Raw genomic sequence first — 123,803 nt, forward strand, 5'->3', positions numbered from 1 at the left:
GCAGGATCGCAGGAGATCCAAAATAGGTTGAACTTGATGGACTGGTGTCTTTTTTCAACCTCATCAACTATGTTACTATGTTTAAGGGGATAAAGCAGTATCCATGTTATTTGAGACAGAGTCTAAATTTGCAAAGTGTATTATACCAGATCTACTAATTAGAACATACTTCAACACTAGTCTGACAAAAATGTCCAATTATACATTTTTGGGTTTATGGCTTGATCCTAACCTTTCATTTGGTTCGTTCATGTTCCATATTGGGCTTGATCTATAGAAACAAGTCGTGCCTAACTCCCAAAGGCCAGAAAGCATATCACACAACTGATGCTAATACTTGTTGTAGACTATGGGGATGCAAGTTATGGTACAGCCCCCCTTAATACACTTTCCAACTCAATCTGTCATTTTGCTTTCTTGAGAGGTGATCCTCTATGTATTTATTGTTGGTAAAACACTTGAAATATATAAAACATACACCTAGAGACACACATTTATACAACTACCTGGGGGGGCTGCAGGCATAGCAGCTATTTCATTATAAAGGGGTCTCATTGTCCATTATACTCTCAGGGCCAGAAGCAGAGTGACTATGCAGTCATAGTTTGTTGAATAACTGCTATCATACTGGGTTGTCCCAATGCTCTTATAATAAAACAGCCACCATACATGTTCACAGTAGAAGAATACCACTGGTGGCCAAATAGAGCTCTCAGGCCCACAAGCTCTTCTGGTAAATACTCTAGATACTCTAGACACCAGATGGCCGGTCCAGGTCTGGTCCAGATGATTCCTCTACACCATCCATTTTCCACATTATACCACTAATGCCAGGAAGTGAAAATGATCTTCCATGTGTTACATCTTCAACTAGAATCTGTGTGGAGTTTCTATGTTCTCCCCATGTTTTCGTGGGTTTCCTCCGGGTGCTCTGGTTTCCTCCCACAATCCAAAAACATACTAGTAGGTTAATTGATTTGTATCAAAATTAACCCTAGTCTCTCTCTCTCTGTCTGTCTGTATGTCTGCATGTATGTTAGGGAATTTAGACTGTAAGCTCCAATGGGGCAGGGACTGATGTGAGTGAGTTCTCTGTACAGCGCTGCGGAATTAGTGGCGCTATATAAATAAATGGTGATGATGATGATGATGATGATGATGAACTCTTAGAACAAAGCAATGAGAGATCTCCACCTATAGCAAGCCAACTTTCCTGTAGAGAGTGATATTCTCACAGGTACTCAGATGTTTTAGACTAGTAGGAGTTTATCTTAGAAACCCGGTAGCAATAGTTTATGGAGCCTAAGCATACAAAAGGTCAAGGGCAGGCAGCGAACAGGAATAGCTGTAGACAGGCCAAAAGGCCGAGGCAGGCAGCAAGCAAGGATGGTTCAGTAACAAGCCAAAGGTCAAGACAGACAGTGAGCAAAGAATATCCATAAATCTCCAAGAGGTCGGCAACAAGTAGCCAAACAGCAAATATACAACAAAGGAGCAACGAAGTGCAGGCCCAATGCTATAACTGGAACTGAGGCTAAGCCCTACCTGCCTTTTAAGATATAGAGGGTCAATCAGATTACTCCATCAGGAGCAAGCACCCCTGCAGCAACAAGTGATTGCAATGACGAGACTGCACTCCCTGATCAGAGCGTCCCGGCTGCTAGGCAACCAGACGAGATGGAAGGGACAGAAAGCCCAATAGGAAACTACGTCCCAGCTACTTAGCAACAGCCGGGACAACAACCAGTGTGAGCCGTCGTGTGCAGCTCAGCTGACTGAAAGGCTGACAGGTAAGGTAGCATCCTGGCTGCTTAGCAACATCCGGGGTATCCAGATTAAGCCATAGCAAGTAGCATGACACCTCATGACGCCATGCAATTTGTCTATATTCTTTGGGAAATAACAATGAATCTGATATAGACACAACTGATTTCAATACATAGACCAGAGTTTATCTGTTGTCCTCTTCAAGGCCAACAAAGCAAACAAATTTAACTGAGAAGGGAAATCTAACTGGTGTACGCAACTAATACATTTATGAGTCCAACAGAAATAAAAAAAATGAAATAATAACCAAAAATGTGTATTAATAATATCTCAAATAATGACTAATATTATTCAATACGTCCACATGTGTGATCTTTAATATTTAGTGATTATTGCCCCTGCAGTCTGAGTACTAAAATCGGTATTTTAAAACTAACCTCTACACTGTACATATTGCTGATAGCCCTTAAAGGTCACTCATGTGGGTGATAATATGGAATACAAATAAATTATATAAACAATGGGGTATAAAACCTGCAATGTGTACTGTGAACCATCTGATTCAGCTGCAGATATAATAGCTGTTATCTTGTAACTATTACACTGTACATATTGCTGATAGCCCTTAAAGATCACTCATGCGGATGCATTGAATATTATTAGCCATCATATCATGCTCTCCTTAATTATGTGAGAAACAGATTTATTACTAATGATCTGTTCCTGATGGATCAAATATAGATATAGCAGCTGCTAAAATATCGACCTCAATATCAAGAAGAGATATTATTAATACACAAACTCAACTTACTGAAATAAATAAAAAGTGATGGCAAAGCCATTGCAGGGCATTCTGTAATTTTGAAATCACTTTTATGTCACATTTTAATATATTTCACTACTTTCTAAGAACCAGGATATACTCATAGATTTTAATGAATGTTAATAAAAATTGGAATTTTTTAATCAACTGAACATCCCTAAGTGCCCCAATTTACACATCCTTTTTCTTCTCTTTCTAATCGTGTGTCTTTATGTGTTTGGGTGCACCCTTCAGGATACGGAATCAGGGGCGGACCCAGACATTTGCCCTACCCGGGGCGATTTTAGGGGGGGGGCGATTTAGGCCCCGCCCCTTTCTGTGTTCTAAGGCTGCCGGCGGCTGCACAGTATGTGCAGGTCCGTTCAGCAGTGAAAGTGTGCTGTCCCGCTGCTCTGATTGTGTTTAAAACACAATCAGAGCAGCCGGGCAGCATACTGTCACTGCTGAACGGACCTGCACAGTGTGCAGCTGTCGGCAGCAAGCCCCTGGTAGGGTGGGCGATCGCCCCGATCGCCCCCCCCCCTGGATCCGCCACTTTACGGAATATATAGGTACCCTGAATATTTGGAATTATACTGATTAATCTAGGGATGCTAAATAAAGGATAAAGGACATACCTGGTGCAGTTGAATTAATTATCCTTTTTGAACTATGAATACATATTTGCATGCTACTAGTGATTTAAAAAACATCATGGCTAGATAGTGCTCCTAAAAGCTAATTAGTAGAAATAAAATGTAATTGTTCCTCTGACCATGATCATAATATAAAATCAACATTTTTTGATTGATGGTTTTCTTGAAAAAGGGTATAACTGGGACACTCTTTTTTTCTCGTATATAATCTATTTTAATCAATTGGAGGCTTCTCTTCTTGAATCATACTAATTATATGACAAAAACAGACTTAACAGTTTAGAAAACCTGTAGAAAGATGACTTTATTTTTTTTTTTTACACTTAATATTTTTCCTGCTTCATAATTGTGTTAAATCTTCTCGCTCCATACTATCTTCCATCTAGTTGCACTGGTCTGCCTGCATAACTGTGTTAGTAAAGCATTATTAGTACTATTGTGGCTGTGTAATTTACCAGTTTTGAACACAGCCATTGTACTCTTGTGAGCTTTTGCTGACTGTCCCCCTAGTTGTGATCAGCCATGTGGCTAATAAATCAGGCGGTGGTATGTAAAACAGAAATGGACTGCACAAACTGAGGAGATCAAATAAATATACAGGTACACAAGGTTACTGCATGAACATAGTGACTTAAGCGTACAGGGCAGTGTTGGCTAACCTGTGACACTCCAGGTGCTGTGAAACTACAAGTCCCAGCATACCCTCCTTCCAGCAATAAGCTGCTATATGTTGGCAAAGCATGCTGGAACGTGTAGTTTCACAACACCTGGAGTGTCACAGGTTAGCCAACACTGGTATATTGTATTTCAGAGATCTCACTGAACATATAACCAGTGTACAAGAACTCCACATATCCTAATGCCATGTGGTATGGGAATGACCACAGGAGTGGAATCATCTTGCAAACAGGTTGGTTATCTACTACCCAAACTAATTTAGGCGTAGTCACTAACATTCTGTAACCACAGGCACAGGGCTAGTTAATAAATACCCAATGTCACTTAAAATCCAATGGCTGAGGAAATCCCCCAACTACATACCTAGTTAATACATTTCCTGGGCAGCGGGCCAGGGAACAGCTAATTTCTAATCAAACCCAACTACAGCACAAGAGCAGCTTTCTAACCTTTGACTCATATCTGCACCTCCTTCGTCAACCTAATCTGTACTTGTTCTATTTTCATGTGTGATTGTGTATTGTATGATTTATAAGTGAGTGTCCACAGGTGCACAGTTTTGTGGCACTGTACAAATAAACAACGATGATGATGATGATAAGAGCCACAGAGACATCTACTGTGCTACGGCTGCAGCAGAAGGATTCATGCCTCTACTGCAGTGGAGTCCAAACTTTTTCAGTTCAAGATACCCTTAGGGTCTCTATAATTTTTTCAAGGCACCCCTAAGCCAAAATACTTACCAAGTAGTCCCCCACCTTGCTTACCACTGGCCCTGGCCGAGGCACCCCTGTGAGATCTCCAAGGCAGCCCAGGGAGCCTAGGAGCACAGTTTGGGAACCACTGCTCTACTGCATACTTGCCCCACTCTCACGGAATATCCAGGAGACTCCTGAATTCCAAGCAGGTCTCCCAGACTCCAGGGAGAGCAGGTCATTCTCTCGCATCCTGCCAACTTCATAGTGAAGTAGGCAGGATGGGAGCCTCCATGAAGTGATTCGCAGTGAATGGAGTCATTTAGGCCCCACGGCAAAATGACGCTTTCGCATCATTGCATCATGAGGGCAGGGCCAAAATGACACAATTCGCCACCCTCCTCCATCCTCACACTTCTTCTCCCCCCCCCCGAGTCTCTAGGAGGGAAAGAGTAAAAAGTTGGTAAGTATGCTCCACTGTACAACTGTAATACAGCACACCCAGAAAAATTGATAAAACTCAATACTTTATTGCCAAATGTCACAGTTTAGTAATTGTGCCATGCAATTTACTAAGATGTTTCCAATAAACTGTATTATTATTTTTTAGGTTACTTTTAAGAGGAAATAGTACCCACAAATAAGACAGGTCTAATTAATATTAATATGTGCAGCTTATCCAGAACATAGTTGCAAGAAATCTATATATATATATATATATATTAGATTTATTTTATATGGACCAATTGATTATAAGAGTGGACTTGTACAAAAACACTTTTTTAAGAATAAACATACTGAGCAACGGTTTGATCATTTTGGTGTGTGACTACATGTTCGATTCTTTTCAGTTTTTGGGGCCTGTACAGTTCTGTGTGCCCAATGGTGTAGACAAAAATCTGGATAGGACTAAGGATCCCAAGATGAATTTGAAGTTAAAATATAGTCGACAGGCTAGGAATGTGAAAGAAATGGACAGGGAGTGAGACACGGAGAACTTATACAATAGGAGCCAGATCTAGGGGATGCCATTTTAAACATTTTTACAGAAGCAAACTTATTATCACCCTCCATCAAAGGAACGTTATGATACCACAACAGATTCAGTCCTCCTGTTCTAGGGGCACGCAATAGTTTCAGAAACCCACATATAGAGAAAGTAGAGGAAGAAGATTTCTTCTTAGAAGGGTAAAACACAATTTGTTTTGTTCATAGAACTGGAACGATATACATATCCTCTTTACAGAACAAAATTTGCTTTAAAGGATATTAAAGGAAATTTAGAAAAAAATAAATCTTAACAGTCCACCTATTCTATTGGACAATACAGACAAGGGGCCTGATTCATTAAGGTTCTTAAATGAAGAGGATTCTCATTTCAGTCTCCTGGACAAAACCATGTTACAATGGAAGGGGTGCAAATAAGTGTTCTGTTTTACACATAAGTTAACTACTGACTGTTTTTTTATGTAACACACAAATATCAACTTTAAATTTTAGTGTACAAATAAGCTATCAAATATTTGTGTGTTACATGAAAAAACAGTCAGTATTTAACTTATGTGTAAAACAGAACACTTATTTGCACCCCTTCCATTGTAACATGGTTTTGTCCAGGAGACTGAAATGAGTATCCTCTTCATTTCAGATCCTTAATGAATCAGGCCCAAGATTTGCAAACCTACAGAAACTTTGGTTCGAAAGTAACTTTGATACCACTGATGTATCAGTATGTGATCGGTGAACACAAGCTGAAAATGTCAAATCGCAAAAAGTATATCAAATTCAATGCCATATATACCTACATTATATACTTTATTATTATTATTATTATTATTGTTATCATCATCTTTTATTTATGAGGCGCCACAAATGGTCCGCAGTGCCGTACATGACATATATAGAAAACAGTGATTCATAACACAACATGATACATGAAGAACAAAATACAAAGACTAGACATACGGAATGCATAAAAAAAAAAACAACAAAAACAAAACACAGGTTACATGGTAAAGCAGATAAAATTATTTGTGAGACAGTGAGTGAAAGTGATGGTAGTAATCAGCGAGAAGTAAGCCGAAGCCTAAGAAAACAGGGCTAGGGAAGCAGGTCAAGAGGTACAGAGGGTGATGGAATAGTAGAAGGAGAACACAAGGAAAGAGGTCCCTGCTTGTGAGAGCTTACATCCTAAAGGAAAGGGGAGACACAAACAGGGTGGTACTAACTGGGGGGAGGAAGCCAGGACAAGGAAGTTAGGAGGAGGACTGATAGACTTGAATAAAGAAATGAGTCTTAAGGGCACACTTGAAGCCTTTGAGAGTACAGGCTAACCTGATGGAACGTGGAATATACAAAAGTATATTAGTAAAAAGTGCAAATTTCTAACAAATATTAAGTCTCTCTTTGGGCTATTTAAAATGTTGAAATTTGGTATTTGCATACTGGTAATGTGATACCCCAAAACCTGAGTACCCTGAGGTGTATCTATATATAAATATATGTGTATACTCATGGCTATGTTCATGTACCTGCCTGGTTACATGTGGTTACATTTGTTAATTGTTATAAGTGTTTATAAAGATTTAAAAAAAATAAAAATTATTTCTTGAGGGAGAAGTGACAGTTGGGAGTGGTTGGTGGTTGCCGGGGGTGACAGGGAGAGAGGAGTGTGATACTCAGGACCAATGAGAGAGATCCCTGTGTCTGGATAAACTGAGAGCGAAAACATAGGGACAGAATGAGAGAAAAGACAGGGACAGAATGAGAGAAAAGATAGGGACAGAATGAAAACCGGACAAAGTGATATATAAGCAGATTAAAAGTGAAGAAAGTGTAAGAAGAGAAGAAGTGAGCAAAAGAGAGGCTGAGTAAGAAGGAAAGTGCTGAATATTACTAAGCAGTAGAGAGATCAGTGAATACACAACAGAGACTGAGCTATGTACTGAGGACAGTGTGAGAGGACAGAGACAAGTTGGAGTTGTACAATAACAGTTATACAGACACAGATCAGTATAACTCCACCATTACATCACTGACACTGAGAACATCAGCAGTTACTTAGACACATGTCACTGATCCCTATGTACCTGAGCTGCTGACTAAAAATAATCAGTTTTTCAGGAAAACTACAGAAATAGTGTTTTACCAAAATCTTCTTGTGAAGCTCTGCAAGCACTTAATAAAGTGACTATTTATAAAGTCCAACTGGATAAAAAAAGAAATGTATGGGCCCCAACCACGTGCACCACTTCTACAAATAGTTATTGAAATATATGATGTAGGTCTTAAAGTTGTATTGAGAAATTAAGTTATATATTAGTGTTAGGCAATTATATATATATATATATATATATATATATATATATGTGTGTGTGTGTGTGTGTGTGTGTGAAGATTAATAATTGATTCTGGCAGCAACATCCATAGACCTAGAATTCCAATAAAATATCAGTGTTATTAGTATGGCGAATTGAAATGTTTGTCAATTGTAAATAGTTTTAAAGTGATAAGATATTGTTTAAAGATAATTGTGCGCTTCTAAAATAAATATCAGAAAAATTCTTAATAATAAAAGGAAATTAGTTCAGAATTCACTTGTTAAATCTCTGTGGGTAAATCCCCTTACCTCTCTGGTGCATAGAAAATCTGAAGTGTTTACTGTTAAGATGCAATTGAGATTACTTCAAATGCAATTACCAGAACATAATGTTTTGGAATTCAAAGAGGCCGCTATTCAGATGGTGGGATCCTATCTGGTACGGGAGATAACGGTCCCAGAAATGCTAGGTTACAAGGAATTCAAAAATCCTGGAAAGACCATAGTTCAAAGCATCCAAACTCCACCCGTTGATCCACTTTGAGTACTAAAGTGCCAAATTGAGAAGTTAACCACTGGAATGGCGGAGATGTGTCGGGAGATTCATAACCTCGAGAGTCAGCCGAATCCCCCAGTAACGGAACCTAGGTGGCGAATATAGAGAAGAAGGGCCACCAGTGATTGGTGGAAGCCTCCACAGAGAAATGAAAGGAGAGCTTCTGACCGTTTCGATCTCCAAAGACGACCCATCTGCCACCGATGCAACAGGAGCGGCCATATGGAACAAAATTGGCACCAAAGTTAGCATCTAAATTACGAGACCTCGATGGAGGAGGACCGACCCTCGGTAGGAACCATGGCTATAGTGCCATCTGCACAAGAGGGGTGGCCTTGTTACGTAGGAGAATGCCCCCACCTGAAGGTCCGGATAAACGGAGTGGAGCTGCCTGCATTGTTGGACACGGGATCCCAGGTGACAATGATACGCCTATCCGAGTTTCTACACCATTGGGAGGAGCAAGAAATTATGTCTGCACCTAGAACTTGGCCACACCTACTGGCTAGCAATGGTCAATTGATTACACATCGTGGCTACTGGAAGGCCGAAATCAGGATAAGAAAGAGCACTTTACTCCAGCAGGGATTTGTTATCACCAGTGTCCAGGAAAGTGATGTACCTCCAGTAATCATTGGAATGAAGGTTCATCAAAATTGTCTAGAAGAGTTAATAGAAGCCCTCAAGAGTAAATCCAAGACAATGGTGAAACCCGCGAAACTGGCCTTTCAACATACTGTTCGGCTCCTACAGGGTCAGCAAAAGTTCGCTGGTCCCCATGTAAAGGTTTTGGGCACTGTCTAATGGTTTAATGTGCGTAAGGGCTATGGATTTATAAACAGGTATGACACCAAGGAAGACGTGTTTGTAAACCAGACTGCCATTAAGATGAACAACCCACAGAAGTATCTTTGCAGTGTGGGAGATGGAGAGACTGTAGAGTTTGATGTGATAGAAGGGAGAACAGGTGCTGAGGCAACTAATGTAACTGTTCCTGGTGATGCTCCAGTCCAAGGCAGCAAACATGCACCAGATCGCAGCTATTATAGGCACTATTCATATTGCAAAGATCCTCCACGAAACTATCAGCAAAAAATCCAAAAAAGAGCAACCAATGGAGAGAAGTTAGAAGATATTGAAAGTGTGCCAGAGACAGAGTGTTCTACGCTGGAAAACCCTTACCGGAAATGTCCCTATTCATCATACTACTTAAAGAGACCATATGGATATAGACCGCAGTATCCTAATGCCACTCCAGTACAGAGTGAAGTGATGATAGGGAGCAAAGTGCTAAAAAATTAAAACCAGCAGCACAGTAATTTAGACTATCAGTGGGAACCAATACCATACATTGTAACCGATATATCTAGAGAAGGTGTAATTGTCTACCAAGTGTCAAGGGAAGATGGTCTTCGGGAAAGCATGGTCCACAGGGATCAACTTAAGTTGTGTCCAATGCAACCTACTAGTATCCCAGAAGCACATGAACCCCAAGTGAAGAGTTCAACCTTGTGCAACCCGAGGTTCCTAATGATCCACTGAATCTCATGTATTGGCCAATTGTGGCTACTTCAAAAACTCCTGAGCGGATGGAACACTTAGAGATTGTTGTCTGAGATACAGTGGAAGATGAGATCTCTGTTATCCCTTCTTTGAGACGTTCAGAAAGGAGCACAAAAGGAGTTCCACCCCTTACGTATTGACACTAGTATGTTAAGTCATGAATACTGTGAGCAATGTTGTGTTATATAATTACGTGAAAAATGTCTCGAACCAAACTGTAATATGCAAATATTTCATGAGAAAAGTGAATATGTGTAAATAATAAAAATAAAAAAACTGTTCAGGTAATTTCTAGTGCGTGCGGATACGCATGTTTTAAATGGGGAAGTTTGTGATATCCCAAAATCTGAGTACCCTGAGGTGTATCTATATATAAATATATGTATGTACTCAAATCTATGTTCATGTACCTGCCTGTTTAGATGTGGTTACATTTGTTAATTGTTATAAGTGTTTATAAAGATTTTTAAAAAAAAAAAGATTTCTTGAGGGAGAAGTGACAGTTGGGAGTGGTTGGTGGTTGCCGGGGGTGACAGTTGTGAGTGGTTGGTGGTTGCCGGGGGTGACAGGGAGAGAGGAGTGTGATACTCAGGACCGCTGGGAGAGATCCCTGTGTCTGGTTAGACTGAGAGCGAAAAGATAGGGACAGAATGAAAATAACTCCACTATTACATCACTACAACTGAAAACATCAGCATTTACTTAGACACTTGTTACTGATCCCTATGTACCTGAACTACTTTTACTAAAAATAATCAGTTTTGCAGGAAAAATACTGAAACAGTGTTTTACCAAAATCTTCTTGTGAAGCTCTACAACCACTTAATAAAGTGACTATTTATAAAGTCCAACGGGATAAAGAAATAAATTTATGGGCCCCAACCACGTGCACCACTTCTACAAATAGTTATTGAACTATATGATGTGGGTCTTAAAGTTGTATTGAGAAATTAAGTTATATATTAATGTTAGGTAAATATATATATATATATATATATATATATATATAGTGTGAAGATTAATAATTTATTCTGGCAGAAGCATCCATAGACATTCCAATAAGATATCAGTGTTATTAGTATGGCGAATTTAAAGGTTTGTCAATTGTAAATAGTTTTAAAGTGATAAGAGATTGTTTAAAAATAATTGTGCGCTTCTAAAATGAGTATCAGAATAATTATTAATAATAAAAGAAAATTAGTTCAGAATACACATATGTCATTTTCAATCTCTGTGGATAAATCCCCTTACCTCTCTGGTGCATAGAAAATCTGAAGTGTTGAAACCAGAAAGAGAACTATCTAATACTGGTAAGGTGCAACTTCAACGTATTACTCTAAATAACACCACACGGGGTATTACAATTCATATGGTCTTCTGCAATAGTGATATTATTATGTGTGTTTATATAGGGAGTCGGAGCCATAATTCAAAATACAATGCTAAATGGGTTGCCAAAAATGGATCCAGAGTTAATAGTTATTTTTTTCTAAATATAATTATTTTGTTATAGGTTAAGAGAATAATTTATACAAATTTTCCAATATTGAAATTAGACACATTATTTAAACCCTTTATTTCAGTTAAGGCTTCAGTTGTATTTAAAAAGGCAAATACCCTTGTAAAAGTAGCTAATGATATTTTTCATTTGAAACCAGCATTGTTACCACCAAAACCTGCAGGACATTTTAGATGTGGTAGGTCATTCTTTGTCTCCAGATATTTCTGTGTTCAATACCTGTCTATTACAATAATAATAATATGTGTTTTTCATGGGTTTTTGTTACACTTTGACTATATATATATATATATATATATATATATATACACACCTCTCTCCTTGAAGTTCAAGGAGAGAGGTTCAATAGTTGTGAAGAAGGCTTCAGGGCACCCAAGAACGTCCAGCAAGCGCCAGGACCGACTCCTAAAGTTGATTCAGCTGTGGGATTGGGGCACCACCAGTGCAGAGCTTGCTTAGGAATGGCAGCAGGCAGGTGTGAGTGCATCTCTCCAGGAAAAACATCAGGGACAGACTGATATTCTGCAAAAGGTACAGGGATTTGACTGCTGAGAACTGGGGTAAAGTAATTTTCTCTGATGAATCCCCTTTCAGATTGTTTGGGGCATCTGGAAAAAGGCTTATCCGGAGAAAGAAAGGTGAGCGCTACCATCAGTCCTATGTCATGCCAACAGGAAAGCACCCTGAGACCATTCATGTGTGGGGTTGCTTCTCAGCCAAGAAAGTGGGCTCACTCACAATTTTGCCTAAGGACACAGCCATTAATAAAGAATGGTACCAAACATCCTCCAAAAGCAACTTCTCCCAACCATCCAAGAACAATTTGGTGATGAACAATGCCTTTTCCAGCATGATGGAGCACCTTGTCATAAGGCAAAAGTGATAACTAAGTGGCTCGGGGATCAAAACATCGAAATTTTGGGTCCATGGCCAGGAAACTCCCCAGACCTTAATCCCATTGAGAACTTGTGGTCAATCCTCGAGACGTGTGTGGACAAACAACAACCCACAAATTCTGACAAACATGCTACTGAACATTATGCACTAGAAAGCTTGCAGAGTGCCCTAGACCATTATGGTTGTGAGAAGAAATGCTGGAATCAGACCGGTAACGTTTCTTGAACCTGTTCTTTGAATCAGTACAAACATCTAAAAATTCTAAGGCATTTCTCAAATTTTGATTGAAAAAAAAAAACGAGCTAGTCAGAAAAGTCGAACAGGTTCAATGATGTTCAAGCAGCTTGAACAGACCATGTTTGAGTGTGTTTGACCATATTTGTGCTGGCTCAAGCAAGTCCGAACTACAAGTGATATAATTTGTTGTTGCCTCAAATGTGAAAGGCAACAGTGATGTTTGCAGTCCAAATCAAATAAATGTAAAAAACTTTAGTTTTTTAAAGAAATCTTATTTTTAATAATATTCCTTTTAACTGGCAGTGACATCCCAGTATGTAATCAGTGGACACAAGCTGCACGGGGGTTAGGTAAAAAGTGTATTTTTATAACACCTATATTAAGTCTCTCTTTAGGCTATTTAAAATGTTGGAAGCTCATTATTTGCATATTGGTAATCTTCTCCAAAACTGAATACGTGTGTTTATATATATAGTGAGCCATCATTCAAAATACAGTACAAGCACCTTTGAAGTAGACGTACAAAGTCATTTGCGTGAACAAGCTCTTCTCACTTACACCTGCACTTGTCTTTATCATAAGAGCACTTTGCAAAAATTCCTCTTTAAAAACAAAACAATCACCTGCAAAAATCTCGCCTATCCGGCCACCTAACACAGCCTATACACTGTATATGCACTGTGCATTGTGTCTGCCACATGTGTGTAAACCCAGGAGCTGCTTTAATCTACCTGACTCACCCTGCAGGTAAAGAGTTACTGTGTAGGTCTAAGGAAGTATGAAAGAATGTATTCTCATGTGTTGTCACATGATCTCAGTGTCACCAGCTCCCGTCCCTCGTTAACAGGTCATGCAAACTGCGGGCGGCTTCGGCAACTCGCACTCATTTCACATTCAAATCCAGATGACAAGCTAAAAAAAACTATGGGATATACCCAGAGAAGGACTCAGCTGTCAGAGCAGCAAGGAGGATACTAGTAAGAAACAACTTTCTATATAACTCTATATAACTAGGTGCACTGTGGTGTGTTTGCTTTACTTGTGTCTTATTGCATTTGTCTGTACTTATCTGACACACCTGTATCAGGAACACAGCGCAGTGTGAGGAACGGGCAACAATGCACTAATATGTCCAAAAGGGCTGTATATATGTTTTCTGCTTATGAAATATTAATATGGTAATTTGTCATAGTGTTACAGAATAAAAAGTACAACTTTGTTGTAAGTATAAATCTTGTAAAGAAAATTGTATACATGACAGGATATTTAGGATATTGTGCTGTATTTAATCTTGTGTACTTTATCATCTACTGTACTTGCATATTAATTGTAGGCTACTTGTGCTGATCATGGTTTAAGACCTGTGATGTAAGAAGCAGATTGTGTGGGGGGGTTTTGAGTTCAATTCTCCTTGTTGGACATTTACAGTGACATGTTTACTGGGAAAGTTATTATAAAACACATATTGTTTTGCTGTTTCATGGTACTGGTTCATTACCCCCCCAGAAACCAAACATAGATGCATCATTAGTATAAGTGATCAATTTACAGAGGCAAGCAAAGGTAAATGTTTGCACTCTATAAATATAATCATGAAAAAGCACATTGCACATATACGATGGAAAGGAACATGTAGAATGTTTTTGATATAACCAACAAGCAATAGTAAAAGTTTACAGAGAGGAAGAGACCCCCTAACCATTTCCCTGACAAAAGACTTTTCACCCCTTAAAAACCAAACCCACTTTCACATTTTGGATATATCATTTTTTTCAGACTTCTGGTTGCATTTCGCTTAGAGCAACATTTCGATGTATTTAACTTTTTGCATAACTATTTACGGTCTTAATTTACATAAAAATGTAATGGTCTAGCTCTCCAGAGTCTGCAAGTGTGTGCCTAATTTGATTTAAAGGAACATTTATTTTTAATCATTAACTTGCACAATTTAGCACAGGGATTATTTCAAGGAAACAACAACAAATGGAAACTGTGAGGTTTAAATTCAAATACAAAAATGAAAAAAAAAAAAACAAATAATAAAAGGAAGAAAATCAATATTTCCATTAAGTCTGAGTAGTAATGTAAGAAGCAGAAAGAGAGAGAGTTTGAGTGTATGCATTGACGGAAGTCATGGACATCAGTTCAGAGAGGTTACCTGGTTTGCTTGTGGAACATTCGTTTGGGGAACATAATTCCACACGTCACACCTTGTAATATTCCTGTGGACAACCTCTATTGATATAGGTTGTTTTATGTACTGGCAGGGCCTGATTAGTAAGGGCGAGGTTCTGAATTTTTCCGTTTGGAAGCAAGCGCCTTGTCAACACATAGCAAGAGAATCCTTAGGAGTCTGTGGCCAGTGCTTCATTGGACTAAATCTTCCACCAAGCCTAAGATTTGTACAATGGTGTCTATAACCAGCACAACATCCAGAACAGATGAAATAAAGGCTATAGTATCTAACCAGAAGCTTGTTATGTCCACACCATATGGAAGGAAGTACTATCCTGTACTGAGCAGGGTTCATTTTTATTATTGATTATTCAATTAGCAGCCCTGATAGTCCAGTAGCCATTGGTGCTTTTATCTGCTGCTTGTGAGAGTCTCTGCCCTGTGTCACGTGAAAAGTGCATCCCATTGTGTAATATCATAGGAACCTGTATCCTCATTCAAAAATATCATTCATTGGCTTTGTGCTTTGTTTTTTTGAATACGTCCTTTCTTTTTGAATTTATTTTTTTGAATATTAGGTGCTGCCAATAAGCCAGTATTTTTAGCCTTGTTACACATATTGTTTTAAGTTATTTTTCCAGATACAATATTATTATCTATTAGAGATGAGCGGGCTCGGATTCCGCTAATCCGAGCCCACCCGAACAGTGCGGATCCGAACGGGATCCGAGCACTGTTCGGATATTTCCGGTGGGCAAAAAATTGAAAACGAGGCTCTGTCGTCCAAGTCTCGCGTCGAACAATTCCATCTTGTACCTCTTTTTTTGGCATTATGTGCTCAAGCTACCTCGGTGCAACCTTTTGGCCTAAAAACAATGTTGTGAGGTGTTCAGAATAGACTGGAAATTAGTGGAAATGATTGTTATTGAATGTTATTGAGGTTAATAATAGCATAGGAGTGAAAAAAAAAAAACACAAAACTGGTTTCTAGCACTTTTTATGCTTTTTTAAAAATAAATCAGAACCAAAACCTTTCGTCGGATGTTTTGGCAAAACAAATCAGAACCCAAAACCTCAAGCTAATCAGAACCCAAAACCCAAAACACTTAAAGTGGCCGGTGCACACCCTTATTATCTATTAATATGACCCCATTTTTACTGAAGATGAATTCTATCTTTTTATGACAGAGGAACATTTGATAGTCTTTATGTGGTTGAGCTTTATCTATCTATATAAATAATGATCTTCTATCTATTTCTTCTTCATCCTATCTATGATATGGCTTCTTAAGAAATAGGTATTAATTGTCCTTATATTTTGACTGTCCTGTTAGAGCTGCATTACCACCTAAATTGGTGAACATTTGCGTTCAACGCTTTAGAATGGCTGCATAATGAATGTGAGAGGCGGTAATAGTCATGATTGCGATTGACACATTTCCGACAATCGCTATAGCGACAAACGAATGCTGATTACAATAATCCCGATATGGAGGGAATCCAGACTTACCATTAAAAAGTCACACAACATCACCGCCTCCTAAACATTCCCACTGGAGAAAATGCTTGCAGTTGGAATGGACGTCACTTAAAATGGCGACAGTGAGATTTCCGGTTTTAAATCGGCAATACCAGGACCCACTGCCCATATAATCTACTCTAGGGTTTAGGGTTAGGGTTAGAGTTAGGATTAGGGTAACAATTAGGATAAAGGGTTCTAGATTATACAGGTAAGAGGTGCCGAAGGCAGAGTGGCGATTATCATCATCATCATTGGCTATTTGTACAGTGCAGTCGGTATAACAAATTATCTATTAATAAATCATACACAAAAAATAAATCATACATAAAAACAATTCATACACAAAAATAAATCGTACATAAAAACAATTCATACACAAAAATAAATTGTACATAAAAACAAGTCACACACAAAAAATAAATCATACATAAAAACAAGTCATACTCAAAACCAGAAGAAAACATAAGAGGCTGATGAAGAAGTTCTGCTAATGAAGGGGAGAACAAAGAGGGTCCTAATTGTGAGAACTTCCATTAGGAGCTAAAAGGTTGATTGGCTATCTGCTGCATCCCTGTGGAAGGGAAGATGTTTGTAGACATTTTTCCCAGGCTAGAACTCTTTAATTCAAAGATAATTAAATTACTTAAGCACTTTTTTTTGTTTCGCTCCTCATGACAGTCTGGATTCCAATGTTAATATGAACTTGCTGATCTATTTAATACGTTTATCTCTTTAGTAGAAACTGCTGTGTAGTTCTTTTTAACATTGTTGTCATGTTGATGAAGTAGAATTTATATTTCATCTGATCTGGAAAGACATGCTGAGACTTGTAGTTCTACAGCTGGAAAGTGACAGATCGCCTAAACCCGATTTAATGTTCAGTATATGTTTGTCTTTTACTTGGTTCAGAAACGCACATTGGGCCTTGAGTTGGACACAATGTTCTTAAAAAACGCAGATGTTAAATGTGTCTGAAAAGATGAGGCCATTACGTGCTTATTCTGGTTTGCAGGTAACGTAATATTTATGTGATCTAAGCACCAGTGTTCATAGCCTGGACCGGTTGTGGCAATAGCAGCACAGCGAACAGTGTGGGGTCTCGCAAAATCTGCAACAAGACCAGACTATGACAGGTTGGACAGGTCACACAATAAGAGGGGAATCCACAGTGTGGGGCCTCCGTGTCTTAATTTGAAACAGCTCTGGCCTGTTCAGCATGTTTCAATAAATAGATTGTATCAATGTAGCTTATTACAGCTAGATCTATTGCAGGGTCTGTTAAAGCGGCTTTCAAACTGCTCTGTATTGGTGAGTTCCTGACAATCGTCCTGGCTTGTCAGTCACGTCAGGGCTGAGCAGCTAATAAGTCTGCATTATACGGGAGCCCATGACTTCTCATGAACTCCTTATGAGATGCCACCCACTTCAGTATTAAAGTGGACGAAGGTGATTCGCAGCATCATAGCTATGCCCCCCGCTGCAGGATGCCACAAATCATTGCACAGCAGAGGGCTATGGTGATGCCATCGCGTCACCATGTGCAGGGCCATCTTTTCCATTGGGCTTGATGGGCAGCTGCCCGGGGGCCCCACGGGCAAGGGGGCTTCATAGGCACGGCTCTTAATGAGAATAAATAATCCTGCAAAAGAAAAAAACCTTCAAGGGTCACTGAGCAAGTACATCTATCTATCTCTATCTCTATATATCTATATCTATATCTGTATCTGTATACATCTATATATCTATATTTATATCTATATCTATATCTATATCTAGGGCCCCCGGTGCACTGCTTTGCCCGGGGGCCCATGATGTTGTTAAGATGGCCCTGACCATGTGCCTCTCCCCGCACATGCCACCATAGCCTGATGCAGATTGCAGCTTTTGCACTGGACCTCACTCTGTTCGCCCACATGCAAAAGTGCTGTTTCCCGTTCAGTCTCTGTATGTGTAAGGAGTTGTAAGTGTAAGACACTGGATCTGTACCCGTTTGTTGTGCCCATGCACAGTAAGAAAATGCAGATTTGATGCAAAAAAAAAAGAAATGTCCATCCAGCTCTGCCTCGCAGACTCTTTATCTTCTGGCCTAGTTCTAATCAGTAATTCGCAACAGTTCATAGTATTGTAGAACTATATTCCTGGTGAATATCTGTGGATATACGGGGAGTGAATTTATCTACTCATCGCTCACTTGTGTGCCCTGGACACATGCGTATTTTTCCTTTTAGTTTCTGCTTTTCCCCCTTTTCCTTGCAATTTTGTCCATGTTTTCCCTGCTTTTATCCTGCTGTCTTCCTGCTTTGCTTTTTTCCTGTAAATAAAATTGGACAGACTGCCACTGAGGAAATTCAAAGAAAGGGAAAAAAAATCAGTGTGAGGACACCATATACTGTGTTGCTGGCAGGGGCAGGCTGGGCCGGTCCCATAGTGGGCTACCTTGGGCCGGGTCACTGGGCCACCTGCATTTTTTTCCTTTAAAATGTCTCTAATAGGCTGCTGAGTCGAATCTTGATGCCCCCATCCTCCCCCCCTCCCCCTACCCCCCGGCCACGGGCTAAAATTTGCCATCCCTCCCCTGGTTGCTGGCCCATGTGTTTTCTGTACATAGATCTGATGGTCGCAGTGGTGTGTCCAGGCCATTCACCTTCCTCTGCTGAAACACCTTTGTTGTGTTAGAGCTGCTACTGTAGGAGCTCTTCCCCTTTACTCCTTATTGACAGAGGTGACATCTGTGGCATGTCACTGTAACCGAGTGCAGCTGCAGGATAATCTCCATAAGGTTAAGATTAACGACAGAGCTTCTAGGTTTGAGAGTAAACAGTTCTGGTCACGAACAGGAACAGTGGAACATAGCAAAAAATAGCTTTAACAAGTGCATTGCAGCCCTGCCAAGTAGGTGAGACTCAGTGAATTCCACTCATGTAATGTGAATTGTAAGACATAATACTGTACAATAGCATCTCTGCCAACATTCTGAAATTCAGGAGAAATTTATGAATAATACCATCTGAAATGGGATTTTCACATTATAACCTATCCCCAAAGTTTACTTGTCTGAGGCGAGAGTTCATATAGTTCAGCAGGTGCAGTCTCATCTTAGGCAAGTAATGACATACTGCAGGACTGTGCAATGTTTGAGTGAACTGTGTAATGGGGTGGTAATTGTATAGTACATTTTAGGGTGGTTAAGTAGGTGGTTTGGGAATGTGATTATAGAGGTGAGCTGTCAGCAAAATTGGCATTCAATTACTAGCACATAGTAATACAAACCTCACAACATTTGAGATCCCACTGTGCAGAGCAGTGGTGAATGAAAGATACTCCCCAAATTTCCCACCATTGGAGACATGACCGCGGGTTGGATTTCAGAACATAGCCGTAAAATCAAGACTGGCACACCAAATTCTGGACATTTGGTAGGTATGAGTGATATAGACATCACTGGGATTTCAACACACAGCATCCCCATCACAATGGATATCGCTGTGCACTTGTATGTGATCAGGGGAGCTGTTCCTACGTTAGTAGCAATGATCCTGATGCTGGCTCTATATTCATTGCATTGTGCATGCATTCATCACAGTCAAACTGAGTCACATCACCATCTCCCTTCAGTGCTCTATGGTGAACAAGCCCTAGGAGAGGGTGTTATGTTCGCAAGTATCTTAAGCTAGTTTCATCAGGTTAGTTACAAGGGTTAGTCACAGGGGTGACTAGCAAAATTATGGACTAGAGAGATCATTTTTAATACAAGATAAGTTCACAGTATACGACAATAATTTTCAATTGTAGTATGCATTGACATTGGGCTTACTTAGCAATCCACGATTAAAATACTGCGGTCTACGTATTCATTGACACCATGTCACATGCGCTGTACAAAGGAAACACGCGTTGGGAACGAACGTGATACAAATATAATTTGTTTTGCATGATAATTCGTGCATACAGTTGAATTAGATTATTGATATAATATGCTATAACCAAATCAGATTAATCTGTGAGGACTCGTAGACCACGCTTTCTCATGAATCGCTATGTACCCTACAATTAAAAGTGGACCTGTCACCATGAAGCCACTTCATTTTATTCAATAGCGCTGTGATTTGAATCTTTTCTCAGTGACGGCACCCCTCAAGTCATATATCTTATTCTGCGGCACCCTTAGTCAATTTTCCTTCAGAACCACTTCCCAATAATGTTAATAACAAAAACATACATGCGCATAAAACACACATATGAAATATAAAATGCACAATAAAATAAACAAAACAAACAGCACGTTCTTAGTGAGTTATTTGGGCTTGGTGGGATTGACAGATCCTTTTGATGTTGGGTGGAATACTGGACAGACATAACCTCATTTGTTCTTCCACTGATTGTAGCCTTTCCCCTTTGTTGGTTTTTATGTTTGTGAGCACAGAAAATTCAAACTCACATAGGTAAGATGTGAAAAATTACATGAGAATTACCTGAGCTTCTTTCGCAACTTAAGTATATTCATTCTGTACCCCTATCCAGAATTCGTCTAGAGGTACTTCCTTATGATTTAATTTCATTTAATTTCAGCCTGCCATCATTTCAGATCCCAATTAATTAATTTATCTTCTGTGAGATGGAGCTTTAATGGGCTTGAATCTGAAGCAATAAATGGGGTATTCAACGAGTCATAGGGGTATATTTACTAAGCTGTGGGTTTGAAAAAGTGGATATGTTGCCCATAGCAACCAATCAGATTCTAGTTATCATTTATTAGTACATTTTATAAAATGACAGTTAGAAGCTGATTGGTTGCTATAGGCAACACCTCCACTTTTTCAAAATTGCAACTTGATAAATTTACCCCAGAGTGTTAGAGAGGGGAAAAGGAAAAAAAAAAAAAGAAAAGGTCTAGTGCATTATGTTTTTTGGGAGGATTTATTAGTAAACTCACAAAATATTATAAAGAAATATTGTAAAACAAAGAAATGAATTCAGCATATATCATTAAAAGTGACTCCCTACCAAACAAGAAACAATAACAACCATTAAATCGCACTTTAGAATACACAGGATCAGGTGTAACAAACAAAACACGGGCTCATTCATGTGAATAGAAGCTCAGAACAGATTGACCAATGGAGGAGCGTCCAGACAAGCGACCCCACAGACAGCCAACCAGTCTCGACTCAAAGTAATCCTGTAAAACCCCCTGAAAATCACCCCTGGGCACAGCATTCACATATAGTTTAGTAAATATACCCCATAGTCTTCAGTACATATGTCTGGGAAATAGTACTGAATCTTTTCCTCAAAGCATTTCATGATGCTAAAAAAATCCATGGCATGATCTCTTTTCTCTTTGCTGCAGCAGCATGTGGGAACATATCCATGTTGCCGTCCTTCAATTCGACAGCCCAAATTTTTTATTTATCAATCAGAGCATTCATTTTGTCAGGTAAGATCTTTTCAGCGTGGCCTTGTATGTTGGAATTTACCTTGTTTAAATGTTCAGAGATATCCCCCAAGTAGGATAATTTAGCAGATGAAGTATCTGCAAGCAGCATGCAAAATTCTGCTTGCTGCTCAAGTGTAAAAAAAATGAAGTAGCTCATCCTTGAGTTCATGCACTCGTGACAGTGCTTTGCCTCCTGATAGCCATCTTGCTTCCGTGTATAAAAGAAGAATTACATGCTTTGCACCAACGTCTTGGAATAGTTTGCCTAACAGACGTGATTTAAATGGCCTACTTTTTATGTAGTTCACCATTTCTGCAACTTTGTTTAGTACAGACTTCAAATTATTGCCTATTGTTTTACCAGCCAGCCAGCAGCTCACGATGGAGAAAGTAATGTATAGTTATGACATCACAATTTTCTTTCTTCACTAATGATACAAAGCCTTCTATTGAACAATCCATTGACGGAGCACCATCTGTACAAATTCCTACGCAGGATTTCCAGGACAAACCTTCAGCTTGCAAGTATTTACTTTAATGCAGTAAATAGATCTTGCCCTGTTGTTTTTGCAATAAGCTCTTTGCAACAAAAAAAACGGTTTACTAGTTTAGCATCACTAATGTAGCGACTCAATGCTAATAATTGAACCTTTTCTCCAATATCTCGTGACTTATCTACATGGAGTGCAAAAAAATCACTTTCCTTAAAAAAGGCGCTCACAGTTTTTTTGTCTGCTGACATATCATGTATCCGTCTGCTAATGGTATTATCTGAGAATGGAACTTTTTCTGCGTCACTCCCACACATTGTATTTACTATGGCGCTGCAAGCAGGGAGAATAAGTGTCTATGTATGACGCTTTGTGTTTTTAGCCTCTAATTCTGCAACCAAGTAGCTGGCTTCATGAGCTTTAGTAGAACTCTTGACTGTTTTAGAAAATATCAAGGCTCCGTTATTTCCTCTCATTTAAAAGTCTCTCAAAGTATGGTCAAGGCTTGTTAGCAAGTTGACCATGACTCATAGTGAAATGTGTCTTTAATTTGCTGGGTACCATGACATTGGCCAATTTATCACTACAAATAATACATCCTGACATAGGATTAGATTAATTGCCACACCAAGTAAATCCCTGATCTAAATAACTGTCCAAAAAAAGACAATTATCTTTTCTTCCAATCACACCAGTTTTAATGCAAGTGGGAACTGTACTTTCTTTTCCACCCTCACCACAATCACCATGTTTTCTCTTGAACACAAACTTGTTCATATAAAGGCCGAACTCATCTGTTCTCTGCTGATGCTGTTACTATTGCTGTCTGCAAAAATAGCTCCTCGTTATGCTTCCTCCGAAGGCGGAGAGCCTGGGAGTGGACGTCAGGGGCACCACGCATGTGCCTCCTCTGTCTGTTGACTAACTGACGTCACTGTTAGTCTGTGAAAATGCCTCTGGTTGATACTCGGAGGTTACCCACCATTGGCAAACCAGGATGCCTTGGCACCCCAGTTGAAAAACCCTGCAATAGCGTGCAACCAGGCACTAACACTATAGAAGGTCATATTCATAACTTCCATATCTCCAAGAGCGGAAACACAATTTGATACGTCACTTTGGCCCCATAGTGAGGGGGACTTGTCAGTGTTCTGTTCCGCATATGTCCCAGTTCTTCTCGCATTAAAAAATGATCTTATAAAGCTTGGCCTCCTAACCTTGACAGGACAAGCAGACATAATGTATTACAGGTTATTCTGGTTTTCTGTTCAAGAGATGGTATCAGTTATCAAACTTACTTATAGTTTGGTTACTAAATGTATCTTGTTTATCTCTCTATCTCTACCACCAAACCAATGTATAATATATAGTGTTGAAAACACATACAAAATGACTCTCAGGATGTAATAATCACTGTAATATATACTCTGCTCATTTTAAGAGCTGTATTTTGATTTTTACTAGGTGGAAAAACTGGCTTACAACAGTAATAATATGGACAGTAAATTGGTGGAGAAAGAGAACACCTGTGGGAGGAATTCTACTTTGATGACATAACTTTAGTGAGATCTTGAATCCTTTAAGAATGTGGGTGAAACAGGTTGGACTGTGGGTGTGCAGTGCATCACATTACAGAAAACGAATTACCAGTGTTATGAATTCTATGTAGAAATGACATTGCTCCAAAAAGTGTAGTTTCTTGTTCCATTGTAAAACATATCAGTCAGATCATTCCAATGTTAAAAGCTCTTTAACAGCTGTATAAGGTATCCTGTTACTGGTAGCGTAACTAATATAGGTACATGCAGCAAGCCATAGCTACCCATAGTTAACTATGACCAGTCTAGTGCAAGTATACAAGTGAAAGTAAAAGACATATTTGTTGCTGTGTGTTACTGGACTGTCCATGTTAATAAATAACCCACCGAGCCTCCCTTGACAACCGTTTGACAAGTCTCTGTTGTTTTAATATATACCTCCGTCAGGTTTAAGAAGGATCATTACGCAATATAAGTTTTAGAAAATCCTAACTTAATTTGATCTTCATATAACCACACGGGTTAACGCTCCTCTTCCCTATAATCTGATGCATAAAGCAATGAGTAGAATATTCTCCTGCACCCCTCCCCACCCCTAAAACCTTTCTTTCCCCCATTGTTCGTCTCCCCCCTCCCTCTGAAAAATAAAAACAAACAACATTTTTCCTTTCCATGAATAGCATACCAGAATTTAGATAAGTCTTTCTTATTATTGTGAGTAAACATTTTTGTGTTTCATATGTATACATTATGTTTAGAGATTGTCACTGACCCCCGTGTTTTGGTTTTGGATTCGGTTTTGGATCTGGATTACCGTCGTGTTTTGGTTTTGGTTTTGCAAAACCGCCATTGCGTGTTTTGGTTTTGTTTGGTTTTGTTTTGCTATTTTGTTGGAAAATCCATGTTTTTGGGCCTAAAATAACCCAATTTAGTGCTCCAACTGTTTTAGAGATAAGTAATCTAATTTTTGAGGTAATAAATCATCCAAAAAAACTGTTTAATTCTTCGTTGGTAGGCCTTCATTTATTCTACACACAAAACAGATTGTCTTCCTCTCCATCTATGCATATTGGCAATGCAGCCATCGTCTTTGGATGTATATTACACCCTACACTTATAGTTAAATATGTAAAGAAATGGAAAAAGACAGTTTGCTTTCTGTCTCTCTAGGCCACCCTCCACTTTTTTAAAAAAACAAAAAATTCAGCCGTTATAGACTGTACAATATTAATTGAAATGGACAAAGCCAGTTTGGTTTCTGCATCTATAGGCCCCCCTCCACTTGTCGAAAATACAAAAAAATTCAGCCGTTATAGACTGTACAATATTAATTGAAAGGGACAAAGCCAGTTTGGTTTCTGTCTCTCTAGGCCCCCCTCCACTTGTCAAAAATACAAAAAAATTCAGCCATTATAGACTGTACAATATTAATTGACATGGAGAAAGCCAGTTTGGTTTTTGTCTCTCTAGGCCCCCCTCCACTTGTATAAAATACTAATAAATTCAGCCGTTATAGACTGTACAATATTAATTGACATGGAGAAAGCCAGTTTGGTTTCTGTCTCTCTAGGCCCCCCTCCACTTGTATAAAATACTAATAAATTCAGCCGTTATATACTGTACAATATAAATTGAAATGGACAAAGGCAGTTTGGTATCTGTCTGCATCAGATCCTCTCTCCACTAGGAGTAAAATAGAAAACTATTCAGCTGTTATATAATCTAGAATATAAATAGAAATTGAGAAAGGCAATTTGGTATCTGTCTGCATCATAATCATCAACATCATCATTAGCGCCCTCGTCGCCTACACAAATCTCCCCCTCATCCTCTTCTAATTCCAAAGTGGCATCCTCAATTTGGGTATCACCGGCTACACTCAGGCTATTAAGGCACACATCAGCAGAATGCTCACGATTAGACATCCCACTATTGGATGGACTCTCCACAGGGATTGTTGACATTTGTGAATCAGAGCAAACATTCTCCTCTAATGCCTTACTGTTATCTTGCAGCTCGGCTTTGACGCGTAACAGTAGTTGTGCACCAATTGTAGGCTGGGTAACTTTTTGGGATCTGCCACTAATAGCCAAAGGTGAAGGCCTCATTCTCTCTTTGCCACTGCGTGTGTAGAATGGCATGCTTGCAATTTTTTTTTTATCGTCACTTAACTTTTGCTCAATTACACTTCTTTTTCGCTTCAATACAGTAAATTTTTTTTTGTTTTTTGTTTTTTGCACTAATTTGGAAACACTCTGTTGTTTGACATCGCCTTGGCCAGATGATGTACTGGGAACACTAACATCAGGACTGGTGACAGAACCTGGTTGCTCATTCTGATCATATGCGGACTGCTTTAAATCCATTCTGAGTGCAAAGCACTGGGGAGTGCTAAAAATTATTTGGTAGATACTGCTGACAGATATGACTTTTGACAGCCAGAAATATTTATGCACAATTATGGGGGACACCCGAAAAGCACTGAGGAGTGCTAAAAATTATTTGGTAGATACTGCTGACAGATATGACTTTTGACAGCCAGAAATATTTATGCACAATTATGGGGGACACCCCAAAAGCACTGAGGAGTGCTAAAAATTAGTTGGTAGATACTGCTGACAGATATGACTTTTGACAGCCAGAAATATTTATGCACAATTATGGGGGACACCCCAAAAGCACTGAGGAGTGCTAACAATTAGTTGGTAGATACTGCTGACAGATATGACTTTTGACAGCCAGAAATATTTATGCACAATTATGGGGGACACCCCAAAAGCACTGGGGAGTGGCAAATATTAACAAAAAATAATAAACCTCTATCCTCCTCTCTTCTCTAGCGATTTTTGTTAGAGCAATTGCAAGAAGAATATTGTATTCTCTGTCCCTGCTCTAATCAGCCTGTGACTACACCCTGCTCTCTCCCTCTGACAAATGGCGATGGATTGCTGTGGAGGTATGTATTTATAATGTTAGAGTATCGCGAGAACCGAGCCCCGAGATCAGACGACGTCACGATGACGTTCGGCCTCGATTTGGATTCGGAACGGGCGGGAGATGCCCAAAGTTCGGGTGGGTTCGGTTCTCGGGGAACCGGACCCGCCCATCTCTAGTTTATACATTCTCTTGGTATGTGTCAAATTCATTGGTAAATTTAAAATGTGATGGCAGATTTATATTTGGGGAAGGGCATGTCCTAGATCAACTTTAAATTTCAGTGTACAAATAAGCTATCATGTATTTGTGTGCTACATGAAAAAGCAGACAGTATTTTCCTTATGTGCAAAATAATAAACTAATTTGCACCCCTTGCATTGTAACATGGTTTTGGCCAGAAAACTTCAGTAAGAAAACTTACTCAAATTTTTGCTTAACTTTCCTTAATTAATCAGGCCCGAGGTGTTCCCAAAGGGATAGTCATTTGGAGGGAATGATTTGACTTTTCCCACCATGCACCTTTCCAGGCAGACCAGCAATCCTGCAGACGTAGGCACAGGGTGCATTTCTGTGGTTATTTCGCAAAAAACGGGATGAATGCTTGAACCTATGGAAGGGGAAGCAGATATATAAATAGACATGAGATAATATGAAATGTGCTGTAGGACTACAAAATGCAGTAAGGAAGGGGAGGTGAGGGGTGGCATGCAGAAGGATAGAGGATATTTTTAAATGTGTCTTAAACTTTAGGCAATCTTTCAGTCACTGAGGTCACCTCTTGCAGCCAGGTTAACCATATTTAGAGCAAACCAGGGCAATCCACCATTTTTATATTGATCATGCTGGTGAGGTTTTTTGTTACATTGGGACATGTACACAACATCAAATTAAAGATCAAAAGGATATATTTTTTTTCTATTTAAAAAAATATTGTAGGTATTTTTTTCCCTGTTGTGTTCAGGAGAATGGGAAATGCAATTGTTTTCTAAAGAAAATGCTCATTTATGAATAGAAGCATTTTAATTTAAAATTCTGGTGTGTTAATTCAGGATTAACAGAGTATAGTGGTTATTAATATGCACTGTGTTTTGCATAGTGGTGACTAGAATGCTGTTTGTGTTGTATATTGTTCACCAGGATGGTCTCTGTGTTGTATTATCTGTCACTAGAATGCCCACTGTATTGTATATTTTTCACTAAAATACTTTACAGTGGTTAGTAAGCCCTTTGTATCTTAATACTGGTCAATGCTCTTTGTGTTGCATAGAGGTCAATGGAATATTCTCTGTATTGCAATTTCCACACTAGAAAGCCATCTGCAATGTATAGAGCTTTCTAGAATGCTCTCTGAATTGTATGGAGCTCACTAGATATTTCTCTACATTGTATAGAGGTAACTAGAATGCTCTCTATATTGTACAGAAGTCACTACATATGGTTCTGTATTGTATAGATGTCACTAGAATAGGCTATGTGTTGTACAGAGGTCACTAAGAACAGCTCTGCATTATATAGAGGTCACTACAATAGGCTATGTATTGTACGGAGGTCACTAGGAACAGCTCTGCATTGTATAGAGGTCACTAGAATAGGCTATGTATTGTACAGAGGTCACTAGGAACAGCTCTGCATTTTACAGAGGTCACTAGAATAGGCTATGTATTGTACATAGGTCACTAGGAACAGCTCTGCATTGCATAGATGTCACTAGAATATGCCCTGTATTGTATATAGATCATTAAAATAGGCTGTGTTTTGTATATAAGTCACTATAATGAATCTTAGAAATAATGAATGATATAATGAATCTTCAAAATATTGCTATCCGTATAATATAAAAACAACACATTGTAACATTTTTTTTAACTTGCAGCAATGAATACTCTTTAATGGTCATCTGTTTACTCATTTACTTGGTCTGTCCATTAACTGCACTTGTTTAAGTTGCATAAACCCTGGAAATGTGATCATGTGAAAATTCCAGTGGACAAAGTTACTCACTAAACCCAGGAATTAGATGAAACTACTGTGTGAGGGGCCTGTTTCTGAAATATAAGACTTTACTGGCTTTCGAGTATTGCAAGCAGCTATGTCTGCACACCAAGAAAACTTGTGAATTACAGTGACTTGCCGTGATAATTTTTGCCACCCATATTTTGAAGCAGGTGCTGAGACACACAACATACAACATACAGCTGGATCAGTGTATACTTGACAATGCATACTTCTCTGTAGGTGTTAAATGGAGAAACACGGATATAAGTGTCTGTTTTCACTGATCATGATCATTTTGATATTTGCATTCTGGTAAAATTAGTATTCCAAGTTACTTGTTTAAAAATAGGACACACAGGAGCTCTTTGTTTTCCTTGGGCCTCATGTACAAACGGATGCAAAGGTATACTTAGAGTGCGCTCTGTAAAAATGGTGATTTGGCGTGTTTATTGTGAGCTGCACTTATGTTAAGATAAGTCATAAACTTGATCTGGCTATAGTGGGACACAGTCCCAGCCTGTTCAGCACGGGGCTGAATACCCAAGTGCCAGTGTACCCATGGCTGCCAGAGGCGTTGTAAAACATGTGCAGCATAGAAAAAGTACTGTAAAAGAAACAGATATACACAGCATAGAAAAAAATACTTTACTTAAGTAAAAACTCCCCTAAAGTCTTATCCATCAACTAATTACACACTTAATTCCATAATTCCAAAGGGAGTATGCTTTCGCAGCCATTAGTACTTCTACAAGCACCACCATACACAAGCAGCTCATGGCTGGCAAGGCTTGCTGGGACCAGTAGTGCCACATTTAAAAATGCTATTTTTAAACTATTACATATTATTGGCTCAACACCCACTTGTTAGGGGTTTTTGGAGGAGCCCCGGTGCTATCTTTCTTGGGGTTGGGGTGGATGCATTTTTTTACCTTATCACCAAGGAAAGTCAGCCCCATGCTGTACAGGCAGCTATGCCCCATCCACACTGTGTGAGAAGCCCAGCCTGTTAAAGCCTTGTTGGAATGGTTGGGCTCTTGAGAGGGGAACCCGCACTGTTCAAAACCCCTCAATAGCGGCAACCAGTCCAGGTTATGAGCACCGGTGCTTAGATCACTTATGAGAGGTGGATATGGTATTTTAAAAAAACATCATCACGACAGATCTTTGCACCAGGGGTCCAGCAGCTGCTTCTACCTCTACTTGTGCTACAATTATGTGAACACTTACTGTACTCGGCCTATGCTTGCCCACCCCTTCCCTTCCACAAGACCTTCTGCCTCTCTAAATGTAAGGAGTCGTAAATGCATGTGTATGCATGCATCCATATGCATTTTCAGACACATGCATATGTATTATTTGTTTACTTTTGCAATACGGAAATAAGGCTTTTTCACAAAAGGACATATGTCAAAGTCTACATGAGGCCTCTTGTGTGTATTCATTAACAGAAACTCCAATTTTCTCACAGTCTTCCCATTTTGTGATTGGTTGAATGGTGCTGGTATCAATGCCTCTCGTTCCTCATATTGTAACGGGACGGATGGTTGGCACCCCAGAAGTAGTGAAGGATTCCACAGACCTGGTGGTATGGTAGAGAAGCAAATGTCCCCCCAGTAGTGTTGGAATGAAGCAAAGGACACTGGGCTAAAACTGCATAAACTTGTGGATTTATTCTCTTTGCATGTGGAGTAAGGTATTACCACAATGGCAAATAAGTGGTGTAGGGAAGTAATACCACAAGACCTTCAATGTGCAATGTTATTCAACATATTACAAAATAACAAATTTTGAAATCTTGTTTCCACAATATCAGTAATATGCAAACCTAAATCCATAAAACACATAGATCACTGATTAAATACAGTATATATCACTGGGAAATTGAGACACTAGTGCTTCAGTGAAATTGGTTTCACTGGATACTTTTGAAAACAACCAGTTGCTAACGGGTTAGACAATGACACTGCTGCAGCAGATTATCTAAACGAAACAATCACAATAGAATTTAAGAGCAATTATACAGCTTACATTTATCACAAAAAAACACTAGATATGCAACAAAGTTTAATCCAACTTGGTCAGGTTAGATGCGCTAGAAGAAATGACTGTAGACTAGGGTCACTTTAAAATAGGCAGAACCCCCAAGGTAAATTGTAATCCGCAGGTCAAAGCAAGGTTTCAGATGGACACATGAGCTTAATGTAAAAAACAGTAATTCTGCACAATACACGATTTACAGTGTAAGGGACACAATCTTCACTTAGTAATCCATCTAATGAAATAAGCAGATCTCTTCCAGCAACTGTAGAGTTGAACAACTTGCAAATCTCTCCTCAGCAACCATTTTAGACAGTTTCACAACAGGATCAAACTTCTGATGCAATATAGACTCTGTGTCGGCTTGCAAGTAAACATTAAATACAGCAGATTTGGCTGGAATAAACTTTTTCTTTAGACAACACCATATCCTCTCAATAGCAAAGTTATAGTCCTGGTCAGAGGTTTTAATAATACAGCTTGATGTTTCATTTGTTTCATTCATACTTGCCAACTCTCCCGGAATGTCCGGGAGACTCCCACATTTTGGGTGAGTCTCCCGGGAGAGTATGGCATCTCCCGAATCCGCCCACTTCCTAGTAAAGTGGGCAGAATTTGGTCCAAAATGCAGCGATTCACCTGGAATTGAGGCATTTGGCCCCGCCCCCCGGTGTAAAATGACGTGTTTGCGCCATTACGTCACTGGGGTCTAAAATGACGAGATTTTTGGCGCCCCGCCGCCTCACGCCCATCTCCCCCGACAGGCTCCCGGAAGTCAACATCTGAAAGTTGGCAAGTATGGTTTCACTTTAATAACTTGAACATAGCAAGGCAAAATAAACTATAAGAATATCCTGCAACCTTCTAGTACATTTTGGCACCAAATGCACATTTTTCACAGACATTTTGTAACTTGTGGCAGTGTCTAACTGTCTCTGCATACTTCTAGTGCAGTCTGGGGCTCGATTTTGCAGTCTGTCCACCCCAAAATGACCAACACACTTTGCAATGAGCTTCCCAAAGGCACTCTGGGAGATGTAGTTTTCTGAATGAGTGCACGTAGTAATATACCTGTTATTTGCAGGGTATTGCAACATCATGAGGAAGGAGACATTGAGAGAGGACCAGGCAGATTTGGGCATGGACTGGTGGATCAAGCAATGGCCAGTTTGTCCAGAGTTTTTCCTTTGGTAATGTTTGGGGTTACAACAGTAGATACCATTTAAAAAATAGTGTATGCAGATGGTCACTGCAAAAAAAACACTGTCAGATTCCATAATATTTCTAGTACAATTTAGAAATTAAAGACAAACTTGATTTGTTGTTATTGGTTACAGCACCTTTTTTTGCAGTTCTCATAAGTGTCTTCCATTGCTTTGCTCCTATTTCTTTACAGATTTTCCTGTTTACATCACCCGCTAATTAATAGAATAGAATACCCTGGAAATTATTAGTTAAGTAACTTAGGTTACTGCATTTAGATAATGAATTATTCATCATTTGTTTTAGAAGGAAGAAAATATATTTCACTTTAATACAAATTGTTGGCCGCAGTTAAGAAAAAATACTTCAGCTGTATCCACGTATATGTGGTTTCTCTTCTGCTTCTTGTCTATTGTGTGGGTTATATTAAAAGTACTATAACTTTGCATAATTATTCAAGTTCATGCTATTTTTGTGAACCATTCTCTAAAGCAGTTCTGCATAACTTGTTAGGTAAAGAGAGACACATTTTGAGGACCTACATGACGGGCCAGACAACATGGGAGGGGTGGGGGGCACTATAAAGTAAATTGCATTTGTAATATATTGAAAATGGTTAGAAAAAGTACTCCTGGCATGGTGAAAAAAATACTTCATATAAATGGTAAGTTGAAAAAAAAAAAAGATAATGAGACATTCTTTGCACAGTGAAAAAGTAAATATTGAGTGTAGTATAGAAAAAAATACTTTTCATAGCAGATCCATGCCAACTGCACAAGGCCTATAGCGAGCATAACAGATTGATGCCTACCACATACTACCCTATATACTCCATATACAGACCTCATCTCTTCATCAGTCTCATACCCACCACAGTACCATGCCCATCATTACAGCCCTGTGCCCAGCATAACAGCCACATGCCCACCAAATACAGCCTTGTGCCCAGCATAACATCTTCATGTTCACCAGTGTCCTCTGCATTCATACCTGTGTCCAGCATAACAATCTCATGCCCACTGCTTACAGCCTTGTGCCCACATTAACACTCTCATGCCTGACACTTTCTCATGCCCACCCTTACATCAGCAGCTGCAGACAGCCCACGTGCTGCCACTTGGATATATACAGAGAAGTAATTTGTATTGATGAGTTTGATAAGATGTGAGATGACAGACTTGCAATATTTGAGGCCATGGGGCACAGACCATATCTATTGGAGTCTATATTGCTTATAGCAAAAACATAAAATACAATAAAGCAAAAGTTTTCAATAAAAAATCAAATTGTTGTTAATTGCATTTACTGCATGAAATGTATTTATCTTTAGCTGCCTGACCTGACAAGCGCTTTATAAGCAATTGCTAGTAATCTTTAATACAGGTGATCCAGTCTCACATCTATCGCTTGGTCCCCATCACTTTACCCTTCCCACCCTTATCCTTTATCTCATTCCTTTCATCTCTTACAACATAATTGAGCCACCTCATGTTGAAACCAAAATGTGCAAATTCAAATTATTGTGTCTGATTGTATTACTAAGGCTAGTTACACACTGAAGAATTTTCCGACCGACGTGTTATCTACAAAGATTTTACTAACAACTGAAGGTCTGATCGTTCAGGCGATTCATACGTACACACTAGACACAATTTAAATGATTAAGGAAAGACGGGCCGCCCGGGCAGCGACTTTTCACAGCCATATTGTCGTGTTAAAAGATTTGGATTTCACACACACTGAAATGAAACATGTGGTCCCTGTAGCGATATCCCCAAGACATTTACATGCGAAACACATCAATGCAGTAGACAGCTACTATTGGTTTACAATTAGAAGCACCTAATTACTGATTGCCCCAAAGCAGTCGCAACTTGTGGAACTAGCAGCAGTTGGTTGTGGATCGATCAGAAATTTATAAACATTACATGATCGTAAGATGATTGGAATGAGATTATTTAACAGTACGATCAACCAAATGAACCGACAATCGGCACTTCGGGGCAAAGTCGACATTCAAACTAATGGTAGTATGTCGGCTGCTTTGCACAGTGTGTGCCTTGCCTTAGAGTACATTATACCTCATTGTGGCTCAACAAAGGCTTTACTTAAAAAACAAAAAGTACATAATAGACCCAATCTCAGCTCAGCTGGTATAAAATTCAAGTCCTTTTGCACAGTGAAAATGACTGCTCCCTCCCCTTTGGCACAGCAATGATCACAACTAAAAATGTTGTCTCATTTGGTACACTCCATACTGAGCAAGCAAGACCTGCACTACACTAAACACCTCCTATTGGCCGATACAAACGTCGGTTCCTCCATGCATGTCGCCATCTTTCTCTGCAAACCTATGAGACTTGGCAGAGATCCAGGCACTCCTGTGCAATTCACATCGCAGTGCACCGCCATAGAGGATTTTGTACTTCATCTTGACCATTTTGCGCTTCAGTAATGAGGGTTGTTGTCTTCTTTGTGGCATATTAGTTTGGCAGAAAGAACCAAGAATGACATCATACTTTAGATTTAATCAACCTTGTCCGATTGGTGTCACCTTCTATTTCCTTTTTTTTGTGTGAAAAATATCTTTAGAAATCTAGCAATCAGAAAGAGACCAATCAACAATCTAAACAATGACCGCTGCAGCAGCACTACCAGAATTGGGTGTACATCAGCAAGTTCAGGAAATGATACAGGGCTTGTGTTGTAAAACTTGGTCTGTATTTACTATAAAAATATTCATATGTTCCCTTTTCACAAGTACATTTTACATGAGCTGTGAATCAGTTAATCTCTTTGAGCTGGGTGATTTGCTTAGAGATAATCACAACATGAATAACAGCATTGTAGTAGACAGACTCCACAGTACATAGCAGTCTAACTAGTTTATGCTGTTTGTTCTGTGGATAGAGCAGCAGAGTAAGGTGGAGTAAGGTGGATATACTGGGGCAGGAGGTTATGTGGAACAAATAAGAAATAATAGGATCAGGTTGTAATAGAATGTTGTGTATAGTGTTCTGCTTTCAGTTTAGCTTTTATCAATCTTTTCTAAAAATGGCCCAGATCACAACCCAAATTTTTGCTCTTACATTTGCCTCACATTAGAATCAACTAGTGCCAGAAAGGCATACAGCTTGGCACAAATAAACAATGGAAGCGTATTACCACAGAGAAGGGTGGGCCGCCTTGGGAGGTACAGTAATGAGTAGGCTGTGAATATTTGTGGTGAGAGGTCACAAGAGCAGATAAATAAACATATTTTTCCCAGAAAATAGTATCAGACAACAAGGAACTTCTTTGGTGTTGTGACACTTTAGAGCAGTGATAGGCTACACGATGCACTTCGGGAGAAGCATGGTGTGGCCCTCTAGCCTTGAAATGGGCTGAACATTTCCCTTAATTTCAGTATTAAGTTTAATCAATTCATTTCTGAAAAAGAAATCTCAGCCGAAAAAATTAACCAGACCACTAAAAACTTAAAAATGCTTCTGCGCCAGGCCCTGATGAATACATTGCCATTTATTATAAAAAATATATTGCCCCCCTCATGGCCATTTTGTTGGAGCCTTTCAAATCTATTCTAAGTGGTTTTGAGCGCAGAAAACGTAGTACTAAAATGCTTAGACCTGTAGTGATTGCAGACCTATTTCTTTATTAAACGTGGCTCTCAGACTGTTTGCCAAAATTCTGGGTAATAGATTGAATTATGTTATTTCTTCACTTGTGCATCCAGAGCAGGTGGGATTTATCCCCGGCCGTCAAGCCTCGGATAATACCAGAAGTGCCATAGACTTGATCCCTGTATCTAATACTACCCACTCTGGTGGTGGCCCTGACTGGTTCAACGGGTTTCGTTGGCCCTATATGCGCCACACTCTAGCAGCAATGGGCATGAGAGATCCCTTTTCCAGAGGAATAGCGTTCCTTTAATCCTACTGCGGCTTAAAATCTTCCTTTTTTGTAATCAAAAACAGAACTTGTCATGGTTGCCTGCTTTCCCCTTTGATCCTTGTATTAATTATAGAACCCCTCACCATCAGTCTGCGACAAAATACGGACATTTCTGGCTGGTCCCTCAGAGCACAAAATTTCATTATATGCTGACGACATCCTTATGTCTATCAACAATCCAGTTCTTTCTCTTCCAAACCTCCTTAAAGATTTATCTTCAGTGTCCTGTCTAACCATAAAATTAACGCCAACAAGCCTGATGTTCCTAAACACACTCAAAAACTTATCACACTCAGTGTGGAGCTTGCATTATTCTGGTAAGATCCAGAGCCTCCTCCTCTTCCCTCCATTATCACCCGCACCTGGCAGGTCTACCACATGGAATACATTACGAGCACCTTGCGTCACACTCCCATCCCCTTCACTCGGGTCTGGAGTCCTTGGACCGAATATCACGGTTCTCCCCCACCTTTGGCGTTATGATATTTTGCCTCCTGTACTCCGCTAATCTTACTTATCTCAACACTCTCTATAGTGAACAATGACTTCTCCCCTTACTTCCTCTTCTTCCCTCTATCTCTCTATCTTCTCTTTCCTCTCTTTCTCCACTTGCAGTATTGTTTATGCATAACTTTGTTTGCATCTCTTGATGCCTCACATGTATGTTAATTTTATTTTTGTCTCCTCCAAGTGATACCTTTTTCATTTATGTTTAGCTTATTCGTTCACTTTATAGCCTGTTATTCTATATTTACCTCTGTAAAACTCAATAAAAATGTTTATTAAAAAAAAAAAAAAATTGACACCAGCAAATCTGAAATCTTGGATCTTAATCTTCCTCTTACAAAATCTTTAAACTTCTTTTGATTTTAAATGGCAATCCCAAAAACTCAAATACTTGGAAATCTACCCTACAAGAACAACATTACACAGCTAATTTCCTCTCTCTGTTTGAAATTATTAAATCTGACCTTCCTAGGTGAGACAAGGTTACGATATCCTGGACAGGCAGAATTGCATCAAATAAGATGAATATCTTTCCCTGCTTTTTATATCAGATCCTTAAAGTACCTGCAATTTTTAAAAAAAATGCTGTAACAAATGGTTACCAAATTTATTTGGTCAGCAGGGGAACCTAGAATCCGAATGAGCATACTTCACAAGCCTATCCAGAAGGGTGGCCTAGGTGTCTCAAATATTTTTAAGTATTACAGAGCCACACATCTCACTCAATGTGTTCTCTTACATCCACTGACCGGTATTGCCAACTCCCACTCACCCTCAATACTATTGTGGCTTAAACCGCAACATAGACATGCCCCTTGGCATTTTCATTAGGAATTTGGTACAACACTATATGACCTTGCCCCCAACTTGTGGTGTATGACTCCCTTGTGGAACAACCTACAATTTCCTCCGGGACTCCCAACTTAGCTCCCTGAATGGAAGCGACATGACATTAACTTTCTCAACAATTTAATCCCCACTCAACTTTTCCCGACATTTGCAGATCTTCAAACGTGATTCCGTATCCCTCCTCTTGTTTCTTCCAAGATCTACAACTCTGACACCTTTATAACACTGTTCGTCACACCCAGCCTGATATCCATCAATCCTCATTGGTGTCGTTCTGCACACAAAGGCCCTACTTCAATGGCCTCACCTCCACTTTTTACTGATTAATACTGTAACATAACCGACCCCTTAAAGATCCACATAAACCTAAATGGAAGGAGGATATGGGGGAAAACACTCGACCTTGAAGACTGGGATAATATTAGGCTTAATTTCTCTTAAACCTCAATCTGCGTTAAGATCAGTGAGAATCCTCGTAAGATATACTACCTCTGGCACTTTGTACCCCTAAAGCTCCGTATTTTATTCATCATTACCTCGTCGTATTCCGGATATCCCTGAACATACGCAGAACCTAATAACCCACATACTTAATTCCACGAAATGCCAGAATGCTCTGCACTGGAAAAATCCACAACCACCCTCCATTCTTTCCATTATTAATCAGACCTGGCAGGTCAACTGCTTGGAATTTATTACTAGCATCATACATCACGCTCCCCAAATAAATTTGCTTGCACCTGGGGGTAAATGTATGAAAGAGCGATTTCTGCAAGTCGTTGGAAATGGGCGACTTTGCAGGGAAAATTTAAAGTGGTGATGGCTTGTCATGGCAAACTTGCCTTTACAAGGCATCGCCACTTTAAATCTTCCCTGCAAAGTCTTGCAAAAATCACTCTTTCATACAATTACCCCCTGGAGTCTTTGGACTGAGTACTATGAAGCTGACCTTCCATTACAGGATTAAATTACCTTCTCAGCAGGGGCGGGCTGGCCCGGGAGACAGCGCCCCCCCTGGCCGCTCAGTCAGGCCGTTATTAGGGCCGGGGGGTAGGCCGCCCGTCCGCCCCCCGGATGCAAAATTACATATTTGTACCCGTGGCCGCATATGATGACATCAGATACGGCCACGTCAGCGCACAGGTGGCCGCATCACATGACAGCCGCATCCCCTGTCAAGTGATGCAGCCGTCTGTGTGCCCTCCGGCCATCCCTCTCACAGCCCGCGCCTGCTTCTCTGTTCTTCATCTTTTCGATTTATGTACTTCCACCTCTTATTCTCCCCCGTTGTTTTTTGCTATACATTTCCCTCCCTATGTAATGATTTTCGATTATCACCATATTGCTTGTATTATGTATTGCTGCTATGAAAAAGTATCTTGTTATATGCCTGTTTGCGAGGTAATCTGCATTTTGTATTTACTCTTCCTTTTCCCTTCTCCCTTTTTTCTGTATTCCCCCCTTGTTTTTCTGTTTATAAAACTGTTTGAAAAAGTTCTCTAAAAAAAAAAGTTAAAAAATATATTTAATCAAAGAAAGAGACACCTATCTGTAGTATTATATCAGCAGATATTTTAAACTAGTGTTAAAAGCTTTAAGAAACAAATCTAACAGTAAAGCAGGGAGGAGTTTGGGGTCGCAGGTGAAAGCTAAGAGGGCCGCATGTAGTCTTAGGGCTGTCTCTTGCCCATCAATGCTTTAGAGCCACCCTTTAAATGACCATAAATCCTAAATTATGAATGTATCCGCTATGTAACAGATCTTGTAACAGTCACAAGTAAATAACTGAAGGTATTTTCGGTTGAACATACACTTGTTAATATAGTGCAAGCGATTGTTTTCTGTAATCCTCCACAAGTGGCTGGGATTGGCTTCAGCGGTCTTACCATATAGAGTGGTGTGTAGAGAACAAGCATCTACCGTAACAAAACAAAGATTTTTCTACCATTTGCATAGTTGCGAACTGTCACTAATTTACCAGGGACAGTCCCAGATATTAGAGATTTGTCCCTGGAAATGTTCCTGTTTTTCATTGACTAACTGCACAATACAATTCCTCTGTTTTTGCCTCTTAGATGCAATTCTATAGTTTATTCTTTTAGAGTTTCATGAAACTGCAGAAATTGTATTTGCACTATAATTCGGATGCAAACTTGTGAATTGCTCTGAATTTCACGATTCGCCTAGTTTTCAAAATACAAGTGTTTTTGTGGAGTGGAAATGGCTTTGTGTGTTGTTTTTGTTCATAAAACTAGACACAGGCTGTCATGACATCACTCTGCCCAACTCCTCCCGTTACCAGTGCTGCCATGTTACCCCACAAAACCTTCCACTTTGGTGGAAAACAAGGTGCACTTACACAAATCAAGGCCCACGCCCTCACTAGCTAATTATTCAGTATATGCACCTCTTACCGGAAAATCCTAGCAGGCGCTGTGAGGAGGTAACGTCCCAGAGGCAGCAGTGCAGGTTTCAAGAGACAAGATATAGCAGAAATGGGTTGTTGGAGGCAGGGGGGGCAATGGATAGAAAGAGGATGAGAGGAGAGTAGGACCACAGACAAAATAGAAGAAGGAATGAGGGGTGGATGGGAATGCACAGAAACAGGTTTGGGGAACAATGAATTCAGGCAGAGGGGGTACAAGGGGTTTTTTCTGTTTTTAAAAGGATCTAAAATTCATTTTAAAAAACTATCAAATTAAATTAACTTATATTCTCCATACTGCCACTTCTAAATTTCCACTTCGACCACTGGACACAAACATTTTATCCGATCACATACAACTACAAAATGTGGAGGAAACAGCCAAAATGAGTGAAAGTAGATCATTTAATTTGCTATAATACAGCTTATAAACTGTATGTTGGAAGCCAGATAAGATAAGCAAGATAAGTAATTGGATAAATTGTCACATCAGTTCTCATACCTCCCAACTGGCTCTATTTCGGTGGGACATCCCCAATTTGAGGGTCCACAGACATCTTTATCCAACGAGTCCAAAAGGTTGGGAGCATAATTCCCTACTATCCACAAATGTCCGGGAAGCTCTAGGTGTTCTTCCGGATTCCCGGGAGAACAGTGCAATCTCCCTAGTGAAGTGGGTAGGGACGGGGCTTGATTCACTGCAAATCGCATCATCCTTGCCCTGCCATGTCATGCCACAAATCGTGGCATTGCAATGCGGGATCTCCCAGAGGAAAGATTTGAAATGTTGGTAAGTATAGTTTGGCGCAGGGGCAGATTGGTAATAGGCCTCACTGGCCTGTGGCCTAATGTGGACATCTAATGTTTTTTTTTTTAAAAGGGGTTCTGGCATGGGGACAGGATGGTGGCTGGCCCCTCCTCTGGAATCAGCTTCCTAACCTGATTTGCCTGCAGATCTCCCTCCCTCCTCCTGTTTGGTCTCCTCCAATCTCTGTACATCCACACATCACATGGGACACGCACTACATGACAGGTGCCATCCCCATATGTGAGAGGTGCGACGCAGAGAGGAGTCTCCAATACCGCTGGAAGAAGGTAAGAATGAGGGGGGTCTGCTATATTCCTATACTATGTGAGGGAATGGGGTGAGGCTGCTATATTCCTATACTATGTGAGGGAATGGGGTGAGGCTGCTATATTCCTATACTATGTGAGGGAATGGGGGGGGGCTGCTATATTCCTATACTATGTGAGGGAATGGGGGGGGCTGCTATATTCCTATACTATGTGAGGTAATGGGGGGGCTGCTATATTCCTATACTATGTGAAGTAATGGGGGGCTGCTATATTCCTATACTGTGTGAGGGAATGGGGGGCTGCTATGTTCCTATACTATGTGAGGGAATGGGGGGCTGCTATATTCCTATACTATGTGAGGGAATGAGGGTTCTATATTTCTATACTATGTGAGGGAATGTGGGGGCTGCTATTATTCTTGGTATTCACATTAAAAAAGCTGTAAAAATCATTGTTACTTTCAATAATAAATTTTCAATATTCAAAATTAAGAGATAAAAATAAAAACCACTTTCCTGCATTTAATACTGACTTCCATGGGTTTTTACAGGCAAAGTAACGTGCTGGGTCAAGGGAAATCAGTTCTTATGGGCTCATGATCCAGGGGGCACAAGCCCCTTGACTCATGAGCTGCCCCTGCACCCATGGGTAATGTTGGGGGGGTTCGCTCTTAAAGGAATGTCAGTGGAAGTGTGTGGGCTATTAATTTAATGGTGAGAGTGGGGATAAATCAGTTGATATAGATTAGCTGATCTATTGTTTAAATTACACACCATCAGCCTGTAAAAAGGAAAGTTATATCCTGCAGATTACAAATCTGTACCATGACTTTATAATCTATTACAACATAGCATGGTTAAATACTCACCTGCCCATGGTAATTTGGATTTCCATCTCACTCGGGAGCTGTACCTCTATGTCCACAACTCGATCATTGTTGTTGCTGCTTTTCTGGAGGTATGCCATCAGCAAGAGACTAAATCCAATTATACAAGTTACAGCACCCATTATTTCCAGGGACAGACAGCTATTAGGTTTTCTCTCTGAGCCAGTGATTTCTTGAATGGTGGTTCCACATCCAGCTCCCCAGGATCGAAATAAACAAAGCATGAGACCAAAAATCATAATCAGTACCCCCAAACCAAAAAAATGTATGCACTGACGCCTTTGTCCACAGTTTAAGTAGTCATCTGGGTCGTTTTCTTCTCCTTGAGCCTCCAGCCTGGCTGTACATTTTGCAATAAAGATCACACCAATGCCAATCATGGCCAGAGCAGGGCCTAACACTTCCTCCGTTCTACTTCTGTTGTTTTTGTTACTGCAGGACTTGAAGGTGTAGATGGTGAGCAGTGTCCCCAGACATAATAACGTCTCTACGAATATATAAAGTCCGCATATAAGTCTGCTTGTTCTCTGAGGAGTCCAGCGCACAGATGGGAAGCAGAAACATGGCACTCTCTAGGTTCTCTAGGTTCAGCTCTAGGTCAGACAACTGCTTCACCTTTACTTCTCTTACTTACTGCTTCACCTATACTGAGCAGGTGATGCTGTGACAGTTACAGTTATACTTACCAGTGTTCTGTGAGGTATCATTGGTATTGTGACATCACGTGAGGTAATCTGTAGGTCATGTGACAATCCTAGCACTGAGCTGAAAACCTTAAGTTGACAGTTATTAAGTTTAAAATATAGACACATTCACAATACCTTGGTACAGTTTTGAAAAAGACTCCATGTCTGTAGGAACAAAATAATTATTATATAATATATAAGAATATATCATGTAGTGATATATGTAAAAATAAACACTTCAAATGCTTACTAATTTGACATATGGAAGGAAATGTCTGCAGAATTATTAGAGTATAAATAAACACAGATATTAGTCATAGTCAGTTATAAAAGAGAAGTAAGGTATCAAATTCACAATCAATGTGATGTGTCAGTCCAATGTAAAGGCCAATAATAGTCAGTATAAATAAGTACAAATTCAGGATCCAAAAGAGTAATCAAAGTCCAAGCCAAGGTTCAGGACAGGCAGCAAACAATCAGAGTCAGAAGCAGGAAAGGCCAAATTATAGAAATCCAAAAGTTTCATGGGAATTTTCCCGGTAGGCCTAATGAGGCCGCCTGATGTTGTTTTTGTGGGTTTTTTTTTTTATGAAATTGATTTTTTTTTTCCGGTGGCGTGGGCAGGAGTTCCCCCTTCCTCCTGTTTGGTCTCCTCCAATCCCTGTATAGCAACACGGCACATGGGACTTGCAACACATGACAGGTGCTATCCCCATGTGTGAAAGGTGCGACACAGAGAGGAGTCTCCATTACCGCTGAAACAAGGTAAGTATGATGTGATCTGCTATATTCCTATACTGTGTGATGGAATGGGGAGGGCTTCTATATTCCTGTACTATGTGATGGAATGGGGAGGGCTTCTATATTCCTATACTATGTGATGGAATGGCCTGCTATTGTCCTGTCATATGTGAGGGAATAAGGGGGGGGCTTATTTATTCTTATACTATGTGAGAGAATGGAAGAACTGCTATATTCATATACTATTTGAGGGATTTCGGCGCTGCTATATATCTATGCTATGTGAGGGAATGTGGGGGCGGCTATATTCCTATACTATGTGAGAGAATGGGGGAACTGCTATATTCACATACTATGTGAGGGAATGGGCTGCTATTTTCCTGTACTATGTGAGGGAATGGGGGGGGCTTCTTTATTCCTATACTATGTGAGAGAATGGGGGCTGCTATATTCATATACTATTTGAGGGATTTCAGGGCTGCTATATAACTATGCTATGTGAGGGAATGGGGGGGGGCTATATTTGTATACTATGTGAAGGAATGGGGGGACTGCTATATTACTGCAATGTGCGAGGGAATGGAGGGCTATGTTACTAAAATGTGTAAGGGAAAGGAGGGGGGTCTTAATACAATGTGTGATGGAAGTGAGTGGGGGGCCTTAAAATTATGTGGCTTGAAGCTATACATTTAATGGAGGAGTGTAGTTGGGGGCTAATTATTTAATGGGTGCTATTTTATTTGTGTGGTGATGGGGATATTTAATTTAATAGTGGGGCCTGTTAATTTAAGATGGGCTGATGGAACCTTTAATTTAATCCTGAGATGGTATTGGGGCTATTAATTGAATGTGGGCTGTGTCGCGAGAATGTATTTATTAAATAGGAATTATTAAATAGCAGTGACGGTTGCGGGAAATAGGCGTATTTAATAAATGTAAATTTTATTAATTTAATGCTGGGGGAATATCTACTGTAATTTGGGTGGGAGGTAGGCTATAAATTTTGGACTGTGGGTTGGAGCTAATTATTTAATGGTGGTGCTATTAATTTATTTGTGCAGTGATGGTTGGGCTATTTAATTTAATAGTGGGCCCTATTAATTTAAGGTGAGGTAACAGGACATTTAATTTAACGCTGGCGTGGTTTAGGGCTATTAAATGAATATGGGGCTGAGGAAGGGTAACAGGGCTATTTAATAAATGTTATTATCAATTTTTTAATGCCAGGGATGGTTGTTGGAAATGGTTATATTTATTAAACGTAAATACTATTAAGTTATTGCTAAGACTGTTTGAAGGGGGTGTAATAGGTTTATTTATTAAATGGTGGGGCTGGTTGGAGTATTCTATATTTCATGTACCCATTATTTTTTCCAAATAAAGCCCCTAAAATTCCAGGATCCAGACAAGCAGCAACTGAGCTAAAGATACCAGCAGCTACAAGGAGTGAAAGTGACAAGAACAGGTAGGAGAGAGCAGGACAGTCTGCCAACTGTCCTGAATGTGGTGGGACATTCCAGAATTTGAGTGACTGTCTCGCTTAGTCAGGTTTTGGTCTGACAACAAGGACAGTTGGGAGGTATGTCCCACTTCACACTGTGCTGCTGGTGAAGGCAGAACTGCGTGTACCTAACAGTAGTGCACGCAGTATTGCCTGTGTGTTTATCTACACATTTATCTAAACTGACAATATCACCAATCCTGCCTCCTTTGCACTTACTGTATTGCCAGCAATCCTTCTCCTTCATATATGCCTTTCTCAGTCCCCACTGCAGGGGCAAAGGTAGGATTTGAGGAGAGAGGTTTCCATGGCACACCACAAGTGGGCGTGACCAGCATGCTTGGGGGCATGGCTATAATTTTATACAGTGCTAGGTAGCTCTCCAACTCTTCCATTCCCCCTTTAAATACAGAGCAATGTGAAGTGGGACATACCTCCCAACTGTCCCTGGAGTCGGGACGAAGTCCTGACTGAGTGGGTCAGTCCCCAAACTCAGGACTGCCCCACCAGAATCAGGACAGTTGGCAGACTGCCCTGCTCTCTCCTACCTGTTCTTCCTGCTTTCAATAATTGTTGCTGCTGCTCGTGTCCTAAGCTCAGTTGTGCTTGTCTGGATCCTGAAATGTTGGGTCCCTGTTTGGAAATAGAATAGGTACATCAGATATAGAAATACCAGCAATGAGTGAACACAGTAGGCCTCCCTGCCTCTATGCAGTCCGACATTAAATGAAAACAACTCATGTTTTATTATTAGTGTCCCTTTCTTGTGATCAGCCCGACTGTAAAATAATTTTATTCACCTTTAATAAAAAGACCTATTTCCCCCAAACAACCCAAACATTAATTGTAATCACATTTATTAAATAAACCTATTTCCTACCATACATTAAATAACTTCACTTCACTTTTAAGAAATAGCAATCCTTTTTCCAAAACTCTGCCACACATTTAATTGATAGCACCCAAACCACCCCAACATTAAATGAATCATCCCACCCTACATTAATAAGTCTACATCAACCCCACTATTAAATTAAATTGCCCCACCATAACCCGACAAACAAAATAACACCCATTAATTAGACACCACCTACCTCACACATTACATTGCCACAAGCCCCCTGTGCCATCACACACACATTACATTGCCACAAGCCCCTTGTACCATCACACCAGGGCCGTAACTAGGGCTGTGCGACAGGGGCGACCGCCCAGGGCGCAATTTAGGAATATTTTAGGTTAATTTGGTTAAAATTGAGGGCTAGGGGGCGGCATTTGTCTTTCTCGCCCAGGGCGCTAGAATTCTAAGTTACGGCTCTGCATCACACACACACACTACATTGCCACAAGCCTCTTGTGCCATCACAGACACACTACATTTCCACAAGCCCCATGCCATCACACACACACTACATTGCCACAAGCCCCATGCCATCACACGCTCTACATTGCCACAAGCCCCTTGTACCATCACACACACGCTACATTGCCACAAGTCCCTTGTGCCATCACACACACACACTACATTGCCACAAGCCCCATGCCATCACACACACTATATTTCCACAAGCCCCCTTGTCAACACACAGACACACAACAGTGACACACAACATTGACAAAACATTGACAAAACACACACAATTACTTTTAAGTACATTTCTGCTGCATCGCTCCTCACTGCTCAGACAGGAAGTTAAGTGAGCACTTTCTGTCTGAGGCCAATCAGCAACAGGCAGCCTCACGATTGGCTGCCTGTTGCTGCCACTGACCACCAATGATTTCATTGTCGCCCCCCCCCACCCCCTCCCGTCACCCCTCCCCCGCTTGTGGAACCCCCTTCCTCCACCCGCGCCGGTGGGGAGGGAAAAAAAGTCAGACACACCAGGCAGGACAGGGGTTTTCAGAGACTAGGAAACCCCCCCTGCATGCGCCCCTGCACTGTACTGATCTCATTGCCAACCCTCCCTGCACTGTTATTAATTCAAACCACTCAAAATCACGGGGCAAATTTAGAGCTCATAGACAGTTGTTTCAAAAGAAGTGTTTTGTTTCAGATGCTTAAAGCATTTCACCTTGATCCCACCTGGAAAGTCATTTATTATAAGAATTACTTTAAATGCATAATTGGAAACACACGGTACACACACACACATATATATATAATATATTATAGAGAGAGATTTGACTGGTGGTTTGCATCTCATGATGTCAGGGAAAGATGCAACAGTGCGGTAAGCTGTTCATATGCTGCTCTGGCAGACTGATCAAATACAATTGAGCCAACATGTTTTGTAATAGTTAAACTTATTAAACAAAGTCAGATATGTTTCTATCAAGGGAATTTTGGAAGGATGTGTTAGTAGGCAACTAAACAAGTTGGAGCACAGAGACATTAGCGAGTCATAGACAATGCAAAAGCATTCATGTATTTATATATCACAGGACTGGTAGCTTTTCCCTGCATTAATTTAGAAATGACCCACTGTGTCTTAAGTCATCACATCTAGGTTTTCCTAAATGTTACTACAATCAAATTCCAATAGCTGTAAATACCGCACACTTTTTTGTTGGCCCCACCTACAGTTGATTTGGTCTCGCCCACATTAAGCCACTTCAGTAATTTTTTCCAGGGCCACTTTAAGTTCCCAATCCGCCCCGGGTTAGGAGGTACGTCCTGTGTACTGCTGCACTGCATAACATATCTGGGATTGCAGTTTTATCAATAACAAAAGAAGGAGCTGTGGCCTAAAGGTTAACCCCACCCTACCCTGAGCCCCTGAGCCGTAAACCTAGAGCATCAGACCAAACCGAAAAATGGATGTCATCCAGGATGCTGTGCAGTTTTCTGGCTGCAGCTATATTAAAGAAACCTATTTCCACATTGGTGTGTGCCCGGTGGTACATTAGCAGTTTGCTATTGTTTTTGTGTTGGATAACTGTATAAATGTGACATTGTGTCATACAGAATTATGAAATCCCTATATTCAGGACCATGTTTTGGTATATTCAAGACCCTTTGATTTTGTCTATGTGATTAAAGACCTGCAGAAATAAAAACAGAAAGGGTCATTTCTGCTGTGTATGTGTATATGTGCACAGCTGCTCCTGAACCCACACATTATCGTGGCACTTGAACGTTTCCCAGAACACACATAATTATAATAGTTCCAAGGTGACTGTTAGACGTTGCTTTCTGGCGCTAATGAAGAAGGAACAAGTCATGTCTGCTAGCCTTCCTACTTTACTCACCCTCTCTCATTGCAGTTTGATTCCTTCATTAAACAACTCGGGAATAAAGAGAACAAAACATGATGAATTGTAAACATATACAATTACTCAATTAACACATACATGTATGTGTATTTTTTTTACAAAATTGATTGTCCTTTGTGTGTGTATTGCTGTGTAAGGTACACTACCTACACAGTTGTTTCATTGGATTTTTTTAAAAAATATGAGCTTTGTGTTCTGTGCATTACTATTGACATTCAAAGGAAGGAATGTCTACAAATTTGCTGAATAATGTCCTTTATAGTCATTTTGAATGATAAATGTGCATAGCAGCCAAATCTTAACTAGGATACCTCTGTATAAGGGCATTCAGAGCCATCACCATCAAATCAAAAATATTATAATCAGTTGTGGAAGTGGTCTGGTATATGTTGCTTTGCCATACTACCACTTCTTCTACTGCTTTGATTGTAAAAATATCAAATTCCATTCACTTCAATTATCCATTCCACCACTTCTAAATTTCCACACCACCACTTCCACTTCGACCACTGATTGTAGTATTATTGTACACTAACTGAATATAAATTGGGACAGACAGGCATAGAGATAATGAAACGTTTATGTACAGTAATGCTAGAACGGTTGTGAATCCTTTAGAATTTCCTGATTGTCTGCATAAATACAACCTTAAATGTGTTCATATATTCATCTAAGCCATAAAAATAGATAAATAAGACCCACTAAATCATATAGCACACAAAATTATATACTTTTTCATTAATTTATTGACCAAAATGATCCAACATTTCATTTCTTTGTAGGAAAAGTATGTGAACCTATGCTCTCAGTAACTGGTGTGACCTCCTTTACCAGCAATAGCTTCAATAAAACATTTACGGTAATTGTTGATTAGTCCCGCACATCAGCTTGGCAGAATTTTGGCACATTTATCCATACAGAGCTGCTTCAACTTATGGAGGTTGGTGTTCTTTCAAGTTATTATGAACACCCAGTTTCAGGTCCTGCCACTACATTTCGATTGGATTAAGGTCCTGGCTTCGACTCCATTCCAAAACATTATTTTACTTCTGCTTTATCCATTTTTTTGTAGAGTGACTTGAGTGACTAGGGTCCTTGACTTGCTGCAAGACCTGTTGAACTTCAGTTCACGGATAAATACCTTGGACTTCTCTTGTGGAATTTGCTGCTACAATCCAGGATTCATAGTTCCATCAATGGTGGCAAGCTATCCTAGTCCCATGGAAGCAAAACAGCCCCAAAGCATGATACTGCCACCACAGTGTTTCATATTATTCTTGGATATGAATCTTACATAAATGTTCGGATCTCGGGACTCGGTTCTCGCGATACTTCAACTTTATAAATACACGCCTCCACAGCAATCCATCGCCATTTGACAGAGGAAGAGAGCAGGGTGTAGTCACAGGCTGATTAGAGCAGGGACAGAGAATACAATATTGTTCTTGCAATTGCTCTAACCAAAATCGCTAGTGCAGAGAGGAGGATAGAGGTTTATTATTTTTTCTTAATATTTGTAGCACTCCCCAGCGCTTTTGGGGTGTCCCCCATAATTGTGCATAAATATTTCTGGCTGTCAAAAGTCATAACTGTCAGCAGTATCTACTAAATAATTTTTAGCACTCCTCAGTGCTTTTGGGGTGTCCTCCCTAATTGTGCATTAATATTTCTGGCTGTCAAAAGTCATATCTGTCAGCAGTATCTACTAAATAAATTTTTAGCACTCCTCAGTGCTTTGGGGGTGTCCTCCCTAATTGTGCATTAATATTTCTGGCTGTCAAAAGTCATATCTGTCAGCAGTATCTACTAAATAATTTTTAGCACTCCTCAGTGCTTTGGGGGTGTCCTCCCTAATTGTGCATTAATATTTCTGGCTGTCAAAAGTCATATCTGTCAGCAGTATCTACTAAACAATTTTTAGCACTCCTCAGTGCTTTTGGGGTGTCCTCCCTAATTGTGCATTAATATTTCTGGCTGTCAAAAGTCATATCTGTCAGCAGTATCTACTAAACAATTTTTAGCACTCCTCAGTGCTTTTGGGGTGTCCTCCCTAATTGTGCATTAATATTTCTGGCTGTCAAAAGTCATATCTGTCAGCAGTATCTACTAAATAATTGTTAGCACTCCTCAGTGCTTTGGGGGTGTCCTCCCTAATTGTGCATTAATATTTCTGGCTGTCAAAAGTCATATCTGTCAGCAGTATCTACTAAATAATTTTTAGCACTCCTCAGTGCTTTGGGGGTGTCCTCCCTAATTGTGCATTAATATTTCTGGCTGTCAAAAGTCATATCTGTCAGCAGTATCTACCAAATAATTTTTAGCACTCCCCAGTGGTTTGCGCTCAGAATGGATTCAAAGCAGTCCACATATGATCTGAATGAGCAACCAGGTTCTGTCACCAGTCCTGATGTTAGTGTTCCCAGTACGTCATCTGGCCAAGGTGATGTCAAACAACAGAGTGTTTTCAAATTAGTGAAAAAAACAAAAAATTTTTTACTGTATTGAAGCGAAAAAGAAGTGTAACTGAGCAAAAGTTAAGTGACGATAAAAAAAAAATTGCAAGCATGCCATTCTACACACGCAGTGGCAAAGAGAGAATGAGGCCTTCACCTTTGGCTATTAGTGGCAGATCCCAAAAATTTACCCAGCCTACAATTGGTGCACAACCAGCGTCGGACTGGGCCGCCGGTGGACCGGGAAATCCACCGGTAGGCCCTGATGGCAGATAGCTCCGCCCTCCTCCGTGGTGGGGCAGGGCTAAAAAAATGATTCTTGTGTCGGTGGGGGCCGGGAGCCAGGTGCCGCGCGGCGGGGTCAGCGTGGCAGTGGGTGGCTGGCCCCTCCTCAGGGACCAGTCACTTTCGCTAAACAGGAAACAGGAAGTAGCGTGCGTTCCACCGTGGAACGCACGTTACTTCCTGTTTTGCTTTTGATCGCACAGCAAGCATGTGAGATGCAGCAATAAGGTAAGTGTGAATGAAAGATGGCCCTGCTATTTGTGTGAGAGACAGGGGAGGGGGGCCTGCTATTTGTGTGAGAGACAGGGGAGGGGGGCCCTGCTATACTGTGTGAGAGACAGGGGAGGGGGGCCCTGCTATACTGTGTGAGAGACAGGGGAGGGGGGCCTGCTATTTGTGTGAGTGACAGGGGAGGGGGGGCCTGCTATACTGTGTGAATGAAATGGGAGGGGGGGGCCACAATATGGTGTGAATGAAAGGAGTGTGGGCTGCTATAATGAGGGAATGTTTTTTTTAATATAATGTGTGATATGAGGGAAAGGAGTGGGGTTGCCTTAATAGTACATGGGTAGGAGATAGGCTATTAATTTAATGGTGGAGTTTAGGTGGGGGCTAATTATTTAATGGGAGCTATTTTATTTGTGGGGTGATGGTGGGGCAATTTAATTTATTTTGGTGGGCTATTTAATTTAAGAGTGGGGCCTATTAAATTAAGATGGGGTGACAGACCTTTAATTTAATCCTGGGGTGGTTTAGGTGCTATTGATTGAATGTGGGGCTGAGTTTGAGGAGCACGAGGTCTATTTATTAAATGTGAATATGAATTATTTAATGGCAGTGCCTGTTGTGGGAAATAGGTATATGTATTATATGTAAATGATATTCATTTATTGCTGGGGCTGTTTGGAGGGAGGGAAATAGGTTTATTTATTAAGTGAGAATACTCTATCTTTAATGTTGGGGCTGGAGGAAGGCCTAAGTATTAATTGTGGGTGCTATAGATTTTACGCCGGGGCTGGTTGGAATTTTCTAAATGTACCCATTTTTTTTTCAAAATAGGGCACCCAACATTCCGGGATCCAGACAAGTCGCAACTTAAGAAACCAGCAGCCAGAGGTGGTGACAAGAACAGGTAGGACAGTCTGTCAAATGTTCTGATTCTAGTGGGACAATCCAGATTTTTGGTGACTGTTCTACCCAATCTAAGGGGGAGGTCAAGACTGTGTACTCTTTATATACACACTGCATTCTTTATATACTACACTATGATGCTAGCTGTCCTTCATGGGCTGACCACTCCCCCCTCTAGTGTCAGGCCACGCCTCTATGATGCTGGCCACACCCCCTCTGGTGGGCCCCTAGCTTTGCAGTCCCCCGGTGGGCCCTTCATGCCCCAGTCCGACACTGTGCACAACTACTGTTACGCGTCAAAGCCGAGCTGCAAGATAACAGTGAGGCATTACAGGAGAATATTTGCTCTGATTCACAAATGACAACAATCCCTGTGGAGAGTCCATCCAACAGTGGGATGTCTAATCGTGAGCATTCTGCTGATGTGTGCCTTAATAGCCCGAGTGTAGCCGGTGATACCCAAATTGAGGATGCCACTTTGGAATTAGAAGAGGATGAGGGGGAGATTTGTGTAGGCGACGAGGGCGCTAATGAGGATGTTGATGAGGATGAGGTTGTTTGTGTAAGTCCTGCACCAGTGGCAGCAGTTCTGGCACGTGACAAAAAAAATGTGTAGGGTGTAATATACATTCAAAGACGATGGCTGCATTGCCAATATGCATAGATGGAGAGGAAGACAATCTGTTTTGTGTGTAGAATAAATGAAGGCCTACCAACGAAGAATTAAACTGTTTTTTTGGATGATTTATTACCTCAACAATTAGATTACTTGTCTCTAAAACAGTTGGAGCACTAAATTGGGTTAATTTAGGCCCAAAAATATGGATTTTCCAAAAAAATAGCAAAACAAACCAAACAAAACCAAAACCAAAACACGCAATGGCGGTTTTGCAAAACCAAAACCAAAACACAACGGTAATCCAGATCCAAAACCGAATCCAAAACCAAAACACGGGGGTCAGTGACCATCTCTAGTATAAATATATGAGAATACTATGTATTTTGATCCCTCTACTGTTAGGAGCCTGTTTAGTAAGCATCCCACCTTTGCCCTGTTAATTGTCATCTGTCATCGCAGCGATTTACTACTGAAGTCATGTAGGTACAGCTCTTCCGATACGAGGCTGTGCCTGTGATGACTTCTTTCTACCGTTAACTCCGGGTCCTGGCCCAGAGTCTTCACTGCGCATGCGTGACCTAGGATCGCACATGCGCATAGGTCATTTTTGGAAATTATCACATAAGATAGCAGGAAGGCTGCGGAGAGGGATCCAATGGGGAGAGCAATGCTCTCCCCATAAGATTGAATGGCGAATGCCATCTTAAGAGCATTAGCTTTTCGGAGCTTGATACATTTGCCCATTGAGTATTATGGGGCCTGTGGTATTATGCAGTAATTTGCCTAATGCAGAAGATATCTCATATCTCCAGCATCTCCAGGATTTTGTGAAATAGTTAATTTACTTAAAAATGACTAAATCAAGCACCCTTCTCAACTGGGGAATTAGAGGAGGCAATTAAAACAACACCTTCGGGAAAGAGTCCAGGTCCGGATGGTTTTACAGTGTCATACTACAAAACCTTCGAAACTAAATTGGTGCCTCTCATGCTTCAATGCGAATTCCGTGCAATCTCACTTCTCACACCATTCTTTGTCAGCCCATATCACAGTATTGCCTAAAGAAGGGAAAGATCCAGCGCTATGTCCAAGTTATAGGCCCATATCTCTGCTTAATGTGGATATAAAATTATATGCCAAGCTTATTGCCAACAGATTAAAACCACTTATCCACTCAGACCAGGTGGGGTTTGTCCCGGACCGCGAGGCACGTGACAATACTACTAAAATAATTGATCTGATCCACTTTACCACTTCTACTAGTACTCTAACTGTTTTGCTATCCACGGATGCGGAAAAAGCATTCGATAGAGTAGACTGGGACTTCATGCTGAGTTTACTTAGCCACCTGGGTTTAGGACCGGTGGGGCTGGAAAGGATTCAAATGTTATATACACACACGACAGCTAGAGTTAAGGTTAACGGGGATCTATCAGAACCTGTTGACATAACAAATGGAACGAGACAGGGCTGCCCTTTGTCTCAAATGATTTTTATTCTATGCATGGAGGCGTTAGCGCGGTACATTAGAGACAATCCAGATATCTTGGGATTGCGGTTGGGAGACAAAGAATTCAAATTAGCACTCTTTGCGGATGATCTCCTTGCTATCCTTACGAATCCTGTAGTTTCAATCCCGAATCTAATGTTGGAATTCCGCATTTTTGGAGACCTATCTAATTTTAAAGTTAATTATTCCAAGTCAGTGGCCCTTAATATTTCAACTGCATTTTATGTAGTTGAAGGCCTTAAGCCGGCTTTTCCCTTTGTCTGGCACCCCACGCATCTTAAATATTTGGGGGTGACTATAAATAAAGATAACTCAAAGATTTACACTGATAATTTCCTACCTATCACTGCAACCATTTGTACTAACCTGAGAGATTGGCTCCAGAAGGACTTCTCCCTGATAGGTAGAGTTAATTTTGTAAAAATAAATCTACTTCCGAGAGTTCTTTATTTGTTACATACACTTCCAATCCATGTCCCCACATCATGGTTTAATGAACTACATAGGGCTATTAGACACTTTAGGGGGTATTCAATTGTTAGCGTTAATGGGAAAAAACGAGCGCTCCAAAAATCTTAGCGTTAATACGGTAATTACTTGCGAAATTTCAGCTCGCAGCCCCTTGAGCGGCGAGCTGAAATTCCGTGAGTAAACTACCGTATTAACGCTTTTCGAGCGCAATATTACCGTACAAACGGTAATATTTTTGGAGCGCTCGTTTTTTCCCGTTAACGCTAACAATTGAATACCCCCCTTTGTTTCGAGAGGGAGGAGGCCTCGTTTTAAGCATGACATATTATATAAGTGCAAACATGATGGTGGTTTACAGTTACCATCTCTACATATTATGATGCCGTAATGCTTAATAGAGTTCTTGATTGGACGGGAGGAGGGGTAGACAAACAATGGGCCTGGATTGAAGGTTACACACTAAACACGCGGATTGAACTTGCGCCAATAGCAATCTTTACTTCCCACTGTTAAAGACCCGACCATTTCTCCTACTTTAACCAGATGGTCAAAACTGCGTAAATATCTATCCCCCATCCTATAGAGTTGTTAAGCGATTACACACGTCTTTGGATGTGTTCACTTATATTTTCTTCAGCTCTGTGAAGCAGATCGGGATGTTTATTTTCCTAACAAATTGCAAGAACTTGCGGATGCTGTTGAATTTGTGAATGTTGTTTTGTAACAAAAAGCTAAAAGTACTGTACCATGTTCATTTTGTTACATAAATATGTATACGCAGTTTTATTTTCAATAAAAAGAGATTATATATAAAAAAAATGACTAAACCATGCGAAAAAAAAGTAGTTTCCACTGGTTTAGGGCTTGATAAATATACCCCTTAGTCTTCTATCTAGCTGCTATGTACATTTATCTTACAGAAGATCTTTTATGCTGCTGTTATTGTGCTTAGAGTGGATTTTTCTTTTTTATCCACTTAAAAGCTTTGACCTTTTGCTCTCCTGTATGAGAGAAGGGAAGAAATCGTAAATTGTGGACCTCAAGGTTTATAGTTTTGTAAAGTGAGGTTTTCAAAAACCAACCTTGTATTTAGAGGCAATAATGTTGTCACACTACCCCTTCTCTAGTGCGCCCTGCTGCTTTCAGTTCATACACTGAAAGTTATAAAATGTGCCCTGCAGGGATCAGAATGGGTCCATAAACAAAGTGTGTTTTTACACCCCATGGGCTGATAATTTGTTTGATTGTTCACTTGTATGAAGCTGTTATCAGCAATCAGTGCCAGTCATTTCACATAACTACAATCACACTACACAGAAGTTGTTTTGTTATATACATGCCTTTTCCTATTTGATCCACCAGGGTCTGGCTGTAAGGAATAAATATCATTGTCAGTTTAACGAATGTGAATATGATTAATTCATTTTAAAATAGATCACTATTTCATATACCCTTTATCCTAAATGACAATAAGTTTAACTGCAGCATATACAATGTTAGAAATTGATCTTAAACATAATAAAATATTAAGGACTAGTTTTATTAGAATTATACTTTAGAACATAAGCTAGCAAGGACCTCACTTCCAAGAATAACTGTATACCCAACACAGTCTTATTTTAAAACCCCTGAAAGAGTTCTTAAATGATTTCCATATTAAGGGCCTGATTCATTAAGGATCTTAACTTGACAAACTTCTTATTTCAGTCTCCTGGACAAAACCATGTTACAATGCAAGGGGTGCAAATTAGTATTTTGTTTTACACATAAGTTAAATATTGACTGTTTTTTCATGTAGCACACAAATATCAACTTTAAATTTCAGTGTACAAATAGGCTATCAAGTATTTGTGTGCTACATGAAAAAACAGTCAGTATTTAACTTATGTGCAAAAAAGATACTAATTTGCACCCCTTACATTGTAACATGGTTTTGTCCAGGAGACTTAAATAAGAAGTTTGTCAAGTTAAGATCCTTAATGAATCAGGCCCTAAATCTTATGTCACAGTTATTAATGTTAATGTTGATAAATGAGCTGAACATACTTTCTTTTCATTCAGAGAAGACCTTCAAACAATACTTTTCTTGCTTTTACATTTTTTTTCACGGTTTCTCAGGCTCACTGTTCAACAGGGCAGAACAAACATTTGCACAGAATCAGTTTTCTTGGTGTATAGAGATAATCAGTGTGTGAGATAAATTCCCACAGTTAATGTATCACACCTTAAACACTTATAACTGAAACATTCTGCCTGAATAAGTGCTTTATGTTGACACGCTTTATCATTGCTAACTAGAACAAACTAAACAATTGAAAAGTGCTTCAAATTAATAATGATTTTTTTGGAACTTACACAAGTAGAGTCACTGAATACTGAATGTTCCAGCTCAAAGCACGACAAATCTTAAAATGTTTAGCAAAGTGAAAGTAGTCATTGTGCCAAGTAATTCAGCAGGATGATAAATTTGTCCGTGGTGTTCATGGAGAGTCTCAGGGTGGTGCCACACAAGCACTTTGAATGATAAATCTGTCCGTGGTTAGTCAGCATGTTCATGGAGAGTCTTAGGGTGGTGCCACACAAGCACTTTGAATGATAAATCTGTCCGTGGTTAGTCAGCATGTTCATGGAGAGTCTTAGGGTAGTGCCACACAAGCACTTTGAATGATGAATCTGTCTGTGGTTAGTCAGCATGCTCATGGAGATTCTTATTGTGGTGCCACACAAGCACTTTGAATGATAAATCTGTCCGTGGTTAGTCAGCATGTTCATGGAGAGTCTTAGGGTAGTGCCACACAAGCACTTTGAATGATGAATCTGTCTGTGGTTAGTCAGCATGTTCATGGAGAGTCTTATTGTGGTGCCACACAAGCACTTTGAATGATAAATCTGTCCGCGGTGGGTCAGCATGTTCATGGAGAGTCTTAAGGTGGTGCCACACAAGCACTTTGAATACTAACGCTTTTACACACAGAAAAGATATGCTTTCATAGTGCTCATATCGCTGCATGGTGACACATTGAAGTAACTAGGGCATGCTCATCCCCAGGGCCTGATTAAGGGTTCAAGCCACCCTAAGCTAAAACGTTCCTAGTGCCCCCTTGTCTTCCACACTAGGCTAATAGTGGGTCGGCAAAACCAAATTTGTCTTGAATTTGAAATCTGTTTTCCTTGGCTCACCATCATTGTTTACATTTGTGCATTTTTTAAACTCTGCCTCACTTGCCTTTTCAAAAGGGGCACAGCAATGTTTGTCACTCATTTAATTTAAATTAAAACCAGGACTGTGTAGTGAAACAGAGGTATAAACGAGCACTATTGAGGGTGAAGATGAGAAGGTAGGGGGCTGTTTGCCCAAGTACGACTCATTGTCTACAGTCTTTACCATGAGAAGATGTCAAGATTAAAACCTTACTACATTTTTCTTTCAAGGTGTCGTATTACTTTGGAGAAAAACTATTCTCTTGTATTTTTGAATTTCAGTTTATGTCTCTCATTGTCACAATTTTGCGCTACCAAAAACCTTGCGTCCCAGGCTGCAGCCTAGTTAGCCTATTGGATAATTAGGCCCTGCTCATCCTCTGTCCCATGGGAATGTTGATGTTCAGAAAATGTTGTAGGTACCTCTCATGCGAAAGTGTTGAGCATTCCCATTCACTTTAGTATGTCATCACGGAGCTATTTGAGTGCTCTGAAAGTTTACGCTTTATCGGGTGGAACAGTGCTAACGTTCAAAGAGCCTGTGTAACAATACCCTTAGAGGCAGTTTATGGACCAAAGTTATGATACATTGAAAACATATAGGGATGTATAGGATATATTTTCTGTATAGACCTAACATGGTTGAGCGGTAAAATGCAAAGCCCGGGAAATTGCTTGAAGGGAACACACTTTCTACAGAATGAGGCAGACCATTCACCAGCTAAGAGGTACATTAATGTAGAGCATCACTTGTCACTAGTACTTGTCACGAGCCGCGGCGGTATGCCGTATCCTGGCGTGATCTAGCAGCCGGGCGCGTGCTTTAGTTTCTATGCTCTGTTATTATTCTTTGGGATTATCATTGTGGCATAGATGTAGGAGGGTGTAGGGACATCCTCCAACTCCAGGGGGAGCTTTCATATGATTTAAACTGGTTCATTTATATTTTTATAAATGCTTCCTGGTTTATGTTATTATCTATGCTAGTTCTAGCTAGTAATTAATTAGCTACCTCCTGAGGCTGATTGTCAGCCCTGTCCTCCTCTGTCCTGATTGGCTCTTAGTACTATTTAAGGCAGTGAGGTCTGAGCCTGAGCATTCTGTTCCAGTACTGCTGCCTGCTCCTGTTCCTGTCTTTGGTGTTGAAACCTGTGATTGATTACCCGTGTATGACATTTGCCTGTTCCTGGATTCTGAACCTGCGCTTCTGACCCTGATCTATTGCCTGTACCCAGATTCTGAACCTCTGCTAGTGACCCTGATCTTACGCCTGTTCCTGGATCCTGAACCTGTGTTTGTGACCTTGACCCTTCTGCCAGTACCTGACATACTCTCTGGTGCTCTGTCCAGTCCGCTGATCTCTGGCCTGCCGCTACTCCATGTGCTACCTCCTGTACCTGTGTGCTGCCGTGTTAGCATAAACTCATACTACTCTGAGCATAAGACCTGGGGGCATCTGAGTACCTGTGAGCATAACCAGTCTCTACGGGAAAGGCGGCTGCTAAAGGTGAAGACCTCTTCTACCTGTTCTATGAGTTTATGCCGCACTGGTGGCCATAACAGTACTAGGAGAATGAAGTCGGGAAACTAAAGTAGATCCAAGCCTTCTTTTACACCTAAAGTTACACCGTTCTGCTTGCTTATACAAGAGAAGTAAATGAATGAAAATTTATAATCAGCGATGCTTTTTCTTATAATAACGGCCAATGTCAGTATTATATTAATTATTGTGTTATTAATCTGAAACCTGAAAAGATTGTTCCACTGAAATAGCAAAAGAACTTTAGATGCTAATTTCAAGGTCCACAGATACATGAATTGGAAGTGTGTGAGAGCCTTAGAGGAAAGGTAATTTGCAGCTGTGCTTCTCTGTTTGATGTGCTCAGTCAGATGGAAGCCAAATGTCCCTGATGTCTTTTTGAAGTCACTACACAGTTATAGCATTAGAAATGTTTTCATGGGGAAATATCTGATGAAAGGTATTTTAAATCAGTGTTGCGGACAATATGGAAATTGTGACAATCCCATAATGACTCGTTAGAAGATTAAAGGGCTTCTAAAGGGCTTCTAACGGGGTTCTATCATACTGGTAATGCACAGTATGGTCATTTTGAGACAAGATGTTGCTATATTGTGTGTTTTATTCGCTCAGTTTAAATATATAAAAATTTGCGAGTTTGGCCGTTATGGATAATTAGAGGTGTAAAATCATTAGCTGATCAGAAGAGAACAATATTTAAATGAATGAGCATGAAAAAATAAAGGGCCCATTTTTAAAGCATCAGCATCGGCAAGTTAAGATTCAAAAGAGTCAAATCTTTTTACATTCACATATTTAATTGGAATTTAAGTTGTTAAAGTGTCTAGGAAACTTCAGGATGTATTGCAACATTTATAAGAAAGTGGCCTATGGGACTAACAGCAACAGAATATATCATACTTGCCAACATTTCATTTTTTTGAAGCTGCTAGTAGGAGGTAGGGGGCGGGGCCCCGAAAATCGCGTCATTTTAGTCCCGGTGAATCGCGGCGTTTGAACCGTATTCTGCCCACTTGTGGGCAGATCAGGGAGATTGCCACACTCTCTCGGGAGTCCGGGAGACTCACGCAAAATGCGGGAGTCTCCCGGACGTTCCGGGAGAGTTGGCAAGTATGGAATATATGTGACTGAAGAGAAGAATGGATGTGTTCAGGAGGGTTAAAGCCACCAAATTCTGCCAGCAGAGACATGTGGAATTCAATGCCCAGATGCAGAATTAGCTGAATATTCTGCAGAACAGTTTTAAAAATCTAATTATTTTGCCCCTAGACTATACAACTGGATGCAGCCTACATTCAAAGATACATTAAATGCAGTTTTGCACATAATTTGAATGTCATAACTGTATTATTACTTCCAATGTGACTCACATGCTTTTGAGAATTGTGTTAAATAAAATCAAGTTATTGTGACATATATTTTAAATACCTAATTACTCTTCATGACAGATTGAGGAGTAACACTACTACCACCAGAGAGAAAATATTATATGTATAAGAAAGTACTGTGAGGAATTACAGATGTCCGTTCCCTAGATCAAAATACCGTTTAAAATATGATGAAACACTGACAATCCTAGCACAACTCACTCGCACCAACTCTTCTGTGCAGGGCAGTGCAACTATTCTAGATCGGGAAATATATGTAGCGTTTTCTATATATACTGTATGTTATACAGTTTCTCACATCGGGCCTGAATCATCAAGGAGCGTAAATGCTGATATGTGTTGTATTATGCATTTACTCGTACTGTGCATGGCCAGATCCGGAGCATACGCAAGTGAACACAGCAACATCCAATTCATCTGTGAGTGCAAAGGACCCTTACTACCACTTCCTGATTAAGGGTTCTGGCTGCCCTAAGCTATTACACCCTTAGCACTCCCTGTCCCTCAAATCATTAAAGGAAAATTCAGGATTATTATCCAGCAAACACATTTAGACAGATTCTCTTACCTGTTCTTGCTGCTCTTTTTTGTTTATTCTTGTAGCTTTGTTGTCGTTTAGCTTTATCCTTATGAACGCCAAACAAGACAGAGACAATGCCCCCCCAACAGTGATTTCATCACACCCCAGTGGCCAATTCATGATGCCCCTGGCAGTTTCATCACCCACTTCCCATGTTATTTCACCACCTACCCCACAGTCAATCCATCATCCATCTTAACTCCCCCACATAGCTTCCACTTGCCAATCAATAACATTAGTGTTAGGAACTCTTCCAGCCGGCACAACACAACCCGGAGTCTACTCTGTCAGTCAGGTGTTCACTGGAGCCCCTGATGGTGGGGACAGACTGGGCTGCAGACTGACAGAGGGTCGTGAAGTGTGTACCGGCTGGGGAGAACCCAGGCAAGAAGAGTCAGGTCCACGCAGAGGTCAAAAGGCCGGCAGCAGGTATCAGTATCGATGAACAAGCTGAAGTCAGAGGTCACAGGCAGAGAAGCGGAACGGGAAAACGAGCCAAGGATCAGGGTCACAGGAAACACAAGCGAAGTCCAATACAAGCCAAGGGTCAAACACGGGTAGTCAAAAACGTAGATAACAGGATACAGGAACTGGAACAAGCAGGTCAGCAGACTGGAGCACAGAAGCTATAACCGGCAATGAGGCAGCAGACCTCATTGCCTTAAATACAGACACAGACCAATCAGCAGTTGAACCCACTCCTGCAGGCTAATTTACTAGTATCCAGCAGGGCCAATCAGGGCTTGCCCCTGACCTACACAGTTGCAGGCTAATGCCTGTTAATAAGCCTAATCAGCCCACAGGCTGCCTGCTATGCGCATGCGCCCGGCTACCAGCACCGCCGGGACGCAGCGCTAGTGTACTAGCGTCTGGCCGTTGCCCTGGTAACGGCCGGACAGGAAGAGGAAATGACGTCCCGGTCGTCAAGATGACGGCCGGGACGCTGCGGCGCATGAGAAGCGAGCCGCGGCTGTGAGTACCGCCGCGGCTCGTGACAGTACCCCCCCCCCCCTTGAGGAGGGGTCAAGGGACCCCGACACCCAGGTTTTCTTGGAAATTTCCTGAAGAATTCCTTCAATTGTTTGGGAGCATGGAGTTGTCTCCGTGGAACCCAAGAGCGTTCTTCTAACCCGCGGTTCCTCCACTGTACCAAAAAGTGCACCTGTCCTTGCACTTTTTTGGAATCCAAGATTTTCTGAACACTGTACCTCTGTGGCTTGCCTGAAGACTGGGCTTGAGCTGGATAAAGAGCTGGTTTTAACAGAGAACAATGAAATGTGTTTGGAATTCTTAACGAGCCCGGAATTTTTAACCTAAATGCAACAGAGTTCACCTGCTTGATGATGGAAAACGGCCCGATGAATTTAGGGCCCAACTTCTTGCAAGGTTGCTTCAGCCTGATATTTTTTGTAGACAGCCAGACTTTCTGGCCAACCTTAAGAGAGCAGATGGTACGGTGTCGGTCCGAATTTTTTTTTTGCAACAAGTGCGGCTTGTCTTAAAGATGAGTGCACTTTCTTCCAGATAACTCTGAGATCCCTGGCAGTGGAACGGATCTCCTGGATACCAACGGACTGGAGAGAATACAAAGAGTTCGATCTGGGGTGAAAACCATAATTGCAAAAAAACGGAGAGGTTTTGGTGGAGGAGTGACACGAGTTGTTACAGGCAAATTCCGCCCAGGGCAACAAGGAGGACCAGTTGTCATGGAACTCCGACGTGTAGCATCGCAAGAACTTCTCCAAAGACTGGTTAACCCTCTCCGTCTGCCCATTTGACTGAGGGTGGTACGCTGATGACAAACTAATCTTGATTCCCAGGAGGGTACAGAATGATCTCCAGAACTGCGCAATGAACTGAGAACCCCGATCAGAGACGATGTCTGTAGGGAGTCCATGGAGGCGAAAAATGTGTTGAATGAACAGGACGGCCAAATCTCGAGCAGAAGGAAGCCTGGCTAGTGGAATGAAATGCGCCATCTTGCTAAACCGGTCTACCACAACCCAAATGGTATTGTGTCCTGCAGAGGGTGGTAGATCAACTATAAAGTCCATGGATAGATGTGTCCAAGGTTTAGCAGGAGCGGCTAACGGAACTAACTGCCCTACCGGGCGAGTCCTGGGAACCTTGTTCCTGGCACAAACTTCACAGGACAGGACGTGACTTTTGACGTCGGCAGACAGAGACGGCCACCATACGGTACAGGAAAGTATCTCTAGTGTTTTGTAGATGCCAGGATGTCCAGCAGTCCGACTGTTGTGTGCTTCAGCAAGAACTGTCTTCCTTAAATGAACTGGGACAAACAACCGTCCTACCGGAGTGTTGTCAGGAGCCAACTTCTGAAACCTTTGTAAGGTACAGCTCAGATCTTGAGTTAATCCGGCATGGACCATGGATACAGGAACAATAGGCTCTGGGTTAGTGACTGGGGCATGATGTGCCAGAAAACTTCTAGACAGAGCGTCCGCTTGAATATTTTTAGAACCAGGACGATAAGTAATAATAAAGTTAAATCGGGTGAAGAACAGTGACCACCGAGCCTGACAGGGGTTTAGGCGTTTAGCTGACTGAATATACTGCAGATTCTTATGATCCGTTATAACGGAGATCTGGTGTGCAGCGCCTTCCAACCAGTGTCGCCATTCCTCAAAGGCCCATTTAATTGCTAGCAATTCTCGATTTCCCACGTCATAATTGGTCTCTGCTGAGGAGAATTGGCGGGAAAAAAGGCACATGGATGCAAGCGGTGAGTCTGAGGATCCTTTTGTGACAAGATAGCTCCAGCACCAACGTCAGAAGCATCTACCTCGAGAATAAATGGTACCTTTGGGTCCGGGTGTCTGAGGACCTGAGCGGACACAAAAGCTTCCTTTAAGGTTTTAAATGCATTTATTGCTTGCCGTGACCAAACAGCCGGACCACCCCCTTTGCGAGTCAAGGAAACGATAGGAGCCACGATGTCAGCAAAACCGCCAATAAATCTCCTGTAATAATTGGCGAATCCTAGGAATCTCTGGACCGCCTTGAGGTTATTGGGTTGTACCCAATCCAGGATTGCCTGGACCTTGGTGGGGTCCATGGAGAAACCCTCTGAAGAGATTATATAGCCAAGAAAGGATACCTTCTTAACCTCAAACTCACATTTTTCGAGTTTCGCGTAGAGATGATGTTCCCGTAGTTTCTGTAGGACTTGTCTGACATGACTCCGATGTGCCGGCAATGAATTGGAATATATGAGAATGTCATCTAAGTAGACAACAACAAAGTGTCCCAGGAACTCACGTAACACCTCATTAATCAAATCCTGGAACACAGCAGGAGCGTTACTAAGGCCAAACGGCATGACCAAGTATTCGTAGTGGCCCGAGAGCGTGTTGAACGCCGTCTTCCACTCATCACCTGCTCTAATGCGTATGAGGTTATAAGCACCACGAAGGTCGATTTTTGTGAAGACCGTTGCTCCTCTTAATTGATCAAAGAGTACAGAGATGAGAGGAAGCGGATAGGTGTTTTTAACCGTAATCATATTCAGTCCCCGATAATCGATACATGGTCTGAGTCCACCGTCCTTCTTGGACACAAAGAAGCACCCAGCCCCTACTGGAGACTTAGATGGCCTGATGAAGCCTTTCTCCAGATTTTCATCAATGTACTCCTGCATGGATTTGGTCTCTGGACCGGAGAGAGAATACAAACGTCCCTTGGGTAGTTTAGTACCTGGAATTAACTCGATGGCACAGTCGAACTCCCGGTGCGGTGGTAGAATATCAGCAGCCTTTTTAGAGAAGACATCCCAGAAGTCATGATACTGGGAGGGAAGCTGCTCCGGAATGGACCGAACCACACGTAGAGGTACTGTCAAACAGGACTGTGAACAATGAGAGCTCCACTGGACAATCTCTCCTTTTGCCCAATCTATGACAGGGTTATGACAGGATAGCCAAGGATGACCTAGAATCAAAGGCACTGACGGGCATTCAATGAGACGAAAGACTATAGATTCGGAGTGGAGAGCCCCAATCCTCAATTGTAGTAGCGGGGTCTCCCAGGTAACCTTACCGCCTGGCAATGGAGCACCATCTAAGCCACATACCGTGATGGCGGATTTGAGTTTAACCCGCGGAATTCCAGCAGAGCGGGCAAACTCGAAGTCCAGGAAGTTACCTGCAGCTCCACTATCAATGAAGGCCGCCAGACCCACAGAACAAGCACTGAACGTGAGCTGTGCAGGAACCAATACCGCATTTTTTTGGGAGACAATTTGTAGACCTAAGTGAACTCTCCCCTCGTTCCCTAGGCATGCTCGTTTCCCGACTTGTTTGGGCAAGAACGGGAGAAGTGGCCTCTTGCGCCACAATATAAACATAAGCCTTGTGACCGTCTCCTGTCTCTTTCCTCAGAGGAAAGACGGTATGCTCCCAATTGCATTGGTTCCTCACCATCCTGGGAGATAGGAACGAAGGCGGATGGAGGTGATGACGTTTCCTTTTCAGTTTTCCGCCCTTTATATCTCCTGTCAATTTTAATGGAGAGGTGCAACAGATCCTCCAGAGAGCTAGGAGACGGGTATTGCACCAGCGAATCTTTAATCTGTTCAGATAGGCCGACGCGGAACTGACTACGTAAGGCAGGGTCGTTCCATCCACTGTCAGGTGACCATCTACGGAATTCCGCGCAGTATTCTTCTGCTGACCGTCGGCCTTGTTTCAAGGACCGTAGGTGAGCTTCTGCGGAGGCCACTCGATCCGGGTCATCATACAGTAAACCCAATGCCTCAAAGAAGGAGTCTACGGACTGCATGGCCGGACTGGTCTGTGGCAAAGAAAACGCCCAGGACTGGGGGTCACCCTGTAGAAGGGAAATAATAATCCCAACTCGTTCCTGCTCTGAACCGGAGGAGCGGGGTCTCATCCGAAAATAGAGCTTGCAGCTCTCCCTGAAGTTCCGAAACAAGGTTCTATCTCCGGAGAACCGATCCGGTAAATTCATTTTGGGCTCACAGATGGGATCTGGAGGAGATTGTGAAGCTTTTGTGGCTTCTTCTTGAACAGACATACGCTCAGCCAATCCCTGCATCATCTGATACAAAGACCCAACATGGCCTGCTAGGGTTTGTGCCGGAGACGGTGTGGATCCACTTGCATCCATCCTAATCTTGTCTCCGTGAGTGGGCCGGTTATAATGTTAGGAACTCTTCCAGCCGGCACAACACAACCCGGAGTCTACTCTGTCAGTCAGGTGTTCACTGGAGCCCCTGATGGTGGGGACAGACTGGGCTGCAGACTGACAGAGGGTCGTGAAGTGTGTACCGGCTGGGGAGAACCCAGGCAAGAAGAGTCAGGTCCACGCAGAGGTCAAAAGGCCGGCAGCAGGTATCAGTATCGATGAACAAGCTGAGGTCAGAGGTCACAGGCAGAGAAGCGGAACGGGAAAACGAGCCAAGGATCAGGGTCACAGGAAACACAAGCGAAGTCCAATACAAGCCAAGGGTCAAACACGGGTAGTCAAAAACGTAGATAACAGGATACAGGAACTGGAACAAGCAGGTCAGCAGACTGGAGCACAGAAGCTATAACCGGCAATGAGGCAGCAGACCTCATTGCCTTAAATACAGACACAGACCAATCAGCAGTTAAACCCACTCCTGCAGGCTAATTTACTAGTATCCAGCAGGGCCAATCAGGGCTTGCCCCTGACCTACACAGTTGCAGGCTAATGCCTGTTAATAAGCCTAATCAGCCCACAGGCTGCCTGCTATGCGCATGCGCCCGGCTACCAGCACCGCCGGGACGCAGCGCTAGTGTACTAGCGTCTGGCCGTTGCCCTGGTAACGGCCGGACAGGAAGAGGAAATGACGTCCCGGTCCTCAAGGTGACGGCCGGGACGCTGGGGCGCATGAGAAGCGAGCCGCGGCGGCTGTGAGTACCGCCGCGGCTCGTGACAATTAGTGAAAAGAATATATAAATAAATGTCTCTTAACACCCAGTGGACAATTCATGACCCTCTTCCCCCCAGCCATCAAATCACTGTACCCCTTATCACACGGCTCCCTCAGTACACTGTGCCCTTTATCACACTCTGCCCCTCAGTACACTCTCCCACTTGCAGCACTCTGTAGCCCCCCATCACACTCTGCCCCTCAGCACAATGTCCCTCTTGCAGCACACTCAGTCCTCCTTCATCATACTTTCCCCCTACAGCCCACTCTGCTGTCGCCCTGCAGCACACACTGCGCCGCACTGCAGCACACATTGCCTCTCACTGCAGAGCACATTGCCCCCCACTGCAGCACACCATCCCCCTTGCAACACACTCTGTCCCTTACAGCAAACACTACCCCCCACTGCAGCACATTCTGACCCCCATTGCAACACAGACTGACTCCCATTGCAGAACACACTGACACCCTTAATCACATTCTGCTGTCCCTCCTATTTAACTAAGCAGCTATGCCCCTCTTGGCTGGTGCAAGATTTCTCGGCGCCCTAGGAAAAACTTCCTACAGAATTTCACACACACAAAATACCCACCTCCCAGACCCTCACACACTTGACTTGTGTAAAAAAAAAGATAAGCCCTACCTCCTCCAGCAGTCCAGATGCAGCGATGATTGATGCAGACCGCAGTCTAGGCTCCGTTGCTGCCCTGGGGCAGACACAGAGTTTATAGAGGGGAGAACAAAAAACACAATGCACTTGTTAAAAGCAACCGGCATCTCCCTTCCTTTATTAATCAAAATGTAAATGACAAGTAATACGAAAAGACAGCCCTAGCATGTCCCTTTATCACACATATGTCCCTTCATCACACCACTGCCCCCCCCCCCCGCATAACACCACTGCTGCCCCCTGTGCATCACACCACTGCCCCCTCCTGTGTATCACACCACTGCCTCCCCCTGTGCATCACACCACTGCCCCCTCCTGTGTATCACACCACTGCCTCCCCCCATGTACCACACCACTGCCCCCCCTCTGCATCACACCACTGCCTCCCCCTGTGTACCACACCACTGCCCCCTCCTGTGTATCACACCACTGCCCCCCCCCCGTGATTCACACCACTGCCTCCCCTCTGCATCACACCACTGCTGCCCCCTGTGCATCACACCACTGCCCCCTCCTGTGTATCACACCACTGCCTCCCCCCGTGTACCACACCACTGCCTCCCCCCGTGTACCACACCACTACCTCCCCTCTGCATCACACCACTGCCCCCCCCCCTCTGCATCACACCACTGCTGTCCCCTGTGCATCACACCACTGCCCCCTCCTGTGTATCACACCACTGCCTCCCCCCGTGTACCACACCACTGCCCCCCCGTGATTCACTCCACTGCCTCCCCTCTGCATCACACCACTGCCCCCCCTCTGCATCACACCACTGCTGCCCCCTGTGCATCACACCACTGCCCCCTCCTGTGTATCACACCACTGCCTCCCCCCGTGTACCACACCACTGCCTCCCCCCATGTACCACACCACTGCCTCCCCTCTGCATCACATCACTGCCCCCCCCTCTGCATCACACCACTGCTGTCCCCTGTGCATCACACCACTGCCCCCTCCTGTGTACCACACCACTGCCCTCCCGTGATTCACTCCATTGCCTCCCCTCTGCATCACACCACTGCCCCCCCCTCTGCATCACACCACTGCTGCCCCCTGTGCATCACACCACTGCCCCCTCCTGTGTATCACACCACTGCCTCCCCCCGTGTACCACACCACTGCCTCCCCCCGTGTACCACACCACTGCCCCCCCCGTGTACCACACCACTCCCTCCCCTCTGCTTCACACCACTGCTGTCCCCTGTGCATCACACCACTGCCCCCTCCTGTGTACCACACCACTGCCCCCCCGTGATTCACTCCACTGCCTCCCCTCTGCATCACACCATTGCCCCTCTCTCTGCATTACACTGCCCCCCTCTGCATCACATCACTGCCCCCTCTGCATTACATTGCCCTCCTCTGAATCACAATGTCCACCCCCCCTTCCCCCCGCGCAGCACACCGTCCCTCTCTCCTGTACACCATGCTTTCCTTATTTGACACTTGTCTTTAGGTTGCCTCTCCTCTCTGCCGGGCTCCTCACTGACACTGTTGGAACATGATGATGACAGCCAGGGAAGAGATGGAGAGGAAAGGGGAGGGGAGGGAGTGACAGCGTAGTGGAGACGGGTGGGGCGGCTCCGGGTGCAAGTAATCAATAGTAAAAAAAAAATGTAAAAAAAATCTTAAATGCTGCCGGCACTGCACCCCCCAGGACCCAGCGCCCCAGGCTGCAGCCTAATCAGCCTATTGGTTGAACAGGCCCTGCTTACTACAGCCTTCAATTTCAAGGGCAGAGGAGAATGGACATGTGCATGTAATTATTGTACAGTGAGAGTGAGTACACACAGCAGTGCCCGATTCCAGCTTTGGTAGTCTCAAAACGTACGTGTTTTTCTGTCGTATCACTTGAACCAGCTAAAGGTCTGGTGTAAGTGCTGATTACTAGTGATGACGGCTGCGTATGCATTCTAGAGCATGTGTTCACAATCAGGAGCAACTGTAGAAATGCATGTTATGTACAGTAGATTTTCATAACATCTTAATAAATGTATTTTATGGGGAGGAGTTAATGTTTTGTCATTAATGATTATCAACGTTTATTTATATAGCGCTGGCAAATTCCGTAGCACTTTATAATTGGGAGCAAACACAGTAATAAAACAATACTGGGTAATACAGATAGAGAGGTAAGAAGGCCCTGGTAACAAACAATCTATGACAGTTTTTCCCAAACTTTTGCAGCTCGTGGCACCCTTAGAGTCTCCAAATTTTTTCAAGGCACCCCTCCAAAATAATTATTGAGCAGTCCTGTTTTAGAAGTAGTTGGGTCAAAAAATTATAACAAGTATTTAGGTCAGGACAGAAATACTTATTTAGTTATATGCAAAAATGCCCCCTCTGCATCCAGACACTCTGCCCTCAGGCACTCTGCCCACTCTGCATCCAGACACACTGCCCCCTCTGCATCCAGACACACTGCCCCCTCTGCATCCAGACACACTGCCCCCTCTGCATCCAGACACACTGCCCCCTCTGCATCCAGACACACTGCCCCCTCTGCATCCAGACACACTGCCCTCTCTCACACTGACCCCTTTGCCCTCTGTCACGCTATCCCCCCTCCTCTGCCCTCTCACGCTGTGTCCCCCTCATCTGCCCTCTCACGCTGTGTCCCACTCCACTGCCCCTCTCACGCTGTGTCCCCCTCCACTGCCCCTCTCACGCTGTGTCCCCCTCCACTGCCCCTCTCACGCTGTGTCCCCCTCCACTGCACCCTCTCACCCTGTGTCCCCCTCCTCTGCCCCGCTGTGCCCCTCCTCTGCTCTCTGTCCCCCTCCTCTGCTCTCTGTCCCCATCCTCTGCTCTCTGTCCCCATCCTCTACTCTCTGTCCCCCTCCTCTGCCCTGCTGTAACCATCCTCTGCTCTCTGTCCCCCTCCTCTGCTCTCTGTCCCCCTCCTCTGCCCCGCTGTCCCCATCCTCTGCCCCGCTGTCCCCATCCTCTGCCCCGCTGTCCCCATCCTCTGCTCTCTGTCCCCCTCCTCTTCTCTCTGTCCCCCTCCTCTGCCCCGCTGTCCCCCTCCTCTGCCCCGCTGTCCGCCTCCTCTGCCCTGCTGTCACCCTCCTCTGCTCTCTGTCCCCATCCTCTGCTCTCTGTCCCCCTCCTCTGCTCTCTGTCCCCATCCTCTGCCCTGCTGTCCCCATCCTCTGCTCTCTGTCCCCCTCCTCTGCCCCGCTGTCACCATCCTCTGCTCTCTGTCCCCCTTCTCTGCCCCGCTGTCCCCATCCTCTGCTCTCTGCCCCCCTCCTCTGCCCCGCTGTCCCCATCCTCTGCTCTCTGTCCCCCTCCTCTGCCATCTGTCCCCCTCCTCTGCCATCTGTTCCCCTCCTCTGTCCCGCTGTCACCATCCTCTGCTCTCTGTCCCCCTCCTCTGCTCCGCTGTCACCATCCTCTGCTCTCTGTCCCTCTCCTCTGCCCCGCTGTCACCATCCTCTGCTCTCTGTCCCCCTCCTCTGCCCCACTGTCGCGATCCCTCTCACTCTGCCCCGTGCCAGACGCCAGCCATAAAAAAAAAAAAAAAAAGAAAAAAAAAAGGAACTTACCAATCCGTCGGGCGCCGGGACCCAGTAGCCTCCTCTCTCAGCTTGTTACTGACGTCGATATTCAGTGACAACTGCGGGAGAGAGGAGGCTGCTGGGTCCCGGCGCCCGACGGATTGGTAAGTTTCTGTGTTCTTTTTTTTTTTATGGCTGGCCTGCGGCACCCCAGTCACAGTGCCGGGGAGCCGCGGCGCACAGTTTGGGAACCGCCGATCTATGGGATCAATGACTATATTATTATTAACAGGTGACATTGATTGAATAGTTTGGTTTTTTTTGTGTGCGTTCTTTTGGAACTTTATATTCCACATATGTATTGGATATATACTGCTATTGCCTGTTAGAGCAGAATGGACCTAGACACATATTCATCAACAGACTTGTCTTTTCCTTCAAACAGGCAAAAATTATACAGATGTGTGTTTCTCTGATTTACATAAAAATGGACATTATATTTGTGTTGCGTTCCTTGATGAGTGTGAGTACCGGAGAGGGTGTCCCAACCTCATTATAGAATAGGAATTTTTTGGGTCACAAACAATTTTGGAATCTCCCCAGTCAAAATCCTGTGCTTGGCCCAAGATGGTTCTATAGGGCACTGCCATATAGGTGCAGAGACAATTGCTATTATATTTAATATGTCTTGATTTTCTCAGGGCAGTCCCTCGTTTTCAAAAGGCTAGTGCTGTCTGTTGTAGCGTACCCGCTAGTAAACTGCTTCTTGTGTTCTAGTCACTGACCATTTGGATAGAGGTTATTAGAGAACTACTCTCCTCAACACTGAACAACCATAGGTAACAAAATAGAGTACATGACAAAGTGCAACTGTGTTGCAAATGTATATACATAGTAATTGGTGCAGAGGCAGTCATGAGCTCTTAACTACTTATCAAGTAGGGAAGAACTTGTATATAATTATAAATCTGTGGGTGGGGTTATTTTATTACACTCAACCAGCAACAGGTGGGCCAGAATCTGCCTCTCAGCCAGGGGCATAAGGGAAGGGAGGTATGCAATGTGCAGCCTAACACTTTACAGCGCTAGGCAGCCCCCTTGGGTTGTGACCATGACGCTGTTTGCTGTGACCACGCTCCCTGTCCTGGTGGTGGGGATAGACATGTTAGGAGGCAGGCTTCAGGGTCCAGAGGTGCATTACTCCCCCCCCCCCCCACTACTGAGGCCCCTGTAGTCACCCTGACAACCCGCACGCAGCTGATGCCTCCTGCCCCTCTGTATTAAGAGCAGAGAGGGCAGATCAGGAGGTGGGAACACAATTGTCAGGCCCTTAACTATTTTGCAATAGGGTCCCTGCACTCAAGATGTGGGCTATATCATTGCTTAGCCAGCACCCATAATTTCCTGGGGTTCTAATTGCACCATTAGGACCTGGGACTAGAGTCCCAAACACTACTGCCACCTCACACAAGACAAGAGGTTGCTAGGTATCACCTTTATTTAATTCTAATTTATATACAGTGCTGTCCAACATAAGCAGATGGACAGCATATATCGCTGTTTGGTAAAAGAGTTTTTGGTGTGCGCTCACCACTGAGTTGCTTGGCAACTAATATTTAGTAAATGGTTCCGGCCATCATTGGGAATGTACAATAGTAAGAAGTTGCTTGTATGTAACACACCCTAATCATGCACAGTTACCTCTAGCAACACACCCAATTCATACACTGGTTCTTTAACAGATGAATACAGTAAACGTCAAACACCAGTTCAATGTAAAAACTACCATGTTGCAATGTAAATACACTGCTTCTCTTTCAATGTTACATCTGTCTATCAAACCGAATTTTTGCCACTAGAAAGCATTATTCATTGGCAAATTTAACTAAATAAGGCAGATAGTGGGTAAGCCAAAATATACAGTATTTAAAGCTGTACTACCAGGTAGGGTGAAAACAATTACCCTAGCGAGCGACCCACACAGCCATTTTTAATTTAAATAAGAAGCTACAGTTATGGAGATTGCTGTTCAGCAGAGCTGCACCATAATTTGCTATCCTCTACACACAGGATAGAAATGACTTATAAAGAATCCAGAGTCTCCCATAAGGTTCTTATGGACACAGTATTTTGTTTGATATCTAGCAAGTTTTTTTTATTTTGTTCAAGCATTGTTTTCGTCTAATCTTTTTTTTTTTAATTGATCAACCAGGCTCCCCCCAATTAGTCACAGCTTGTTAGTGCTGGTGATTATTACTTCTATAGGGCTGATGTCCCAGGTAAAGCTAAATAAATTCATGAATGCTGTCAGCAGGCTAAGATCAGTGTTGTCAGTAGTTTAAAGACAATGCTGCACCTGCTATATTGGCATAAATATTATTATATTACTATACAAAAATAAGTTATTTTATAATTGATTTTATAAAACAGAATGTCGCCTAATTATATAATAATATCAGATTTAGTTATAGCAAAATAAAGAACTACACCACAATAAATGTTCTAAAGTGCGCTGGGGATTACTAAACTGCAGATAGCAGTGAACCATGTAGCGCATCTAAAGCAATGGCTTAAGCTTTCTAAATTCATGCCTAAAGCGTAATGTAAACAATAGAAAATACCACACATTAATATTTTGTAAAGCTTACTAGAGGTCAGTGAGGCTAGTTGAGGTCTATAAAAAAGTTCAAATCCACAGTATACATGCATAATTGTGCACAACTGCACCAGAATTGTGCAAAAAAATCACATAGATCTGCAGACCAAAATAGGGGGTCTGCACTCGGGAAGTTTTGGGTGGAGTGTCATGTGCCTTGCTAAATACAGATTAGGTGGACAAATGTACCCAAGGCGAGAAATGAGATTTAATTTTGGGGGTCGGGATAATTTAATAAGCTCGTAGGGATGTAGTAGGCACATTTAGGGAAGCTTTCCCCTATTTACAAGTGGGTGTACATCATTTTTCTTCTTGCAAAAGGACCTTTTTTTCCACATCCTCTGAGGTGGTGTAATCAGGGCCTGATTAAGGGTTCTGGCCGCCCTAGGCTAATACGGCCGCAGCGCCCCCCCTCCCCCTCCTCCGAATATATAGGTGTATAGAAACACTCCTGAATATGAATGTTCAGGTGTATTCTCCAGCATTCAAATTTAGACAGATTGTGCCATTGTTTCTTACCTGTTCTTGCTCTTCTCTCTTGCAACTTTGTTATCCTCTCGCTGGCTTCTGGAAAGTTGGCGTCCTGTTTTGAAAATGCAAAAATGTATTATAATGCAAACCCTGAATGATTAGGCCCTTTAGTTAAAACAAAACACTCCATTATGGCCAGCTAAAACCCCATTGGACAGGCATATATAAGCAATATCTGAATATTTGTTGTCAATCAAATACAAACCTCTACCAGCCCCAACTCACTAATATTTAGTATTCTAGTAATTGCTGAGACCACCCATGTGACCACCACACAATCATGAGATTCTGCCCCCCAAAGCTGCTCTATTTTTTAAATGCCCCCTGCAGCCATTTTCCTTAACCACAACCCCCCCCCCCACAGCCATTTTCCTTAACCCCTGCTGCAGCCATTTTCTTTACCTCACACCCTGCATCCATCCCCCTTGCAGCTATTTTCTTTACCTCCACTCTGTAGCTATCCCCCCGTCACATCAAAACTCCCCCAGTCACATATATCAGCCCCCCTCCTCTGCCCTCCTTCATACATATCAACCTCTCTCCCTCCCTATAGATTTTCATGGCACCCCCCCCCCCCACCCTATACATATGCATGACAGTCCCCCCTCTCCCTCCCTATACATATGCATGACAGTCCCCCCTCTCCCTCCCTATAGATATGCAGGGTAGTCCCCCTCCCTCCCCATAGATATGCAGGGTAGTTCCCCCCCCCTCTCTATAGATATGCAGTGTAGTTCACCCCCTCCCTATAGATATGCAGGGTAGTTCCCCCCCTCCCTATAGATATGCAGGGTAGTCCCCCCACCCTTCCTATAGATATGCAGGGCAGTTCCCCCTCCCTATAGATATGCAGGGCAGTTCCCCCCCTCCCTATAGATATGCAGGGCAGAAAATGAAGAAAAAAAATAAATTTTTTTTTTTTTTTAAAAAAAATACCCGCAGCGCCGCGCCACCCGGGACCCAGAGCCCCAGGCTGCAGCCTGGTCAGCCTAGTGGTTGATCAGGCCCTGGGTGTAATCCAGGCCTCGTCTTATTCTTTTAATAGGACACAACTGACAGAAAATCTTTTTCCTAGGTGCACTTCAAGCATCATAACTAAAACCTCCAAACAGGTAAAAATTACACGTATAATAAAGACAGTACCGACACAAACAAGCAGATAATGGTGTGATGGGCAGCACTGTGGCACAGTGATTGGCATCCCTGCCTCACAGCACTGGGGTCATGCATTCGATTCTGACCAGGGCCTTATCTGTGTTGTATATTCTCCCCATGTTTCTGTAGGTATCCTCCGGGTACTTTATTTTCCTCCCACAGTCCAAATACATACTCGTAGGTTCAGTGGTTTCTGTAAAAATTAGAGATGTTCACTGACCCCTATGTTCTGGTTTTGGTTTTGGATCTGGATTATTTTCGTGTTTTGGTTTTGGCAAAACCGCCCTTGCGTATTTTGGTTTTGGTTTTGGATGCCTATTTTTTTTTGCTAAAATCACATAATTTTGCGCTTTTTTCCCCCTACATTATTATTAACCTCAATAATACTAATTTCAAGTCATTTGCAGGCCATGTGGAGGGCCATTACCACCAATTACATTACACAGACTTCTCTGTTGTGGATTCCAGCGGGGATGAATAAGTATTGTTTGAGGATGATGTACACACTGATGAGGGTGAATATGATGACAGTGTAGATTGCAGGTGCTGAGATCTATCTGAGAGAAGGGAGCTAGCTGATGCTGGTATGCTTGGTAATATTTTGGGTAAAATGGCATGTTGGCAATTATATGTTTTTCTACAGTAAACTTTTACCTTTATTAGAAAGATGTTTTTTCCTTTAAAAAGGTACAAGCTTTTTATTTACATTGTGGTTTCCCTGACTTAAAACCACTATGCACTTGAACATAGGCTTTAGCACATGAGGTAGAGGAATTACTATCATTGTGACCAGAGGCGGGCTGGGCCGGGGGGCAGGGGGGCATCGCCCCCCCCCCCCCCCCCCGGGCTGCTCAGATTTTGCGCTTTTAGGGACGGGGGTAAGCCGGCCGGCCGCCCCCCGATGCAATTTCTACTGATTTTTTTCTGCGGCCACATCTGATGTCATCAGATGCGGCCAAGTCATCGCACAGGCGGCCACATCACATGACAGGGGATGCGGCCGCGTCATCATTGACGCGGCCGCATCCCCTGTAATGAGATGCGGCCGCCTGTGTGCCCCCCTGCCTGCAGCATCCCAGCCCGTGCCTGATTGTGACTGAGACTGGAGAGTGACAAGAACAATGTGACTGAATACTGGAGAGTGACAAGGACACTGCCATCCCTCCTGTTTCTGTATGAGATATAGCACAGTAAAATGTGACTGGAGACTTTTAATAAAACCCCCAGCCCTATTATTTGAATTTCTGTTTCAGCACTAAACACTGCCACCTCTCCTATTTCTGGGTGAGCTATGGCACAGTACAATGTAACTGCAGATTTTGAAGAACACTGCCGACCCTATTATTTCTATTTCAGCAATGACAATTAGCAATGGAGCTGTCCTGTTGGTGTGTTAGCTATATAACACAGTACAATGTGACTGTATATTTAGAACACGAATGTCAGCCCTATTATTTCTATTTCAGCAATGACAATTAGCAATGGAGCAATGGAGCTCTCCTGTTTGTGTGTGAGCTATATTACGCGGTACAATGTGACTGCAGATTTAGACCAAGGTTGCCAGCCCTATTATTTCTCTTTCAGCAATGACAATTAGCAATGGAGCTCTCCTGTTTGTGTGTGAGCTATATAACACAGTACAATTTGACTGCAGATTTATACCAAGACCAACAGCCCTATTATTTCTATTTCAGCAATGACAATTAGCAATGGAGCAATGGAGCTCTCCTGAATGTCACTGGAGACTTTGAAGAATACTGCTACCCCTCCTCTTTCTTTTCTACCTATGATGCTGCCCAACTGCACTAGAGACTGCCAAGAACCGTGCTACCCCTTCTGTGTCCCTCTGTGAAATGGCGCTGGATCGCCGTGGAGAGTGGTACTTATACAATCCAAAACCTGCGACATCCAATGACGTAACAATGAAGTTTTTCTTTGTTATCAATTCCAAGGGCGCGCGACAGTACCGAGCCGGCATGGCTCGGTACTCGGATCGCCAATGTTCGGGTGTGCTCGGTTATCGAGGAACCGAGCCGGAGCATCTCTAGTCAAAATCAACCCTAGTTTGTGTGTGCAGTAGGGTAATTAGATTGTAAGCTCCAATGGGGTAGGGACTAATGTGAATGAAATAAGGATGAAGAAAGGAGTTCTTCCTTAAAGGATTAGCAGGTGACTCAGAGAAGAGTAAAAAGTGCAACTGTGATTTCATTGCACAAGTGCACCTAAATGTGTACTCAATGCATGAATTAATCACCACAAGTTCCCTGTAACTGGTAATCATATAACCAGCCAGGAATGTGACTGAATGACTTATCTCTAGATTGGTGCTGTGCAGCACCAGAGAACAAACTTTATAACTACAAACAGCTGGACTTAATAAATCCAACGCTTAGAATCTGTTGACGGTTGAACCTGGAGAATTAAACTTTGTTCTTAATATCACCCTATATATTTTGTGAAGAAAACCTAGGTGTTCATATGTGTTAAGGCACAAACTGTATACTCTGCCCACACCAGTATCTTTTAGTTAAACATTTGAAATTATTTAATATTGTAATTTAATTGAATTTATATTGATTATGTGGTGTCTTCTGCATGAGATAAGATCATTTATTAAAAGTACTTTAATCAACACAATTTTATGGGACTGAGAATCCAAATATTTAATTTGTTAAACAAAATCAGCCACATTACTCCGTAATTAATATATCGAGCTGGTGTTTCCCTTCCTCCTTGTCTGTGGATCAAATCGCACTTTCAGACTGTAAAGATACAAGAAAACTCCTTAAAATACTACAGGCATTGTCATCATTATTATGTTGTTCTCATGTAATTCTCTGGTCAAACCAAAATGCCAGAAAATTGTGTGTGTGCTGTAAAAAGCAGACACCGCTCCAAACGTAAGACGTGCATCACAGTAATTACAGGAAACACAATGTTACTGAGAATAAAAGTGCCTACTGAATACTGAAAAAACCCACAATTATAAAAGATACAACAGAAAATGGTCTGGATCACCAACCTTAATAATTTAGGTCTTTTAATGCATCAAGTGCATTAAAAAAAGTGATTGTATATCAGAGGCTGACTTAAGCCGTTTCTTCCCTATTTGTAGGTCTTACAGTCATAAAACTGGCATAAAGTGGCCATTGCATGCAGTGTTCATAGAGTGTATCTATGTGAAGGCATCCATTGCATACATTAGTCAGGATAAAAGAGAGGCTAAATGTTGCTTTCCTGTGAATGATATACATTTAGGGCCTGGTGCTAAGTAGGACTGCCATTTGAGAAGTGTAAATATTTGCATTGTGTATGCCCACAAAGATAGCTCACATTGATGTATGCCTATGCTACAGGTACAGAGCAGGGCACATCTTGCCAATCCTCTGATTCAGTATATGGACGTTAATATACTATTTTTACAGACACCTTTTTTAGAGTAACTTATGCATACTTGCCAACTTGCTGAAGTTGGCTTCCGGGAGCCTGCCAGGGGAGCTGGGCGTGATGGGGGCGGGGCTTCAAAATTTGCGTCATTTTGGGCCCCGCCCCCATAACATAATGACGCAAACGCGTCATTTGACAGTAGGGGGCAGGGCCAAACGACACGATTCCCGGTGAATCGCTGCGTTTTGGCCCTAATTCTGCCCACTTCACTAGGAAGTGGGCGGAATTCTGCCAGATGCGGGAGATTGCCACACTCTCCCGGGAGTCCGTGAGACTCTCGCAAATTGCGGGAGTCTCCCGGACATTCCGGGAGAGTTGGCAAGTATGAACTTATGCCCAAAATGCATCCAATTCAGCATCAGCCCGTAAGTGCAGAAACCATCAGTATAACACTACCCTTTGTTCTACAGGGAACACTGAATTAAAACAAATCCATCTGTTGGTGCATTCAGCTGCCTCAGATAGCAGAATGGGCGCAAATAACTGATATTAAGGGGTTTCCATTCTGAAAATATTGCGGCAGTAAACAGCAATTAAAAGTGATAAACATAGTTTCTTTCATAAGAGTGCGTATATGCACATTATGTTGTCACTTGTTTTCTTTATAAAGAATGTTATAATCATTCTGTTCTAACATTAGTGCGGTCAGCACACACTCATTTACAAATGTTCCAAAATATTCTATTTGACTAGTGCTGTCTTTGATTAATGGCTTCCATTGCATAGTTACTATTGTTCAGGTCAGGCCAGTGTACATCTGCGCTGTTCCATAACAACAGAATGTCGTGTGTTAAAAAGGAACGGGAACTATTAAACTCAGACGAAGAATACAGCAGCTGGCTAAACATTAACTGCAAGCAATGTGGAAACTAAAGAAGAATGCCATTTTTTCTCTACAACAAAACAGAAATACAGCATTTGTAATGAATGGATACAATGGAAAATTAATTGTACTAAAGAAATATTGATAAATATCATATATACATATGCTTATTGCCGCATTATGAAATGATATCAGGTTGTCTCCAAACCTTATAATTATATAGGGCCACATTTAAAGTTAGCAGCAAAGCAACAAAAAAATGAGTAAATTTGCTCCTGGACAAAGTATGTTGCAATTTCAGGGGTACGAATACATTTATTAATAGAAACTGTTTTTTGCATCCGGGGGGCGGCCGGCCGGCCTACCCCCCGGCCCTAATAGGCGTCTAACCCAGCGGCCCGGGGGGCCGCTGCCCCCCTCCCCCCCGGGCCAGCCCGCCACTGTTTACAAGGGACATGCAAATGGTTGATGTGAAGTGTCAAGTGAAAGTGCTTCTCCTGCAGTCGTAGAGCTTGTTCCCGTTTATCTGCAGCGCAGTTTGATGTTCATTAATACTTGAATACCACATGGAAAATTGAGGTGGCCATAGAGTTATGTGGTTATAGAAATCACAGAACCTTGAGGTGCTTTTCATGCATTTACTGACACGTTTACATGTTGCTTTTGAGACTCCAACATAAAATGAACACAGGTATAACAAATAAAAATATGTATATTAAAATTCCATGAAAGTGGTATCTATACTTATAAAACCAACAAAAGTTTTATATGCCTATTTAAATCAGTTAAATCAATATCATATTCAACCATATTCATATTAGTAACAAATAAAAATAAAGTGATTTAATCACATTTCTGTCGGCTTTGCTCTCAGAATATAATGATAAACATTAGGGGGTAAATGTATGAATCTCCGGATTCTTCATCTCCGGCGAGTTCAGCCTCTTCAGCGCTTAAATTTAAAGCGGCGCTGCCTTGTAAAGGGAAGTTTCCCTTTACAAGGCAGCGCCGCTTTAAATTTAAGCGCTGAAGAGGCTGAACTCGCCACAGATGAAGAATCCGGAGATTTATACATTTACCCCTAGATCTTTGCTTTAGAGACAGAAAAACATTTTATATAAAGAAGGTCGTGGCTCACAGTCATGGGTTGCCGGGGCTAATAAATACAGTGAACACAAACCGGTTTCTCATCAAAAGCCTACTGAGTGCAATACCTGGGAGCCTATCAGCTGCAAGCATAAAAACTGGTTGTCAGTCTATATATTAGTGAGTTACACCAGGTCCTGCCACAGGGAGAATAATCTTGCCCGGTATGTCGTAATGTATGTTTGTACGGCCACACTAAAGGTGTTGTAATAAACTGATATGTGTAAGGTGTAGCCTCAGCATGTTTGTACTGCAATAAATACAGAATGCCAATTAGGAATATAATAAAGATACCTGAGATTACAAAACAGCTTTCCTGATAAAGTCTCACAATCTGTATGCACTAACAGAGTTCATAGTACTTTATCTGCTAGTCATTTTAACCCCTGACGCAGCAGGGTTCTGAACACTCTAAGTTTACTTATGTAAATATATAGAACTTTCTGAGCAAACATTACAGTATATACAGTTTAATGCAATATCATTTATTTTTGTTATTGACCTTTTAAGCTGACCACGTACGCCACACACACTACTTGTACAGATGGTCAGTACTGGGAAGTATGGGAATGCATTTGACATGCTTGAGAATGCATAAATCAAACTCAGGAAGTTAATATGTGGGAATGCCGAAATATCAATGTGGCAGATAACCGCTGTTGGCTGATATGCTCAATTAGCTAAGTGATCACAGTGATAAGCCCCCATGTAAACTGTCATTAACAGGTGTTGCCAAATTCTGCCTTTGTCGCTTGGGCTGACTGTCAGGATCTGTCCATGTGTGGCCGGTCTTAAACATATTTTAAAAATGATGAATCAGTTTCAGTAAAGGTATTGTTTGTACTGATAACAAGTAACAAGTATGCACTGTTATTTTAGAACTGAATGAATGATTCTTTTGTGTACTTTTGGTAACAACTCTTCAATTCATTGTCCCTCAGTATGGGGTGTGTCATCTATTGGATGACAATGGTTACAACTATTTCATATTTACGTGGAGCCTTCTTTCTTCGGAAACATAGTTATGTATATGAATGTACGTTGCTGTCTTCCCATAACCCCAGTAAATATCATCATATCCTTAACAATTAGGCATATAAAAGTGTTTTAAACGTCTAAATATTTTTATAAAACATCATTGAGTACGCTACTCCTGGCATAATTAACCAATGTGTAATGCAAGAATAAATTACAATAGAGGATAGCCGAATAAGAATTAGTAGCATATGGTTTGTACTTGTGTGTGGGTATCTCTGCGCTATATTTGGGTTGCAGTTGGGGAAGTCTCTATGCAATGGATAATTGGCAGTTGTGGGTTATTTATGATATATAATATTGGCAATATGGACATTTTTGGTCTTCTGTAGAGTTCGGTGCATTTGACGTAAAAAATACAGGTGTAAACTGCATCCAAAAAGAAGTTGCAATTACATGTGAGCTGCATGTACATTAGGCATACTATTTTAAATGGGTCTGCTGAATGAATATTCATCTAAAGCATATGATAAGGGTAAGATGCACTTTAGGTGTATCATCATGCAGTAGAGATACCAGTCATCATCATAAGTTCATGTTAATGACTAGTGTTTTACTGTTCACTGAAAGACAAAATACATTTTTTATTTAAAATAAAATGTCACCCCTCTCACACCAAAAAATAAAAGTATTCCCAGGACAAGCACTCCTAACCTGAGCTGGTAGTGTCAATGGGGGGGGGGGGACAGCTACCAGCTCTAGGGTTTGAGCTGGTGGCACTGAACCTGAATCTTGGGGACCCCTGTTAATAATATCACCCAGCACTGGCCTGTTTAGCAACGGGCTGAGGGGAATCGGAACCGCAAAAAATATTGCTCAATCCACTAGAAAAAAAACAGCCCAGTGCTACAGCACTAGTACCCCTCCCAACACCCCTTTTTTCTGTACAACTGGTCCCAGTAAGCCCTGGTAACCAGAAGCAGCTTGGGTATGCTGGGACTTACAGTGCACCAGGAACAAAATACAGCTAAATAAAAACAAAGACACTGTGAAAAATCTTGACAGCCTTCCTGGCTAAGCAGTAACTAATAAAACATAGCGGCTTTACTCTGATTGGTCAGAGTGTGTAGGTGCAATTACACAATGTGACATAATGACAGGAGGACCCCACGTTGCAGGTTTACCTGCTATAGTGTCACTAGTCCAGCCTGTCAAGGAGATTTTCTCATTTATTTTAAACAGTAGCAAGGTCCGTGCCGATCATCAGCATCTATCTTCCACCAGGGAATGAGCACCCTGATAGATATATATATGTAATGTGTGTACTAAAGACTTATGTTGTCACTAAGTGCTGCAGGGACACAAAGAAGGGTGTGTGAGTTGGGTAAAGAGCAGTAGCAAGGCTCTACAGCCAATATGTAAATGATTTTTAGTAAAAGGAACAGAGCCTGTCATTGCCATGTCCTGCACTTTGCATTGGTGACGTAGTGTGTGCTCAGGGCGGAATGTTTACAGTCCTGTTACAGCAGAATACTTTGTTCATAGACTGTGGGTAATATACACACAGCAACACAGCACGCAGACCAGTGATTGACAATATGACTTCACAGGTGAATCTATGGAAGCATTTAGCTTATGATCCCAATAAGATGCATGAGCTCTAGTTTTCCATATGCACTGCTGTATGTGCAGAGAAATAAATATACTACAGAGCCGAACATAACATGTATATTTCACAACATACAACACTTCATTAAGCTAGCATTTTTTTTATCTACTGCTTTTTTGACCCGTCATCATTAATTAACATTTTCTAAAGCAAAGTAAGAACTACCTATTTATGATGCTTGCTGTTTCATACATTTTTGAATTCCACTTTGTCTCATATGTTTTTTTTTCTGCTAATATTTTCTAATATAGTGGCAGTGACTCCATTATGCAAATAAAAGCATTGATGTAGTAGTGTCCTAGTCTGAGCTGGTAATACAGGAATTCTGTCATTCTGATCTACCAGCCCTGTGTCACTCACCGGACCGTGAGTGCCTCTACGCTGGTGCGTGGCTCCCTAGCCTTCCTGCCGGCACCTGTCCTAAACCGCGGCCGTCCGCCATCCTGATGGACTGCGCATGCGCAGCACCCAAGAACTCTTGTGACTGTTGCTTTTAATCTAATTGATTGATCAGGCAACTCTCCCTATTTAAGGCACCTGTGCTCATTACCTCATTGCCTGATCTTGAGTCTCATTCCCTGTGAGTCTCTGAAGGTGTCTCCTGTGTTCTACTAGTGTCTTCAGTTTCCTGCTGATTCCTGTTCTACTCATCGCTGGTCTCCATACCCGCTACTGTCTCCTGTGTACTACTAGTGTCTTCAGTTCCTGTGGATTCCCTGTGCTACTCATCGCTGGTTTCCATACCTGCTACAGTCTCCTGTTTCCTGCCTGTGTCGTCAGCTGGACTCTGATTACCGGATCTACTCACCTGTGGTTCCTACACTCGTCTCTGCCGTTCAGCGTCTCTGCAGTCCCTGCATCTCCCTGTGGACAGACTGTTCTACTGAATAGCGGTATGCCTATCTGTTATTGACTTTCTACGTTTACTCTGCATATCCGCTAGGACAAGTTTCCACTCTCAGCAGCGGTACCCATACCCGCTATAGACTGTTATTGTTACGCTGCATATCTGTTTGGAATTAACCGTACTACTCAGTCGTTATATGCATAACTGTGATTGACTATCCTTTATTGGCCTGCATATCTGTGCTGAGCAAGTCTCTACCAAGCAGCGCCACATACCGTTATAGACTTTGCTGGATACGCTGCATATCTATTGGGATCAAGTTCCTCTGTGCTCTCAGTGTCTGCATCCTATTATCCTTTGTATGCCTCCACTCATCAACACCTGTACACATCCTCACCTATTAAGCAGTGGTACAACTTGCTGTTCGCAGACCACTGACTCCCCGCTACCTACCTGCACCTGGACAAGTCTTCTCACCATAAGCAGTGGTACAACTTGCTGTACGCAGACCACTGACTTCCCTGCTACCATCCTGCACCTGGACAAGTCTTCTCACCATAAGCAGTGGTACAACTTGCTATACACAGACCACTGACTTCCCTGCTACCATCCTGCACCTGGACAAGTCTTCTCACCATAAGCAGTGGTACAACTTGCTATACGCAGACCACTGACTTTCCCGCTACCTACCTGCACCTGGACAAGTCTCCTCACCATAAGCAGTGGTACAACTTGCTGTACGCAGACCACTGACTTCCCTGCTACCTCCCTGCATCTGCTCATGTCCATCCTGATCTCCGTGTTCAAATCTGCCTTTACACAATATCAGCTAGTCGCTGATTCACTGACCAAGATTGCTGCAAGTCACTGACTTTCCTATTCTTTATTGGCATTCTCTCTCCATCTGCTGTGATATATGTTCCGCTAGTCACCCTGCTACCATAGGACAGTTGTGTTAACTTCACTACTCCTGGGCAACACTCCTAGTGCCCGTGACACCCTGCTTCTAATAAAATAGTCTGGTATATCTGAAGGGACATGCCCCTTTTCTGACAGACCACACCCATTTTGCCTCCTAAAATTTTGACTGTTGGCTTGTGTGCTACTGCTGAAGACAAGTGGGCCACAATTAACGAGGGAGCAGAAGAGTTATTTGCAAAATGTTAATTTTGCTTTTAGCAGCTAGCACGTTTTAGCAATAAACATACATAAGTTTGCCAAATATCTTAACCAGTCATTCCTTCTTTGCCAATTAACTTGCCGTTTACACTATAATGTTTTGGTTATTTATTTAATAGACAGTAATGTTAGTAGCATCACTATTGGCATTGTTGTCACTATTTTGCGAAATTCTAAACTCTTTATTCGCATAGACTATTTTTAACATCTTAAGATATTTTATAACATGAAAAAGACAACTTGTACTGGGATTGCAACTTAATCTACTTGTTCTTTGCAATTATTTATTTATTATTTTATATTATAAAAGTAACTTCTGTCGACTGTAGATGTTATTATGCAGCTATTTTTATCTTCTATGTCCTGCACATATTAATTAATATGTCGCCTTAGCTGCCATTCTACGTGTAGCCGCAGAATTTGCCTTTTAATAAATGTTGAAAGCACTAATCTAACCTTCATTATTTTGTAGTTGTTTTTTTGACAACTTCATTTTACTGAATTGTAGTTGTTGGTTCCCTGGAGTTAAAACCGTTGTTTTTTTTTCCCTCTTCTCCCTGGGTAGGCTTTAGAATTTTAAATAGTTTGTAATAATTGCTCTTATTCTGTATTACTGCAAAAACAGCTCTTGTCCAAGTACTAGTAGAAGAAATAATTAATATCATATTGCCATGACAGCACAGTGACCATTCCATAGAATGTTGCAATTGAGTATTAAAAATATCAAAGGCCAGAACTCAAACTGTGTGACAATCTGACTAAAAGAAAATATATACATTTTCAGTAAAAAAGTGGTTTAGTGGTCTGTTTATGACCCCAGCCCGGTAATGTACCAATGCAAATTGCAAGGCTGCAATTTACTGTGGCAGGGCAGTACTGGGAGTACCGGCCTTGACTCCTCCATTAAGTATTTTCCCTCTTCATCATCATCATCATCAGCAGCTATTTATATAGCGCCACTAATTCCGAAGTGCTGCACAGAGAACTCATTCACATCAGTCCCTGCCCCATTGGAGCTTACAGAGACAGAGAAACTAGGGTCAAGTTTGATAGCATCCAATTAACCTACTAGTATGTTTTTGGAGTGTGGGAGAACTAACGTTGCCAGTGAATGAACAGTGTACTATGTGCACGCGCATAGCACTTTTACGGTGAGGGATCCAGTGAAGCAGGAGAGGCTTCAGCTGAATCCCATTGAAAATGACCAGTAAAGTCATCCTGAGGTGGTTACTTTGCTGCAAAATTTACAAATGTTCCTGATAAATCTCTGATAATTAGGTTATTGCCGGAGCAATCATAGATTTAAATAACTTTTACACCAGCATTGCGGCTCCTCACCACTTCTTAAATAGTCCCCTCAATTCAGAAATTTTCAGAGACAAGCTCAGAATTTCTGATAGAGGGAGATTATAAATGTAATCTATAATGGAATCTTGTGGTGCACTGCACCAAGTAGACATATAACTTGTGTCTCTCAGGGACATTTAACTTTCGTTATTTTTCTTAAACCACTTGTTGTTTCCAAACAAATTATCCTTTGAGCTTCCTTCTATAAAATAATAAAATTTCAGTACATTTCCCCCTTTATGTGAAGTCCCATGATAGCATGTGTCAAACACGTGTAATAGTGCTAAGAATCAAGGCTCTTGCTATGGTTTCCAGTCAACTTGTCAGGATGCAGAGCAGACAATGAGAGAGGCAGCATTCTGGACACATTTTGTTAAAACAGCAATCCAATGAAAAAATTATGAGGTTTTTTTTTTAACATAAATCAGTGGCAGGCTATAAGAAGAGTCTTAGCAATTCCCATTGTTCCTTGTTTCTTCGTGATTTATAGTTCAGCACAGACATGGACTACTATGGCAACCACAGTCACATGGCACATAATGTAGTGAGCAGAGAGGCTTTGAAACACCCCTCTGAGCTGTGTCTCCTCTGTGTACTGTAAAATCACTCCCACCCCCTCCCTATTCCTTCATATGACATGCTAAGAGCTGTAAGCCTGTGTGTGACTGGCAGCAATACTTTTCTTCCTTGAGAGAGATTACACTGTTTAACACTCAATTTATTGCCAATCATAATAGAGTGATTTTGTGCTAACTTTGAGGCGTTGAATCCGAATATTTTGAATCGGTTTTGCTAGATTGGTTGTAGTTTTTAAGATAATTGAAAAACAGAAATGCAAAAAATGTAATGATCAGAGCCTACTTACAAGTCACATTGAAATGGTCTTAAATCATACAAAAGTAAACACAAGAAATACATAATGTCATTCTATGTGGTATAATAACAGATAATATAGTAAGCTGATTCAGATAATTACAACTATTTTTTTTTAATGTGGGTAATCAGGACAGTCACTTTGGAGGCTCCAGCAATAGCCCGTCATCATGTCTGTCCCATCTGCCTTGATACCTTTCCTCCATCACCTTTATATCTCGATGAAACCTCCCTCTTGTTGCTCACTAAAATCACCAAGATTATCTGGAAATCTGTGTAAGTGGCTATGGAGAAAGTGTACCTTTATGGTCATATTAGTATCATTTAGTTTATGAGTCACTTTTACCTTTGCAGTCTGGCTGGGCCGAAATGCAAAATGTAGACTTAACCTCATGTATCAAACTCCCATTGTCCCATAAATTGTAAGCTTGCGAGCAGGGCCCTCTCACCTCTTTGTCTGTTTTACCCAGTTTGTTTATTAGTTTATTATGTCTGTCCCCAATTGTAAAGCGCTACAGAATATGTTGGCGCTATATAAATAAATGATGATGATTAGTACCCAAATTTTTAAAGTTTGTGAGCCTGTTTTGCACCAGCTCTTCATAAATGTTTGCTATGTGGTTACCCAAGAAGTTCTTGACAACTAAGACATAACTGTACTAGGCAGAAGCTTCAACACCATTCATACATTTTGTGAAATTAGAATCCTTAATAAGTTTACAAATTTGAGGGTCATCAAAGATTCCAGCTTTTAATTTTTCGATACTTTGTCCAGGGAACGATCTACAAATGTATATGAAGTCATCGCCATCTGTGTCCAAGGCCTTAGCAAATTGTTTCATCAGTCCCAGCTTGATAGGGAGTGGTTTGAGAATGGCTCGTTAATGATGTTCACTGCAACTACAGTTATGTTTTCTCTTGAAGGCTATGTCACTTTTTTCCAATGATCTTGCTTCACCCTACTATCCCACAAGCAGATGTAACAAAGGTACTTCGTAAAACCACTTTGCTGCACAAGCAAGAAGTTTACCATCTTTAGATCAACCCAAATAGACAACTGGTGCCCATGATAACAGAGTTTCTGAGAGACCATTTGATGTTTTCATATTCTTCTTTAAGTTTTGTTGAGTGAGCACCAGAATGGTCTGGTAGATTCCATATGCACGCGTTAAACCTAAACTCCCTATTAATTGAGGGTATCTATTATTTCAAGAACTAGAGCCAATTAAAAAAAAATACTTTGATTTTTGAATTCAGCAACCACAAAAAACCCTAAATTCGTTGAAATATCCTTAGCAACTAAAAAACTTTTTTGTTGTTGTGCTGCGTTATGAAAAGGAGATAATTATTTGTAGAAGGGTAGCTAAGAAAAATGAGATACATGCTTAAGCTTATAAAGGGAGTTAACATGTTATTTTAAAACAAACTTCAATGTGGGATTGCTGCTTTAAGTAAAATCACCAGTTATTTTTAGCAATATGTATAAGTTCACTTGTTCTTTATACCTTAACTGACTCATTGAGGAATTTGAAACTCTGTTAACAATGACACCTGATGCAATACAAGCATTGTATTATGACTTGTATATTAGTTTTTTCAGATTGCAGGGAAATATTACCATGCAGATGACGGGAAACAAAACATTTCTTTTACTGCAGCAGTATACACTTTTTACTAAAAAAAAAAAAAGGCAAAGAAATAACTGTACTTAATACTGCCTTGATTATCTCATGACAAATGCTGGACTAGGCCACTATTTACATGTTTTGCCCATAGGTCATTATTTCTATACCTCCCCATAATCCTCTGGCCCAATGCTATATGCAGTGGGGAAACTACCATTGGTGCAACAGGTGCAGTGCAGAGGGGCCCATGGAGATAATGGGGCCCGCTGCATGGCAGATGCGGAAGGTCAGGGCCCCAGTTCCCTCCTGCCCTCTCCGGGCCCACAGCTTGCTGATTCCGCCTGTGATTACAGCTCTCCACGGCTTTAAGCCCTTCCACATCCCATGTGTATACAATAAATGGTAATTATACAGACATCTTTGTGTCCATGGCTACATGTTTGTCAATGTTTGTAAAGTTTAAGTAAGAAATGATCAGTATACAAACTGCAAAATATAAATATGGATGTGCAAGTTGAACAGAATGCCGTCCCTGTTCCCCTAGGCCTAGCTACACTTCCACCCAGACGGACTAATTTACTGCTATACCTCCCAAATTAGACGTTCCCAGTTATGAAATATACTAGGTGTATATATTTAAAGAATATGTAATTTAACATCTCATTTTGACCTTCTCTTTAATGTTGCTGAAGAAACTGAAACATTGTTTTATTTGTGTTTTTCACATATAGGCATTACGAGCCATGGGGTGCAATTGCTGTAGAATGCTGAACAGGTATAGTGTTTATCCTTTTTATTTACATTTCAACTAACCATATGGCTGATGTACATTGTTTTCTAACAATGACCAGACCCAAATTAACAAAGGTTATGAGGGTGCTTCTGTCCCGTATCTGAAATAGAGCCATCAGTTCCTTCCAAAAATACTTTTATTGCAAGTTTTAATTAGGAGTTTCAATATGTTGTACTGTAATCATTAAATGGGTGACAGAACAAAAGGAAAAGAGGCTGGGACTATCAGCACCTGTCCTTATACACAAAGACATAAACATTCTCATGAGAACTTAATTTATTGATCTTATTCATCCATGAGCCTACAGCTAGGTACACACAGCAAAATTTTTAACCAATTTGTTATCACTAACGATTTTAAAAAGGATTGAAGTTCCAATCAGTCTCCCTATTCATGAGTACACACTAAACATGATTTACCTTCAGGTCTGTGCTCTTCATCTGGTCCAAGAGCAGTGTAGTCGGTCATTCCTATCACACTGATTATAACACACGACAGAAACTTTGACTTTTCCACAGTGTTATTACAAATTTTGTTAGCTTCTGTGACTCTGAAACAAAACATTAAGTCTCAGGATGAGCGGACGAATGAATCCACCTACAGCACTCTCTACATTTTACAATCCAGACACAGTGACAGGTTCCCACTCTCTGGGCAGAAAGTCGGGTGAGGGCATACACACTGTAGTACTGGAAGGCGGTTGGAACTAGACTGTTAAACAGCACGAGCAATCAAATGAAACGGCTATCGGTACTTTGGAACGACTTTCGTTCATGATGTATATATACACACTTATACGATATCTGGCCGAATGGTCGTTGATCGTGTGTTTGGCCCGATAATTGTCTGAACAACCTGTAGTGTGTACCTAGCCTAAGTCACCAAACATTCCATGTAAAGCCAAAGAGATTTAGGGGAGGTGTACCTTCCTTATACAGAATTATTGGTATTGGTGAACATAACGATACATGGGGTATCCTTTTTGGTCTTTTAGTATAAGGAAAACTACTTAAGGATAGTTTCCAAAATTGATTCACCTTTCTTGCCAAGTATTTATTAACATTTATTTACATAGTGCTAGCATATTCCATAGCGCTTTACAGTTGGGAACAACACAGTAATAAAACAAGACTGGGTATTACTAACAAAGAGACAGGTAAGAGGGCCCTGCTCTCAAGCTTACAATCTATAAAACAATAGGGCTTTGATGCATGAGGTTAAGGTCTACAAATTGCATATTGGTCCAGCCAGATGATAAAAGTAGAAAGTGTTTGTGGACTATATGATCCAGTCACACAACAATGTTGGTCAGGAACTCAGTGATCAGATGGTTGATTGACTGTACAAAGATCACATGTAAGTCTTATTTGAACTGTGTTGAGGGTAGTAATAGTGTCCACTAGGGAGGTTAACACAGTGGTTGAGGAATGTGATAACCTAGCCTGAAGAGGTGGGTTTTCAGAGAATGATTGAAGGTTTGAGACTAGTGGAGTCTTCCTGTGAGAGGGAGGGAATTTCACAAAGCGGGAATTGGAGCATGTAATGAGAGTGGATGAGACACAGATCTTGTAAAGAACTGAGTTGTCAAGTTAGGAGATAGTTTGAGACAAGTAAAGAGATCTAAGTTGGTGCAGTTTTGTTGATGGCCTGGAATGTTAATAGAAGCATTGTACATTGGAAAATAGAGTGGTCAGCAGAGTAAAATGCAGCAAAGAGATCCAGAAGAATTAGAAGTGAGCAATGGCCTTTAATTTAGCAGTGATCAACTCATTGACAATTTTATTCAGTGCAGTCTCTGTGGAGAGTTGGGAATGAAAGCTTGACTGAAGATGGGCCAATAGGTTGTGTGAGGAAAGAAAGCGTGTGAGGCCAGTGTATTCTCTCAAGAAGCTTGGAGGATCATGAGAGCTGAGATATTGGACGGTTATTTGAGAGAAAGTTTGGGTCTGAATTTTGTTTTATCAGAATAAGAGAGATTACTGCTTGCTTGAATAATGACAGAAACATATAAGTAGAGAGAGATTAAAGAATTTAGTTAAGGTTGGGTTGAGTACAGGAGACAGGAATTAACTAATTTTTGAGGGTAGAGTAGGAAGAAGAAGAGAGTAGAAACGTCATCTTCATTTGTGGGATCAAATGAATCAAATGAAGAGAAGGATCAAATGAAGAGCCGGTGTAGAGACGGTGTAGAGACGGTGTAGAGAAGGAATTGAGCTGTTTGTCGAAGAAGATAGGAAAGGTGATTGTAAGATGTGTAATCTTTTTTGTCCTGGTGACAGGGTGAAGATGTTACAGTTATTGCATACAAATAGGACAAAAGTTCATGAGTGTTAATTAGAGGGGAGTGGAGTAGTGAGGGACAATGTGGACAAAGGTGTGTGTTGCACGGAAGGGTGAAGGCTAATATAGTTCTAAAGATAATACCATGAAAGGATAGTAAGAAAGGCAATTTGTTAAACATTGGGATTTAAGAGTAAACTGCACTAATTGAGGCAAATAAACTTAAGGAATGCAGAAAAAAAAAAAAGATACCTAGTTGCAATGCCCCCTTAAAGTGAATGCTAAGATATAGTTGGGATACAGTTGGGAAGAATGCAAACTAACTACATCTGTACTAATTGGTTAGCTGATCAGAAAAAAAAACAAAAAAAACTATTAGTCTTAGGCTGGGTACACAGTACTGGCAAATGCTAATGATATGATAGTTGATGCGATTTTAAAGAAAAAAATCTCGATCAGCACGTCAATTCACGTGTACTCACTGTGCTTGATACCTTCAGATCTGTGCTCCTCATCTGTCATAACCATTATCTACAAAGTTTGGAGCTCTGCAAATCTCTCCTGAGCACTACCCCATCCTTTTGGACATTTATGTAGTGCACCTTCTCTTGATAATATCCACTTGGCTGGCAAGGCTCCTTGCCATTGGTCAGCACCCACTGTGTCTCTGAGATATCTGTGGGGAAATCCTCCACATTATCCTATACCTCCTCTTGCTCTGAGACATTTTCGGGGTATACTTCTCCTTTGCACTGCATTCCAGCTTCCTCATGTAAATATACAGGATGCACCAGTTTTTCATTGGTCTCCAAAAACTCATCTGTAAGGTGCACCTCATCTTCCGTTATCTGCACCCTGTCTTTCTATTCAGCATCTGGTGGGTGTGTATCTTCTACATCAGTGGCAAGTCCACCACATTGGTCTACACCTCCTCTTGCTCCGAGACACTTTCGGGGCACACTTCCCCTTTGGGCTGCATTCCATCTTTCTCATGTGAATGTACAGGGTGCACTAGTTTTTCTTTGGCCTGCTTGCACTCATCTGTAAGGATACCTGATAGGTGCACCTCAGCTTCCTTTGTGTGCAAAGCCAATTTCTCTTGGACATATATGGAGTACACTTCCTGCACATTGGAGTTGAGCAGGTGTATTAAGCCTGCCTTCTCCCAAAGTTATGTGAGCATTTAGCAGACTGTGACTGCTTTCTAGATATTCTGGTTCGGACTTCAGATTTTTTGTATGACGTAGTCTCCTGCTCTTTCCATATAGTCGTACCCTCTCCTGTCTCTTCTCGCTGCACCGCGGTATCTAGTTCTTTTTTCCTTCCTCTTCCCACCTACCAGATCCATGGGAAGATAGGTGTCAGAATCCAAAATACCAAAACTGCTCTGGACGTTTGACCTTGGGAGGGTGCCCCTATCAATTACGTGCAAGCGCAGCAAAAGGAGTCCCCAAATAGAAACATTTGAGGATGTACACACTTAAAGAATAAATGCCAATGTGAAAGAGCGGCAGCACACACAATCCCTAAATTACACTTTTGCTGAGAAAGATAATTCCTGCCATCTGATAAACTAAGCAACATACAAATATTGAAGCTGGCTTCACGCTATATTAATTTCCTGTACCAGGTCTTGCAACAACATCCCACTGAGCCAACAGACAATGCCTCTCTTGTAGGCTGTTTAAGAAGGTATGTGGAAAACAACACTGCTTGGCAAAGCAGCGCCTCCGGACCCTCAGACTCCAGCTCCTCCAGTGAATTGTTCCAATTCTGCAGAGTGCATACACACTGCAGAGTTGGAACGATATTGTTCCATCAATGAACAAGGTTTTTACTTCAATTTACAAATCTTGTTCAACAATATGATGTACTTATTGCAGGGTACACACTACTAGGATATTGGGCCAATCAATCGTTGATGAGTGCCAGATCAGTGTCATAAATAATGCTTCATTGTTCAGCGGCTCAGCACAGGTTATAGCAATAGAGAGCAAACTCCTGGTATATACTTTAAAAAACAAAAAACACAGGCGCACAGATGAGAAGTACAAATTAATGAGATGAGGTTCAGACTAGAAAAAGCATGACAATTACAGCAGTGCATACTATAAAAATAAAGCAACACACGGCGCTAGACTGTAACATTATAGCCCAGTGCCGCACTCTCAGGCCAACATGGAGGAATAGCAGCTGACAGCTGCACAAGCTTCATAGTGAGAGGGCGCCATGATGAAAATAAAAACACTGAATGAGTGAAACTAATTTAGCTGTTTTAGGTATCCCCTAATCACTGCCATAGGAAAGTGCCCAGGCTCTCCTAGTGATAGCACAGTGAGCTATGCAGAGATGTGTTATCAGCTTATCTTTATGTGAATACATGTCCGTCCATATAGAGGAGAACTAGGAGACAAGTATGTGGGGGCAGCAGAAGATTGTGATAGTAGAAGTTACTGACACCCAAAATGATTGGCTCAGAGGACACTGCCATAATATGTAGGCCAGAGAACTTCCAGATGCACAGTTTCCTAAGCACTGTATAGGTAATGTGAGTAATATTGCATGTGATATACAACCTATGAAGTATTTTGCAACCGTTTGCCAGGATTTCTACTCCATACGATCATCTGGCTTCCTGCCAATCAAGGTCTCATTGTCCCTGATCAAACAGTTTCCATGACTGAGGCTCCCATGCGAGCATACTGTAATTTTCCTTTTAGTTAAGCCAGGGGAGGCATTAAGTTAGTCCTCTAGATTGTAAACTATCACAAGCAGGACCCTCTCTACCCCTTGTCTTATGTCTGCACCTTCTCCGTCAACCCTGTATGTCCCTGTTCTTTTATGATTTGTATGATTTGATTTTTACTATTTGTTGTATTGACTATCCAGTGCTGCAGTTTTGTGTTACCTTGGCAATAAATGAGGATGATGACGAAGTGTTTTGTATAAGGTTGATACAAGACCTTTATTGTTTTGGGTTCCTGCCTACAAGAAACTGCACTTACATTGGTAACAAGGCACATTTGATTTGACCCACTACATAATACTATACATAGATATATCCACGGTCAATACAAATATACTTGTCTCTTGGATATGATTAGCTCTTTACTCTGCAGGTACCATAGAGACATCCAATGTGTCAGGAAGAAAGATGGTCTTCACTGCAAGACTATGGAACTCTCTGCCACTGAAAGTGGTGATGACTAATCCTTTAACTAAATACTAAACGTAGACTGCATACATCTTACAATAAATGGTGTATATAGCTATAACTATTAGATTGCACTATTGGGCTATGGAGTGAATCTAATTGCCATCTCTGGGATCAGGTAGGTTTATTTGTTTCCTCACCATGAGGACAATTTGGCAACTTCCTCTCAGGGGTTTTGTTTTGCCTTGCACCAGATTAACATATCTAGAATGTATAATGGAATGAACTTGATAGACAATTGTCTTTTTTTGCCTATGTAACTGAGCAATGACATCTGAACTTACTGATTATAAGCAATGAGGTGAGAACTTGCCATTTATATATAAATATTATTTATAGGGGTCTATATAAATATTATTATTATTATTATTATTATTATTATTATTATAAAGCAAATAAAGTAACATTAAAAAGTCCAACATATTTTAATACAATCTTATGTTTTTATTCAGTTATATGTTCAAACCACAAGAACCACAAACAAATGGATATGTGAATGAAGCGCACAGCTATGAACACGACCGCTCAAAGTCACCCACCGTAAAAATCAGTGAACTTAGGAATGAAGGGCACAATGTATTTCAACAAGACATGTTCACTGGCTCACATGATTTGTACAATGTGCCAGAAAAGATCAATGATAAAACTGACGAAGCTGATTTAAGGGAACCCACAAGTATTTCCTCTAATGCAGTTTTAAATATTAACTTCACTGGGGAAGTCAAACATGACGGCCATTCATTCCAACCCAACGACAGCGTGCAGACCAAAAGTCCCTCTCACCAACATGGGTTACACCAAAACTCCAATCTCAAACAAAATTCTGATGAACCGGAATGTATCCAACATGAGCTCTGTGAATCAATTCAGGAAAACACTTCTTCTCTTACGGAAAGTGCAATAGTGGAGGTTATAAGTGCTAAATTGAAGTTGGAACCCTCCAATCGTCTTAGTAATTCTTCTGATTTTAATGGGTTGCCCGGAGAAGAAAATTGGGCAGAGGATGCTAACACAGATCCTCCTGATAAAAGTAACCATGGATCGAGTACCTCTTTGGCAGACAAAGTCCCTAAAGGGAAGTCAAGAGAACCTTCTTTGGTAGCTCTCATGATTGAGAGAAATTCAGCACGGAATTCCAAGAAAAGTGTAATCATTACAAATGGGTTCCAACCAGAAGATGACCTGGATCCAGATGTGGCTGAGGCACTTGCAGCATTGGCAGCTGCAATAGCTGGTGAAGAATTTGAAGACAACTAGACAATTTTGAGGGGTACGGGTATTCATTTCGCAGACAAATCAGAGTTTCTTTATAGTACTTACTTAGATTAACGGCGTTATCTCAGGACACAACTTTTACTACTTTGGAATACTGGAAGATTTGTCTGCAAATCACTAACCTTTTAGAAAGAAGTGAATGGAACTAAATGAGAAGACTTATCTTTGAAAGTACATGTTGAAGTTTTTTCTAAAGCACTGTTAATAGGTTAATATTTTTTCAACTTTATAAATAATTTCCTAATATGAACTACTGGATACCACTGGTTGGTAGTCTCAGTCCTTGTATGATTCAATTAAAATTTTCAGTAGTAATGTTAATATTTATTGGAAGTATTTAAAAATGTATTTAGCCATTCTTCAACCATGAAACATTGAGTCAATTTCCAAGCCTTAAAACCTGCAGACTCGCAATGCTTGCTTATGGTTCTAAGTGTGCCTACTTCCAAGTACATTTTAAGGTGCAGACCTATATAACGATCTTTGGCAACATACCTGGAAAAATAATCTGCTCCTAGTTTTGCAGGTTGGTGAATGCGATCACACAAAGTCCATCTTATTTCTACTATAGTACCACTCCTTAATTTATTTAAGCATTTCTGTTTTACTCTTAAAATATTGCTTGTTTTAACCAAATGTATATCTTAAATGAATCATATGGGGACATCAGAACTCTCTTTATTAAATGTATTACTTGTGGTCATTGGAAGGTTTTTATTTCATTGGTCTCTAGAAATATGCAGGACCTGAGTGTTGAAGGACACCTCAAGTGGTTTTCCAGAGAACATAAAATACTGTGCACCCTCTCACAAAGCAGGGAATATAAGTGTGTCCTTCATACCCCTTTATCTAATTTAAATAATCCCCCCACCCATCATCATCATTACCATTTATTTATATAGTGCCACTGATTCTGCAGCGCTGTACAGAGAACTCATTCACATCAGTCCCTGTCCCATTGGAGCTTACAGTCTAAATTCCCTAACACACACACACACAAACAGACAGACAGAGAGAGAGACTAGGGTCAATTATGATAGCAGTCAATTAACCTACTAGTATGTTTTTAGAGTGTGGGAGGAAACCGGAGCACCCAGAGGAAACCCACGAAAACACGGGGAAAACATACAAACTCCACACAGATAAGGTCATGGTCGGGAATTAAACTCATGACCTCAGTGCTGTGAGGCAGAAGTACTAACCACTTAGCCACCGTGCTGCCCCACAAAATTAAATCTTATTTCTGCACTTCAGTACAAAACTAGATGATGAGTATGTCTATCCACACTTGCCTAGGCACGTCTCTGTTCTTCCCAGCTCCTCCTATCAACTAAGGCAAACTTACACACCGCCATGTTAGCCAACTAATCCATGCACTTTTCCCCTATACATGACATAAAAAAAAAGAATTTCCATTGTGGTTTAACATTGTGTAACATTAAATTTATTGTATATCCAGTGAACCCCGACCCTAGAAATTTGATTTAATTTAGTGGACATTTTACAAGCTCCATCAAAGAAATAATGCTAATACTAGTAATTGCTAGGTATGAACTTCCACAACAACAGGTGCAACTTGTCCAGACTGCTGGAGGCCTTATAGAGACTCAATGCATTGATTTTATTGGCACATTATTTCTGTTTTTATATATTTATATCAAGCAACATCAGGATTTAACCAAATCATAGCTGGCAGCCGCTAAAGCTGCCAAAGTTTAAAGGTTGGGAAATCGCTCATACAAAACTTACATAAATAAATATGTGACTTAATATATGTTTGACAACGGAGAGTACTATGTACTGTCTGTACTATGGTTATTATTATTATTGAAATGATTGTTTACTTAAACAGCACCACAATATTCTGCAGAGCTGTACAAGGAGGGGATACCATATCCTGTGTGTATTGTGATACTATATCCTGTTTTATTTCTGGGATACTGTATATTCCATATGCTAAGATTCTATATCCTGTCTATATCAGGATATCATGTACTACAGGATCGGATTTGGACAGAAGAAGCCCTGGCACTCAAGCCCAAATTCTAAACAGAGCATTCCAACATTGACTAGAGTGCTCATAACTGTGTGACCAAGCAGTAACCTATCAGTTATGATAGGTACCACCGTACCACTCAATATTTGTTGTGGGTTTTAGTGTTTTGTGCTGTTTGGAACTGTGTATAGTAATTGTATTGTATCATAACTTGTATATGTGTATGAAAGGCTTTCAAGGTGCAAGCAAAAGTGTATATTTTTACAATGAATATCAAATAACCATCTTGGCATTTAGGGCATTGATCCAGCAAACAAAATGGCTGACAAGATATCCGGCATTGCTTGCACACAGCTACAGCAATTGTGACAGGAACTCCATTGAGAAGATTATAGCAGAGGAAATGGCTGGAAAAAAGGGCTCCTGCATTAATGTAATCACTTATCACTATGATACCACATAGAAGGATTTGTATTAATCAAGAAAGGTTATATTATACGAACGATAGCTATGCCTAATACAAAGGTCAATCACTGTAGCACTCTCAGGGAAAATGGCAGCCATTTTATCTGTAGGGCTCCTGCAGCTGGAAAGATGTAAAAAAAAAATCAAAAGAACAAACAACATGGCTGAATAGAGCACATTGGTTTCCGGGTACAGTATATTAGCTGTTTAATGCATGCACAGCACTGGCCTCAGAGGCAAACTTATATCTATTAAATATGATTCTGAGTGTGCTAATGTATCAAGATGCCAAGTTATCAATCCTGCAAGACGCGACTATGACACTTACAAGGTGATTGAAAAGCCCTACAAAAGAATTTTTCTTCTTCATTCTTGTCCCATTTGAATATGCAGAAGGAGTATACATAACAATATCTGGTTATGTGTCATAATTGCAAGAGATTGATTAAAGCTACATCTGATTAGATGATATGTGTTACAGGACTGTTTATTGGCAAATAAATCAGACTTGTCAACTTTATTTTAAAGCCCCTCTGGGACATCCCACAGGGGAGGTGAAGTACAGTTACGGAGGTGGGGTGACATTGCAAATTATGTCATTTTGGCCCACCCCATGATGCATTTCTGCAATCACATCATTTTGCAGCAGTGATGGGGCTTAAATGATGCAGTTTGCATCAAATCGCATCATGGAGGCCCCCATCTCACCCACTTCATTAGGAGAGGGCAGGATTTGGGATAATGGTCTGCTTTCTCGGGAGGCCAGGAGACCTACCCGGAATTAGTGAGTCTCTTCGACATTCCGCTCGAGTGGGAAAGTATACATTAAATGTTTTTACATTATGAATAGATTGCAGTTTCATTTTTAAACGCTAAACTTTAATAACAGAAAAGAGTTGGCACACAATTTATATCTTGCTCCGATTCATGCTACAAACATTTCCTGCCCACCTTTGAATTCCCCAGACAGGGCAAATGGAGGACATTAGTTATTACTTATTGTTTAAAAAATATGTAGGTATATATCCACTTTAAAATATTCACTTAAAGCAAAACCTGATAAAGTAACAACGATGTATTATATTGCATACACTTCTTTTAACATGGCCACAAAGGGCTTCTTTAGATTAGTGCTAATGGGCGTTATTCTGAATAAAATTACACATTATATACATTGTTACCTTTTGATCAGCTGTGTTTGAGAACTGTTACTTGTTTCCTCTGCACACACATAAAACACTATCTTGAATATCATTTAGCATGCAGAAATAAACAGGAAAAAAGAAGGAAATGTGAACGCTGTAAAAGGTAAGACACTTGGTAGGTACGTGCTAAATATCTGTTTTAGGGCTGACTAATTACACAGGTGAACCATAATTAAGGAAAGCAATGTAAGCCACTACTGGTGATGGTAATTGTTCATTACTGTGATTGTCAGTATTGGAATTTAATACCAGAACACACACTGTGACTTGATGTTTTGTAATTATGACAACAATTTGAGAAATTCAATAGTGTCGCCCTCACGTAACCGTAAATAGGGTAGCTTTTATAAAGCAGCATTAAGTGAGCTTTGTTATGGTAATCATTTCGCTGACCTGATTCAGTATTCCTGGAACACCTAATAAAAATGGTTCTGTACAAACCACTTGACAACGTAATTAAACCATCACACCACAGACTCTCTGAGCCTGATTCACTAAGGAGCTTAAATGGCGATACGTTGCGTATCTTGTGCACAATAACACTGCGTATGTCCAGAACCTGGCCATATACCAGAGAACGCAGCAATGTTGCCAAAGGACCCTTACTACAGCCTATGATTTCAGGGGCGGAAAGGGGAGGGAAATGGGCGTATGCTCATAGTCAATTCACAGTAAGAGTGCATAGGCAAACCGAGGAGGGGTTTCCTTGTGCCTGGAAACCCCCTCCAAGCCTGGGGCACTGTATAATTGAGGTAGCTGGACCCTGCCCCCGCTTCACACGGCTCAGCTTGAAAAGGGAGAGCTGCGTGCACCTAACAGTAGTGCATGCAGCATTGCACGTGTAGATTATGGGGATAGGAAGAGTTGGAGAGCAGCCAAGCACTGTCTAAAATTATAGCCACGCCCCCATGCATGCTGGTCATGCCCACTGGTGGCGTGGTGGGGAAACCCCCCCTCTGCAAATCCTGCATTTGCCCCTGGAGTGTAAATGTATTTTATGGGGGGGACTTTTATTGTTTAATGTTTTGTGATTAATGACTATTATTAACAGGTGACATTAATTAAATTTTTTTCTTTCCTGTGCTGTTCTTGTGTGACGTTATATTCCAAATATGTATTGAACCTATCCTGCAGTGCCTTGCCTGGTAGAACAGAGTGGACCTAGACCCGTACTCGTCATCAGACGTATCTTCAGATCCTCTCCTTGTTGAGCACAGACATGCCTTTACCCGATGTATGTGCGTTTAAAAAAACCCACAATACATTAGTTTTGCGTTTGTTAATGAATCAGGCCCTCTGTTTTTAGATTGAGCCATACCTAAGATATTACTGTCAACCATGATTAAATTTACTGCCAATCAGTAAAAGAAATACAGTGCTTATTAAAACAAAACAAAAATAATTCTCCTCATACTATAAGTAATATTAGAGGATTGTACAGGATTGATAAGTCCACTACACTTTATAAAAATGATCACATGTGAATTCATGAATATGGATATATTTTTTCATTTTATATAAAATGCGCTGGTTCCATTTCATATGAAAAGTTCAGCGCTGGTTGCTATTAATACACATTGAATATAAGTACAGTGGTCTGGGCCTCAGTGGCATTGTGAATCCCTCATTTACCATTGGACCACCCTCCACAGTCCACTATAAACTTCACTCATCCTCATCACCACAGAGTTCTATGGCCACTCGTATCATCTATAGGAAAGATATACCTAAGAAAAAATATTTTGCTACCAGTAATTACAGGATTTTTATGCTAATAGACATAAATAAGAAAAAAAATTGAAAATGATTTTCAAAAAATGGTCACGTTACCGCCCCTTGCAGTTGTTTGATAGATAAGAATATATCAGTTGTAACTATATTTTTATTTAGTTATTTATTTATTATTTATTATTTAGTTATCATTATCATCATCATCATCACAATTTATTTATATAGCGCCACTGATTCCGCAGCGCTGTACAGAGAACTCATTCACATCAGGCCCTGCCCCATTGGAGCTTACATTCTAAATTCCCTAACATACACACACAGACAGAGAGAGACTAGGGTCAATTTTGATAGCCAATTAACCTACTAGCAGGGCCGGACTGGCCATCGGGCACTTCTGGCAAATGCCAGAAGGGCCGATGGCACCGTGGGCCGGTCCGGCTACCTGCATCATTGTGCTAATTAAATAAAAAAAAAAAAAAAAATCTTACTTGCGGTGGAGCCATCATGACGTCACACGTCATGACGGCTCTGTGGGCGGGGCCGCGCTTCAGGTTTGCGGAGGACTGTATCAGAGGGCGCACAGGTTCCCGGAGGCTGCAGAGGTGAGTACATTTTTTTTTTCCACAGCCAAAATGGGTCCAACGAGGGGGAGTCTCTGCATGGAGGGTCAATCTCTGAACGGGGGAGGCAGTACCCGATAATCTCTGAAGGAGGGGGGGAAAGAGGACCCGATGATCTCTGAAGGGGGGGGGGAAGAGGACCCGATAATCTCTAAGGGGGGGGGGGAAAGAGGACCCGATAATCTCTGAAGGGGGGGGGGGAAGAGGACCCGATAATCTCTGAAGGGGGGGGGGAGAGGACCCGATAATCTCTGAAGGGGGGGGAAGGAGGACCCGATAATCTCTGAAGGGGGGGGGGGAAAGAGGACCCGATAATCTCTGAAGGGGGGGGGAAAGAGGACCCGATAATCTCTGAAGGGGGGGGGAAAGAGGACCCAATAATCTCTGAAGGGGGGGGGAAGAGGACCCGATAATCTCTGAAGGGGGGGGAGAGAGGACAGGACCCGATAATACGTGAAGGGAGGGGGAAGAGGACCCGATAATGTTTGAAGGGGGGGATGGAGAGGACAGAATCCGATTATCTCTGCCAGGGGGGGTAGGACAGGACCCGATAATATGTGATGGGGGGGGAAGAGGACCCGATAATGTTTGAAGGGGGGGAGGAGTGGGGCTGAAAATGTCTACAGGGTTAATGAAATGTCTTGGGTTAGGGTGGGGCTGAAAATGTCTGAAGGGGGGGGGAGAGAGGGGCTGAAAATGTCTACAGGGTTAATGAAATGTCTGCAGGGGTGGGGCTGAAAATGCCTGGAGGGTTAATGAAATGTCTTGGGTTAGGGTGGGGCTGAAAATGTCTGAAGGGGGGAGAGAGGGGCTGAAAATGTCTACAGGGTTAATGAAATGTCTGCAGGGGTGGGGGGGGAGAGGGGATGAAAATGTCTGCAGGGTTAATGCAATGTCTTGGGTGGTATTTAAAAAATATGGCAGTTTTGGGGGACATGATATTTTTTTTTTGTGGCAGTTACATGGCTGTTCAACTATCACTATTATATTAAATACCAGTGAGATGGGGCAGGTAGAGGTTAATATTTTATTGACCACAAATGTTCAGATATTACTTGTATATGCCTGTACAATGGGGTAGTGTTATCGGGCCATAATGGGGTGGTGTTTTTTTTTAATTAAAGAACCTAATCATTCTGGATTTGTTAACATTTTGTAATTTAATACATTTTTTGCATTTTCAGTACAGGACTCCAAATTTCCAGAAGTCAGCGAGAAGACAACAAAGCAGCAAGAGAGAAGAGCAAGAACAGGTAAGAGACAACTGTCTAATCAATCTAAATTGAATGCTGGAGAATATTTTAGAATATTTATATTTAGGAGTATTCCTATACATTGGGGGGGGGGGAGGCGCTGTTGGTGTATTTCCCTACGGTGACTAAAACCCTTAATCAGGCCCTGGGTTTACTGTAGTCATTTTATGTTGTCTCACGCAGTCAGAACAGTCCGCTTTTGTAAATGTAGCAAACTGCTTGGTACTTGTTAATCTGTGACTGTGCTCAAAACATTTTCAGAATAGGTTTGGTTAGTTCGTGTCCAACTACATGTATCTGACAGTTCTTTCAATTGTTTTTCAAATGTGTTACCCATTTATGCTGAGGATGGTTATTTTAATTTTTTTACTTTTCTTGTGTCCTATTGATATGTCCGTATTAATCTCTGCAATGAAATGTCTTTTTATTATCCGTTATTTTATGATTTTGTTGTGACTGTGTATTCATTTATAATATTAAATGAATTTAACGTTTTGTACGTATCCCTGAATGTCTAATTGGCCATCTGTATGTATATGTTGTTGTTTTTTTTATAATCTATTATATGTTTTTTATTAATCATCTTCAGCGCAGTTTGCTTAACCTTTTTTGTTCTATGTGTTGCAAATTCAGATGCTCTGGATTATTTGGATAAATATTATTTTAGCTATTGTCTTCACTTATCAGCCAGTTTTATTTGGTAAACTTGATTTCTAAATATTTTGTGTACATTTTTTTGGTTGAATCTGTTTCAATTCTGGTTTCTCTGGTGGATGGCTAAATTGAACAGATGCAATTTTTTAGTGGATGGGCTGACCGAATGGATTAGAGTGTTAAAATGTATTCTAAAAAAATAGTCAATTTAAATTACTAATATGTTGACAAATCTCATTTAGTCTTGTATTAGTAGTTAATTTATGTAATGTTTGTTACATTTTAGGCTTATTGGTCAGGACAAGTTAAAGTGGTGTATTCTCTTCTTTGTTGAGGTTTTGTAAGCTTTGATTGGATTTTTACTCTTTCTGGTATCTTTGGATAAGTTCAAGGAATGAGTGTTGCAAGGAAAGTCTCTTAGTATTTTATAATATTTTCTGCCATCTACTCACAGTTAAGGTCAGGGCCCCGGAATGAGCTGCAGCATTGTAAATCCTTAGTCTCAGCCCCATGAAAGCGGGGGACCCAGGGCACGTACCCTTGTGACCCCCCTTAATCTGACTCTGTATATCCCACACAAAGGAATAAAATTTTAGCATGTTGGTACAAAAGTAGACTCGCTGATGCACTTAACTTGTTTTCATGAAGGAATCTCCCATCAGTGAAGAGGAGGGACACCATTATCCCAGAGACAGACAGCAGTCAATATACCTTTCATAAGGCACAGCATAGCATTGAGTGGAGGCATTGGACTGAAAGTTGAGCAAAAATAGAAGAGCATCTAACAAAATTAGTGGCCTTTGCTCCTTTGTCAGGTGAGATATATATATATATATATATATACTGAAATCTCACAATTTACACAATTCATTGGTTAATTTATCAACAATATTAAAAATAAACCCAAAATTGTCTCCCTTGAAGAGTTTTTGTACCCTGTTGGAAGAAAGTATGGACTCCAAACCAAAACGAAAAGGTGGAGCTGAAAAAATCAGGGAGAAGAAAAAGAAGACTCTTGAAGCTGATGCCGAAAAATGCGTTAAAATAACTGATATGTTCAGTCGTCATCAACAAGGTCACACTATTCCTGGGAAAACATCCACGGAAGAAAATGTTTCAGAAATGCAAATTGATCAAGAAAGTGAAACTCAGTTATGTATTCCAGAATCCCCAAGCACCAGTCAACAGAAGGAACAGTCAGTTATATCTGTGCATGAGCACCAAATTGCTGCACTAGCGTATGGTCTAGTACCCGAACAAGATGTCAGCATTGTCATGAAGGAATCCTTGCCAGAACAAGAGGGTGAAGAAAGGCAATTTATTTGGAAACCAGTAGCTCTCCATGTACACAAGTTTTAGAGTCACAGTCTCCATTCAATTACTTTGTTCGGCCGAAAACAAATCAGCTAGCTTTATTTTTTAGTTATCACCCAAAACAAAACATAAGTGATCATATCATAAAGAAAGCTGTCCTTCGCAAAGATGGATCAATCCGCAAGTGGCTGACATACTGTGAGGTCCAAAACGCTGTATTTTGCTCTGTCTGTCTGGCATTTTCAAAGACTTCTGTAACAAATCCATTCATTGAAGGAATGACAGACAGGAGACATATTCATCAAAGAATTGAAGAACACGAAAAAAGTGTAATGCACAGATCCTGCGCTGAAGCTTACTTTTTGAATGCCAGCAGTGCAGATATCAATAACTTCCTGCTTTGCAATCAAATGTCTGTACACAGAGAACAAGTCAAAAAAAGACGTCAGATATTGGAGCGTGTGATAGACATTATAAAAGTGATTGGTAAACGTGGACTTAGCTATAGGGGAAACAAATTTGAGGCTGCATACACTTTAGAGGACATTTCTGTCGATCACGGCAATTTTTTAGAGTTTGTTTTACTGCTCAGCAAGTACGATGCTTGTCTACGAGAACACATCAGCGATTGCATAGCAAAAAGCAAGAAGTTGCATTCAAGAGGAAAGGGCAGAGGGTCGTTTATAACTTTTCTCTCCAAAACAACTCTTAACAAAGTTATAGAAACTATACGACAGCTTATTCAAGAGACCGTGGCAAGTGATGTTAGAGAAGCTGGGATGTTCTCAGTACAAATTGACACCACTCAGGATATCACATCAAAAGAACAATGTTCAGTAATTGTTCGTTATGTAACAGATCAAACTCATGAGAAGCTCCTTGCAGTGGTAGATTGTGAATCTTCAACTGGAGAATACTTTCTTAACTTGGTAAAGCAAGTTCTACAGAAATGCAAAATAAACATAAATAATTGCACTGGCAGTTCTACTGATGGCGCAACAAACATGCAAGGACAATATAAAGGCTTCTCTACATGGTTGTCAACTGAATCACCACACCAAGTTCATGTCTGGTGTTATGCGCATGTACTGAATTTAGTACTGGCACATACCACAATAGGTGTTGTTGAAAGTGCCTCGTTATTTGCTTTAATTAATGATGTTGCAGTATTTATTCGGGACTCTTTTCAACGCATGAATACATGGCTAAGTGTCAGTCAGGACCCTCACCATCGAAGACTCTCTGTGATTGGTGAAACTCGCTGGTGGTCTAAAGATGCAGCACTTAGAAAAGTATTTGGCTCATTTTCACAACCTGATTCTGCTTTGTACATTGACCTTGTTGTCACATTGGCAAAGATTAAAGAGCACCCAAAATCTAAAGCTGAAGTGCGCCTAAAAGCAAGAACATTTGTGGAATCTCTTCTTAAATACGAGACCATTCTCACAGCTCAAATTTTTCTTCGTATATTTGAATTGACAACACCATTGTCAAAATATCTTCAAACAAGTGGTTTGGACATATTAAAAGCTCATCACATGGTGTCTGGGACACAGGAAAATCTTAGAAAACTTGTAAGAGATTTTGATGGGGTTAAGAACACTGCAGATAATTTTGTAATGTGGGCAAATCACAAGCTGCAAAATCTTGAAGACTGTGACCTTGAAGTACAGACCACTCTACCTCAAAAAAGGTTAAGGAAGAAAAAAACCATGCCTGGTGAGTCTGCTCAAGACGAAGTTATATGTGATGCTATTACAGCATATGAAATACAAGTACACAATGTGATCCTTGACATAATCACTGAGAGCATAAATCGACGTTTTCTCGCCAGTGGATCACTGTACGCTGATTATGCTTGCCTGGACCCTAGGAACTTTTTCATCATAAGAGAACAAGGACTTCAGAACACAGCAATGGAAGACTTAAGTAAAGTCTTGATCAAATTTGATGAAAACGCCACAGCTGAAAATTTGCGCTGTGAATTAACTAATCTAGCTTTGCACTGGGAAAAATTAAAGACATCAGCGCTAGAAGAATATACTGTTCGAGTGGCAACAGAAATCCCTGCAGAAGACCAGAGTGAAGAAGGTGGTGACATAGAAATGGAGCTGGTGAATAAGCCATGTGCGACATGTAAGAACTGTGCCATTTGTTGCTATCAAATTCTATGGCGATACAATTTATTAGCAGATGCCTATAATGTGATTGGTCTGGCCTACAAATACATACTGACTCTATCATTCACACAAGTTGCTTGTGAGAGAAGCTTCTCCACCTTGAGGTTTATCAAGAATAGAGTGAGGAATACTGTATCCCAGGACCATTTGGATTCTTTCATGCTGATGGCTACAGAAAAAGACATTCTCATGAGTCTTGATGTGGAAGACATAATCGACAGAGTTGCAGAAAGGAGTGAAGTCCTGCGAAGTCAACTCATTCCTTAAAAGCTCGCCATGCACAGAGTTTTTGCAATGATTTTAGGGGTTAGCTTTTATATGGGGGGAAATCACAAGGTTAAAAATAAGCTTCAGTTATATGTAAAGGATACAACATTTATATCACTCCTCGCCCACTGGGAGATCAGAAGAAATAACTATACTGCTATATAATTCAATACAATGTTGTATCCTTTAGATATTGCATAAGCTTATTCTTAACATGTGATTTCCCCAAAAACCCCTTTGAAATTACCTTCAAGTCTTAAAATAATTCAGTCTGTTAAATATACCGAATAAAAGTTACAGCAAAGGTGACAGCAGCCATAAAGGATGTGGGAAGTTAAGTAGCAGAGCCTCTTGTACCTGGTGGAAGGGGTCATGATGGAGGATATGCTGACTTTTGGTTTGTTTACATTGTAGTAAATAGGTAGTTTCATGCAGTTCTGTGCAATATTTATGTTTTACATGTTTTACTTGTTATTTAAAATACTTATTTTATTTACAATTCTTACGTTTTTTAAAATAGTTATGTTATTTAAAAGACTTATGTTTTATGCTGTGGTTTATAGTATGTTATGATTCAATAAATTACTATTGCCATTACGTCTCAAAACAATTACTGTCTTATATGGTTCAGGGGGAAGTAGCATGGAAACATTATACATTGTATTTTAACTATATATTTTAAAAGATTAGGGTTTGGTGCATTTTCATTGTGCTGCAGGTGATTTGCACAACAAGGGAATTGATCAGGGTGGGCAGAGGACAAAGTGTGATACACAAGTTTGTGCTGATGCTTCATGTTGGACTGCACCAGCAACGCCACTTCAGTGTGCAACAATATTGTGCATGGAGCCTGTGTGCTTTAAATGCCAGGGCTGATTTTTAGTCCCAGTCCGGCCCTGCCTACTAGTATGTTTTTTGTGTGTGGGAGGAAACCGGAGCACCCGGAGGAAACCCACGCAAACATGGGGACCCACGCAAACACGGGGAGAACAAACAAACTCCACACAGATAAGGCCATGGTTGGGGATTGAACCCATGACTCCAGCGCTGTGAGGCAGATGTGCTAACCACTTAGCCACCGTGCTGCCCACAGTTATTCATTGTTACTAAAATCTTGTTTTAATAACAAGACTTTCAAGGGTTGGTATCTCAATAACAATTTTTTTCGTGGCTGGTGGTTGGAGATCACTGCCTGCTGGGGTGCAATGACCCCCAAATTGTCCTATAGTACCAGATAAACCATAACATAAATCTTCTAGAAATAATAAGGAATGAAGTACCCTCCAGGATATAAAGAAAGGAGACACAAGGTGACCTAAAGTGAAAGCACTCTTGTGTGTACACATCTGTAGATATATGAATAGCAGTTAAAGCTACAACACACAGTAGAACACACAGTGCTACAGGAGTGGCTCAGATTCTCAGATAGAACAGATACAACTTGAACTGTTGATACCATATAACTTTCTTGGACTCACAGACAATGGCAGATATAACACTCGAATATCACAGCCTCACAAATCTTAATAGTATTCCATTTTGTCTTATATAAAGTCTGCATTAAAGTGTCATAGAATTCCCTGTGAATACTAATTATGTCTTCCACTTTGTGAAAGATCATATCAGGTTTTTTTGGGGAATTTTAAGATCTATAATATTGACAGTCATATATCTCCCCTTAGTCAATTAGAAAAATAGATTGCTGGTTTCTTTCCATGTCTAAATAATGAAAGACTTTATTAAGTTGAATTTTCCTTTGTACAGCTATTGTATCAAACCTAACTTGTTTTCCTCATAGTCAGCCTTATTCCTCGTACTGAAATGGGCTTTCAAATTTTTAAAAGGTTTGGTTAACTCGCCCTGTGCCGTTAAGTATTCCCGGTTATATCATTTGTTATATTTGCTTACAAAGGAAGTAATTTCACCTCTCAGGACTGTTTTTGCAGCATCCTACAACTCTTTGGAATGTCTAATTGTTGATTATTACAAAGGTAATTATACCATATTTACACCATTAATTGAGCTGGCCAATATGAGACAATTGTATAACTCAAACCAGTGTGATCTGAAAGTGTTAGTTTGTGGTTTTCTGCTTGCCCCCAGTCTCCTCCTATCATGATGACACTGCTACTGTCACATGCAGCCCAGTCCTCAATCTATTAGTTGAGTGGACAGTCCACTGTCTCCCACAAGATCAGCCCACATCTTCTGATATACTATGTTCAGCTGTGAATACTCTAACTAGCTACAGGCTGTTCTATACTCATCCACTTCAACACTGGGGACACTTGGCCATGTAAGAGATGTAGATGTAAACAAATGATGCTCTAGTAAAATACATAGTAAATAAAAGACACCATTTTTTAAATAAATGAAGCATTTAGTATATAAATGGCCACCTAACTTGGTAGCTAGAATGAAAAGGCAGAACCTCATTTTTGTGACTAATAAATAACACAGGCTGCCCAAGCTTGTGGATAGTGTACACTCTAGAGTCTAGACCAATCTAGTAGCTAATATAAAAACCAGGCCCCCAATATGGTGGCAAGTAAGTAAAACAGACCCCTGATCTGGTTTCCTGTGTACAAAGCTCATCCCTAACATGGTGGTAAGCAAATAAAACTGACAGCTAATCTGGAGCCTAGTATAGAAATAATATCTCAACTGTAAGGGCTAGCATACAAAGCAAATCTCCAGTCTCCCTCTGGGGGTTAATGCATAATTCAGATCAACAATGTGGTCTGTACAATGCAGACCTCCTATTTGACACAAACAATAAACTTCTCCAATTAATATCCAACCCAATTGTGTTGAATTACTGCAGGGATGGGAGTCTATGTTTTTTTTCTACTATGTGAAAATGCTAAATTGTTAAGATACTTCCCTGGCTATAATAACTTATGCCATTGGCTGTCAAGTCTGACCTTAGGCTTCACCAGCTACACGTTTTGTGTATTTTCTCCTAGACGCACAAGAGATTGCTATGTTGTTTGTTGGCAGTGGTTGTTGTGGGCCAGTATATGGTGGTATATCATGCCACCACTTTTCCTACTGCTTTCACTGTAAAAGTTTCAATCACTTACTTTCCCATAAATTTTTGATACTGCCACTTCCAAATTTCCATTTTGACCATTTCATGTTAGGATATTAATTATTTCATCTGTGAGCCTAGCAACCTATTCAGACCTTTCAAAACTTGATGGATTTTTGCAATGCTATGAAGTTATATTTCTTTTTTATACAGTATGTGTATTATAGAATGAAGAATTGCATTTAAATTGCAGACCTATGTATTTATTAATTTATTTATTTTTTATTACTTTTTACTGGTGTGTATGTAACACCCCTAGCGGTGGGTTTTGAGAGCATCATATCTGATGCCTGGAAGCTCTTCTTCAGTCTCAGCATGGCAGTAGGGCAGAGAACCCCCCCAAATCCCCAATACAAGTAGGACATTGAATGAATTAAGTGATGTCACATTATGCAGGGACAATAAGCCACTGAAATATTTCTGGACAAAGAATGATTAGCAACACGTACAATCTGAATATGGTGTTTATAGGCCTGAGCTTATAGAGGTGTCAGTTACTGTACTTTATAGTGCATTTAACTGGGCCGTTGCTATGGGCCTTACTTTCAGAATAACAAAGGCAACAACAAAATTTCTATATGTCAATACTTCTATAATGTACAAGCTAGAATCGGACAGGAGACACTTTAATTATAATGGAGGTGCACAATTATAATGGTAGTCTTGTAACTTCAGAACAGCGATCAAAAACAGAAATTTGTTGTCAGGGCTATTTTCACCATGCTTTAATCTGCTCTTGAAGGAGAAAAGTCAGGAATGATGCTGTTCCTTTGCTAGCATATTCAAGTTATGATGAGTTGCAGGATACTTTAGATACCAGGGGGTTAAAAATCACGGCAAATCGCGTATGATAACCCACGATTTTAGTCCCCAAGTCTGCAGATGTATTAAGCTGCAATTTATACTCTGATCTTCAAAATCGCTGGTCATCTCTAGAAATTCGCTGGGATTTCAAATACTCCCGTGTTTAGCTAACTCTTCTGTGTTTAGCAAACTCTCCTGTGTTTCCTAACTGCGAGATTAGCAAACACATCAATGTTACCCTGCCTGACTATACAGCCGGAGGTCCGGCGGCTGTCAAAAGTAAAGCCATGGGGTTCCCCGTCTGAGGATTATTAACCCTAGTGCTGAAAGTTACATGAAATATCGGTAATTATTTATGGACATGTTTAGAAGCATGGACATTTGCATCTACAATTATTTATGGACATGTTTAGAAGCATGGACATTTGGATCTATAAATATTTATGGACATGGGTTTCAAACTCCATCCCATGCTGCAGGACTATCGTGCCACTAGCCCTGGCTGGCATATCTTAGTGCTGGTTATGGCGATTAAGGTAGAAGCTATGCCCCCCCCTGATTTTTCCAAAATTAGCATAGGCTGGCAGCACTAGGGGTGGGTTAGTTTTACCTTGGGGGAAGGGGGATAAGTTCTTAAAAATGTATTATTACTTTTAACAGAACATGTGTCTTAGATACACAGACAAACCAATATGTTTACATATGTATTTTTATTATGTCCCAAACGTGCATCAAGCCAATAAAGGGTACATGCATGGTATGCCTGTGTATGTTAACCGCTGAATAAAATGTGTATATTTTGTGAGCTGAATTCATTTTGTGAATATAGGTAGTGGAAATACAGATTTTTTTTTTTTTAATGGATCCCCATGTTTTCCCCTGTATAATGGCAATAAATAAAAAAAATATATTACCTGGTCATTTGTACAAAAACAAAGCATTATCTGTGCCAAAATGTTTATTCTACACAAGTGTAAACAGACACAAAGCAATAATATGAAACGTTGTGGGACCTTTTGAAGTACAATTTTCACAGGGACCCCTGGAAATGAAAGCGTTCAGAGAGGCTTTTCATGTTGGATAGCCTTGTCTTTTAAATTCAAGGGCCCTTTAATCTGACCGTGTATGGTTTTGTCTCCCCCTGCTGGTCATTTTCATATTTTTTTCAGTTTTGAAGAGTATTAGAAATTGTCATGTAACTTTTAAGAAGAAAGATTATATTGCGACAATTAAAATGCTGTATATATTGTATAAACTATTCAAGCACTGTATATCTGTAATAAATCAGAAGACATTTATACACAACAATTGTTAAATTTAGCAAAGTTACCAACTATCCCTGTTGTTCAGACTCAGCCCTTGGTATGTTAGATTGACCCTCAATATTTTTATTTCTGACAATGCAATATTTTCTGATTGTAGCTCATCATGTGACCTCCTTTTACTTTTTGACAAGTGGATTATTTACACATCAATAGCACATAATTTTGTATCTGTGTAGTGTGTCCCTGGAAATTGTTTATACATATCAGCAAACCTGACTTTTCGGTTAATTTCACTCTCTCCTAATGAGTGGAGTCAGCTGTACATCAACTATCGAATTACTGAAGCTCCCTGCCAATTTATACAGCCAAACAAGAAAGATTGCATTTATTTTACTTTAAATATAGTAAAGTACACAAGGACAATAGAGTCCTAATTACTTTCTGTTTTCATTATACGACAGCTTGAAACATCTTATTTATAATAAAAGAAAAAGATCACTGTAGGAACATTATATAAATAGCTCTCCAGGCTGTTGGGATGCCACATACCTCTCATATATAAAACACAAAAGGGTTTATTTACTAAACTGTGGGTTTGAAAAAGTGGAGATGTTGCCTATAGCAACCAAACCCGCAGTTTAGTAAATATACCCCAAACGGCCTGGGGCGTTAATGTGGATGTTAAGCCACAACGCTTTTGTAACTTAAACAGGTTGCTGTTTATTTAAAGATGATAACAACAGATGAATGCAGTTACTCACAGTTGCTTGTAGTACAGCAGTAACACCAGTTGCAAATACATATATATATATATATATATATATATATATATATATATATATATATATATATATATATATATATATATATATACACACACACATACACGCACACACATACTGCACAGCCGTATAGTCTATTGTGGCAGCACAATACTTTCCCAATATGTATTGTGGGCGCAGTAGGGAGCCTCACACTTATAGGGCTTTTGGGGTTTTATATCCATGCAGGTACGCAGCTTCTGTGGCTGCGACTTGTCCCCTCACTGTTTCAATGGAAGTAACGGCGCAAAGCTAAACTTCCGATTATCGGGACCCTTGCACGCGCAGTAGCGCATTGGACATTGTCAGGCTGCCCCACTTCCTCCTAGACCACCAGGGAATAGGTAACCATGGCAACCTGATTTCATTAGGAGACGGAGCGTTAGCGCTCCTATATACCAACACATTTTGCATTGGAGTGGGATGTAAATTTAAAATTTGGGGACAGATATATAGTTGAGATAAAACATGTCCTAGATCAGTGTTTCCCAACTCCAGTCCTCATGCACCCCCAACAGCTCATGTTTTGAGGATTTCTGTTGGTGGAAACAGGTGGGATAATTACTGACCCAGCCAAGTAGACAAAGTCACCTGTGCATGATTAACGAAATCCTGAAAACATGAGCTGTTGGGGGTGCATGAGGACTGGAGTTGGGAAACACTGTCCTAGATCAACTTTAAATTTCAGTGTAAAATTAAAACTATGAAGTATGTGTGTGCTACATGAAAAAGCAGCCAGTATTTAACTTATGTACAAAATAATAGGAGGATTTTTTATATTTACGATAAATACTTTTCTCTGAGTTAATCTGGGGGACACTGCTACCATGGGCTGTACGAGGGGAGCTAGGAGTTGGCACTCAAACAGTTAATTATTTGTTTAACCTTCAGACAGACTCCTTCCCTCTGCAACCCCCTGCATCCTTAGTGTATTTATAAAGCCCTAAGGAAGCGTAAGACAACAAAGAAAAGAGCAGAAACGATTGAAGGCAGTGTCCCCCCAGATGGACTCAAAGAAAAGGATTTATCGTAAGTATAAAAATTATCCTCTCTCATTCATCCTATCTGGGGGACACTGCTACCATGGGACGTTCTAAAGCAGCCCCTTAAGGAGAGGGACCGCTCCGATAGCCCTGCACGCAAATCACTGCAGCCAAAACTAGTGTCTGAGCATGCAAAACTCTTAGTAAAGGTATGTACAGAGGATCAGGTGGCCACTCCGCAAAGCTGATCAGCTGAAACTCCATTTCATGCAGCCCAAGAAGCACCGACTGAGTGGATGGAATGAACGGCAATATGGCTAGGCACAGGTCGGTCTGTCGTGACATAGGACTGCCTAATGGTGGATGTGATCCACCTGGCGATGGTCTGCTTAGTAGCCGGCTGGCCCCTCTTCTAAGCCTGCAACAGCACAGAGAGGAAATCTGTCTTGCGAATGTTTGAAATTCGTTTAACACATATGCAAAGTGCACAAACAACATCCAAGGATTCCTCAGATCGTAAGCTCAAAGATCCATCCAGAAAGCCGGAACTACAATCGACTTATTCAGGTGAAACCTGAAATCACCTTAGGTTGAAAAGAAGGAATCATCCGCAGAACAGTCCTATCATAGGCAACAGAAAGTTGTGCAGGGTACTCCGGTACAACTCCAGTCCGACAATGCCACAGCCGTGGCACATGTCAATCATCAGGAAGGTACCAGAAATGTGGGAGGCATGCAAGTGGCAGCGCAGATTCTGGTTTGGGCGTAAAAGTTTGTTCGGGCCATATCGGCATTGATTATTCCCTGGTTGGAAAACTGGGAGGCCAACTACCTGAGCAGACACGAGATGCTGCCTGGCAAGTGGTCCCTCCATCCGGAGGTTTTTCAGTCACTGGCCCAGAGGTGGGGGTCTGCGCGACATTGACCTGATTGCTTCTCCTCACAACAGGTAAGTGGACAAGTTCTGCTCGAAAACCATGGATCCTCTGGCAGTAGCAGTGAACGTAATGACCATGCGCTGGGCGCATTATATCTGTTCCCATTCCAATGCTGGCCCGAGAACTCAGACGAGTGAAACAAGGAGACTATATGTGATCCTGGTGGCTCCATTGGCCACACAGAATGTCTGCGAACCAGACCTGACAACTGGCAAGTGAGCAAGGGCAGCATCTACCGCTTTGTGACAAACTGCTACTACAGGGCCGGTTTCGGTTCCAGGACCTTTAACAACGTGGTTATTGAAGCCGGTCTTTGGTGAGAAAAATATGTTGTGAGCTAGGAAGCCGGCGTCTGCCCGCATTTATCACAGAGTGTGGTGTATCTACATTAGGTGGTGTGAGCATCGCTCTTGCTTTCAACTTTCTAGTCTCTTGGCCTTTCTACAAGATGGTTTGTCCCCGGGTTTTTGAGAGTCTATGTATCTGCCCTCTCTATTTCCACACGAAAATTGCAGAGCTGCCAGAAGTGAGGATCTTTCTTCAGGGGGTCAATAATTATAAGCTTATCTGTAGTCCCATTTCAGGATAGCCTCCTGAAGAAGTCTTGCAGAAGAAACGTGCTGCGATAGAGGGACACCTAGTACCTTCTTATACTATTGTTACATCTCAGCTATTCAGTAGCAGAGGCAACTTGATATCGTATCCACGGCTGTGGAGATTAAGGACCCTCATGGGACTACAGATAAGCTTATTATTATTGTTTACATTGAATGAACCAGATGTGAGCATCCACAACCAGAATATATACAGATAAGCAATATCTTATCTTATTGGTGTGCATTTAATAGGTGACGGGTTCATCACTAAAACACACTAGCTATCTGCCCTTAATCTGGTAATGTTTTCCTTATATATGTATAAGACTGGAGTGAATGTACATGGCTTCTGAAAATTACCCAGAAGCATGGAATATTACACACCTTTGTACTATCTGATACACCTACTGAGTTCGGACTATTAACTCTGAAAAGGACTCGTTGTGTGCCTTCTCCTTCTGTTGTACCTTTTCTATCGTTACCTCGGACTTACCAACCGGATTTTTGAAGAAGGGCTGCCTCCTTACGTGGAAGAAGTGTACTAGTGGGATTGGACTTATTGTGATCTTTACAATACTGCTTTGAGCACCATTGTTTGTTGCCCTGTACTGTATTATTCAAATTTATATATATATATATATATATATATATATATATATATATATATATATATATATATATTACACACACACACACACACACACACACACATATGGCTGCTAAAACACAAGATATATAAAGTGGTACTTAGTCCTCCTAGGTGGCCAAGAACCCTCTGATACAGTATGAGGAATACAAGAGGTCTGTCTGCAGCCTGTGGAATTTACAGCTTGTGTCTGGTCTCTGCTATCCGTGCAGCTGACGGTTTTCCCACTCTTGGGAGATACCACTAAGCGCCATATCTGTAGTGGTGGCCTCTCTGTAATCCATCCCACACATCAGCTTCAGTCCGGAGAAAATGACAACTGGCGTGCTTGTCTGCATTAGCAAGGTGCCTGTCATGTCCTCACTTCACGGATGGATGCGCTGAATAGGGCAGTAAAGGAGGATACCAATTTGTCTCTGGCTAGTAACCCAAACAGTATCTCCCAACCCTTGTGCCTCATAATATCTGTAGTAAATACATGCAGCCGGGTGGGGGCAGTGTAATGCTTAGCAGTAATATTGAAGGATGTTGGAGGTTATTGCCCACACCTGCCAGGAGTGGTCAGAGTTGTGGTCAGTGGTATAACACACACTGCTGGCTGTAGTGCTCACATAGTGCCTGTTATACATGGAGAAACAATGGTTTATTCCATTATAATAGGACTCTGTTAGGCTGCAAGAGTGGGGTGGCAAGTAAAAACAGCCGGGTGGAACACATGGGAATAGGTGCTGGGTAGAACACTGTGTGTATATATACATACATTATACACACACATTATAATTAATATATATAGTCCCAGCGTATACTCTGAGTAAGTAATCGTAGGACTTTGGCATGAGTTGGTTAGCTTAACATATATTGCAATATGTGGAACTAACATTCCCTGTTTGTAATATAGGGAAGTAGTAAAGTACAGCATTAATTATCTATGTGGAGAATGTAGAGTATCCCTGTTTTTCTATTATATATATATATATATATATATATATATATATATATATATATATATATATATATATATAACACACACACGCATATATGTAGAGTCCCCGGTGTATGCTCTGAGTAAGTAACCTTAGGATACAGTATGTGTGTGACCTGTATATAACGTTTATAAACCCCTGTAATCTAGTAGCACATACATCTGTAAAATATTATATACATGGCTGTCAAAAAACAAACCAAACCATTCTTTTAGGATGAGAAAGGTGCTTAGCCCTCCTGGATGGCCAAGGACCCTCTGCACAGCGTGAGGAGAGGTGTGTGTGCAGCATGGAGAATGTACAACCGGTCTCTCTAGCTGATAACTGGCAGCTGCCATCTTCCCACACTTTTCAGGGACACACCAAGTCACCCCTTTCTGTAGGGTTGTCCTCTCTTTATGCTGCTGCTTGTTCCTCCAATATCTATTATTGCGTGCTTCTCTTATATCAAGCAGCCAGTCTGTATGGCTCTGGCTTCTATATATAAGCCTGCAGCACTATTTAGCCCATCCATGATAGTCTCCCTCTCTCATTACCATGGAACTTATTACCATCCCGTCCTAAAAATGGTGGCCTGCATGGGGATCATGGTACTCTTTGCCGACTAGCAGCGCCAGTCACCCTCCCGTCACTTCTTATAGTGATCTGTAGCACCAGAACCGTCCGTGCTCTGGCATTGCAGCAGCCGGGGTCCTGTGAGGAAATGTGTTTCCAACACAGCCCTAGTAAGTAGCAGCTGCTGCACCTGCACCTAATCTTATGTAAAGAAAGATAAAACAAATGAAAATAAAATACATTTCTCTAAGTCTGTAAGAAGAGCAGCACAGAGTCAGCCCAACTCCTTGGGCACTCAAATTACACTGAGGATGCAGGTGGTTGCAGAGGGAAGGAGTCTGTCTGTAGGTTAAACAAATAATTAACTGTTTGAGTGCCAACTCCTAGCTCCCCTCATACAACCCATGGTAGCAGTGTCCCCCGAGTGGGATGAAAGAGGAAAAACTAATTTGCACCCCTTGCATTGTAACATAGTTTGTCCCAAAGAACAATTACTCCTTTTTTTGACTTACTTTCCTTAACGACTCAGGCCCAAAGAGAGATAGGATGGATATACAAACTTTTCTAGAGGTGTGTTTGACAACATAAACTTCCTGCATAACGCTGATGTTGGGGGTGACTTCCTACTTGCCTCTATTTGTCTTTTCACATTATGATAGCCCGACACTGCTTCTGTCACTTGCACCCTTACCTTCTGTAATGCCTGGTGACTCAGTGTTTACAATACACACTTAAAACCAGGTTTATAGTGCACTTCAGTTATAGCAGCTCCTTTTCCCCTAGAAAGAGTAGGTTTTAGTGGTTTTCTGTTACCTTACGGACTTTAGTACTGTGTTTTAGGGGCTTATTAGACAAGTTCAGAGGGCCTAAGTCAGTGGTTCCCAAACTTTTGCAGTTCGCGGCACCCTTAGAGTCTCCAAATTTTTTCAAGGCACCCCTCCAAAATAATTATTGAGCAGTCCTGTTTTAGAAGTAGTTTGGTCAAAAAATTGTAATAAGTATTTAGGTCAGGACAGAAATACTTATTTAGTTGTATGCAAAAATGCCCCCTCTGCATCCAGACACTCTGCCCCCTGTGCCACGCTGTCCCCCTCCTCTGCCCTCTCTCACGATGTCCCCCCTCCTCTGCCCTCTCTCACGATGTCCCCCCTCCTCTGCCCGCTGTCACCCTCCTCTGCCCCTGTTACACTCCTCTGCCCTTGTTACACTCTGCCCCGTTGTGCCCCGCTGTCACGCTCCCTCTCACTTCTCTGCCGCGCGCCAGCCATAGAAAAAAAAGAAAGCACAGAAACTTACCAATCCGCCGGGCGCCAGCAGCCTCCTCTCTCCCGCAGCAGCTTGTCACTGACGTCGATATTCAGTGACAGCTGCGGGAGAGAGGAGGCTTCTGGGTCTCGGCGCCCGGCAAGTTTCTGTGCTTTCTTTTTTTTCAATGCTTGGCCCGCGGCACCCCAGTGACAGCGCCGCGGCACCCCTGGGAGCCGCGGCGCACAGTTTGGGAACCGCCGGCCTAAGTAGTAAGAGAAGACTTCAGACTGAAGAAAAAGCAGTGCAGGACTAGAAGGAATCAAGGCAATATTAAACTCTGTTCAGTGGACTGAAGAGGAAAGTGTATCAGGTTCAATCACTATCAACTTCTCACACCTGGAATTTGCAATTCTATATCACGCCATCTTGTAAAACAAAAAAAGGAAGTTTAAGGTTCATAAAATTACAATGGGATCTCCTACGCACGGCCCTCTTTAGGTCATACCACAGATTGTCAATTGGATTATGATCTGAGCTCTGACTGGACCATTTCAGGACTCCAAAAAGTTCAACCGTGGTTGCATCAGATCATAAAACATTTCTCCACAAGGTTTGGGAATTTGTATTTTGAGACAAATGGTTTCAGTCTTGCCCGCCTACCATATATAAGTACAGAATACAGGAGATTGTCGTCACATGCAGGAGTGACAAGTTCTTCCAGAAATTCCAGGTACCCTCCCTGATGATAAATCTCTCTCAGGTCATCAACATTGAAGAGACATTCTTATCTTAGCAATGTCCCTGTTGTGCCACATTTTCTCCACATATTGATGGTAGTCTTCACAGTGTTGCATTGTACATATGATGCCTTTTATACCACTCTACTGATTGGTGTCTTTCAACAATGAGACCCATAGATGTTATGAAAGCTCCTTACAGACCATGGCTTTCCTAGTGGGGTGGAACCTAGAAAACTGCAAGGAAATCCCACAGAAGTGCTGATCTATATTTAAGGTTAATTATAATTGCTTTCATTGCTGGCGCTTGTATGCTAATTATATTTGAACCTGATTCGGAGTTTAGTGGCAGCAGAAACAGTGGGGCTGTCAATGAAGCTCACCTACTATGAGAGCGTGCAGATGAAAGAATAGGAAATAAGTGAGGGTGGCAGCTAAGATGCCAAGCAATGGAAAACTGGACCTAGGGTGTAATTATTGACAGAATAGTGGAGAGGAGAGAATAGACAGACAGTGAAGAATTCAGAGGAAGAGGAGAGGAAAGGTTCCTGTGGTGACTTGGAAGGTGCGCCGTAAATTCACAACCTTATTATTGGAAAGTTATTAAAACTAATTCATACTTTTGGTCACTCGAGTTAGTTTAAAATAAAAACATTTATTAAACAAATAATGAACCTTCATAATTCTATTAAAAAAAAACATTCCAAAAGAATACAAGTCTCAATGTAATATGCATTAGAATCAAAGGGAGACCTTAATACATCTATCTGTGGAATCATTAAGTGAAGACTGCATGATGACTTGAGGGGATCGGGCTACATTTTTTTTAATGATTCTGGAGAAAGTAGAATGGCTACTCTACCTCCTGGTCTGTTTCCAGGACTGGGAATGTCTCTAAGAGAAGCCCACATAGGAAAGAGGTGCAGGCGATTTAGTGTCAGATGAGCCTGGTTTCTCTAATGGCAAGGTGGTTAAGTGATTTTGACAATAGATCCAAACAGTTATTGCACAGGAAAAGGAGAGGAAGAGTAGTGGAGATGTGTGGATAAGTTTAGAGGAATTGGAAGTATGAGGTGGATGGAATGGCTGGGAGTAGAGCATGAGCAGACAGTAGGCTTTACACAGGCCTCAGGGTTGGGTGACATGTTGCCAGCTATCATAGGAAGGAGCAAGGTGAGAAAGAGGACATGCCAGGACGATTTTCTGCTTATGTGGGCTTGTGAATTTGGAGGAGGCAGGAAACAAAAACCAGTTCCTCGGTGCAGACTAGGGATGTGCACCGTCCACTTTTCATGTTTTGGGTTCTAATGGGTTTTGCCAAAACACCCCCCTCAAGGTTTTGGGTTCTGATTTTTTTTTTTTTAAAAAGCATAAAAACTGCTAAAATCCTGTTTGTTTTTTCACTCCTACGCTATTATTAACCTCAATAACATTCATTTTCACTCATTTCCAGTCTATTCTGAACACCTCACAATATTGTTTTTAGCCAAAAGGTTGCACCGAGGTAGCTGGATGACTAAGCTAAGCGACACAAGTGGGCGGCACAAACACGTGGCCCATCTAGGAGTGGCACTGCAGTGGCAGACAGGACGGCAGTTTGAAAAACTAGGCCCCAAAGAGCACATAATGGCAAAAAAAGAGGTGCAAGATGGAATTGTCCTTGGGCCCTCCCACCCACCCTTATGTTGCGGAAAAAAAACATGCACACTTTAACAAACCAATCATTTCAGCGACAGGGCCTACCAAACTACTGTGGCTGAAATGATTGGTTTGTTTGGGCCCCCACACAAAAAAAGCAAATCATCTCTCCCTGTACAAAGTAAACTGTCTCTACTGAGGCAAGATGTTGTCCTCATCCTCTGATTCCCCGCCCCCTTCAGTGTGTACTTCCTCATCTTTACACATTATCAATTCGTCCCCACTGGACTCCACAATCACAGGTCCCTCTGTAGTCTCTGGAGGCCATTGCTGGTCTTCATTGAAGAATTGATAATTCATTTTGATGAACATCATCTTCTCCACATTTTGCGGAAGCAACCTCCTTCGCAGCTCACTGACCAGGTTCCCCGCTGCACTAAAAACTCTTTTGGAGTACACACTGGAGGGGGGACAACTCGGGTAAAATAGAGCCAGTTTGTACAGGGGCTTCCAAACTGCCTTTTTTTCCTGCCAGTACAAGTAAGGACTGTCTGACACGTCTACTTGGATGGTGTCAGCAAAGTAATACTCTATTTTTTTCAATGGTGACAGCATCCAATGCAGCGACAGTAGACATGTCAGCAATCGTTGGCAGGTCCTTCAGTCCGGACCAGATGTTCTCTGCATCCCCGCCAGCGGGTCGTTTAAGAAATATCAGCTGTTTCCTCGCAGCCACAGGTGTGGAATAAAATGAAGGAGGAGCTGTTG

General features: G+C 41.4%; 1 protein-coding gene and 1 pseudogene across 2 annotated transcripts; both read left to right on the top strand.

Moving 5' to 3' along the window:
* The first annotated feature begins 8,743 nt into the window (after nt 1–8,743).
* On the top strand, nt 8,744–10,024 carry LOC142097264 (uncharacterized; annotated as a pseudogene).
* A 3,507-nt stretch (nt 10,025–13,531) lies between these two features.
* Nucleotides 13,532–98,041, top strand: PGCKA1 (PDCD10 and GCKIII kinases associated 1). 2 transcript variants are annotated; one of them, XM_075189098.1, is made up of 3 exons: nt 13,532–13,666; nt 90,215–90,258; nt 96,223–98,041. In XM_075189098.1, the coding sequence occupies exons 2-3, from the start codon at nt 90,227–90,229 to the stop codon at nt 97,025–97,027; spliced, it is 837 nt and encodes a 278-aa protein (XP_075045199.1). In that variant the 5' UTR covers nt 13,532–13,666; nt 90,215–90,226; the 3' UTR covers nt 97,028–98,041. The 2 variants fall into 2 exon arrangements, with proteins under 2 accessions (XP_075045199.1, XP_075045191.1); XM_075189090.1 differs by lacking the exon at nt 90,215–90,258.
* The last annotated feature ends 25,762 nt before the right edge of the window (nt 98,042–123,803 follow it).

The sequence above is a fragment of the Mixophyes fleayi genome, chromosome 1, assembly GCF_038048845.1.
Source record: "Mixophyes fleayi isolate aMixFle1 chromosome 1, aMixFle1.hap1, whole genome shotgun sequence".
NCBI lineage: Eukaryota > Metazoa > Chordata > Amphibia > Anura > Limnodynastidae > Mixophyes > Mixophyes fleayi.

Bases quoted from the DNA above. Each gene is read 5' to 3' on its own strand.
- PGCKA1 (XM_075189090.1), top strand. From the start codon at position 13,614: ATGGGATATACCCAGAGAAGGACTCAGCTGTCAGAGCAGCAAGGAGGA. The intron at 13,667-96,222 runs GTAAGAAACAAC...GTTTTTATTCAG, and splicing joins GAGCAGCAAGGAGGATACTA to TTATATGTTCAAACCACAAG.